This window comes from Mobula birostris, chromosome 5, assembly GCF_030028105.1.
Source record: "Mobula birostris isolate sMobBir1 chromosome 5, sMobBir1.hap1, whole genome shotgun sequence".
Classification (NCBI taxonomy): domain Eukaryota; kingdom Metazoa; phylum Chordata; class Chondrichthyes; order Myliobatiformes; family Myliobatidae; genus Mobula; species Mobula birostris.
In genome coordinates, this window is record NC_092374.1 from 29,164,540 (window position 1) to 29,308,718 (window position 144,179).

A 144,179-nucleotide genomic window follows, 5' to 3' on the forward strand; every position below is an offset into this window, starting at 1 on the left:
TTTGAAATAATAACTCCGAGGAATTTAATGTTGCTGACCCTCTCCGGCTCTGATCTCCCAATGAGAGCGTGGACCTCCAGTTTCCTCCTTCTGAAGTCAATAATCAGCCCTTTGATCTTGCTGACATTGAGCAAGCACCACTCAGACAGATTTTCAATCTCCCTCCTATCTGCTGATTCGTCACCACCTTTGATTCAGCCACAACAGTGCTGTCCTCAGCAAATATGTCATTGGAGATGTGCTTAGCCACACAGTCACAAGTGTAAAGCGAGTGGAGCAGAGGGATAAGCACAGAGCTTGTGGTGCACATGTGTTGATGGAGTTTGAATCCATTGCACTCTTTCTTGTGCTGCCCTGACCCTGGGGTGATTGGTACTTATCATTCCATGCTCGATTGGACATTATTCAAAAATGTCAAAATCTATTGCAATACTGTACAAAGCACAAGATTTCTTAAATCAGGAATCTTTGTGTACATTATACTGTTCACTTATACTCCCGTACATGACTTACTGTGTAGAGGTATGGGGAAATACATACAAAACAAATACAAACTCAATTTTTCTACTCCAAAAGAAAGTCATACGAAATGTAAATAAGACAAGTTATTATGAGCCAACCAATCCACTATTTATTCAATTAAACACTTTAAAATTCAGAGATTTTGTAGATTTTAAAATAATACAAATTATGTATAAAGTAAAAAATGGAAAGCTACCACAAAGTATCCAAAGGTTGTTTAAAATGAGAGAAAGACAGCATGATTTGAGAGGAACATGTATATTCCAAAAACAAAAGGATAAGAACAAATGTAAAAAAATCATTGTATTTCAGTCAGAGGGGTGAATCTATGGAACAGTTGTAGTAAGAATTTTAAAAAGCATGCACCGCACTTAACAAGTTTAAAAAATTATTTAAAAATAATTTAATGAACAAATATAAAATACATGATTTAAAATGAGTGGGAGTAATGTAAATAAATGATACTTGGAATTGGATTTTGTGTTAAAAGATCATGAAATTTTTTGTTTTGATGAGATGATTGACAGCAAATATGTTGTTGTATAAGTAAGAGGGGTAGGCATAATAAGCTGTAGCTTCAGCCTACACCCTTTCAGTCTGTTTTAAAGAATATCTATGATTTTTTTGTTGTAATTTTGTCCTATGAAATCATCATTGAAAATGATGCTTTTTGTTATTTATATTTGTACTGACCAAAATAAATTTCATTCATTCATTCATTTCAGTCATCTGGCTGTGTAGATTGGATCTAGGGTCTTTGACAGAAGAATATAAGGGCATAATAAGTAGAAGCGGAACTGAGCCTCCCAGCTCAACATACCTACATTGCCTTTACTAGGATCATAGCTGACCTCTCACCTCAGCACCACTTCCCTATATCCCTTACTATTCAAAGATGTGTGTTGGGTAGAGTCAACAATTGAGCATCTTAAAGATGATAGTTACATGAGGTTTTGAGTGAAGAAGTTCCACCCTATGTGAATTGAGGAATTGCTGTGTGGTTGTTCTTGCAAAATCGTGGCTCCAGACCATCCCATGCACCATCAATCTTCAGGTCATGCATGTGCTAATATTATTTTGTGACCCTCTGTTCTAGCACATGCTGTGTGTGGCTGTATGTACTGTGTTTTGCACCTTACCCTGGAGGAACAATGTTTCATTTAGCTGTATACATGCACACGGTTGATTGACAATTTATCTTCAACTTCAACTTGAAAATTTCCTCTCTGTCCTGAAAGGACAGCTCCTTATTTTGAAACTATGCCCCTTGGTTCCAGACTCCACAGTCAAAGTAGACTTTCTCTTATCAACCCTGTATCAAATACCATATAAAAAATTGTATGTTTCACGTGGATCTCTCTCGACTCTTATAAACTCAGGGTACAAGGTTTAAAGTGATTAATTTCTCCTTATTCAACTAACTCGATAACTAATTTTGTGAGCTTTTGATTGCAAGAATATCCTTCTTTAAGTAAAGAAATCTTATCAAAAGGCAATATTTCAGCTGTAACCTCACCAGGCTCCACTATAATGGCAGTTGTGATTTGTTATTCTTACTCTCAAATCCTCATGCAAAAAAAAGTGAACACACTGCTTGCCTTCACAACAGCTTCCCACCCCTTCACATTAACATTTAATGATTCACATACAAGGATATCCAGTCTCTCACTAAAGAAGTATCCTACGGGACTTTTTTTTACACACCAATGTAGATGATCTTACAACTTTCCTCATAATATTCCATCTTGCCCGTTCAATTCACCTGTCTACACTCAGTGGCTATTTTATTACGCACACCTCGACACCAGCTCGTTAATGCAAATATCTGATCAGCCAATCTTGTGGCAGCAACCCAATGCACAAAAGCATGTGGATATAGCCAAGAGATTCAGTTAACAACAGACCGAACATCAGAACGTGGAAGAAATATGATAGCAGTGATTTTGACCAGAATAATTTTTGGTGCCAAATGGGATGGTTTCAGAATCCCAGAAACTGCTGATCTCCTGAGATTTGCACACATGAGAGTCTCTCGAGCTTACAGAGAATGGTGCAAAAAACAAAAAAAAAAATCCAGTGAGCTGCAGCTCTGTGGGTGAAATTGCTTTATTAATGAGAAATATCAGGGGAGAATGGCCAGACTCATCCCAGCAACTCAAATAACCTTGCATTACAACAGTGGCATGCAGAACATCTCTGAACACACAGCAGGTTGAACCTTGAAGTGGATGGGCCACAGCAGCAGAAGACCACAAACTTACACTCACTGGCCACTTTATTGGGTGCGGGAGGTACCTAATAATTTTTTTATTATTAGGTACCTTCAGGTACTTGAGGTTTTTCCATATCATCGTCATAACTTATGTTAGGTACTTGAGGTTTTTCCATATCATCGTCATAACTTATGTTGTTATCCAGCCTTGTTTCCTCAGCAATCTCATATCTGTTACACAATCCCATCATCCAAATCACTGGGAAAGCTTGTGAAGACTCGACACCCATCCTACTGTAATCTTTCTTCATGGGCATCGTGTAGAGTGGACTCAGGATCATTGACTCAGAGCTGTCACTGTTGGGTTTGGGGCAGATCCCAAGATTATTGTTACTCAGCCTTTTGTGTTCGTCATGTCCCAACATTACTATCCTTTACATTACATCCTAACTCATTATTTATTCAGGAGGAAGACGCACAAGTTCTATAAATGTTTGTTTATTTTATATTGGAAGTATAGCAGATCTATCTTGCAAAAAAAAAATTAGGAACTATTTTATGCAACAATAACAATGACAGATCTTGACTCACATAACTACATAGTTTTATTATCTATCAGTTTAGATTTGGATTTATACCGGTCAATCTTTCTGTCCTCCATGTCACTACAGAAACTGAATTTCAAATAATCTTACTCTGCAAGTTTTGAAAATCCACTTGTTTGCTATGAAACACTTGAAACCAAGTTTTGACCTTGTTGACCTAAAACAGAATAATTCAATGGATTTGTGGTGTACAACAGATTGTTAAGTTCAATCCTTCAGAAGAAACAGAAGTAAAGTTTGTAAAGAATTTGTGATATTTGAGGTGATTTGATTGAAACTTATTAATTACCTGATCAGGTACCCGTACAAAATGGTGTCATTTCTAAAACAGCTATGAAGGAATTCAGGAGATTCCAAAGTGTGAGAAAAATCCAAGTTAATTATTTCTCTATATCATCTTTCACTCTCAAAAGCACTGTTATTCCTGGGTCAATTTCTCTCCTCACCACCATCCTCCAACCCATTGCAGTTCTGCCCAAAGCAAACTGATCAGAATTGAGTTAAGGTTATAATTTGAAAAACAGAGAAATTGCATATTGTCAAAAAGGAGTGAATTATTTATCATTTTAAGGTCTTGTTTTCTGCACAGTTCTTCTCTTTATTGAGGGTCTCTTCCAGAAACTTTTTGTAGTTGACTTTGCCTTCCATGTTTTCATCAAATTTTGTCATGATGTGATAGACTTCATCCTCATTCAGGAGCAGATCGCAGAGCTTGAGTACAGCACGAAACTCTGGCAAGGAGAGGTAACCACTGCTGGTACTATCTAACTTCTTAAAGGCTCTGCGTAAGGACTTCCATTCACCTTGAAGCTGCAGGGATAAAGGTAAAAAGGAAGACTGAAAACAAGGGTTAATTTTTTACTTGCATGCCATTGGACTACACTGATAGATCCTGCAAGACATGAAAACTGTCTTATAGAAGTAGCTGATTTGGTGCCAAGACCTCTTTGCTTCTGTATTTGATAACAGGATCTACAGACGTAGAATGATCCTTGTAAATCAATAAACTGTAAAACTCGAGGCCAGTGCCAACGATCCAAATTTTATAGATTTAACTATGTTTCAGCATTCTGCCTTTCCCCAGCATATCCAAAGTTCAAAGTAAATGTTATTATCAAAGTACATCTACATAGATTAGTACAGCACAGTACAGGCCCTTCGGCCCACAATGTTGTGCTGAAAATGTTACCATATACCATATACAACCCTAAGATTCATTTTCTTGTGGACATACTCAACCAATCAACAAAGAAAAAGAACTTAAACAGAATCAATGAAAGACTGTCCAACTAGGGCATTCAACCAGAGTGTTGAAGACAACAAGCTGTGCAAATTCAAAAAGAAGAAACAACAATATAAGTAGGTATCAAAAAAAAAGATGAAAAGTCCTTGAAAGTGAGTCCATTGGTTATGGGGCCACTTTCTTCTCAATGGCTGCACAATAATCTGTATTTTGAAATGATACCTCATTGGATGGATTCAAATTGCATGCTTTGAGAACCCAACTGTTGTTTTTGGAACTTTATAGGCCAGCACTTAGTTTCGTTAGTCATCTTTTAACACCTTTACATGAAGGTATCCCGGGAAAACACATGCAAGTATTAAATGGTCACATTGGATTGTTCACTATCATCCCGTATAATTTGCATTGTCCCATCACAGCTTTGATGGTAGAGCTGTAGATGATGATCCTGTACCATAACCACTTGCATCCTGACAACAGTTTATTGGCCCTATTCTCTGTCCGGTTCATAAACCTGTTTTTTTCTGTATCAAAGTATTTAGAGTCATAGAGTAATAGACCACCACACTACAGAAACAGGCCCTTCAGCCCATCTACTCTGTGTCAAACTCTTATTCTGCCTAGTCCTATCAACCCATGTTGGACTGTAGCCTTCCATATCCCTCCAATCCACGTACTTATACAAACCACTTAAATGTTGCATTCGAGCCCGCGTCTACCATTTCCACTGGCAGCTCATTCTACACTCTCACCGCCACCTGAGTGAAGCTCCCCCTCAGACTCCCCTTAAATGTTTTGCCTTGCACCCTTAACCCATGACCTCTAGTTCTAGTCTCACCCAACCTCAGTGGTCAAAACCTGCTTGCATTTACCCTATCCACATGGTCTTACATGTCATTATCAGCACTGATCTCTCACCACTTGTGGGCATTACCTTTTTCCGCAGCCTTGCTGTGATGGTGTTCAGCCCTGTGCCATGTTGATCTGTGAAATGACTGTTCGGATGCTGCAGTACAGCCAACATGTTACTCCCCTCTCGCCACTGCTGCCTGCGCATTGCAAAAGGTTTCAGGAAGTCTATGTAGGAAATCCTGGTGGGCAAAATCAGTAAAGCATCAATGGTCATTAAACATTTTGCAGATACATGAAAATTATTCTTCCTCATCTGAAAATCCAAATAATTTGACCCCTTTAAAAGTGTTTAATGTCACAGCTACTGGCATGATTTATAGAACCATTCATTCAGCACCATTCACTGCTACCTTCGACTCTATGATTCCTTACTAGTAGGGTGTTTGTTTTGAGCAGAGATTTAAAGATTCAATATTCAAGATTGTTTAATATCATTTCCTGTACACAAGATTAAGGAGAACAAACTAATTGTTACTCCAGAACTGACGCAGCACAAAAAAATCCACAAAAGATCAAGAACTCAATAGCGAGACCGTAGGACCATAAGATATAGGAGCAGAATTAGGCCATTTGGCCCATTGAGTCTGCTCCTCCATTTTGTCATGGCTGATCCAATTTTCTTCTCAGCCCCAATTTCCTGCCTTCTCCCCGTATGCCTTCCTGCCCTGACTAATCAAGAATCTGTCAACCTCTGCCTTAAATATACATAAAGACTTGGCCTCCACAGCTGCCTGTTGCAAAGAATTCCGCAGATTCATCACCCTCTGGCTAAGGAAATTCTAAAAGAACACCCTCTATTCTGTGGCTGTGTCATCTGGTCTTAGACTCTCCCACCACAGGAAACATCCTCTCCATATGCATTCTATCAAGGCCTTTCACCATTCAATAGGTTTCAATGTTATCCTTCATTCTTCAGAATTCTAGTGAATACAGGCCCAGAGACATCGAATGGTCTTCATATTCTGTTCAATTCTGGAATCATATTCGTGAAATTAATTTGAACCCTCTCCAGTTTCATCACATTCTTTCTAAGATAAGGGAACCAAAACTGCTCACGATACTCCAAGTAGGTCCCCGCCAGTGCCTTATAAAATTTCAACATTACATCCTTGCTTTTATATTCTAGTCCTCTTGAAATGAATGCTAACATCCCATTTGCCTTCCTCACCATAGACTCAACCTGCAAATTAACCTTCAGGGAATCCTGCACAAGGACTCCCAAGTCCCTTTGTACCTCAGGTTTTTGTATTTTCTCTCCATTTAAAAAAATAATCAACCCTTTCATTACGTGCATATAATGACAGCGTCTTGGACCGCCTGGTGGTCCACAGCAGGGGTGATTGATAAGTTTGTGGCCTAAAGTAGAAGGAGATGAGTTATACAGCTCTCATTACATGCACATGCAGGTCAACTCTTTGAGTGAAAATGCAGAAAGTTTGAAGTTAATAACTCACCTCCTTCTACCTTAGGCCACGAACTTATCAATCACCCCTGCAGTGGACTTCTACAAAGAAGGGATCTGTACTCTACACGACCGCTGGGCTAGGTGTGTAAAAGTAGGAAAAATAAACGTGCTAGGGTTTCTAAAATTGATTCATTCTATCTTAGGCCACAAAGCTATCAATCACCACTCATAAAGAACCCACAATAAATATAAACACATAAGATAGCTCATATACATAGATTGATTGTATGTACAGAAAGTGTTGCTCAGCTGCCCATAAGGTGACTGACAGGAAATAATATAGTGGTGGAGTTAGTAGATGGGGATGTTGATCAGCCTTACTGCTTGGGGAAAGTAACTGTTTTTGAGCCTGGTGGTCCTGCCATGGATGCTACATAACCTCTTCCCTGATGAGTGTGGAGCAGTCTATGAGGTAGGTGGGATCCTGCGAGATATTCCTGGACCTTTTCCAACACCTTTCTGTATATATTTTATGTCCTTCATGGCAGGTAGGCTAGTGCCAGAGATGCATTGGGAAGTTTTGACTACCCATAGAGTCTTCCTATCCACCACAGTGCTGTTTCCATATCAAGGAAAAATAGGGCTTGATAAGATGCTCTCTACTGTGTGTCTGTAGAATGACATGAGAATGGATGTCCAGCTCTGTTCAGCATCCTCAGAAAGTAGAGGCATTGGTGATATTTCTTGACTGGTAGGATGTGTTCTGTGACCATGAGGTGTTGTGTGAGATGTGCACTCCCAGGGGTTTGAAATTGCTTGCAGTTTCCACTGTTGTGCTGCTAATATAAATGGGGGGGGAGGGAGGGAGTGGGGTGTGAGTGGTGTGAGCTGTCCTGAAGTCGATAACCATCTCCTTTATCTTGCTGACACTGAGGAAGAGGTTATTTGCCTGGCACCAGACCCTGAGCTCTTCCTTCTCCTCTCTGAAGGCCATCTCATTGTTGGTGATGAGCCTACAACTGTAGAAGGAAAGGAAACGACTCGTCAAATTTCAAACAAAAGAAGATCTGCAGATGGTGGAAATCAGAGTAATACTGCTGGAGGAACTCAGCAGGCCAGGCAGCATCTATGGTAAAGAGTAAGCAGTTGACATTTTGGGATGAGGCCCTTCATCAGGACACTTCACAAATTGCTGTACCTTCACCTTTTTTTTTAAAGTGTCCAGGTGCTTTATAAAGTTTGGATAAGCTTATTTTGAAAAAGAAATAAGGCCACTATTTAAAATTATTTATTACAATTTAAATATGTTTTAAATGTCAAAGATATTTTTTTAAAAGCCAGTAACAGAGACAACACTCTTCCTCTGCACGCAGGGGGACTGGATCAGTGCAATCCAGCCCATTGGTATAGATGCCAGAAATCTAAAATGCAACAGAAAATGCTGGAAACATTCAATCCTTCTCAAGGCGGCTTTTCTAAATTCTTAAACCCACTATACTCGTGAGTACCGAGGTTAATTGCGCACGAACAATGTAAACTGAGAAGCTATCCAATGATTCCATCAATTTACTGTAGTCTCAACAATTTGTTACTAACAGATGACTCTCATTCCGACATCTTTCAAACACATTTGGTTCCAAAAATTTGATGCACCCGATGAATTTAATTACACTTAAATTTTACAAATTAGACTTTATAACCACGACCCTGCACGCTTAATGTGGTGTAACTTTATTAAAGAAAGTATTCAAGAGGTTAAGTTCTACTGCGTGGCATTCAGTACCCCTCTGATGAAATTAATTTAAGGACAGGTGCGGGAGGGAAAAGGGATTAGAAAGAGGTGTCGTTCTGGAGAGATGGATAGAATGGAAAGAAATTGGTGTTGAACACTATCATAGACAGATTTACTTGTCTGCGTGTTGTAAGTCCTATGTCGATCTATGAGTATTTTAATTTCCTCGCTCCAGTTTCTCAGTCTTGGAGACACACTGCACTTCCAGTAAGTTAGTCCCCTTCTAATGCACGCCTTGTCATTTCTTACAATGCAGTGTTTAATTTCCTGGGCAACTAAAACTCCACTCTTAAACCCTTGCATTTTTAATCCAAAATACGCCGGCGAAAATGTAATTGCCTTTGTCTGCGAGGTCTAACCCAGTGGCTCGGCGCGCGAACTCATTTGACCTTACCGGCCATCTCCATTGACTTCGAATTTCTTCGCCAGCATTTCACACTCGTATTCATTTAAATTTATACACAACTCGGTCAAGATATCCTTAAACTCCTCTTTGCTGATAAACCCGGTGCGGTAAGGGTCAAGCTCCTGAAATTCTTTCCTGAGATCGTCCCACAGGTAGTCAACCTGGAAGTTGTAATTAAATCAACAGTGTAAACTGAGTTTGACAAGGCTACATTTTATAAAACAAATTGTACCATAACCCCTTAGCAACTTAAGAGGGTTGGAGCGTTGATCTGGAAGCGCGACTTTTAACTCTCGCCCGGCGGCTGAGGGTTTGAAAAATACAAGTTTGTAAGGGAAGCCGATATCAGCATTGAGAACATGAAACTATGGGATGATGGTTTTAAAATTTAAAATAAAAATCATCAAGTTCACCACGGCTTACGAGGTTGGGAAATCGACGGTCAAGTTTGAACGTGGCTCCAATCTTCGTCAGTTCTCCCTTGGCCGACTCCACCAATCACCTCCCAGCCTCCGTTGCTATTTCATTCCCTCCCTCCTCCATCCGCCAGTCATTCCTCCTCACCTGAATCAACCTAGGGCTCGCCACCGCTTCCTCATTCCTTTCCCTTTTCTTTTTATACTGACTATCTCCCCTCTAATCTCCCAGTCTAGATGAAGGCTTTCGACCCAAAACTGTCTATTTCCCTCCAGACACGCTGTTTGGCCCGCGGAGTTCGTCCGGCAGTTTGTGACTCCAGACTCTCCAATCTAGTTGACCCCGATCTAGTTGGCTATCCAGTTGAGAAGTATTTAGAAATAGGCAATAAAACCGAGCACAGTCACCGACACACACGTTCTGTGAACACATTAAAAATAAACCAATAACTCAGTCATTAGATTGCGAGGCAAGAACCTCACTTTTGCGCGGACGTTGTCCACCAGGATGTCGGTGGCGCAGTTCAGGTTCTTCGAGCGCATTCTGAGGTCGCCATCTCCCTTCCTTGGGGGGCTGATTTTGGCGTTGGGGAAGCAGGCGGATTTAGGAGAGTGGCCGAAGTGTCTCACAAACTCCAAGAAATCCAGGGTTTTGTCTTGGTTCGTGATGAGAGTTTTCCAGAGCTGGCGAATCTCGCCCCGGGTTACTTCTGGCCAAATATCAAAGCTGGGAGGCAAACGGGGAGGGAAAGAATAAAAGCGGTCAGACAGAAACGACCGAAAATAAAGCCGGGGCATCACGTTAATCGGAGAAACAAAGGCCCGATGCAAGTGAATTACATTGACCGCTAAAATAATTCTCTTAATTGTTGTTCCGTCGTCACTGCGAGAATCATTTCTGCATCTCAGCAATTCTATTTCTTCTTCACGTACATATACGTAGATTTACCGTTTTAGAAGCCGGTACATGGTTTCGTGGTTGAGCCGCTTTGAATTAATTTCATCCAATTGTTCAAATTCTCTCTCAACTTCTTGATACTGTTTATACAACAGAGTTTTAATAACCTTGAAGAGCTGTGCCGGGAGGAAAGAGAAACAAATCAGAAACCTTCATTCGTAGATTAAACATCATTTCTTGTATTCGTCCGTGAGCCAGGACTCCAAATTTGGGCCACCAGTACCATCTGGGGGGAATAATTCTTACAGTGATTTTTGACAAGGTATACACCCCTAGTGCTAGAAAATATGTGATAGCATTGCAGCGGTGGTAGCTTTCTGTGAGGGGGACTGGGAGTTGCACCTCTATGCTCTAAGAACCATGATCCCATGGTGCTTTCCCTATGATAAGGTGAATTATGCCAGGTACCTGTCCCCTTACTTTGCTCAGATGATGAATCTCCCAGAGAAGAATCCTTCTGTGTATGAGGCCTTCAAGGCAGGCCAATTCTCAGTGCAGCTGTCAAGTAACAACCTCTTTGGGCAGATCCCTGTGGACCAGGCTATTGAAGCCACAGTGAACAAAGACACACAGACTCCTGGAGGCACACCACGGTTCAGCCTGAATGCTGGAACTATCAAGCGTTACTACATAACAGCAGAGCACCGCAGTGCATTCCTGGGATGGTTAAGGGAGATGGTGCAAGGCAACAAATCAGAGCTTTGTCATGCGGAGCTACAGCGGCCAAGAATCCAGAAAGATGAGGAAGCAGTTTCAGCAGTGGTTAGCCTCATACATGAAGGGGTCAACCCATTTGCAGAGAAGCAGGACCTCATTAGCATCTCTACGGCAAAGACAGCCCCCAAGGACATTGCCTCTGACCTGATGAAGGCATATGAGATTGGTGAGCAAAGCTATGCAACCTTCAAGGATGAGAGACTAGAGGAAGACCCACCAGCAAAGAAATTCCATGACCCAATGAAAACCAACAAGCTGGAAACATTCAGTGATATGTGTAAGAAGGGAGAAGTGAAATTAAATGGGAAGGCAATCACCTTGAAAGCAGACAGGTCTTTGTTTGGACGCATCATAGTGATGGCACAAGGGCGCAGTCTACGTATGGAAGATACCCTTTTTCACCCCCTTGGACCATTGCCCTGTCCACACCAGAAGGATTGCTGAGAAAGATTGTTTTGATTTGATACAACAATATGGAAAATATCATGACATTGAAAAAACTCCAGAAACCTTTCCAAATGAGGTTTTTTACCTGGGGGGGTGGGGTAACATTTTCTGCTGTACTGATGTTAATATGGAATATATACAAAAAGTGATTACTTATTTGAAGTAATAAAGCTACCACTGGTGCAATGCTATCACATATTTTCTAACTCTAGAGATGTGTACCTTGCCAAAAATCACTATGAGCATTATTCCCCTCAGATGGTACTGACCAACCCTACTGGCTCACGGACTATATATACAGTACACCCAGTGGATACTCTATTAGGTACACCTGTACTCTTGCTCCTTAATGCAAACATCTAATCAGCCAATCGTGTGGCAGCAACTCAAAGCATAAAAGCATGCAGACATGGTCAAGATGTTCAGTTGTTGCTCAGACCAAACATCATCAGAATGGGGAAGGAATGAGATCTAAGTGACTTTAATCATGAAATGATTGTTGCTGCCAGATGGGGTGGTTTGAGTATCTCAGAAAATACTGATCTCCTGAGATTTCCACGCATTACAGTCTCCAGAGTTTAGAGAGAATGGTGCAAAAAACAAGAATATGTCTAGTGAGCTGCAGTTCTGTGGGCAATAAGGCCTTGTGAATGGGAGAGGTCAGAGGAGAATGGTCAGGCTGGTTTAAGGTGACAGGAAGAAAACAGAGATGAGAAAATCTGCAGATGCTGGAAATCCAAGCAACACACACAAAATGCTGGAGGAACTCAGCGGGACAAGCAGCATCTATGGAAAAGGGGAAGCAGTCGACGTTTCGGGACAAGACCCTTCAACAGGAAGGAAACAGTAACTCAAAAAACCACACGTTACAACAGTGTTGGGCCAAAGAACATTTCTGAATGCACAACACATCAGACCTTGAAATGGATGGGCTACAGCAGCAGAAGACCATGAACATACACTCAGTGGCCACTTTATTAGGTACCTACTAAAGTGGCCACTGAGTGTACAGTATATCCAAACTACTCACTGGGGAATATTTCTGAATAATTGCAAGCACCGTGATATAACAGTAAAGGGATTATAGAGAGCTGATGATTGAATGTATTTTGTAATTGTCAGTCAACACCCAAGATCATGAGAATTGGCTGTGCGTTAAAAGTTAAACAGAATCACAATCAAGTTTGTTATCACTGAGATACGTAGTACAATTAGTTGTTTTATGATATTTATTATGAACCATGGATAACTCGGAAACCACTAAGTATCTTAAATAAACCATGATGTATAATTTAGTACTCAGTTACATTAATTGCTTCTGAAATCTAATGAGGTGAGATTGTGTTCTCAAACAGCACCTGCTCAGGAGTTCTACCGTATCTCTTGTCTTCATCCAGTTGACCTGAGCTCTGTTTCTCTTGTAGTCCCTTTTGTCCGGTTAAGATTACTGACTTCTCATCAAAAAGACTGGAAACTCCTTTCCTGTTGAAAATGAACAAACGAATGAGTATATTTCATCTGAAGGGGCTTCGCGTCCGAAGTAGAATGCTCCGCTGTTTCACGCAGGAACTCCCACATGAGGGAATTTCTGTGTCAAGGGAACTCAACTCCAACAGGGAGTCTATGACAAACCTCAGAGGTGGAGGATTAAAGGAGTTCTGTTGACAGGTCATTGACCAAATACTCTGTTTCTATCTCTACGGATGCTTCCTGACCTTTTGAGCACTTCCGTATTTTTTGTACATGATGATTTGAATCATGTTGATTGCAAATGTTGCTCCGCTATTTAAGAATGGTGGGAGGCAGCAGAAAGGAAACTATAGACCTGTTAGCCTGACATCAGTGGCTGGTAAATTGTTGGAATCGATTGTTAGGGATGAGATTACGGAGTACCTGGAGGCACATGACAAGATAGACCAAAGCAGGCATGGTTTCCTGAAAGGAAGATCCTGCCTGATGAACCTACCGCAATTCTTTGAGGAATTTACAAGCAGGGTAGACAAAGGAGATGCAGTAGATGTGGTGTACTTGGATATTCTGAAGGCCTTTGACAAGGTGCTGCACAGGAGGCTGCTTAGCAATATAAGAGCCCATGGAATTACAGGGAAGTTACTAGCGTGGGTGGAGCATTGGCTGGTCAGCAGAAAACAGAGAGTGGGAATAAAGGGATCCTATTCTAGTTGGCTACCAGTTACCAGTGGAGTTCCACAGGGGTCGGTGTTGAGACCGCTGCTTTTTACAATGTATGTTAATGATTTGAACTATGGTATTAATGGATTTGTGGCTAAATTTGCCAATGATACAAAGATAGGTGGAGGAGCGGGCAGTGTTGAGGAAACAGAGAGCCTGCAGAGAGATATAGATAGTTTAGGGGTATGGGCAAAGAAGTGGCAAATGAAATACAATGTTGGAATGTGTATGGTCATACACTTTGGTGGAAGAAATAAACAGGCAGACTATTACTCAGATGGGGAGAGAATTCAAAATGTGGAGATGCAAAGGGACTTGGGAGTCCTTGTGCAAGATACCCTAAAGGTTAACCTCCATGTTGAGTTGGTGGTGAAGAAGGTGAATGCAATGTTGTCATTCATTTCTAGAGGTATAGAATATAAGAGCAGGGATGTGATGTTGAGGCTCCATATGGCACACTTGGAGTATTGTGCGCAGTTTTGGGCTCATTATTTTAGAAAAAATATACTGACATTGGAGAGGGTTCAGAGAAGATTCATGAGAATGATTCCTGGAATGAAAGGGTTACTGTATGAGCAACGTTTGGCAGCTCTTGGGCTGTATCCCCTGGAGGTCAGGACAATGAGGGGGGATCTCATAGAAACATTCCAAATGTTAAAAGGCCTGAACGTATTAGATATGGCAAAGTTATTTCCCATGGTAGGGGAGTCTAGGACAAGAAGGCACGACTTCAGGATTGAAGGACATCCATTTAGAACAGAGATGTGGAGAAATTACTTTAGTCAGAAGGTGGCCAAGTCATTAGCTGTATTTAAGGCAGAGATAGATAGGTTCTTGATTAGCCAGGGCATCAGTGGGTATGGGGTGAAGGCAGGGGAGTGGGGATGACTGGAAAAATTGGATCAGCCCATGATTGAATGGCAGAGCAGACTTGATGGGCCGAATGGCCTACTTCTGCTCCTTTATCTTATGGTAAGTGGTTGGAGTGCTCGACCAGGAGGGTGCTGGAAGCATATATAATATAAACATTTTTAGAGGTATTTAGACAGACTCATGAAATAGAGGGATTCAGACCATGTGCATGAAGATAGAATTAGTTTAAATCTGCATCATGGTGGCACAGGTCTGTTCCTGTATTATACTGTTCTTTGTGCTCTAAGTTTAATTCTGAGATAGGTAGACTATTATTTGCTGGAGGTATTAAGCAATGTGGGACAAAGCAGGATGCTTATAGAGGCATGTTGCAAATCAGCCATAATTTCATCGACTTGCAGAACAAGTTCAAGAACTATAACGGTATCCTGCTCTTTCTGTGTTGTGGGATTCATAGACTTTCCAAGAATTGAAAACCTCAAATAAGTAAGGCAAAACTATGCAATTTAGAGGTTCCTGGATGAAAATGTCAACAATGAGGCACAGAAAAGATGTTTCATATGACAGAATGTCTGAAAGAATATAGAAGGTGTAGGGATGAAGTTAAATGATAAATTAAAAAAAACAAAAGGACAGCATGAAAAAATACTGGGAAGAAAATCCAGAGGTATTTTAAACTTACTTAAAGAACACAACCAGGCTATATGTAGAGGATCTGGGTGGAGTTAAATTAAATGCAGCTGTCTTTACAAGGAAAGAGATGGGGCTGATGTTTAGTTAAGGAGGAACTACATGAAATATTGTATGGAATAAGTTTTGTAAAAGAGGAAATATTAAGGATTTAGCACCCCTGAGACCCCTGACTGCAGCACTAATGACAGAGGAAGGTAGTGGGTAGTGGACTGTTAATATTGTACAATTGTTTAAAAATGACAAGTTGGTTTAATTTCATTGGTGGCCAAATTATTGGAATTTATTTTCAGAGAATATAGCATCGATTTGGGAAGACACAGATTATCAGAATTAGAACTAATCTATTAAAGGAACATTATGTCTGATTAACTTAATTTAACTGAAGAGGAAACAAGGAGGGCTGATGACAGTAAAGTCCAAAGTTCAAAGTAAATTTATTATCAACGTACATATAGGTCACCCTGAGATTCATTTTCTTGCAGGCATTCACAGTAGAACAAAGAAATACAATAGAATCAATGAAAAGCTACAAAGACTGACAAACAAACAATGTGCATTTGAAGACGTCTTCATATATTCCAGCAAGTCTTTTAGCAAGGTCTAACATCGCAGGTTTGTCGAAAAAAGAAGTAAAGGTGCATAGGATCCAAGGGTGGTGACCTTGTGGACAAACCAGATCCAAAAATGATTCAGTGGAAGGAAATCTTTGTGACTGGAAGGTTGTTGCTCATGCGGTTCTGCATGGTCTGTACATGCTTCCTCGTTTGTGTAAAACATATCAATAGTTTAGACCTAAAAATAGGGGCACGATGAGGAAGTTTGGAGTTAATATGACCGTTAGTTCTGTGAGTAGTGGGGAGGAGGAACGCAGAGAAGATTTATACAGACATTTCCATTGCACTGCATTACTGGTGTTTCATGCACCCATGTGGAACCCGTCAATTTTATCAAGTTTGCCTCCAACTTCCACTCTACCCTGAACTTTACTTGGTCCATCTCTGATACTTCTCTCCCTTTTCTCGATCTCTCAGCCTCCATCTGGACTATACCTCTTCCCACCCTGTCACTTAGAAATATGCCTTTTCCTTCTCTCGGTCCCTCCGCTTCCGCCACCTCTGTTCTTTCCATTCTAGAACATCTGAGATGTTCTCTTTTTTCAAAAAAATGGAGTTTCCCTCCAGCGTCATCAGTGCTGTAATCTGCATCTGCTCCATTTTCCACACATCTGCCCTCACTCCATCCTGCTGCCATCGTAATAGGGAGAGGGTTCCCTTTGTTCTCCTACCACCCCACGATCCTCTGTATCCAGCACATTATTCTCTGTAATCTCTACCATCTCCAATGGGATCTTATCACTAAGAAAATCTTCCCTCCAACCCCCCACCATGTTTTCCATAATCATCACTCTCTATGTAACTCCCTTGTCCTTTCATTCTTCCCCAATGAAATCCCTCCTTGTACTTATCCCTATGAGCATTACAAATGCTACACCTGCCCCTACACCTTGTCCCTCACCATCATTCAGGGCCCCCAAACAATCCTATCAGGTGAGGTGACATTTCACCTATTTGGACCCCTGTTGAACTCATCTATTGTATCTGGTGCTCCCAGTGCAACCTCCTCTCATCGGTGCAGATTGTGGAACAGCTTCGTAGGACACCTTTACTCTGTCTGCTATAAAAGGCAAGGTCTACAGGTGGCTACCCATTTCAATTCAACTTCCCATTCCCATTCTGACATGTCTGTCCATAGCTTCCTCTACTGCTATGATGAGGTCAAACTCAGGTTAGAGGACCAACACATCATATTTTTTATGGGTAGCCACCAACTGATGGCATGAACAATGATTTCTCCAACTTCCAGCAATTTCTTCCTTTCCCTCCTTTCTTTTTTCCATTATTCATTCTGGTTAGCCCTTTTCTTCTCACCTGCCCATCACCTCCCTTTGGTTACCCCCCTCCATCCCTTTCATCTATGGTCCACTGTAATCTCCTATTAGATACCTTCTTCTTAGCCTTTTACCTTTTCTACCTATCACCTCACAGGTTCTTACTTAATCCCAGCCACTTTCTCCCTCACTTGGTCTCACCTATCACCTGCTAGCTTGTACTCCTCCATCTTCTCATTCTGGCTTCTGCCCCCTTCCTTTCCAGTCTTGATGAGGAGCCTGGGCTCAAATCTTTGACTATATATTCCCCTCCACAGACACTGCCTGGCTTGCTGGGCTCCTCCAGTAATATCTGTACATTGCTCAAGATTTTCAACATTTGCGGAATCTTTTGTGTTGAGGATAGTTCCACGACTGTGAAAGGTTAGCCCTGGCTGGGTATACCAGGGTGTTTTTTTTCAGGAAGAGGAGAGACTCAGCAGAGACTCAACTGAGAAGTATACAACAATGAAGAACTGAGATAGAGCGAGTAAAAAGAACCACTTTCCCTTAGCAGAGGAGTTAGAAAGTGAAAGGTAGGGCACAGATTTATTGTAAGTGCTAAACGAGTTAGAAGGGAGATGAAAAAAATCTTTTTCACCAAAGGAGAGGGCCTCTGGAACTCACTTTTTAATGTGGTAGTAGAGGCAAAAATAGCCATCACATTTAAAAAGTGCCAGAAGAGTTGTGACCAGCAGGACCATGGAATAGAGCTGGAAAGAGAGATTAGGTTACATAGATTCTTTTTTGATTGGCATTGACAGGTTGAGATAAATGGTCTCCCATCTTTTGAATTATTATAATCCAACCCAAAAGAGAGAGAGGAGGTGGGAAGAAGGGAGAAAGTGAGTAAAATGAGGGAAGATATGAACAATGCCAGAGATCAATATTAAATAAAACATATTTTAGGCTCTAAATTTAATTTCATTGTCCATTTTTACAAATTGGGAAGTAAACACCTGTAGGAATAATTTGTGGTTGAAGTTGAGGATTAACTAAAAGGTGCTACTAAGTTAAATTTTATTAGCAAAGTATCAGCAAAAGAAATTCATTGAAAGAAGTTTGGAAGTAAACTTGTTGAGTTGGAAGTGCCTTCATGAACATCAAAAAATGGATGAAGAGCTCAAAACCAATGATTTTCTGTGCATAAATGTCATGTATCGAGAAGCACTAACTGAGACTAAATTGTACATTCAAGCTTTCTGATGTTCTTGTTGAATGGAAGACACCACCAATATTGCATTTTCTGAATATGCCTAACTGCCAAAAGAATAATCTGTGGTGGGGCCTAATCTTGGATCACTCTTGTTGTTGATCCCCTGTTGACAATGACAGATCTTGACCTGAGAATGAAAATGAAAGTATATTTTATATGTATATATGCATAGGGTGCCGAAGTTTCCTTGACAATTCTTTGCTACAAAAAATTAAGCTCATCCAAAGCTCTTCACCTTCAGTTATCAGTCTTGCGTTTGCCATGTTAATAACTTTTAAAATGAAGTTCAATCTTAAAATGAATTTCCCAGTTCTCGAGTTATTCAAAACCTGAACAGGGCATTCACATTTTCAATATGCAAGTTCATATCAAAAAGAAATCTAAGTATGACCTTGACTCAGGAATAGTTTCTTTCCTACTGCCATCAGACTTTCTGCACCACAAACATGAGAGAATCTGTAGATGCTGGAAATCCAAAGCAACACACACAAAATGCTGGAGGAACTCAGCATCTATGGAAAGGAATAAAGAGTCAACATTTTCAGCTGAGACCCTCCATTAAGATGCTGCCTGACCTGCTGAATTTCCCCAGCATTTTGTGTGTGTTACTCTGGATTTCCTGCATCTGCAGAACCTCTTGGTTGAAGATTAAAACATGCAATATCACATGACAGGATCACAATAGTAGTAGCACATCGATGTCATTAATAACTGTATTTCCCTTCCTGCAACTGGCATCAACAATCAATTTAACTATTCATCTTCATGTTCAGATCCAATGACCAGTATCATTATGGTTATGTTAGCATGTAACCTACGGGGCATTTAGTGTAATGTCACAACATTTGCACTCTAGGATAAATTAAGCACCTTGGCATAGAGGTTAGCACAACACTTTACTACAGTACTGGCTTTACAGTTCAACGCTGTCTGTAAGGAGTCTGTACTTTCTCCCCGTGGCCACATGGGTTTCCTCTGGGTGCTCTGGTTTCCTCCCACGGTCCAGAGCCCTACTGGTTGGTAGGTTAATTGATCATTGTAAATTGATCCATGATTAGGTTAGGGTTAAATTGGGGGTTGCTGGATAGCACAGCTCGAAGGGCCGAAGGGAACCTGAGCTGTATCTCAATAAATAAAATATAAAAAACGTTAATAAAAGGCAAGACAACATTGCAGAAAGCAAGCTGATTTATATACAGTATAATTCATAACCAAGGCTCCCACCCTGAATCAAACTTTTGACTATCCTTTATTTTTTTTGAATTGCACAATTGTTTAAAAGATAATTTATGTTAATGACCATTAGATTCAGTCAACTTCTCGGAAGCCTTCCTCAGCAGCACCGCACTGTCGTTGTCCGCTGCTGAGGCAATGGCAGCAATGCCATCATTCCCGGTCCATTTACCTCACAGGTTCAATTAATGGCAGTGCTGATGCGATGAGTGAAATGACCTCAGTAGCCATGTGTAGTCTGGCCGACAGTAACAAAGGAATTTACTCACTAACACGGCGTGGAAAAGACTGCACATAAAGGTTATCAGGGAGGCGGCCGATTGCTGATAGAGTCGCCATATTATCATGCGTGAGAAGAGCGGCAGTCAAACACACCCAACACCTGACAAACTTGACACCAGTCAGCCCTACAAGCTCACATGAATGGCAAAAACAAAAGGCACCACTAAATGAGTTTTTCTTGCGCTTGGGTGAACGGTGTGTCTGCTTTTGGGAGTTTATTAGCGGCAAACGTGGAGGCTTTTGTCCACGAGTAATGATAGACACTTCCCATCTATTTGAACAGGCCGGCCACTTGGAGTCTCCACGAGAGACACGGTTACGGAAGGCGACCCGGGGTCAGACAGAATTAGCCAAGCGAAAACAATACAGAAATTAGCCTGACACTTAGCAAGGTACTGAAGGACTTTAGTGGAATAATTACCAGTGGTAAAAACTGCTTCAAGACACCAACACCACAAATGCAAGGGCACACGGGCGGCTAGGATTTAAATGATTTGCTCTTTGTTAATTTATTAATATATGTATCTACTTGGTGCACCTCGGTCTCTGTACAAAGGCGATGCAAAGATGCAGGTGTCGAGGCTGTCGGAATAAAAGCGCGCATTTTCGGTGAATGAAGCAGGAATTTTAGTCCATTTGCTCCATCTCGCGAATAGGCGATCAAACGCGGACCTGGTTCACGCAAAGCCTGCGTTATACGACAAACCATGGTTGGACCTAGGCAAGGTTGGGCCTGGCTTAGCATTAAGCGAGGAAGTTGAAGAGAGCCGTTTGTTACGTGACAAGAGAAAGCTAATAGTAATCCGTGATTAGGTGAAGTAGAGGTAAAACCCTAGGCAAAGGCCACGAAGAGCAAACTTTTCTTTTAATTGCGAGACCGCATTTTCATTTGCTCTCCCCTTTTTGTGATAATTACCCTCGCAACGTGGACAATTTGTTTCCGATGATTTCTTGTTTAGGCGGCTTCTGGTTACGCGACGCAATATTTTTTAAAGTAGTATTCTAAGTTAACATTGCTGGAGATCCTCTTTTATCATTGCTCTGAAAGCAGATGCACCTTCGGTGAAGAAGGGTCCTTCAAGAGCAGAGTGCAGAGAATGCAGGGACGTGTGGGAAGGCAGCGGTAGACAACCGCAATGTGGAGTTTGTGACATTGTAGTGAAGAAATAATAAGGGGTGGAAAATCTCAGCCCGTGTCTCTGTTTGAAGGACTGCTGACCCAAAGCCGCAGCCGCAGTGGGGACTCCGTGTCAAACACGACCTCAGGAGAGAAACTAGGAATAGAACAGCTCAGCGTGATTCAGGGAGGCGAGTTGAAAATCTCAATGTCACACGCAAGCACATGCACACACCAAAGATAGAAGGGATGTAATAGATATGTAGATATATATTTATAGAGGGAAAGGGCGTGAGGGGTGGTGGTAGAAGGGTCTTTGGACAGAGACACGCCGACCACCACCCGAGTAGCGATGGGGATGTTGAAGAAGGGTTGAATGGGAAACGTTGGCAGGGATCGGGGTTTGTGGATGAATGTGGAAGTGTAGAATGGTTGTTTCTTTTTTCTTCTGTTTGAGTTGATTGTTGTTTCTGTCTGTATTTTTTTTCTCTCTTGAATCGATTTAGGGGGACAGGGAAGTCAGTGTGGGCGGCTCTGAAGAAGCCCCTCTCTACAGCTGCGGCTCAGGGGATTAAGCAGCTTCATCCACAAGGCAACATTACACAAGTAGCCTTTGAACAAAAGTCATGGATACTATTAATGATATGGTAATCCTTAATCGAGCTACCTCCCAGTAGTGGTTATACTGACATGGGAAGAATATCTAAGTCCTGGAAGCAGCCCGCTACAACACTGTGCTATTGTTTACCCCAAGCTCGACCACGACTAACTTTTTTTTCCAGCATTTCTAAGTCACTTTTCCCCCTTTTTAATAAAAAAAAATGGAAAACCAGTGCACTGCATCTAAATCGGTTTGGATTTTCTTCCGGTAGTTCCCACACACGTTTAGTATCTTCTTAGTGTTCACTGCACCAGCTGTTTATGGATGTTTTTACATATTAAAAATAAGACCACACAAAGGCAAAGACTAAGACCTCTGGGAAGATACATTAATGGTGGAAGAAGACTTTAAACATTTATGTATTTCCCATCTTTCACAACAGTCAAATTGAAATCAATTTAATTCTGAATAATCAGAATAATTCTTAAGAGATATGGCCTGCTAATATTCTTAATCAGGAATATTGTTCGCAAAAGACTCCATACGTTTAATAAAGAGCTATCAAAAGTAAGTTCAATGTAGTTTACTTACAGGGAAATATACACTAAAATGTCAAAAGTCAATGTCAAAATGGGTTACTTCCTTGCTACAATATGAAGTAATATTTTAATAAGCTGTCCTAATTCATTCAGAACAATGGTTACTTTACTGACTTGCTGATACTTCTGTGATATGCTAATAATTACTGAGAAATAATTGGATGTGCAATAACGGCATAAGGGTGACTGTAACAGTTTTGCACAGTTTAATTCATCTGTCATATAAAATAATTAGACAAAGGACTATGATATAAGCATTGTTTCAAATATATTAGAATTAGCTTTTGCATTAAAATAAAAATTATCATTTCAACTGCTTTTAAATTTATGTCATAATGTAGAAAAATAGATTTATGTAATGTATTCAAACAATCACAAGAGATGTTTACTGTTTCCTTGAGTAAACAGACTATAGGTACATAAAGCTGTCAAAAATAGTGTGTATATTTGCAGGATGCCTGTTAGATTTAAATATGGTTTCCATGATAGTCCAATAAAGATCCAAAAATTAAGCCATACCTAGAGTCAAACATGGCCATGAATTGCGGGTAGCGGACATTTCCGTCTTCATCAAGGGGAATTCTGTCAATGAGCAGCTCAAACTCTTCATCAGTAATCTCCACACCAAACCTGCAAAAAAAAAAGAGAAGAAACCAGCAGTCAAAGAGCAAGTTCACTTTCAGGTCAGCACAACCCACAAAACACTCGGCATATGGCAGCCGTTAACTTTTTGTTACAGAATCTGTCTTCAAGATCAAGAGCACCACATGAATATCAGAGGTTAATCAGGGTTTTGATGGCTCCAGATCTCAAAAAGAAAGAAATTCTACTAGGCAATCCATCCGTAAGTTTAGCACATCTGATGGATAGAGATCCATACTACGCAGCCAAACAAATCAGATGGGTTTGTAGCTTATGAAGTTATTCATTGCAGTTAACCACTCATACTAACTTAAACAAGTGAACTCTGAAAAGGCTTCCAAAAGGGTTTTAAGCATGTAACAAAAAGTAAGAAAGTCGCCAGGGCTTTTTGAAGACCTATCTAAGCCATTTACACCATTTACATCTGGGGATAACTTTGCAAACATTTTATCATAAATAAACTATTTCTACTTTAGTAGAATATCCAAAGAAAATGTAAAGCTCTGTTACTCAATAATTATTATACAAGATCAATACATCATAACAGGGAATACCTTGTAGGAAAAAAATAACAATGTTAAAACTATACTGTCAGACCTGACTATTTGATTGCTCCCTCCCTCTGGATCCCCAGGTATAAAATGTGTTTCAGCATACTGTATATATAATATATAGCTTATCGTAACCATTTAAAAACACCAAATACTTCATCATGAATCAATCTAACCTAAATTATGAATAACTCACTCAGTGAAGGAACAGTTACAATGCAGTTCACATGATTCTCAAATGGTTAAAGGTGCAGTTTAATAAAAGATCCAAGTTTCCTTGGAATTTTATTTCAAAAAGCACTGTAACTATTTGAGTTGATAATTTCCCATTACACAGAAGCGTTAAGTGAAACATGACCTGCTGTACCTAAATGTAACTGTATTTTCAATTTCTCTAGCAAATATAGATGTTCCAGAGACCCCATAATTTTTTCAATTTCTTGCTTCACTTTCAGAGAACTGAATGCTCCACCTGCACTATAGCAGAACTGGTGAGATAATGAGATTTGCCTGAAATTATGTTTTGGTTTAAAATGTATTCAACTTCTCCTCTAAAATGTCACCAATATTTAAACCATTATGAAGTGGCACTTCCCAAACAAATCTTAAAGGGAACTGACAAAAAAAAAGAACAAGACTAACAACATTTCAATCACAGGAAGGTAAGGTTGTCCAACCTGCTTCTGGTACTATTAGTACTACATTAGACCCATCTACCTCTGTCACATTTGCCTTTTGAGTACTTTTCTTTTAAATGTATGTTACTTGTATTCTGAGTTGTGTTTTCTTCTCAGACCTCCATGAGCCTTTCATCATTAATCCTACATTTTTAACTTGCTTCTACTTGACCAGTGGAAATTGTTTGTTTTTAATTATTTACTCTCTCAAAATCTTCATGACTAGAAATAGTCTATTAGGTCTATACCTAATTTACACTGTTCCCATGAATATAGATATGATAGAATGGGAAATTTAATTTCTGATCATAACTCCTAGTCTAGATGTTTTCTTAGTGATTTTGTATTTATCTTCCCCATGACTTGGGATATCGCTAGTGTGGACAGGCAAAAGTGTGCACAGTTCTCCAACTACAGCCAATTAAATATCAGCTATTCATCATTATTTAATTCAATGAGACATAAAGCCCAATTTTCACAGCCTTCTTTTTTGGCTTGTCTCAGTGAGATGCTGCTTGAAGGTCAGTGCATCTGCAGTCCCTTATTCTCTGTTGTGTTCTGGGCAGATCTGATCATGGCTAAAACCAAGGGAGTGCAATGGGAGGCATTCAAATCAGCCCAGGGGATGCACAATCACTTTATATTCCCAAGGGTCAAGATGCTAAAAGATGCTTCATATAATGTAAGGAGTAACATAAAACACAAAGGAAAGCTTACAGAAACACAGGACCAAAGCTGGATCTGGGTAAATGAGAGAAATTCAAAGAAGGGCAAAAAGTCACTAACAAGATTTATAAAGGTTGGGGATGGGAATAAGGACATTACAGATTCTATGAAGAATTTCCCAATGGTTTTTGATTTGGGAGGCAGGTCTTCAGATTGAAAAGTTTCCCTGCTTTTCTGCTATTTAAGAGATGTCTCAGGAAATTGAAGGAATTATATACCAATTATCCTGATACAAAACTTCTGAAAAAGTAAATAGAAGAGATTCTATAGCATTTTGTGTGTGTGTTATTCTGAAAGAGTAGTTGATTGATTTCATGACGATAGCTATACAGGCAAACCTTTTGATCTAAAATCTCAAGAGTTGAAGTTATGCTTGAGCTACACCAACCTCTGTTTAATCTATGCTGTGCACATGTCTGGACATCGGATTTTAGAAGGACACATGGTATGTTGCATGCATTTAGTGGAATAGTCCCTGATTTACAGGACAAATTACAAGAGGCTGAAACTATAGAGATTAAGCGATGCTTTACTTTTACGCTGATAGTCTAGACAGAGAAAGTTATTACTGTGACTGGGCAGGCTAGGACTTAACCAAAGGGAAGGGAAAACTAGGATATATAGTTTTGGAACACAGGACAATCATAATTTAACTGGATGGAAGCTTAGTTCAACCAATCGCAGAAATACTTCCACTATGAGAGCAGTTTACAGGTTGTTGGCTTTGCAAAAATTGCACTTGATCTTCAGCCTGAAACATTGACTCTGCTTCTCTTTCCACGGATGCTACCTAACTTGTTGAGTTTTTCTAGCATTTTCTGTGTTTATTTCAGATTCGCAGTGTCTACAGTCTTCTTGCTTTCATTCCTCATAAGTTATCTTAGCATTTCAATTCCTAATAATTTCTTCTCTTCTCTCTGTTCCCAATGGGAAGAAGATACAGAAATTTTAGATCCCACACTACCAGGTTCAGGAACAGTTATTACCCTTCAACCATTAGGCTCCTGAACCAACGTGGATAACTTCACTCATCTCAACAGCAAACTGATCACTGAACACAATCCATGGACTCACTTTCAAGGTCTCTATAATCCATGTTCCCAGTATTTTTTATGTATGCATTGATTCTTTGCTCTTTGTGCTTACACAGTTTGTCCTCTTTTGCACATTGATTGCTTGTCAGTCCTTGCTTGTGTGGAGTTCTTTTTAATTGATTCTATTATAATTCTTTGTTCAATTGTAAATGCTTGAAAGAAAATGAATCTCAAGGTAGTATATGGGAACAGACATGTACTTTGATAATAAATTTACTTTTAACTCTGAACTTTGAGTTATCCCAGCCGTCACAACAAAGAAAACTATTACAAGTGAGGAATTTTATTCCTTTAGATATGAACTGTTGGAATTTTTTAAATTAGCCAAGGTCAAAGTCCAAAGCTCAGTGAGTCTGAAGGTAGAAAGCCCAAAAGGCTGAAGACCGAAGTGGCTGAGTCTGGAGGCAGAGGCCAAAAGATCGACTCTGCAAGTCCGGGACAGGGTCTGGAAATTGGAGACCAAATGTCTGTGAATCTGAGAGTCTGGAGGCAGCCTGTCCTGGAACTGGAGGCTTGTCTGTGTGTATGACAAGGTTAGGGTTCCCTTGAATGGAAAATCCTACAAAAAGTAGTGGATAAAGCCCAATCCAACCCTCCCCACCATTGATCACATCTACACGGTGCGTTATCGCAGGAAAGCAGCTCCCATCATCAGGAACTCCCACCACCCAGGTAATCCTTTCCTCTCGCTGCTCCCATCAGGAAGAAGGTACAGAAGCCCCAGGACTCACACCACCAGCTTCAGGAACGGTTATTACCCCTCAACCATCTGGCTCCTGAACCAGAGGGAATAACTTCACTCAACTTCACTTGGCCCATCACTGAAATGTTCCCACAACGTGTGCACTCATTTTCAAGGACTGTTCATCTAACATTCTCGATATTTGTTGCTTGATTGCTTGTTTGTTTATTTATTTATCTATCTATCTACCAATCTATCATTATTTCTTTCTTTTTGTATTTGTACAATTTGTTGTCCTTTGCACATTGGGTGTTCATCCTGTTGGTGCAGTCTTTCATTGATTCTATTTTGGTTAATGGATTTATAGTATATGTCTGCAAGGAAATAAAACTCGGGGTTACAATGCCTATAAAAAGTATTCACCCCCCCCCCCCAAAGTTTTCATGTTTTATCAAAAACACAAAATACTCTGCAGATGCTGGGGTCAAAGCAATGCTCACAACACGCTGGAGGAACTCAGCAGGTCGGGCAGCGTCCGTGGAAACGATGAGTCAATGTTTCCATGGATGCTGCCCAACCTGCTGAGTTCCTCCAGCATGTTGTGAGTGTTTCATGTTTTATTGTTTGACAACATTGAATCACAGTGAATTTAATCTGGTTTTTTTGACACTGATCAACAGAAAAAGACTCTTCCATGTCAAATTGAAAACAGATCTAAAATTAATCTAAGTGATCTAAAATTAATCACAAATTTAAAACATAAAATAAGTGATTGCATAAGTATTCACCCCCTTCAAGTCAGTATTTAGTAGATACAGCTTTGGCAGCAATTACAGGCCTGAGTCTGTGGATAGATCTCTCTATCAGCTTTGCACATCTGGACACTGCAATTTTTCTCCATTCTTCTTTACAAAACTGCTCAAGCTCAGTCAGGTTACATGGGGACTGTGAGTGAACAACCCTTTTCAAGTCCAGCCACAAATTGTCGATTGGATTGAGGTCTGGACTCTGACTTGGCCACTCAGGACATTAACTTTGTTGTTTTTAAGCCATCCCTGTGTAGCTTAGGCTTTATGCTTGGGATCTTTGTCTTGCTGGAAAACAAATCTCCAAAATCACAGTTCTTTTGCAGACTGCATCAGGTTTTCCTCCAGGATTTCCTTGTATTTTGCTGCATTCATTTTACCCTCTACCTTCACAAGCCTTCCAGGGCCTGCTGCAGTGAAGCATCCCCCAGCATGATGCAGTCACCACCATGCTTCATGATAGGGATGGTGTTTCTGATGATGTGCAGTGTTTAGCTTACGCCAAACATAACATTTAGTCTGATGGCCAAAAAGTTCAATTTTGGTTTCATCAGACCATAGAACCATCTTCCAGCTGACTTCAGAGCTTTTTCAGACTCCACATGCCTTCTGAGCTTTTTCAACAGTGGCTTTCTCTTTGCCACTCTCCCATTAAGCTGCGGCCGGTGAAGCACCCGGGTAACAGTTGTTGTATGTGCAGTCTCTCCCATCTCAGCCACTGAAGCTTGTAACTCCTCCAGAGTTGTCATAGATCTCCTGGTGGCCTCCCTCTCTGGTCTCTTTCTTACACGGTCACTCAGTTTTTGAGGATGGCCTGCCTTAGGCAAATTTACAGGTATGCCATATTCTTTCCATTTTTTGATGATTGACTTAACTGTACTTCAAGTGATATTCAGTGACTTGGAAATTTTCTTGTAGTCATCTCCTGACTTGTGCTTTTCAATAACCTTTTCACGAAGTTGCTTGGAGTGTTCTTTTGTTTTCATGGTGTCGTTTTTGCCAGTCCTGCCGAAGGGTTTCGGTCCAAAATGTCGACTGTACTCTTTTCCTAGATGCCACCGGGCCTGCTGAGTTCCTCCAGCATTTTGCGTGTTTTGCATGATACTGACTCACCAGCAGTTGGACCTTCCAGATACAGATGTATTTTTACTACAATCAATTGAAACACCTTGACTACACATGGTGATCTCCATTTAACTAATTACATGACTTCTAAAATCAATTGGCTGCACCATTGATGACTTAGTGTGTCATATTAAAGGGGGTGAATACTTATGCAATCAATTATTTTATGTTTTATATTTGCAATTAACTTAGTAGAGATCTGTTTTCACTTTGAAATGAAAGTCTCTTGTTCTGTTGATCAGTGTCCAAAAAAAAGCCAAATTAAATCCACTGTGATTCAATACTGTAAAACAATAAAACATGAAAACCTCCGGGGGGGTGAATACTTTTTTGTAGGCACTGTATATTTGGTGACTATATGTACTTTGACAATAAGTTTACTTTGAACTTTGACCTTCCTTTGGAATAGCCACAAGCTCTGGAAGAGAAACACAAGAAAATAGAGGCAAGTGTATGCCACCTTGCCACCTGGTTCCTCAAGTCTGTCCCACCATTCAGGCCTTGATTCCTCTTTTGTGCAGGTAGCCCATAGCACTGAACTCCTGATCTTTCATACTTATGTAACTTCCTCCCCCCTCCGCAGTCCAATGATCTGGCTTCCATAACCGTCTGGGGTTGGGAATTCCAGAGATGCATCACCTAAACAGATGTCCTAGCATTGCATAATAAGTGCACTGAAATTAATTAACTTCTTCCATCATTACATATGAATGGCATAGATTTTAACAAAAGACCCAAGCCATTGGTTTGTGGCAACGAAATGAGGTACATTTCCCAACATCCACAATGAATTCTTGCTGAGCCTGATTCCACAAATGGACTGTAGAATGCTGGAATCCTGCACTCACTCCTCTTGTTGTCTTCCCTTCGTTCCCTGTTCACTATTAACCATTGGATGATGGATATCTCCCTACCTCCTAACCTCATCCCCCGAGACCCCAACCCCAGTCAGAGGGGTCACAGAGCTAAACAGCATGGAAGCAGGCCTTTCACACCTACCTGCCTCTGCCTAACAATTTTCTTAAGTGACCTCGTTCCATTTTTCTACTTTTGACCTTCCTGTTTTCCTATTATTGCTCGCTCTCACGTCACAGACATTTGTGTGATACCACTAAACCTTTCCTCTCCACATAGCTACACAAGTGCCATTCAAATCCTGCATCCCACCTCTTGTCACTTTCTCTGACAACCCATTCCACAGGGGCAAAGACATTCACTGTGACAGCTGGAACCAGGCATCTCTCTCCTTGCATTTGGTGCTTCAGTGGCAACAAGAGAAGAGCAGCATCAAGTTTCATCCTCCTTCTAGCTAGAATTATTGAACAACCTAAAGCATCGTCAATGGAGATGCGAATGGAAAGAAATTATGGGTCCTCCCCATGTAGGAAGACTTGACTTATAGTCAGCCTGTAAATATGAACAAGCATCTAGGAGATCCATAACATGGATGGGATGAATTTGGTGGTTTCTGTGTTGCTGGAGGCATCGTCTGCCATGTGGGAAAGGGGCATTTCCATGTGCCATCTCCCCCCAAGCACACAACCCCTTCCTTCCCACCGAGCAGCCACAATTGGCACAGCAGACGCTTACTCACTGAGTCATGTGAACATAAGAACATAAGAAATAGGAGCAGGAGTTGGCCATCTGGCCCATCGAGCCTGCTCCACCATTCTATAAGATCATGGCTGATCTGGCCATGGACTCATCTCCACCTACCCACCTTTTCCCCATAACCCTTAATTCCCCTACTATGCAAAAATCTATCCAACGTTGTCTGAAATATATTTACTAAGGCCAGCTGGCAGCTACTCTTCCCATGTTTGCTCGCTCTGCTGTTATGGCTGTTACTGTGACTCTCTACTTTCCTTCCGTTCTTCATTTTTACCTCTGATGTGCCTGTCAAGACTTTGTGCCTTCCTCTAAGAAGACAGATATAAGGTTAATTTCTGACTTATAAACAGTTCTGCTTCGGGCAACTATCCACACATTACAAAATAAATAAAGCCAATCATTAAATCTCCCTTTTTTAAAGTCTATCAATCAAGAGATTAAGGTGAAACTTTACAATATGCGTCCCTTTAAAGAAGTAGTAACGTGTGTCCTTTATTTATTGTGTTCTTGACCTCTATATAGCAAAACGAGTCTTCCACTGATAGGCTGAGCAGCCCTAAGCAAACACACACTTCAGGACAAAGGAAGGCGCTCATCTGATGGGAGCCATTGGTGTCTCCAGCTGCTTTAGATCTCTGCAAGAAATTTCACTGGTTCTCAGAACCACTGCCTTCTTTATTTCCCGTTGTCGCTGCAAAAGTGCTATACTGCCACCTCGTGGGAAGCTTAATTATTACTTAGACACAAGAAATAACCTGCGGATGCTGGAAATCTTGAGCAACGCACTTAAAATGCTGGTGGAATTCAGCAGGGTGGGCAGCATCTATGGATGGGAATAAACAGCCAACATTTTGGGCTGAGACATTTCATCTGGACTGGGAAGTAAAGGGCCGAAGCCAAAATAAGGGGGTTGTGGCGGGTGAGGGAGTAGACAGAGAAGGAATGAAAGCTGGCCTAGATTATTATTTTGGTTTATCAGATATAAAAGCATAACCACACCATGTATGCCGAATTTCTGATGGCTGCAGGAATAGGTAATGAAAACTGATTCCCAAATAATATGAATATATTTGGCACTTTTAACATTGACACTTCGCAAAAGGGTACTTAAAGAAAACAGATGCTGAATTAAACACAGGAGAGTACCCTAAAGTATGATGAATTAGGTGGACTTTAAAGAGGATCATAAAAGAGGAGATTGAGTTACAGAGACAATAAGATTTATGTAGATATTTCAAAATGGTTTTCCTAAGAATTGAAGAGAAACTTGAAGAGGAATTTTGCTCTGATGTTGCCTTGGTCGTGACATTTCTGATATAAGGAGAGACTGGATAGGCTAGATTTGTTTCCCCTGTAGCAGAAGGTTGCTGAGGGGGTGACCTGACAGAAGTATATGAAATTCTGAGTGGGTTAGATGGGGTAGATGGTAGGAATAACATCCACTTGGTGGCAGTGTATACGACAAGAAGGCTTTATTTGGAAGGGATTGGAAGGGGATTTTATTTTGAAACACAGATGGTGGTTGGAGCCTGTAATGTGTTATGTGGGAAGACAGGTATTCTCACAAGATTTAAGGCTGTTGAAATGCCAAGGCATAGAAGGCTATGGATGTAATGTGGTTAAATGGTATATATAGAGAGGTGACAATGGTCAACGTGGACATGGTGCACCTAACGGTTTGCTTCTGTGCTGTATGACTCTATTGCTGTTGCTGATAGAGGTGTGGTAACCATGGTGACAAACTGGTGGGGAAGAGGGCTTGAATGCAGGTTAGACATTGTAAATTTTCTCTGTGATTTGCAAGATATTGCTGAACTTGAGGGCCTGAGTTATAGGGGAAGGTTGAATAGGTTAGGACTTTATTCACTAGAATGTAGAAGATTGAGAGGAGCTTTGATAGAGGTATATAAAATTATGAGGGATACAGATAGGGTGAAAACTAGAGGTTATAGTGTAAGGGTGAAAGGTGAAATATTTAAGAGGAACCTAAGGGGGAACTTTTTCACTCAGAGATTGGTGTGAGTGTGGAACGAGTTACCAGAGGAGATGTCGATGAAGATTCGACAGCAACATTTAAGAGAGGTTTCAATAAGTACATGGGTGGGAGGGGTGTGGTCCAGGTGTAGGTCAATGAAACAAGGCAGATTACCAGTTCAGCATGGACCAGATGGGATGAAGGGCTTGTTTCTCTGTACCTGGGCATCGTGCCACATTCTGGTGCGGCTGGATGGTTTAACTATAGGAAAACTATCAAACTCCAGCATTAGAGAAACTCTCTGAAATAAATCCGCCACTCTAGAAATAATTCACCCAGTGGCCTGAATTGAAAATAAAGGTTGACACCCATCCTGTGACAGTTCTGCGTCATAGGTGCATGTTTCAGATGAAGCATTACCCGAGGCTACAGCAACCCTTTGGAAAACATCTGTCCGTCAGCAAAACAGATAATCTGGTCATTAGCCCTCCTGTTTGTTGGATCTTATTCTCCACAAAATGCATTCCACATTTAAATAGTAATTCAGTTCCAAAAGTTCTTACGGTAAATGGGTGTGAGTCACATTGGAATATTCTGGGAAGGAGAATAACAAGCAAGACCTTCATTGTCCATTCACCCATCTGTATAACCTACCCCTCTCTGCTCCGCACCACCACCAATACTCACTACCACCATCAGGCAGGAGAAAAGAACCAGTGGGAGATTATGGATGAACACGAAGGTTAACTTTCCCGGTTCACCTTCACCTCTTTAACAATAATTATTGCCAGGTAGTAAAGGTAATTTTTAAAGTTGCTCACCTTGTTGCTTATGTTGTTCTGCTAAGTATTGTGGGCATGATATGTTGGTGCCAGAATCTGCAGCAAACCCGGAGGGTGGACCCCAGAACATTCTCGGGTGTAGAAACACAGAAACCCTACAGCACAATACAGGCCCTTCCGTCCACAAAGCTGTGCCGAACATGTCCTTACCTTACAACTACCCAGGTTTACCCACAGCCCTCTATTTTTCTAAGCTCCATGTACCCATTCAAAAGTCTCTTAAAAGACCCTATCGTATCCGCCTCCACCACCATCTATCAGGTCACCTCCCTTCCCCCATCACTCCAAGGAGAAAAGGCCGAGTTCTCTCAACCTATTCTCAAAAGGCATGCTCCCCAATCCAGGCAACATCCTTGTAAATATCCTCTCCGCCCTTTCTATAGTTTCTGTGCCCTTCCTGTAGTGAGGCGACCAGAAATGAGCACAGTATTCCAAGTGGGGTCTGACCAGGGTCCTATATAGCTGCAACATTACCTGTCAGCTCTTAAACTCAATCCCACAATTGATGAAGGCCAGTACACCGTATGCCTTCTTCACCACAGAGTCAACTTGCGTAGCAGTTTTGGACTCAACCCCAAGATCCCTCTGATCCTCCACACTGCCAAGAGTCTTACCATTAATGCTATATTCAGTCATCATACTTGACCTACCAAAATGAACCACCTCACACTTATCTGGGTTGAACTCCATCTGCCACTTTGTGTTGTTTGTTAACACAAATGATGCATTTCACTGTATGTTCTGATGTACATAAGAATATTAATCATCTTAGGTGAGTGAATTGACAGAGTGTACCTGCTCTCTATGGCAGCTCGGAACTCCTGTTGGCTGACAACATTCATTTCCAGTTTGTCGATTTTACTGCAATTTGGAAAGAACAAACCCAGTGAGAACAAAATATATCTTTTGTTGAGTATTTCTCTTTCAAAGCCAGTATCCCACAAGTTCTGGTTACTTTAAAAAGCTGAGGCTTAATATTTCTACCTTGAATTAATTTGCTCTGTGCAATTCACCAAAAATAGGATGGAGCAATTTAAAAGAATTTAGAATTCTATGTGCAATTCCAGATGAACTTGTGATAACTAAATTAAATGAATCTGAATCTGGCATTGAGGGCATAAATTGTGATACCAAGTTTTTTTTAATGTTAAGACCTGACCCTGCTTACAAACAAGGCTCTGCTCTCATCTCCCCAATCAAATGGATGATTGTGCAAAATTTGCATCAGCCTGCTGCTACTCAGATTCTTTAAATTTAAGGGATAAATTTAACCAGTCTGGGCCCAATACACAAATTTGCACCAATCCATTGCTCTTCAATCGGACTCTTTAAATTTAAAGGATGAATTTTACTATTCTGGGCCCATTAACCTCCTCATGCTGGTTCTTAGCACATCCAGTGCAGAAGGCTTGACCTTGCTGGCCCAAAGTATACTGGACTTCAGACGTTTGCCATGAGTGGTGTCAGGCCTTCAAACATGCCTGAGAAAGACCTACTCCCTAAAACATTGCTGAAAACTTTGACAGACAGCGAAGCCCCACATCCAGTTCCAATGGTTACACAGGCTACAAGGATCAATTAAAGTAACATACACAAAATGCTGGAGGAGCTCAGCAGGCCGGGAAACATCGATGGAAAAGAGTAGACAGTTGATGCTTCTGGCCCAATCTTGATGGAGGGTCTCGGCGTGAAATGTTGACTGTACTCTTCTTCATAGATGCCGCCTGGCCTGCTGAGTTCCTCCAGCATTTTGTGCGCGTTGCTTGGATTTCAAGCGTCTGCAGATTTTCTCTTGTTAAGGATCAATTAAAAGTTATGAAATGAATGTCAGAGGCATTTTTTTCTCTGTTCTATTTTCTCAGGTGGAGCTTTATTGTCATTGCTGAGGACAAAGAGATTGCAGTGCTGCTCCATTCAGTTCAAAACATCATGCTGGCAACTCAATTACTAATTTAAAACTATCACATTGAAATAAGTAATATTAAAAAGTAAAATATTTTAACATTCAAAAAAAACTAGAAGATTAGTTAAACACTGCCAAAAGCAGTTAAATAACTAAAATAATGACACAAGCTGGAATAGATGTCTGGAAGTCCGCCCACATCCCCTTTTGCTTTATATGCCAAGCTGTACAATTCCCATCGAAATCACTGAGACAATGCCAAAGACACACTTTCCAGTTCTGATGAAGGATTTTCGGCCTGAAACTTCAACTCTGTTTCTCTCCTCACAGATGCTGTCTGACCTGTAGAGTAGTTACAGTATTTTCTGATTTTTTTTCCAGCACCTGCTTTTTTTTAATGATTTTCACTTACCTGCAGAGAGGAATCTATGGCATATACTGTACTTCCCATTTTAATGACTATACTGCGGCCAAATGTCCAAGATAATGAAGAATGAGGGGTGACCTCATTGAAACCTATTGAATGTTGAAAGGCCTCGATAGGGTGGATGTGGAGAGGATGGTTCCTATGGTGGTGGGGGGGGGGGGGGGGAGTGTCTTAAGACCAGAGGATTTAGCCTCAGAATAGACGGGCATCCTTTTAGAAAGGAGATGAGGAGGAATTTCTTCAGCTAGAAAGTGGTGAATGTGTGGAATTCGTTGCCACGGGCAGCTGTAGGTGACAAGTCGCTGGGTACATTTAAGGCAGAGTTGATAGATTCTTGCTTGGTCAGGGCATGAAGGTTAAAGGCAGAAGGCAGGAGATTGGGGCTGAGAGGAAAACGGATCAGTCACAATGAAATGACGGAGCAGACTCGATGGGCCAAATGGCCTAATTCTGCTCCTATATCTTATGGTCTTATAAACAGGTTAGGAGTAACTTCTATAGTTTTACTCATCATCATGGCTAACGATAACCATAAAAGTACTTAAAATTAAAAGTGTAAATGATGTGAAAGCCGTTCACTTCCAATTACATGATCACTTAGCTGCCACTCAAGGAAAATAGAAAATGGAAGCTAACGTTCTACAAATAAAACCCTGGTATAGAAATTAGAACTTATTGTGTTTTATTCCGGGAGAAAGCTGATAATTAAAACTACAGTTCTCTAAGAACATGGCACAAGCTCCACTGTGTTCATGTGTTCTACCTACAGCTCACAGACGTGATGTGACTGCATTGGACCTCCTGTGTGAACCAATACAAACCTTGAGAATGCTCACATGCTACAAACACTTTGCAAGACTGACAAGTCAAATTTGCCAGGCGCAAAACTTATACTCCAAATGTTGAAGTGAAATCTATAGGTGTGAAGTAGTTTATCAGCTGCATGTTGTGGCACATAAAAGATTGTGGAGTTAATAAAAACAACTGTCCAGCAATCATAAAAATTATATTAACATACATAAAGTGATTGTGGTAAACCATATATATGTTGTAACTGGGTTAACTGTCTGGACACGCCCCTCTGCTGACTGCCCCTGTGGCTCCTCCCACAGGTACCTGTATAAAGGTGATTTCGCCTTGTCCCTCCCCCTCAGTCCAGGGGCACTCAGCATGGAGGTCATATTGTACAGCGAATAAAAGCTTTTCAGTATTTTACCCAACTTCAGTCTTTTGGAGTTATTGAAGGTGCTTCAGTGATGGAGGAACTCAGCAAGTCAGGCAGCATCTGTGAAGGCCTATGATATAAACAGTCTATGTTTTGGACTGAGACCATTCCTCAGTACCGGAAAGGAAGGGGGCAGCGTGGTGGGAGGAAGGGAAGGCATACAAACTGGCAGGTAATAGATGAAACTAGATGAAGATGAGGGTGGCTGGGGAAGGGATGAAGTAAGAAGCTGGGAGCTGATAGGTGGAAGAGGTAAAGGGCTGAAGAAGAAGGAATCTAATAGGAGATAATGGACCATGGAATAAAGGAACAGAGGAGAGGAATGAGAGGGAGAAGAAAAGGGATTACCAGAGTGAGGAATGGAAAAGAGATGGGGGAGGGGGGAGAGGGGAAAATTACTGTAAAATTAGAGAAATCAACGTTCAATGAGGCTATCCAGACAGAATATAAGCTATTGCTCCTCCAACCTGTGTTTGGCCTCATCTCGGCAGTAGCAGAAACTATGGAGATACATGTCAGAAGGGGAATGGGAAATTCAGTTGAAATGGACGGCCACCGGGAGACAGACAGAGCGAAGATGCTCAACAAAGTGGATCCCAATCTTCATTGTGCCTCACCAATGCTAAGGAGGTCACACTGAGAGCACCAGGTACAGTAGACAGCCCTGAGTTACTCCCAGGTTAAGTGTCACCTCACCAGGAAGGAGTGTTTGGGGCCTTGAATGGTGGTGAGGGAGGGGTTGTAGGGGCAGGTGTACAACTTGTCCCACTTGTGGAGATAATTCTCACTTTATAAAACATCAGAAGAATTGGTTTATTCTGTTGTGATATTGGTTGGCAGCCACTACAAAGCATCCAGGTACCAAGTCTTTCACCCTCAGCACTTAATGCTTTTATGCCTGTGCTACATAGAAGAAAATATGATCAGATGGAAAATGTAGTGGAGAAAAGGGTTAAATTACTTTTCAAAGGAATGTACAGGAATTAATTACTTACTGAAAGGTGGCTAAAAGTGCAAGGAAGTCTGACTGGAATAATCTTGTCAGTTTTGCTTCAATCGCAGTCATTGTGGAGCACAGACTGACACTTCCCTCATTGTTAAATCTAGAAACAAAACAATGTTAAAAATGAAGTAATTTCCTTAATAAACTTATAAAAAGATATAGTCATCACCATAATTAAAATGTTGATGTATTTGTGGTGGGATGCCCTGAAGTATCTGTCATAGCCCAGTTGTTAACGGAGTGTGTTCTGTCCGTCCAGAGTCACAATGAATACAATCTTCACCACACTGGGGGAAATTCAACAAGCAGCACTTTTCAGACCTCGCTAAATACTCTGGCCCCATTAATGAGGAATCCATTCATCAAAGGTGCCTACATCAGATATACAAGACCATAAGACATAGGAGCAGAATTAGGTCATCTGGCCTATTGAGTCTGCTCCGCTATTCAATCATGGCTGATCCTTTTTTTCTCTCCTCCTCAACCCCAGTTCCCGGCCTTCTCCCTGTAACCTTTGATGCCATGTCCAATCAAGAACCTATCAATCTCTGCCTAAATACATCCAATAACCTGGCCTCCACAGCTGCATGTAGTAACAAATTTCACAAATTCATCACCCTTTGGCTAAAGAAATTTCTCCGCCTCTCTGTTTTGAAAGGGCACCCCTCTATCCTGAGGCTGTGCCCTCTTGTCCTAGACTCTCCCATCATGGGAAACATCCTTCCCACATCTACTCTGTCTAGGCCTTTCAACATTCGAAAGGTTTTAATGAGATCCCCTCCTCATCCTTCTGAATTCCAGCGAGTACAGACCCAGAGCCATCAAACATTCCTCATATGATAACCCTTTCATTCTCAGAATCCTCCTTGTGAACCTCCTCTGGACCCTCTCCAATGTCAGCACATCTGTTCTAAGATGAGGGGCCCAAAACTGTTTACAATACTCAAGGTGACGCCTCACCAGTGCCTTATAAAACCTCAGCATCATATCCTTGCTCTTGTATTCTAGACCTCTTGAAATGAATGCTAACATGGAATTTGCCTTCCTCACCACCAACTCAACCTGCAAGTTAACCTTCAGGGTGTTCTGCACAAGGACTCTAAATTCCTTCTGCATCTCAGATTCCTGGATATTCTCCCTGTTTAGAAAATATTCCGCACTATATGGAACTGAACACTGTGATCTTAACCAACAATTCACAAGAGACCCGAAGTAATATCAAAGATGGTACATCAGCAACTATACTTCATTAGGAGTTTGAGGAGATTTGGTATGTTACTAAAGACGCTAGCAAATTTCTACTGATGTACTGTGCAGAGCATTCTTACTGGTTGCATCACTGTCTGGTATGGAAGGGCAACTGTACAGGATCAGAAAAAGCTGCGGACGGATGTAAACTCAGCCAGCTCCATCATGGGCAATACCCTCCCCAGCATCAAGGACATCTTCAAAAGCTGATGCCTCAAAAAGGTGGCGTCCATCATGAAGAATCCCCATCACCCAGGACGTGCTCTCTTCTTATTACTACCATCAGAATGGAGGTACAGGAGCCTAAAGAAAAGTCATATACTGTACTCAATGTTTTAGGAATAGCTTCTTCCCCTCCACCATCAGATTTCTGAATGGACAATAAACCAACCCGTGAACCCCATGTCACTATTTTTACTTTCTTTTTACACTATTTATTTAATTTATCTATATTTAAGCCTGGTAGAGCTGCTTCTACTGACAGAAGGGGCAAAGGCAGGTTACTGGCCTTGTGGCTATGCCCACGCATGGGGAAGGCTTCGGGAGTAAACCCCGAGGGAAAAATCCGGAGCTGGAGTCCCTAAGGCAGTCTCGCGTTGAGCTCAATGGTGACTGGCAACTCCTGCGACACTGCTGGTACCAAACTGTATTGGTCTCTGCTGTTCCTCTGGGATCATCAGATACGTGGAGAGGGGAAGCATCCTCTATGGGCAACAGCTTGCTCTCCATATCGTACTGCCCAGACTTGCGTATCCAGAGAGCTAGGACGCATTATCCACGGTCAACCGTGACGGACAAAGGCCTCATCATCATATATTATTGTAATATGTAAATTTTTATGTATTGCATTGTACTGCTGCCTCAAAATAACAAATTTCATGACATATGTCACTGATATGAAAACTGATTCTGATTTTGATTCTGATAAACCTCAGTACAAACTGTTGTCAAGCAAGGTATGTCATTATCCAAAGACTTCACTCATATTATCTAGCTCTAATACCTCACTTCACCTCCAAGGTATTTTCTGCTGGAGTGCAGCTAATTCGTAGCACTAATGGGAATCTGTTCAACCAGGGTCTTGGCCCAAAATGGCGATTGTTTATTCGCCCCGCCCCCATTGATGATTTGCTGCTGGATCCATGTCACTTCCCCTCCAGTGCCAAGGACACTCCATCCTCAGTCATCGAGTTGGCAGCACACAGTTGTTCATTGCATATTTTCACGTATGGAGGTTAAGTTGCTGCACTCATTCACTGAAGACTAAGTGAGAATGGGCCTTACGCTTAATACTTGCAAATGGAGGATGCACTACCAACCTACCTCCACGGTACATCACTGTCCTCTGACAACAAAATACTCCACAGAGTTCCTTGAAAATTTAGACCAATTTCCATAACTCAGGAGTGACCCTTTAGCAAAGCTAAGTTATGAAATCCACTACTGCCTCCAAGATGCTGCCCCAGCCTTTGGATGCCTGAGGACAAGAATACTTGAAGGTCATGACCTCAATCACAGCATGGAGTTCATGGTCAACAATGAAGAAGGGATCCCTAACTTCACGAGCCTGAGCTTACAAGCACTTTCTAGATTTCATAGGATGCAAATTTGGAATTTTTAGGCATACGTAAAAAATAATTTGCCATTCAGACAGTTTTTCAAAATCTTTAGTTTTATAGTGTAAATAATGGGATGTTGTAATCCTATTTAGAAGCCAAAAGAATAAAACCTACTTTGCACCCAATTTTGGCAAATTTCAAGCCAGTCAGACCCTCAATAGTTGTTGAGTGTTATCTTGGTCATTGTTCACAAAATCGGAGAGAGCCTGACATTATTTGTTATAGGAGTCAGTATAGAATTAAAACTGAACTTGTGGGCCGGCTGGTGGCCTAACAACGTCGGCGCCAGACCCAGGAGCGGAGGTTCCCTGGTTCGAAACCAGTCGGGTCCGCTCCCGAGTATGCTTTCCATCCGTGCCGGGTTGAGTGTCGAGATCGCAACTCGACCTCGTAAAAAATGAAGGGAAAATACTGTGAAAATGTCTGTGTGAGGAGTGGCGTGCCACACAGTCTCTCTCTCGCTCTGCGCATTGTAAAAGCCATGAAAAAGACATCATCACGGACGCACGCACGGACACGCAGGCGCACACGCACAGACTCGCATGCACGCACACCCCAAAAAAAAAACCTGAACTTGTAGGTAAACCACTCCAGGGCTTCACAAAGTACTTCACAATCAATGATGCACATTTTGAAAGGTAACCACTCTCCTAAATGCAAAAAACAAAATGAGGATAGCAAACACCCAACTCCAACTCCACCGTCCCGTAAAAATGATTACCTGCTAATTCATTTTCAGTCTGTACAACCTTGAAAAGTAACAACAATAATTCAGAAGGAAACATTTGTGTGCAAAACAATCCAGGAAATCCTTATGGCCAGAATAAATCTCTACATCAATGTAAACGTAAACTGATGGAGGCAAGCTAGCCTTCAGCAATATGGAGACCTGATCAGCATGCCAACTTTCACTGAAAAAATCTAAAACAAACTGAATTCACCTCCCTGATTTTTGTCTACATACCAAGTAACTACATTTAAGCACACGTTCCCTGCTCTCCATCTCTGAAACAAGCAGAACAACATTTTGTACAGCCTCAGCTGAAACTTTCAAATTGTATAACAGCATGATGCTACACATCAGGACTATTTTGAGATGTCAGACTTCTGGGAGATAAATCACCTTCCTTTGGGTTACTTTTCTAAGTTGACATTAGCAGCGATGGTATCAAGATGTGATACAGAAAGTTTTGCCTCCCGTGGCAGAAATGACAATCTACTAACTTGTGTTTTGGGTTGCTGAGAATTTTATGTGGCATCCCCTTCTCACTTCGGTCTTGGAAATTTCTGAGAAAGTCAATGTACTTTATCCCAGCTTTGCTGTTTTCAAGATTACACCGTGCCAGGAAAAGGCTTAAATGTTCAATTTTCAAATGCAGTCCAAAGGTTCCCAGGACAGACAGGAAGTCTCTGTGTAGTACCTGCCAATTTATATATCAAAGAAAAAGACATTGTGAATTTATAGTAGTCATTCCTGAAAGAAACAGTAAATCAAGTTGCTAATACTGTAAAATACCGAATACAAGGTAAATGGTACGAAGTGATAGTGATGCACATGGTTCCACACGGCATAATGCCTCTGCAGGTTTGAAATGGTAACCACTTTTAGAGTAATGTTACCCTAGCCTTAAATGAGTGCATGCTGCCTGGATGAACTAGAAATCCTATAATCCCACAACCTAGAAGAAACTCCGTACAAGCATTTTGTTGTGAAAGTTCTCCTACAAGTCATCACTTTAATTTTCCTATAGAGCAGAAGACTTGAGCTGTATAGTGGCTGGTCATAAATGTTATTTACTTGTCACAGTAAAGAGAGAGGACGTTTGGTCCACCAGGTTCATTCTGGCTCCCAGCAGACCATTCCTGTCTCCCATTTCCTCTTTCTGATTTCCCAATTGCCCTGCAACTTTTTGTCTCTCTTATATGGCCATAAGATATATGAGCAGAGTTAGGCCATTTGGCCCACCTAGTCTGATTTGCCATTTCACCATGGCTGATCCATTTCCCTCTCAGCCCAGTCTCCTGCCTTCCCCCCGTATCCCTTCATGCCCTGACCAATCAAGAATCTATCAACCTTTACCTTAAATATACATAAAGACTTGGCCTCCACAGCTGCCTGTGGCAACAAATTCCACAGATTTACCACTCTCTAAAGAAATTCCTCCTCATCTTATATCTGTTAATACCCCTTTGTTAGGAGATTCAAAAGGGAATTTTTTATTGATCTGAAATGTTTATATTGCGTATCTCTCCACAGGTGATGCTTAACTCACTGAGTGTTTCCACCTTTTCTGTTTTTATATTAGATAAGGGAATTTTCATGGCATAACTGACACAACCCAATATCAAACTCATTCTGAATCAAGGACCTAAATTTTACTGTTGTGTAAGAAGGCCAAAAAACAAAAGCAGAATTAGGCCAGACAACATCATGAGCATGTTCCGTCATTGACTAAGTTTTTGGAACTTCTGTCATATACCGTGTTAAACTGCACTTCATTTAAATATGTTCATGAAAATGTTCTGTGAAGGATAGAGAAAAGTGAATTTCAGTGTAGTCACTTCACCTCTTTGTAGAATTATCACCAGGCAATGAGGGAAAGGCAGTCAATACAATTCTGTCACCCTTGTTAATGTATGAAGACAAATTAAAAAATACTTCAGCACAAATTGTTTCCCTCTATTTTGTGACCATAAACTAAGTATATATAGCACAGCTTGACGTGAATGTGGAGGATTACTTCACCATTAACAATACTTTTGATCGCCTACAATTTGATTAAAATATTACAATATTACATTAGTCACAGGAAAGAAAAAGTACTCTTAAATATTTCCTACCTTGCCTGTCCTTTCAGTGTCATACTTTTCAAACTCTTCTTTCATAAGGTTATAACCTTCTCTGAATTTGTCCTTCAGCCATTTTTCAATATCAAGAGATGCTTTTCTCTCCTGCTCTGCTTTGCTCAGTGTCCTCGTTGGTCCTGCGGAGAATACTAAAGAACGCATGAGAACCAGTAAATGCCATTCTCATATGCACCTGCATTCCAGAGAATCACAAATTATTTGTTTCCTTTTAGGGAATGCAACAAAAGTCAAAGGGCCATTTCCACCCTGTGTTTCTACAACTACGTCAAAGCTGTGAGCTTCCTGATTCAACTGGGGAGTAGTTGAGTATTGTGGTTAATTGATCAGACTTGTATTCAGGTGCCTGATAAATTAGTAAATTGATTTATTGCACGCAGATTCTTGGATCATCAAAATCTCTTCTGGGTAGAGGCAACCCGTAAAAGAGTGATGAGTTGCAGTTTAACTGCAGGGGGACTACCATCCCAATGGGAAATCTGCTTTTGGCTCCAGGGAAGGTTTAAATTAGATTGGCAGGCGGCTGGACTCAAGGGAGCAAGGCCAATGAGAAGACAGGAGTATGTGTAGCAACCAAAGAGCCTAATCCTAGCAATCAGGATAGTTAGTCATGTTTACAGTAAAAGGGCAGATAAAAGCACTAGTTGAAATTACATCTATTTCAATGCACGTAGGTAAGACGGACGTGTCTTCTAGGGACAGGAATATTTTGGCCGTAGCAAAACATAGCTGAGGGAAAGCCTGGCGACTCAGTGTTCTGGGATACTGATGTCAGAAGAATGAGTAAGTTTGGAGGTATGTTGCCTTTTTAATAAAGGAGGACATAATAGCAGTGCTTAAGAGAGAATATTCCTGAGGGATCATCTAATGAGGCTATTCAGCTAGAACTTAGAAATAAGAAAGGGTTTGTCACCTTGGGTCTGTTATAGACCCCAATACTCAGTAGAAATTTGAGGAGCAGATGTGTCGAGAAGATGCACCTGGTTGAGAAAGTAGCAGGGTACTACTGATGGGAGATTTCAATTTTCCTGGTATCATCTGGGCCCTCCAGAATGCAAAGAGCCTGCCTGGATGAGCGGAATTTATACGGTGCATCCAAGACAGTTTCCTCATGCAATACAATATACTGAGAAACTGTACACTGTATTGCATGAGGAAAGGGAGGGAGCAATACTGCACCTCTCCTTAGGGAACAAGGCAGGCCAAGTAACTAAAGTGGCAGCTCCAGTGACCACAACTCTACTTGTTTTAAAATAATTATGGGTAAATGGGTTAAAGTCCTGACCAGGAGCAGTGTCACTTTGAGGGCATTAGGCAGGATCTAGATGTATTGACTGTGGGTTGATAATGAAGCAGATTACATGAATTGCAAAGAGATTCTTGCCACTGTCTGTAAGATGTTTGTGTGCCCTGGTTCATATTTTTACTGTCATGCTGTATGAATTTCATTTAGCAGTTCTGTAAGAGCAGTCTGTTCTGCTGGCAGTCTGTTTGGGTTATTGTTGAAGATAAGGAATGTGTGCCATCCAATTCGGATGGTAGAATTAGGGGGAGGTTTTCTTGGTGAGGTTGGTCTTGGAGATCTTTTTTGGGTCAGCAGGCGATGAAGAGAGAAGACGCCGGGGAGAACCGGTGATAGGATACGACCAGGTGGGAGACCCGTTTGTTCCAGATGGAGTGCGAGCGACGTTCAGAAGGTGGTGTATGCTTTCACGCTGACCGAGGGCCCAGCGCGCGAGTGACAGAGAAGTTCAAGGTGAGCTCCAGCTTGTGCACGTTTCATTGTTTAATTAAAATGGGCCCCTTTCTTTTTGTTTTTCTTTACTAATCCTTTAGTTAAGATTCATAAATATAATTCCTTTAATCGTATGCAGTGTACTGTCTGTTATTTCACGGCACCAATTTGTATTGGGTAGCAAATTGCTCAGCATACACACAAACCAGGGGTTGCAGAGGGAGAGCCATCTCAGTCTCATGAGTTTAGTGGGACTGGAGAATGTTTTCCCTAGACTTACGTAGCCAAGGAAACCGGGAGTTTCACACGTTCTACCTGTGACAGTGTGGGTTTCCTCTCCGTCCTCCAGTTTCCTCCCACAGTCCAAAAATGTACTGGTTGGTAGGTTAACTGGGTATTGTAAATTGTCCTGTGATTAGGCTAGGGTTAAATCGGAGGTTGCTGGGCAGTGTGGCTTGAAAGGCTGTAAGGGCCTATTCCATTCTGTATCTGAATGAATAAATAAATAAACAAAGTGCAGAAGAGATTGACCAAAATAATTCCAGAGATCAAGGACTTTGGTTGTGTGGATAACCTGGAGAAACTGGAGTTACGCTTGAAACCAAGGGAGTTGTTTGGGCTCGCACAAAAACCGAGAAGACTGGAAACACTAAACTGATAAAAGTAGTTTTATCTCTTTTTTCCCAGTTCTGATAATGGGTCTGCAACCTGAAATGTTGGGAGATGGGATTAATATGGAAGGTCATGGACAAGTTGGTCCAATGGCTTGTTTCCATGTTGTACTACTCTATGATTCTCTTTGGGGTCATGTTGGACCCCCTATATCCTTCAATCTTCTCCCACATCCAAATTCATACAAGCTGGAAAGTTAATTGGTCACTTAAAATTGCCCCAAATACAAATTTTGGATAGTGTGGGGGTGTGGATAAGAGTTGATGGAGATGAGGCACGCGCCCTTCCTGTTTCTGTGCATTATCTATATATTTATACTTAGGGGATTATCTATATATTTATACTTAGGGGATTAACCGAACACTTACCTTTTGTGTCTTCAAAACTCATTTGATCATATGACTTTCGAGCAGAGCCTTCATTATTGTGCATCATCCCATTCCTGTAGTCATTTCCAAGTTTCCTCATTAGAACATCTCCTTTAATGACACCAAGACCATCAATGTCATATCTGTTAGAAAAGACAGATTACGGAGATGAGAGAGCCATCTTTACTCATATTATTAATCTGGCATGGTTTCATGAGTCAGATGAGCAATTATAGGAATTGCTGTGTATTCACAGAGAGAATACTTCTAAAAATTATAATATGAACTGTCACAGAGTCTATAGGAAATGTTGACTTTGGTGCTAAAATAGTGAAATGAGACTACAAGTGACCCTGTAGTCCAATTTATTAAAGTTACACTGGGCCATCTCTTCTCTATAAAAGCAAAGATGTAATGCTGATACTTTATAAGGCATTGGTCAGACCACATTTGGAACATTGTGAGCAGTTTTGGGCCCTTTTTCTAAGAAAGGATGTGCGAACATTGGAAAGGGTCCAGAGGAGGTTTAAGAGAATGATCCCTGAAACGAAAGGGTTAACATATGAGGAACATTTGCTTGCACTCGCTGGAGTTTAGAAAAATGGGGAAATGGGGGGGAGGGACCTTATTGAAATCTACCAAACATTGAGAGGCCTGAATAGAGTGGATGTGCAGAGGATGGACAGTCTAGAACCAGAGGGTAGAGCCTTAAAATAGACGGGTGTCCCTTTAGAATAGAGATGAGGAGGCATTTCTTCAGCTAGAGGACTTCTCAGAAGGCCATTATTCAATGCTGTATCTGTGTGCTAATCACTTGCTGTACCTGAGTGCTGTTTGAAATTCTTAGCTGAGAATAATTAATTCCCTTTGTAAGGCAACATTAACAGCCTCACAACAGCACAGATGAAATGGATTAAATGGTCTGTTTTCTGTGCTGTTTTTCTGTTCCTTAAGCAAAATAGACAAAACCATTATTTCTATGTTCTTATTCCAGGAAAATTTCTTCACCCATTGGGTGGTAAAGCTTTGGAATTCTTTAATCAAAAGGCTGTGAATGTTTAGTCACTGAGAATACTCAATAATCAAGGAATCTGGGATCAGCACTAAAAAACATGCTGATGAAAAGGATCTGTTGTAATCTTACTCAATAATGCAACATGTATGAGAGGCTGAATGTGCATGGGTGGGAGGGAGGAAAAGTGTTTGCTTCATTGCTGTTGTTTCATGGCGTGTTGCGTTCTGTGTTGTTCTGCCAAACATTGAGAGCACCAATCTATGTTGGCGCTGAAGTATGTGCTGCCGCTTGCGGGCTGCCGGCAGCACACCCTCAAGTGTGTTGGTTGTTAATGGAAACAACACACTTCCTGAGTGTTTCGAGGTCCATGTGACAATGTACATTTAAGTTGACCTTTAAAGCTGATCTAACTTTGCTAGCTGAAGTAAGGTAAAGAGTTGAAAACTGTTACTTGTGAGCATCAGCCAACATAAAGACTTTGTTGGACAGAATCTTTGTCATACAGTCTGATGTCAAATTGTCAACTCCTTTTTTTAAAATCAGTTTTATGATGTTTTATATCTTTCATCACAGGTTTCTTGGGGGTCAGTGGTGATATTTACCAATATAATACACCAGGGGGCAACCCACACTTGGGATAACAGATCTAATGCTTTACAAATTGCTATTAAAGACAGTTTTATTCACTAGTGTTGTGCTGTGAGGGAAGGGTTTGGAATTGCAGTGGAGACACAAGAGACTGGAGATGCTGGGTTCTGGCATTGCGTTGTTTTTGGGATACACTGTCGAGGACAGATCCTCCACCTAAAATTGCATGAGACTTTTCTGTGCAGGCTATCTCCAGCATATCTTTGGTTGGGTGTGTTGGCTGTTCATGCAAATGATATATTTCACAGTATGTTTCAACGTAGCTGCCTTAAAAAATCTGAATCCGAATCTGATAATAGAAAACAAGGCTTAGATTGAAAGGGAAGTCTCTCTAGGGTGAAGGAGGGCCCCTGCATTTTATCAAGCTTCATGTTCCCTTGAACTCTTATAGGGTCAATGACAGATAGCTAATCTCTGCATGCAAGCCAGGATGCAGTTCCCTTTATGCATCTTAGCAACATGTTCATGTGATGGGAGTCCTTGCTGAGGATGGTTTGGACCCAAATGCTGTAGTATCCGAAGCAAGGATTGAGACACAGCATCAAACTGGATCAAGAACGGAGCACAAAACAAATGCTGGATGATATCACTAGTAGGGCTTACAATTGAGCACTTTGAAAATTCAAATCTCGGCACGCAAAACATGCTTGCCAATTAGCAGGACGGTCCTGAATCTTTAAAGGGGACGCACCAGCTGTCCGTATTCTGGAGCATTACAGCGTCTAAATCCCAGAAGCTGATGCAGTTGAGTGTATGTTGGAATAGGACCACCTCCCATATGGCCGACCCCTGATGGCCCAGGCTTCTCAGAGAGATGATAGTTGTAGTCATGATGAAAGCGGGATCCAAGATGTCCCTTTCAGGAACCCAGCACTGTTCCTCAGGTCCAAATCCTACCCAGTCCATGAAGAACTGCCGAATACCCCAAACAGTGTGTGAATCCAAAATTCTTCTCACGGTGAAGACCTGTTCCCTATCGACAAACCTGTGTGGTGATGGGACTGATGGTGGCGGGGCTAAAGGGCTGGTGTTCACAGGTTTTAATTTGGAAATGTGGAACGTGGTATTGATCTTGAGGGTCTTGGGGAGCTGCAAGGTGTAAGCCACCGGGTTTACTCTCCTGAGAATTTTGAAGGGTCCAATGAACTTTGGCACCAATTTCCTGGACTCCACTCAGAAAGGCAAATCCTGAGTTAACAGCCAGACCTGTTTCCCAGACTGCAAAGTTGGTCCCCATCTTCTCTTGCAGTTAGCCTTTATTTCAGCCTTCCGGGTAGAAGCTAACAAAATCTCCCTTGCCCTAGTCCATATCTCCTCGCAGCATCGGACTAGATCTTCAGCCACAGGAACCCCAACTTCGGCCTCCTGCTCAGAGAAGAGTGGGAGAGGATACCCATATTGGCATTCGAAAGAGGACGAACCATGCGTCAATTGCCAGAAGGTGTTGTGGGTGACCTCTGCCCACGTCAAAAGTCACATGACTCATCCGGTCTTTCAGGGGCCAGGCACCTTAGGGTTCGTTCCAAATCTTAGTTGACCCGCTCCGTCTGGCCATTGGACTGCAGTGAAAACCGGAGGAAAGACTTGCTCTTGCTCCAATCAGCTTACAGAATGTCCTCCAAAAACTTAATGAAAATTGCGGACCTTGATCCAACACAATGTCTACTGGAAAACTGTGGATCCTGAAGACCTTGTGCAGGACAATTTTGGCTAACCAAGGCAATGAATTTTCAGGCCTTTGAAAAATGATCCACAATTACTTTGGTAACTGTCTTCCCCTTTGAAGGAGTATGACTCGTGACAAAGTCCATGGAGACGCCCACGGTCTGTCCGGAACAAGCAGAGGGTGAAAGAGTTCTTGAAGTTGGGTTTGGGACTCCTTGTTCGAGGCATACAGCCCGCATGCCTGCACATATAGACGGACCTCCCTCGTCATTCCAGGCCACCAATGTCTTCTCTAATGAACTCAAGGGTCCTGGCAATCCCTGGTCAAGTGGTCATTCTCGATGCCTCTACTGAAGAACCTGAGACTGGATGGAACTAGGAATGAACGAATTTGGAGGGCAGTTCTGAGGAATCTTCCCTTGCGCCTGCGCCTTGCGAACAAGTGTGTCGATATCCCCAACAAATCGGCACTATCACCTTGGCTTAGGGCAAAATGGTGGTAGGCTGCTCCTCCCATTCGGGTTTGATGAACTGACAGGATGAGGCATCTGGCTTCTGGTTCTTTGACCTCAGAATAAAATTCAAATGGTTAGAGAACAGAGACCACCTGGTCTGCCTGGAATTCAGTCTTGTGGCTTTCTGAATATAAGCCAGCTTCTTGTGGTCTGTCCATATGATGAAAGGGTTCTTGGCCCCCACAAGCCAATGACACCATTCCTCCAGAACCAACTTGACCACGAGCAGCTCGCTATTCCCAATGTCGTAGTTCACCTCTGCCAGGGATAGCTGCCTGGAAAAGAATGCACACGGGTGCAGTTTATTGTCCAAAGGCGTCCGTTGAGACAACACTGCACCCACTCCAACGTCCAAGGCGCCCACCTCTATAATGAAGGGAAGGTCCAGGTTAGGTGTAACCAAAATGGGAGCTGTCATGAGCCACTGGTTGAGCTCTGCAAAAACAGCCTCCACTTCAGTATCCCAGACAAAAGGGCCCATGGATCTCTTGGACGGTACTGTCAGCAGAGTTGTCACAGAGCTGAAGTTTCTGATGACCTTTTGGCAAATCCCAGGAATCGTTGGACTTGTTTCACAGTGGAGGGTTGTGGCTAATCTCTGACTGCCTGTGGCTTACTAAGATCCATCTTGACACTGTCAACAGAGATGATGAAACCCAAAAAATGAAATCGTTATTACGTTAAATTCATACTTCTACAGTTTGACGTAAGGTCCATGATCAGGACACCTCTTTAGGATATCTCTGACGATGAAAGTGTACTCATGGAGAGCATCTCAGAGCATGCCGTTTATAAAGGCCTGGAAAACTGCTAGCACATTCACAAGACCGAAGGGCATGACCAAGTACTCATTGTGCCCTGTTGGTATGTTGAATGCCGTTTTCCACTCGTCACCCTCTTTCACGTGAATGAGGTTGTCCACACTCCGCAAGTCCAGCTCTTGCCTCTTGGAGAATCTCGAAGGCTGTGTTCATGAGTGTAAGAGGTTAACGATTCTTTACACTTTATATACTTTATACTTTATACTTTATTGTCGCCAGACAATTGGTACTAGAATGTACAATCATCACAGTGATATTTGATTCTGCGCTTTACACTCCCTGGATTACAAATATTAAATATTTAAAATATTAAAAAGTTAAAATTAGTAAATATTAAAAATTTAAATTATGTCATAAATAGAAAATAGAAAAATGGGAAGTAAGGTAGTGCAAAAAAAAACCGAGAGGCAGGTCTGGATATTTGGAAGGTACGGCCCAGATCCGGGTCAGGATCCGTTCAGCAGTCTTATCACAATTGGAAAGAAGCTGTTCCCAAATCTGGTCATACGAGTCTTCAAGCTCCTGAACCTTCTCCCGGAGGGAAGAGGGACGAAAAGTATGTTGGCTGGGTGGGTCGTGTCCTTGATTATCCTGGCAGCACTGCTCCGACAGCGTGCGGTGTAAAGTGAGTCCACGGACGGAAGATTGGTTTGTGTGATGTGCTGCGCTGTGTTCATGATCTTCTGCAGCTTCTTTTGGTCTTGGACAGGACAACTTCTATACAAGGTTGTGATGCACCCTAGAAGAATGCTTTCTTGACAAGCTCCTGCAGCCCGGACCTGGAACACCTCTCGGTGAAGTGTCGTCCCTACTATCTGCCACGGGAATTCACCTCAGTCATACTGACAGCAGTCTACATTCCCCCCCAGGCGGACGTGGAGTGTGCTCTGAACATACTGTATGCCAACATCAGTGAAATTGAGACCAGGTATCCGGAGGCTTTGCTCATTACAGCCGGGGACTTTAACCAAGCCAACCTCAGAAAGGCGCTGCCAAAGTTATACCAACATGTCTCCTGCCCCACTAGAGGCCTGGATGCCTACTGTTCCGTCCCATGACCTCACTTCGGAAAATCGGACCATCGGGCCGTACTCCTCCTCCCGGCTTATAAACAGAAATTGAAGTGGGAGGTCATGGTGTCAAAAGTAGTGTCGCGTTGGACGGAGGAAACAGATGAGGTCCTCCATGACCGCTTTGACTTCAATGCTTCTTGATTGTTATACGATTCAGCCCTCTATAATCAACGCATGGCTGCAGGCTCCCATTCATTTTCTGTACGAAGAGGAAGCCAGCACTGTCTGGAGAAGTGGAGGGATGATTGAATCCCAGGGCAAGAGGCTCCTTTATATACTCCTCCATAGTACTTCTCTCCAAGCCTGAGAATGCATATAGTCAACCCTGTGGAGGACAAGTATCAGGCAGTACATCTACAGCACAGTTGTAGGGTTGGTGCAGTGGAAGAGTCAAGACCTCTTCCAAATCCTTGTAGATGGAAGGAATTTCTACCAGATTGGGTGCTGCAATTAGCCCTGAACCTTCCTCCGAGATTACTCCTGAAGCTCCTTAAGGGTGATTCAGCAGACCCCAGGGTCTCCTCCATAGGTTCATATGGGTCTTTAGTGAAAACAGAGGCCAAATCACAGTTCAAATCTTCCTCTGTATCCTCGAGCATCAGCAACCAGGTGCAGCAAATTGTCCTCGTGCTCCCAGGACGAGGCTCTAAAGGTCTCCATTTTGGAGCCTTCCCCTTAGACAAGACCTGGCAACTGGAGCCCTTTAGCCTAACTGCTAGAGTTCCAGGGTGCTCGGACTCCTCCTTGGTTTGCTACTGAACTGGACATCTAGTTCTAGCACACCTCTGACTGGACAGGGTTGGGACTCACATGGACTTGTTGGCTGGAGCTGGCTTGTCTGCCCTTGAAGGCAGGACTGTGTTTCTTTAAGGCTTCAGGTTACCCGAACAGAAGTCTGCCCCCTCGTCGGCCGCTGGTCTTGAGAGAGTCTGGAAGTCGAAACACCAAGCCGAAAACATACCTTCTTGCAGCATCTGGACCACAAAAGGATCCTCCCTTCCATTTCATGGAAGGTTTATTCTGGGATAGCCAAGAGTGCCAGAGGATCAGGGGTTTGTGAGGAGACACAATTATATAGAAACTAATGTTGCTCCTAATGCACGGTGGCCCAGGCTAGGGCTCTTCCATTTAGAAGAGAGATAATGAAGGACACTTTTCCACGCTCCGAAAGGAACCAGGACAGCTGGAGTTCGAACAGTAATGAGCATTGAATGGGGAAGCCATAGCAAGAACTCGGGTCACCGTTGAATCCCTCCAGGGTTGGAATATGTACTGGCTCCACTGGGTGACCAGCTGGCTTTACCAAGCGACTCTGGCTGCCTCCTCATGGAAGCTGACAAACAGCGACCTGGAGTTGGTTATCTCCAGGCTCTGTCCAGAAATCTTCTCGCTGTGGCTGGCCACAGCAGGCAAAAGTCTCTGATACCCCACTGGGTCCATACTGGCTCAATCATACTGTGACAAGAGTCCTTGGCAAGGATGGTTTGCACCCGAGTGCTGGAGTATTCAAAGCAAGGATCGAGACACAGCATCAAACTGGATTGAGAACTGAGCACAAAATAAACGCTGGGCAATAGCACGAGAGGGCTTAGGACTGAGCACTGATGCTCTGCTTGTGTACTCTTTAAGTATTCAATTCTTGGCGCCCAAAGCATGTTTGCCAATTAACAGGGCAGTCCTGAATCTTCAAGGGGGCCGCATCAGCTATCCATATTCTGGAGGGGATCTAAACTGAAACTGAAACTGGCGCGGTTAGATGCATGTTGTAAGAATGCATTGACCCGGGTACCCATTGTTCAAATGGATCCTGTACTGATCCTCACTGGGAATGAAAGTTAGGAATATTAGTGTTGGCTCTTTGTGATTTTTTTTTCATACAATTTATGGAAAGTGGAGGTCCTGAGAAAATCTTCCAATCTGGGAGTATAAAATTAGCCAAGTAACTCCTCTGATTCTCCCCAGTAGACACAAAAAATCAGAGATACAGTAGAATTGAATGAAAAACAGAATGCTTCTTTGAGTCTCGATTATTATAGGCATTCTTGTTGGCAAATATATGTCTTCAGAGCAATGATCTAAGGGTCTTGCATTTAGCTAAATCCCCAATAATTAGTGCACTGCTACTGGATTACTCACAATGCAATTTGAAACCTGATTCTGTCTTTTAATTAAGTTAAACTATTTGACTGCAGTAGTAAAGGAAAGCTGAATAATAGAATTAAGCACTTATTTGCTAATTTCCACAATGGTAATACGTATTCTAAACTTCAAAGGGACGGGGTGAACCATATGATTTTGCCATTCCTACCTCCTCCACAACTTTTCAAATTCTTCATCTTCCATGTGAAATCCTAGCTGCTTCAACATGTTCCAGAACTCGTGAACAATGATCCTAATAGGTCCTTCGGTGTTCTTCTGAGGCAGAATTTCAGTCAGATCCAAAATCCTAATAGACAGGGGATTACAAACAGAAACGCTCAGAACCAACAGAAATTATACGACACCACATCCCCATCAATACCAACCAGAGAGCACAGAAACATGCCCTTAGGCCCATCTAGTTTGTGCTTCCCTGATCCTCTGCCTAGTTCCATATACCTGCACCTGGACCATATCCTCTATCCCTCTGTCACCCATGCACCTATCCAAACATTTCTTAAATGTATCTACTAATTCCACTGGGACCTCATTGCACACATGCACAGCCCTCTGAGTGAAGAAGCTCACGCTCAGATTCCCCTTCAATATTTCACCTTTCACCCTAAACCTACAGTATGACCTCTAGTCCTAGTCTCACCCAAGCTGAGGGGAAAAAGATTGCTTACATTCACTCTATCAATACCCCTCATAATTGTGTATGCCTCTATGAGATCTCCCATCATTCTCCACTCACACGGTGTTGGTAGGGGGCAGGGTGTGAGCAATAGACAATATTCATTGCTTGTCACTGTGGTCTTAAATAAGCAGCAAGACCTAATTACATGAAACTGTTGCAAAGCACAAATCAGCTCCAACTAGCACAAAGGGGTTCCATACAGGGAAGCTGTATCAAGTAAGAAATGTACTCAGCACAGACTATCTTCACCCAGAAAACCATCAGTCAGCCTGGGCAGTCTGGGGACTCGAGCTTTTACTCAGTGAATTCACAGATGGGGATTGTTTCAACTGGAAAAATTCAATTGGCTAAATTTGCGTGTTGAAATAGCAAGAGGTGTACTTGTGAGTTGACTGCTGATTGATGACGTGTTGTAATCATTTATTGAAACATCAAAAGATACAGTGCACTGAGTATTTTTAATGCATCTGATACAGGCCCCCAGGGTAAGGGGAAGGTTATCTATTTTTGACCAGCATACGTCTCTCCTCATCTCTGTCATCCACTTTTAGCCTGAATTCTCCGAACCAGTCATGTGTGGACTTTGGCTTTGAACCACTTCAGAACATCTTAAGGTCATAAAAATCACTACATAAATGCATCCTTTTGTTAATGTAATGAAAGTAAAATCACAGATGAAGTATTTTTTAAGTTCCTCTGAGCAGATGAATGACCTGTCACGAGGCCTACCTCTGTCTTACTTTCTCCTTCAGCTGAGAGTGCACCTGTGATGCAGTCACCAGAACCTTATCGCTAGGTCGACTTATTGGATCGAGCCATGAGGTGGCTCCTGTGGGGATTGGGTCCTTGGCAGCTGCATAAAATTCATCACATTTAATAATCACCTTTTCATTCAGTTTGAACCTGGATACAACAAAAGTTAGAAGGAAAAATGAACTGCTGTGTTGTTTCCCGTCTCTGTCTCAAGAAAACAGCTTCATTTCATCTTTATGGTCTATTGTAAATGCATCTTTCACATTTAGAGTCAGAGGGTCATTGAGCGCTACAGCACAGAAACAGGCCCTTCAGCCCATCTAGTCAGTGCCTAGTCCCACTGACTTGCACCCAGACCATTGCCCTGCATACCCCTCCCATCCATGCACCTATCCAAATTTTTCTTAAATATTTTAATCGAATTTGCACCCACCATTTCTGCCGGCAGCTCGTTCCACAATCTCACCATCCTCTGAGTGAAGATGTTCCCCTTAAATAATTCACCATTCATCCTTAACCCATGACCTCTAGTGCTAGTGCTAGTCTCACCCAACCTCAGTGGAAAAAGCCTGCTTGCATTTACCCTGTCGCTGCCCCTCATAATTGTGTATACCTCCATCAAATCTCCCCTCACTCTTCTACGCTCCAGGGAATAAAGTCCTAGCCTGTTAAACGTTTCCCTGTAACTCAGGCCTTTAAGTCCTGGCAACATCTTTGTAAATTTTCTAAACACTCTTTCAATCTTATTGATATCTTTTCTGTAAGGCTTATTGTTCAAAAGTTCAAAGAAAATTTATCACCATATACAACACTGAGATTCATTTTCTTGCAGGCATACTCAATAAATCTATAGAATAATAAAGATTACAGAATCAATGAAAGACTGTACCAACTTGAGTTACACCAGATCTTTCAAATCCATGTTTTTTCCGACTGACCTACTTCATTTTCCCAGTCTTACTCTTTGCTTATTTCTCTCCCCTTTGTTAAGGCAGTGACTCTCTTCTGTTTCACAAACAGGAGGAAATCTGCAGATGCTGGAAATCCAAGCAACACACATAAAATGCTGGAGGAACTCAGCAGGACAGGAGGCATCTATGGAAAACAGTACAGTCAACGTTTTGGGCTGAGACCCTTCATCAGGACTGAAGAAAAAAAGATGAGGACTCAGAGTGAGAAAGTGGGGGAGGGAAGGGAGAAACACAAGGTGATAGGTGAAACTGAGGGGGGAGCGGTAAAGTAACGAGCTGCGAAGTTGATTGGTGAAAGAGATACAGGGCTGGAGAAGGGGGAATCTAATAGGAGAGGACAGAAGGCCATGGAAGAAAGACAAGGGGGCAGGAGCACCAGAGGGAGGCAATGGGCAGGCAAGGAGATAAGTTGAGAGAAGGAAAAGGGGATGGGGAATGGTGAAGGGGGGGGCATTACTGAAAGCTCAAGAAATCGATGTTCATACCATCAGGTTGGAGGTTACCCAGACAGAACTTAGGTGTTCCTCCAACCTGAGTGTGGCCTCACTACGCTTGATATGTTTTCACAGACATTGGCATCCTTCCAGCAAGTTTACAAGGACTAATTCCTCATGTGCCCTATCTCTATAAGCTGTCTGAAGGTGCATTTCTCCACTAACCCTTCCACTGCCCCTATACGTCCTTAACCGGGGATTTGACTGCAGAAGTTGAATTGTTTCTACTCAGAGATGAAATGGTAATGTATGGTAATGGACGACAATTTCTGATCAACATTCAGAGGGGAGATTTCTGTTTTTATGTAACTTCTCGTTATCAAAAAATTCTGCGAGAAAAGATAATGGGAGTAATTCTCAAAAAAGAATTAGAAAGATGCTGTACTTGAATAGAAACTCTGGTGAGGCTGTGGGGAAAGTGAGATTAAAAGATTAGCTTTACTTGTCACATGTATATCAAAAGATACAGTGAAATGCGTCTTTTGTATCAACAACCAACGCATTCCAAGGATGTGCTGGGGAACAGCCCAAAAGTGTTGCTGTACTTCTGGTACCAGCATAGCATACTCACAACTTACTAACCCTAACAAGTACATCATTGAAACGTGGGAGGAAACCGGAGCATCTGGAGAGGACTCCAATGCAGTCACGGGGAAAACATACAAACTCCTTATAGATAGAGGCAGGAACTGAACCCTGATCTTCCAGTCACTGCGCTGTAAAGGTCATTGTTGAAAGGTCAGCCCGTTGAAGAGCATGTGGAAATGGCATAGCAGGCATGGAATAGACCTGGCATGAATGGCCGGATAGGCTTGAGGGGTCAGGTAGTTGTTCCTTCCTTTTTATTCTTTTATGCTCTTCAAGGGAAGAGAGCGCGATGCTGGAAAGTTTAAGGCTCAAACAGAAAGGAGAAAGGGTGTGTGCGAACAAAAAGCAATGAGAATTTCTTAGAAAAGTGAAGGTAAACAAGGTGAGGTTATAAGTAAAATGGCCCTCAAGTCTGCTTATAAATCATAATTTTTATTATGGCAATAATACTGAACAAATACATATCAATATTTTGTAAAAAATATGTATTTTTTCTTATTGACATGCATAACCAGCACTGTTCACCTGAATATATTATCCATTCTGTACCATTATGTAAATTCTTTACTCTATCTGTGCTTCACTAGACATATGATAAACAAACTGGTGTCCAAATTGCACTCTGTACTGGATTGACACTTGCGCTTTACTGATTGCCATGTGCTTAAATTGAAATGACTTGGTGATATATAGTATCTATACTGGACCTCTCAGAATGCTGAGGCTTTATAAAGCATTGGTCAGACAGCATGGAGTATTATAAGCAGTTTTGGGCCCCTTATCTAAGAAAGGATGAACTAGCATTGGAGTGGGTCCAGGGGAAGTCAGAGTCATAGAAAAGTACAGCACAGAAACAGGCCCTTCGGCTCATCTAGTTTATGCTGAAACATTTATACTGTCTACTGTCATTGACCTGCATTGGACCATAGCCCTCCATACCCCTACCACCCATGTACCAATCCAACTTTCTCTTAAATGTTGAAGTTGAGCTTGCATGCACCACTTGTGTTGCCAGTTCGTTCCATACTCTCATGACCCTCTGAGTGAAGAAGTTTCCCCTCATGTTCCTCTTAAACTTTTCACCCTTAACCCATGACCACTGGTTGTAGTCCCACCCAACCTCAGTGGAAAAAGTCTGCTTGCTATAACCTATCTATACCCCTCATATTTTTGTATACCTCTATCAAATCTTCTCTCATTTGTCTACACTCCAAGGAATAGAGCCCTGACTTATTCAATCTTCCCTTATAACTCAGGTCCTCCAGACCCGGCAACATCCTTGTAAATTTTCTCTGTAACACTTTCAGTACGCTGGATGAACTCAGCAGGTCGGGCAGCATCAGTTAGAAATGATGAGTCGACGTTTCGGGCCGCAACCTTTCGTCAGGACTGAAGAATGAAAGATGGGGAAGGATTTGAAGAATGCTTGTAGCTTCAGTTGAAAGACCAGTAATTTGAAAGACAAAGGAGTGGGGGAGGGGAAGCATTGACGCCATAGCCCTTGAAAACAATGGGTGGTAGAAGAAGGAGGCGGAACCATGAGGGAGCTGTGGGAGGGGGTAGAGTGAAATAGGGATAGAGGAAGGGAGGGGGAGGGAATTACCGGAAGTTGGAGAATTCTATCTTCATACCAAGGGGGTGGAGACTACCTAGACAGTATATGAGGTGTTGCTCCTCCAACCTGAGTTTAGCCTCATCATGGCAGTAGAGGAGGCCATGTATGGACATATTTGAATGGGAATGGGAAGCAGAGTTGAAGTGGGTGGCTACCAGGAGATCCTGTCTGTTGTGGCGGACGGAGTGGAGGTGCTCGACGACGCGGTCCCCCAATCTGCGTTGGGTTTCACCGATGTAGAGGAGGCCGCACTGGGAGCACCGGATGCAATAAGTGACCCCAACAGACTCACAATTGAAGTGTTGTCTCACCTGGAAGGACTGTTTGGGGCCCTGAATGGTGGCAAGAGAGGAGGTGTAGGGACAGGTGTAGCACTTACGCTTACAGGGATAAGTGCCTGGTGGGAGATCAGTGGGGATGGACGTGCGGATAAGGGAATTTTCTCTGTACTCTTTCAACTTTATTACATCATTCCTGTAGACAGGTGATCAAAAATGCACACAATACTCCAAATTAAGCCTCACCAATATCTTATACAACTTCAACATAACACCCCGTCTCCAGTACTTAATACTTTGATTTATGAAAGCCAATGTGCCAAAAGCTTTCTTTATGACCCTATCGACTGTGAAACCACTTTCAACGAATTATGGACCTGTATTCCCAGATCCCTTTTTTCTACCACACTCTTCAGTGCCCTAGTATACACTGTGTAAGGCTTACCCTGCTTGGTCCTACCAAAGTGCAACACCTCACACTCCCTTGCAATCCTTTTGCTCTTAACATATCTGTAGAATCCAATAGGATTCTCCTTCACCTTGTCTGTGAGAGCAACTTCATGCTTTCTTTCAGCCTTCCTGATTTCTTTCTTAAGTGTTCTCTTACAATTCTTATGCTCTTTAAGTACCTCATTTTTTCTTATCTGCCATACGTATTATGCACCTCCCTTTTTTTCTTAACCAGTGTCTCAATATCTCTTGAAAACCAAGGTTCCTACACCTGTTATCTTTACCTTAAGCACATACAGGCTTCGTACTCTCAAAATTTCACTGTCGAAGGCCTCCCATTTATCAAGTACACTTTTGTCAGAAAACAGCCTGTCCCAATCTACACTTGCCAGATCCTTTCTAATACCATCAAAATTGTCCTTTCTCCAATTTAGAATCTCAACCCACATACCAGACCTATCTTTTTGCATATTTACTTTGAAATTAACAGTATTATGATGACTAGGTGCAAAGTGCTCACCTACCCATACTTTGGTGTTCTGCTCTGTCTCATTCCCCAGATGGAGATCAAGTATTGCACACTCTGTCACTGGGACTTCTACATACTGATAAGGAAACTTTGCTGAACACATTTGATAAACTCTATCCCATCTAGTCCTTTTACAGCCCCAGTCAATACGTGGAAAGTTAAAAGCACCTACTATAACAACCTGCAACAGTCTCCAACCTCTCTGAAAATTTGTTCCTTTAAATCCCTTGGACTGTTAGCCGGTCTGTAATATAACTCCGTTAACATGGTCATACTTTTCTTCTTTTTCAGATCCACCCATAACATTTCCCTAGACAAGATCTCCAGTCTGTCCTAACTGAGCAACACCATGACATTTTCCTTGACTAGTAATACCACCCTTCCTCCTTTAATCCCTCCCGCTCTGTAACGTCTAAAACAAAAGAACCCCAGAATACTGAGCTGCCAGTCCTGCCCCTCCTGCAACCAAGTCTCACGAATGGCTACAATGTCATAATTCCGGGTGTTGATCCATGTCCTGAGCTCATCTTCCTTTCCTATGATACTTCTTGCATTTAATATAGCAGCTCAGGACACTGGTCACACTATGCTCAACCCTTTGGTTCCTGACTTTGTCTAAGGTCTTAACAACATCTGTCTCCACAACCTCTCTACTAATTTTTCTGGCACTCTGGTTCCCATCCCCCTACAACTCTAGTTTAAACCCCACCATGCAGCATTAACAAATCTTCCCACTAGGCTACTAGTCCCCTTCCAGTTCAGGTGCAAACTGTCTCTTCCGTACAGGTCCCACCTTCCCTGGAAGAGAACCCATCTAAAAATCTTACACCCTTCCTCCTACATCATCTCCATAGCCATATGTTAAACTGTATAATCTTCCTATTTCTGGCCTCACTAGCATGTAGCACAGGTAGCAATCTTGAGATCACAACACTGGAGTCCCTGCCCTTTAACTCAGCACCTAACTCCCTGATCTCACTTTGCAGAACCTCAGCACACTTCCTACCTATGTCATTCGTACCTACATGGACCACAAACTTTAGCTGTTCACCCTCCCATTTAAAAATGCTGAGGACTCAATCCGAGATGTCCTGGACCCTAGCACCCGGGAGGCAACATACCATCTGGGAATCTTGTTCTCATCCACAGAACTTCCTTTCTGTTCCCCGAACTATTGAAGACCCTATCACCACACTCGCCTCTTCTTCCCCCCACTTCCCTCCTGAGTCGCAGAGTCAGACTCAGTGCCAGAGTGACTGACTCAAACCACTGTGACTTTCCTCTGCTAGGCCCACCCCCACACAATAGTATCCAAAGTTTTATTGAGAGGGATGGCCACAGGGGCACGTTGCACTGATTGTTTGACCCCTTTCATCCTCCTGACTGTCACCCAGTCTCCTGTGTCCTCCACCTTAGGTGTGACTACTTCCCTATATGTCCTATCTATCATCCCCTCAGCCTCCTGAACGATCCAGAGTTCAGCCACTTCCAGCTCCATCTCCTTGATGTTAGAAGCTGCAGCTGGGTACACTTCTCGTGGTTGTAGCTGTTAGGGATACTGGAGGTCTCCCCGCCTTCCCACATCCCGCAAGAGCAGCATTCCACCATCCTGTCTGAGATCTCTACTGTTCCTAACTCAGCAAATATAAAGAAGGATAAACTATAAACTGTGAGGGAGAAAAAAATGCTACCTACAGCTTTTTTTTGCCTTCTACTCACAGAAGCCTCAAAGAGGTAAAGCTCAAAATCCCCACTCTAACTCTGTCCACTCCAACGATGGCCGCTCTGCTTGTCCCACCTTACTTTAATTTGTTCTTTCCAAATCAATCATGAATGCTAATTGGCTGCTGCTCAAAGTTCCAAACGGCCGCAAGTTGCTGCCTTTTCTACTCAATCAGTGAACCTGAGTGAACTACGTCTTCTCAGGCATTCGATCTCTCCGACTGGCCGCTGCTCAAAGGCTCACGAAAGTGATACTGGGAATGAAAGGGTTAATCAGTGATGATAGAATAGCATAGCAGACTCAATGGGCCAAATAGCCTAATTTCCCCTATGTCTTATACTCCTTCAAGTTGTGTATTTTATTTTAAATTAACTTTCCACATCCATATCCTATTAACACTACTCAATTCTTTGTTTCTGATGTTTGGATTTGCCTTGCTGTTAAGCAGGAATGCTATTCTAAACTTAACTGCAATCCTTACCAGGCCTTTTATCTCCACAGTACAGAACAATAAGCAAAGGGTACATTTCAAAGAGGGGTTGCTAAAGCACAGCAGGTCATGAGTTTTTCTGAGTTTCTCCCACAGGGTCATTTTTCTACGATTTTTGCCGTTCTTTTTTTAAAAATTTGTTGGCTAACCCCTACGACCCCTTTAGAAATTCTCACTGGATTCCTCTCTCCATCTGTAACAGTAACAGTGGACTGAGAACCAATGGACAAGCCCACTCAAGAAATTAACCCTTTCTTTCTCAATGCACTTTTGCATTTGAAAACCACCACTCAGGCCGACACTACTACAGGTAAAAGTAATTCAAATAAAAACTCACCAGCACTCTAGTTTTGTTGAAAACGTAAAACAGAGGCTTTCAATCAAGAGAAATCACTTTTCATATTACTCACCGCAAAAGAAGTTGGTGGAACTGCCTTGGAGAGATAAATCGTCCCAGAAATTTTGACAGTACCATAAGTAGAACTTCCCTTGGAAAATGAATGAGATATATTAAATAATGCAATTATATCTTGTTAGCACTGTCTCCTCAAATGATGATCAATAATATGTTTACCTGTTAAGCTGCTCTCTTCCCTCAGGATCATTACATTTGAAAAGCTGTTTGACAGCAAAGTAGCCACTAGATATTATTTTTTCACGCAACTGATCCTCCAGCTGAAAAAAGAGGGCAATGTCTGAGAAAAGCCCCGTGTACAGGCTCTGCAGTGTAGGATTAAACTGCATTATATTTCAGCTACATAAGGGCCAGCAAGAGATGGGGAGCTGAGGTACATGGATGTACTGTGCACCTACGACCTAATTGAAAGGTGGTGAATGTTCAAAGGCTGAATGGTCTAATTTTTCCCTTATATTCCAATGTTCATAATGTGTAGGTCACATAAACAACTTTCAATTTCCCTCGGGGTTTCTATTTCCTCCATATTCTTTTGGTTACATGTTTGCTGACCTTAATAGTCTCTGCACAACTCAGAAACAGAATTCTTTTAAAGCAAATTTGGCTGATGGTATACGTCTCACAACCACATTGAAAGTGCACAGGCCTGCCCTTTCTGAGCCAGTTATTGTGATTCGGGAATTGTATGTTTGTGAAGGAGGTTACAACTGCCATAAAACCTCTATAATGTCCCAGCCTACATATAACCCGGGTGTTGCTATAGTAACTCTTTCAGATTTTATTAGACTCCAACACAACATAACCATTTGTAGTTTAAACTAAGTAAAGTAAAGTGCAGATTTACAATTATTTAGTTTTAACGGTGACGGGAACTTTAGTGCAAGTTTTGTTCTTTTGTTTAGACCAGGAGAATAAGCCACTGAAGAAACAAATGGGACAAAGAACCATCAAGTCTCCATGTCTCTACATTCCTGAAGAATTGTACTCTTCATGTATTTTTAGGATTGTATTCTCGCAGCTGTTGATGATCTCCACACCTCAGGTACTGCTCCAAAGAACGTGACATATGTTGCTGGAAAACAGACACTGCATTAACTTTACTCACAAATAGGAGCAAGCTATAAAATGATGCTAACTGGCTTTCCTGACTTCACACTCAAATTCAAACTCAAAATTGCTTTGAGTGCACCGTTAAGACCCTAAACTGCTGACGAAAAACTGGCACCTGAACAAATGGACATTTTGCCCTATCATCTTAAGATCTTATTCAAATAGGCAGAGGTTGCTACACAAGTGCAGTTAGGCAGTAAGTGACCCAATCCCATTTACAAAACCACAAAATTAACTTCCGTATGCCCTCCCATATCGCTAATTCATTAAATTTGACATAAAAATTGATCCCCTTCTTTGATATCTTGAATATTCTGATTGTGATCAATCTAATATTTGGTATAAATTTATCACTATTGCATTTGGTAAGGGCAAGGTGGGAAATGTTATTCAATCCAAAGATAGTGTGAGGTAATATACTTAAGAAGAAGTGATCGGTTATGCTGAATTTGCTTTCTTTAGAGCAGAGACAACTTGAGAGAGTCACAGAAGTGAGAGGTGCTGAGACAGAATACACAGAAGGGGAGATGTCCATAAAAATCTGGAAGAGACTTAAGATCATAGATGGAAAAGGTAGAGGGGAAGAGATAAATTTTGGTTTTCATTTAAAGAGTGGTGGAGATCTGGAAATCACTGCATGAAAGCACTTTGAAAACAGAAACACACATCACATCTAAAAATTACCTGGACAAACCATAGTCTATAGATCTACGTATCAAATTGCAAAGTGGCATATCTTTGTACCACTGATAACTGTGAACACAGAAACTTCTTGTCTGGGAGGCTTCACCCAATCAGACATACTTCTAATTCAGGAAACCTGAGAATGGGCAGAGTCTATGTTTTTAATACTGTCCGTGAATGTTAGCAGGCATTGTCGAGGTGAGAGCATCCAAGAGCTGGCCAAATTTCCTTCTTACCATTGCACTTTAGTCATATCCACAACAGGAATATATTGGAAATATTCCAGTAATTCAGTTTCCAAAATTTAAGAATTATGACCAATGCCTCCAAGTATTGGGGTAAGATTGGATTTGATTTTGAATATCTATACAACTATTGACGTGAAGATTCTGGCAAATCTTCATATCATTAAAATGACACTTTGGGTGTTAGTGTGGACAGAGTAATTTCAAAGAACTTAAAATTAAGGTATTATCAGACTAATACAGTCCAAATATATGACTGCGATGTTGGAAAAGTTAGCTACGTACCTCATCAATCTCAATCCTGAGCTGTGTCCCAGGGCGGGATGAATTACTAATCCTGCTACACTTGCTCATTCTGCTCTCGGCACGGCTTTCAAGGTCTGTACGTTGACCTGTCACAATAAGTTATAGATTAATGTGTGTGTTCATTTATATGAATTACCATAATAATACAACAATATGTTTCCAGATAGGAATCAAATTCTATAGAGCTTAGGGTTTCTTGGTGCATTCATTATTATTTACCTACCCGACACAAACCTCATTGTATTGATATTAATGGTGTGAAAGGGGTCCTCCATATCTGACACTTTGCTCTGGATACAGAACAATGCTAAAACTAACAGTGTTGGTCGTAGGCTGCACCAAATGTGGTGACAAATCAGCACATAGAATGGAGATTGAAAATCTGGCCTAGTGGTGCCATAAGAACAATCTCTCACTCAATGACAGCATAACCAAGGAGGAAATCAGAGGTGCATGAGCCAGTTCTCATCAGGGGATCAGAGGTGGAGAGGGTTAGTAACTTTAAATTCCTCAATATTATTATTTCAGAGGACTTGTCTTTGGCACAGCATGTAAGACAAAAGCACAACATTAGCTCAACTTCCTTGGGAGTATGTAAGGATTCAGCATGACATCCAAAACTTCGACAAGCTTCTATAGATGTAGGTGGAAGGTATATTGACTGGCTGCATCAGAGCCTGGTATGAAAACACCAATACTCTTGAATGGAAAATCCTACAAAAGGTAGTGGATACGGCCCAGTCCATCACAGGTAAAGCCCTCCCCACCACTCAGTACACCTACACGGAAAGCAGCATCCATCATCAGGGACCCAATCACCGAGGACATGTTCTCTTCTCACTGCTGCCATCAATAAGAAGGTACAGGAACCTCAGGACTCACACCACCAGGTTCAGGAGCAGTTGTTACCCCTCAACCATCAGGCTCTTGAACCAAAGGGGTCATCACTGAAATGTTCCCACAAGCTACGGACTCACTTTCGAGGACTCTTCATCTCATGTTCTCAATATTTATTGCTTATTTATTTATTATTATTATTTCTTCCCTTTTGTGTTTTCTGTTTGTTGTCTTTTGAACACTGGTTCTATGCCCATTTGATGTGGTTTTTCATTGATTCTGTTACAGTTATTGGATTAATTGAGTGTACCTGCAAGAAAATGAATCGCAGGGTTGTATATGGTGACATACATGTAGTTTGATAATAAAGTTACTTTGAACTGCTGTCCGAAAATGACAAGAACATTTCAATCCTATGGGTTCCCAAACAAGCAAGCGAGTGAATTGAGCAGGGCAACGACATTTCTTTAAGAATCTGTAGTTTTACTGTTCCTTTGTCCCTTAGGGGTTTCCAACCTGGGCTCCATGGACCCTTCGGTTAATGCCAGGGGTCCATGGCATAAAAAAGGTTGGATTCCCTCCTATACACCATTTAATATCTTCCTATTTATTGCATATTCTTTGCTGTAGACCCCCAAACTTAATACATTACACATATGCCCAGCTGGTCAGCCTGTCCACATCTTCCTGCACTCAAAAGCCCTACTTTCAATTTTTGTTTAAGGATTGAAAAATTATCAATGCAAGAAAGTATAAGATAGATGAGTAAGTTGAATATGGAGCTTGAACTGGGAATGTGTACAGGGCAGCAAGTGGAGAGATTTGAAGTAAGTTGGTCTGGTTGGGAGTTAAGACCCCAGCAGCTACGTTTGCTCGGCTTTACAGTGGGTAAAATAAGGGAGGATACCGGCTCTATATGTACAGTCAAGTGGGGTGAGTGCAACTGTCCTGGTGCAGGGTTTCAATGGGAAATATCAGAATTCCTTTCCTCCCACAGATACTACTCAACCCGCTGACTTCCTCTAGCAGATTGTTTGCCACAGGGAGAATGCAGTTTTATCCCAGAGGTGGGAAATCAAGAACTAGAGGGCGTAGGTTTAATATGAGAGGGGAGGTATTTAATAGGAACCCCAGGCAGGCATCTTTTTCACCCAGACCGTGGCCCGTACATGGAATGAGCAGCCAGTGGAAATGCTGGAGGAAGGTCAATTAAGAGGCGGTTGAATGGTTGCATGAGTAGGACAGTTTTAGAGGGAAGTGGGCCGAAGATAGGTAAAAGGGGCTAACTGAGAATCTTGGATGGTATGGGCCAGATGGGTTGAGGGGCCCATTTCCAAGTTGTATAACTCTATGGCTCTGGGTCTAGGGAAAATAATGACATAGACAAGAGTTTCAGCAGTTCATCAGCTGAGGACGAGGTGGAATTGGGCAAAGTAATGAAAGTGGAAAAGGTGATCATGTGCAGGGTCTAACAGAAAGTGGTCAGATTGACAATTCACTGTTACTTCCTCAGAACAGCATTTGCTTTATAATTCTCATCATCCCAAATCTCCCTACACCTCTGTCTCAGTAACCTCCTTTAGTGATACAACAATACATCTCTGTTATCATCCAAATTTGTCCTTTTACACTGATTTTAATCATTTCGCCATTGGGATTGTCAGGGTCTTGAGTCTGCTTTGACATTCTTATCTTAAACTCTGCTAACTCAATCTATCTCTCCTCTGGTCAAATGCTTCATAAAACATACCTCTCTGGCAAGCTATATCTCATATCTGGGGCTCAGTTTTACTTTTTTCTTTAGTGGTAATGATCCTGTGAAGTGTAATGGGTCTTTTTTTTGTCTAATAAATAAAAGCCACTGAAATGATGCCAGAGATCTGATAGAATTCCCCCAGCTGAGTAGTTCCAGCACAGAACATTATGTGACTAGTAACTGATACTAAACAGCAAGTTCGGTAACCATGAAAGAATCACTGAACCACATTTAGGGATCTTTTGTTTAATTAAGCAGACTGGTTAGGTTTTATGTTTGTAGAGACAGCACAACAACATAAGTCAATTTTACAATGTGGAAATGCACCAGGAGGTGAATGCAAATAAAGATATTTTTATTCCATTGTTTTATTTTCTTCTGAATAACCTGTTGGATTAAGGCAGAATTTGAAAAAGAATAAGTGACAACACCAGTTATAATAGATTTGGGATTCACCGCCTGCCATTTCCCACTGCCCTTCTCCCCGCGCCCCCAGCCCCAGTTTAAAAATAGCCATATTTAGCCACAGGTTTGATTTTTCGTTCGAGTTTTTTGGTTTGTAATGATCCAAGGTTCCCCATTTAATTAACCCTGTTGACCCTCGGAGTGTAATCAGTCACGAAGATCATGCTCTATCCAGTCACTAATGTAAGTCTCCCACAAAGACATCCTCCATCCTATGAGGCAAGCAGTTAACTATCACCTGTTTACGCACCTTCCTCTGTGTCAGTACACCTCACCTCTCAATGTCAGTTTTGAACCCTCTAAGAGTCAGTATAGCTTCTCTCTGTATGACTGTATATGACTTCTGTTGGTGTATCTCCCTTGGTATATCGCCACTGTGTCAGGGTACCATGTATCCACTACCCTCGTCTCCTACTCTTTCCTTCCCCTCGTGCCGCCGAGTCCTCCTCACGCCGGTATGATCAGGAGCTAAGCCAGTATATCGTTGAGTCACTGTATCTTCATCGTGCCAGAGTACCATCCCTTGTCTCTCTCCACATCAGTAAACATCTCCCCAGGTTTTATTAAAGTAATAAAGATGTCAACGTCTTTCCCCGTCGATCAGTCTATTCCCCCGCTTCTGTATATCTAGCCACGCACACAAAACGCGGGAAGCGCTCGACAGATGGGGCCGCATCGATGGAGGTTAGTGAACAGTCGAGGTTTCCGTCCCCTGGATGCTGTCTGACCTGCTGAGTTCTCCAGATTTCTTGTATTCTCAGTCCTGTGCCCATGCCTCCCCTCGCGAACTGGTGTATTCCCCGGTGTCTCCCTGTGTGCAAATGTCTCGCCTTCTCTCAATCTGTCCGCTGGACAAGAATTTCGCCAGGATTCAGCAGCCCTCATCGTATCGGATTTTTCTCCCTCCTCCGCACCACGTCCTCCCCTGCCCCCTCCCCCAATCCCGCCACCCAGCCTCTCCCAGTATGACGACCTCTCCTAGTTTCACAGCTTCTCCCCACATGTCCCGCTCCGGTTACGCCGTGGGACCGACTTACCGAAGATGGGCAGCCGCGGTCTGTCAGGGTCCGTGCCGAACGACACCTCCACCCCCTCGGGGATGTGTTGCAGAGTTGCCGGCCCGCGGCAAGCTTGCCTCGCCTCGGTCTCCCTCTCCCTCAGCTCCCTGCCGCAGCTCCGTGCGCTGGCCGCCGGCCGCTCCCACCTGAGAGGCAGCTCGCCCGGTGGCCTGTCGCCGGCCCGCGAGAAGCCCCGCACGGTGATCGTGTCCGGATCCCCGAGGCGGGACAGCGGGTGCGGGATGTGCTGCAGCCGGAGTGAAGTGTGGCTGGGAGGTCGGGACAATCCTCCCATTATTGACATACCCAATACGAACAAAAAAAAGGCAATTAAGGACCAAAAATATTAAAGCTAAAGCATAGAGAAGTTCAACAAGACAGCATCAACTTTCCATAGCGTCGGCAACTCGAGAGCTGTGGATCCGGACTAACAAGAAACGGTTGCCACAAGCAACCCAGTAAGCCCAAATCCTTTTCACTAAATTGGATGTGCTTTCAGAAAGCAGCAGGGAGCGCAACCCAGGCGGTGCCGCGCACAGAGAAACGGCAATAACGAACTACAGTATCAACAAAGTAAGAGATAACATTGCAGCACGACACGCAACCTCTGTTTGCGCGCCTTATTTTGGCTTGTAATGCCAACCAAACATGATCGGGGTTCTCGAATACATAAAACTATCTGTAACTTGACAAGCAGGTGAAGCAAATACTAACCTGGATGGGACAAGCATGTTAACAATGTTGGAAAACAGACAGACAATAATCGGGAAGGAGCCTCAAGTCCCACACCACCAGGTTTAGGAACAGAACCCCTCAATCATCACGCCCTTGAACCAGAAGGGATAACTACACTCACCCCAACACTGAACTGATTTTTCAACCTATAGACTCGTTTTAAGGACTCTGCAACGTACGTTCTTGATATTGATTTCTTATTTATTTAGTATTATTATTTTTTCTTATGTCTTAATATTTCCACAGTTTGTTGTCTTTTGAACTTACTGTAGTTGTTGCAACATATTTGTTGTGTGCATTTTCATTGTTTCTATATTGTTTCTTTTGTATTTATTGTAAATGTCCTCCAGAAAATGAATCTCAGGGTAGTATATGGTGACATATATGCACTTCGACAATAAATTTACTTTGAATTTTGATAAAGTGGACATTTCAGGGCTGAAACTGAAATGGGGAGTGGTGTGTAGTTACGCAATTCAGGCACCAAGTACACCTGCTGGAAAGAAACAAGGTTAATAACCAGGAGCAGTAGTTGTAAAGGTCCAAGAAGAGAATAGGTTACTACAACAGTTAAGGCACAAAGAAAGGAAATATCATCAACAGGTTCAAACATGAAGAGGCCAGGGCCCAGATAGATTACACTCAGCTGTTTATAGGAGCTAGAAATGAAAGTGGATTCACACAATTGTTTGTGACACACAAGGGGGCCCTCTGACCCATTAAAATGATGTTGTCTACTCTTAGAGTAGTCCTATCAGCCTTATTCCTTCTTTTCTTTAGCATTGGCCTTTTGGGTCTCAAGTGCAATTTCCTAGAACCAATATATGACAATTCAATAGAATTAATGCTGGAAAACTTCCAAACAGTAATGCAATTATAATATTCAAAGAGAAAGATAGATGGTCAAAGGTATTGAGCATTCGGGCAATGTTTTGGTTAAAAATAGATGTAGTGATGTCATACAGATAACTTGGACTTCCAAAATGGTAACGTATGGTGCATATGGATATTGTGATAGTTGTGATGTATAGTGACTACTAGAATATTTGCAATTATGTATCACATAAGAGACTCATATCAAAAGTCAAAATGTTCAAACAGAAATCATGTAGCAGAATGGTTTAAAAGGTAGAAGCAAAACAAACAGGTGTTGCACAATGGTGGAGTTCACAGACTTCCTGCCTCACAGTGACAGAAACACGAGGAACTCTGCAGATGCAGATGTGTGTGTCACGGTGACAGAGGTCTGTTTCAGTTAGTAGCTATCTGGGTGGAGTCTGCATGTTCTCTCTGTGACTACATGAGAGTCCTCTTGGTGAACCTGTACCTCTCACGCCCCAAAGACATGCAAGTGGGTGGTTAATTGGCTGCTGTAAATTGTCCCTGTCTATGATTGTCGAGCCTGAGGAGAGTTGGTGAGGCTGTGGGGAGAACAAGAATGGGATTAATGTAGGATTTGTGTTAATGGATGATTGACACTAGGCATTGAATATGTGAACTGAGCAATTTGTTTCTGTGCTATATCCCTCTATGGCTGTATGAAAAAGCTGAAACTGAAGGTTGAGGGAGTTTTCATGGAAAGGCACAAAATGTCACACAGGGTCTACTCTTTGTCACATATATCAACAATGTGTACTAATGAATTATTGTGTTAACTTGAGTAACTGATATTAATTAGAGGAATATCCATTAGCACAAGAAACACAAAAATACTTAAACCAGCTTGCAGTCTGGATGGTTAAATAATGAATCAAATCCAATATGGAGATAGGTCCGTTCTGGAAGGAAGAATAACACTGATACTTATTGCTCGGACGCAGAGAAAGGACATATATAGCAGGAGCAAGGAGATGTAAGACTGATCTACAAATTTCTAGAGGTATTAATATGGAGATAAAAGATTTTGGGGTTCAATTTCAAGATGTCATGAGCCCTGCAGGCCTGTGCAGCAAGCCATAGAACATTGGGCTCCGAGGTTTCTAGAGAACCTGTATTTGTTAATTGTTTTCTTAACTAAAGTCATTAAGCCCTTGTGCTTTCAGTTTTATCTTGTCAAGTTTACTTTGACTGGCACAGGTTTTCCACATACTGCAATTATTTAAAGCGGACTTCTGGTTGGCACTTATCACGGGGTCTTTGTTCTGAGAATGATTTGTCTGACTGTGTTGCTCGGTTGAACCACTGATGTTATGTGTGTATGAGCTTTTATTTCTGTCTCTACATTGGAGTCTGTCATTCCTCTGCACCTAGGTTCAGTCGTTGTCAGCACTCACCAGGACACAAGAAGAATATAATATACATTGGGAGTGCTGTTAAATGAAGTCTTTATCCTTGTACACTCAGTGGCCACTTTATTAGGTGTCTCCTGAACCTAATAAAGATGCCAGTGATTGCATGTTTGTGGTCTTCTTCTGCTGCAGCTCATCCACTTCAGTGTTTGACATGTTGCGCATTCACGACTGCTCTTCAGCACACCACTGTTGTAATGTGTGTTTTTCTGAGTTGCTGTTTCCTTCCTGATGAAGGGTCTCATCCCAAAACATCGACTGTTTACTCTTTTCCATAAATGCTGCCCAGCCTGCTCAATTCCGCCAGCATTTTATGTGTGTTATTTAAGTTTCTGTCGCCTTCCTGTCGGCTTGAACTAGGCTGGCCACTCTTGTCTGACCTTTCATTAACAAGGCACCTTGCCCATAGAACCGCCACTCGCTGGATGGCTTTTGTTTTTCCAGGAATTCAGCAGTTTCAGAGATACATCAACCATCCCATCTGGCACTAACAATCAAGTTTGACATCCTGTATTAAAAGGAGGAGATGTCAGTCCATTCAAAGGATTGTGAATTTATATAGTTCTGTAGCAAAGCAGGCTGTGAAGGCTCAGTCACAGAGTATGTGAAAAACAGAGATTGATAAATATTTGGGTACCAAGGAAAGTCAAAATTTGTGTCAGGATTATATGGGAAAATAACGTTAATGTAGGATTCAGCCTCAAATTTAATATAGAATGGTACAGAACTGCATAGGTCTTTCAGGTCATGATTGATTAACCTACTTCAAAATCAATTTATCCCTTCCCTCCCAGATAGCCCTCCAATTTTTCTTCATCTATGAGTCTCTCAGATGTTCCAAATATATCTGCCTCTGTCCCATCTCTTGGCAATTCGATCCCTGCACCCATCACAAAAAAACTACTTCTGACATCCCGTCTATACTTTCCTCCAATCACCTTAAAGTTATGGCCCCTTGTATTATACAATTCTATTGAATAGTTTGGCAGATTGTTGAACAGAATAATTTAATCTTCTTCCCATTTCTGATGGTCATGTGATGCTCATCGTGCATCTTTTTTAGAGTGATGCAGAAATCAATGCCCAAAGACCAGGAGCCAAGGAGTGACATACAGAGGTTCTCCTAAGAATGTAACGTGTTTTAATTAAAATTATTTGAAGTGGATCCATCTGACAAGAGATACTTATGAAAATTAGCTAGTCCACAAAGAGCAGATAAAAAACACAGGTTATGCCAACATACATTGCAAAAACCAGAGGTCTTCAGGTAAATTGTCACAGTCACCTCTGCACTGTAACAAATATTTTGGAAGTTCAGTTTTATGAAAACACAATATCTATAGTTGTGTTTGTTGTTTGGCGGTTGGTTCCATGACTCCAGATCTACCTTGAATTCAGCAGTAAACACTCCTGATGCCTGGCCATTAATTGCACATAATCATTGTGTCACTTTACACCAGTGCATTATAATGCGTTGTATTCAACAGCAGGGCTTGCAGTGACCTGCTCAATATGATTACGAGTTAAAACTCCGAACAAAGACAGTTAGCAAACTGAAATGGGAACTACCATCATCCATTTGCTCTAAAGCCCATTTTTTCCCTGTATTTTCCTTTCACTTCTAGTAAACTGTGCACATAGAATTATGAACTGAGCAAGGCCAAGGATAGAAACCATGAATCTTCATTGACCATAAGACATAGGAGCAGAATTCGGCCATTCAACCCAAGGAGTCTGCTCCTCCATTTCATCATGGCTAATCCCAGATTCCTTTCCAGCCCAGTGGATGGACCTAAGGAGCTCATGGCATCTAACGGCAACTTTGTTTGCATCTTCGGAAACAGCTCTATTTCTATCTTTAATAACCATATTTTTCCCTTTCAAGGTTCTTTTGAAGATCCTGACCTGGAGTTTCATGCTGACTTTGGTTCTTTGTGGGAATGGAACCCGCTCTTGGGGTCTCACGAGTGGCCATTATTCGAGATACCAAGGACACAGCCCAGAAGATTAGCTCGCCTTTGGCGTTCCGGGATTTCATGGCTCTGGAGGTGGGCGGACTCGTAGTTAGTGCCTCTGCAGGGAATCGGAGTGTCGTGGGAGACGGAAGATCGAAAGCGCAAGCTAATTGCTGACTGGGTGTCCAGAGACCCATGTTCTTTGGGCACATAGCTCAGAAAAAGCGACACAATGGACTTTTAATATCGTAAATCAGCGAGTTGTTTGTTATGTCTCCCCTCTCGCTGTGAAATGGAGACACCCCTTTTTCCCTTATTAGGAAGAGAGAGAGCCTGTGATATGTCAAATTACTGGGTGAACGAATAGTCTTTGGGGTACTGCAAGTCTGTGTCTTTATTGATGCTTTGCTGTACGATTGAGTGCTTGGTGGGGGGAGGGTGCCAAGACTTTTTTTGCTGGTTGGGGGGGGGGGGGATGGTTGCTTGCTGCTGCTTATGCGTGGGAGGGAGGGGAGCTGGGGGGGTGCTTTAGGGTTCTAACATCTAACTGTCATTCATTCTTTGGGGCACTCCTCTGTTTTCGTGGATGGTTGTGAGGTAAAAGCATTTCAGGATGTATATTGTATACATTTATCTGACATTAAATGTACCTTTGAAACCTTTGAAACCATTCAACCCTGTATACCTGCACTCTCACCATATCCCTTGATGCCCCGACTAATCAGGAAACTATCACCTTCTGCTTTAAATTTACCCATGTAGTTGGCCTCCGCCATAGTCTGTGGCAGAGCATTCCACAGATTCGCCACTCTCTAGCTAAAAAAAATTCCTCCTTCCTTCTGCTCTAAAAGGTCACCCCTCAGTTTTGAGGCTGTGCCCTGTAATTCTGGATACCCCCACTGGAGAAAACATCCTCTCCACATCCACCTTGTAACATTTGGTAGGTTTCAATGAGATCCCCCTGCATTTATCTAAATTCAAGTAAGTACAGGCCCAAAGTTACCAGACGTGCTCCATATGTTAACCCCTTCATTCCCAAAATCATCCTTGTGAACCTCCTCTTGACTCTCTCCAATGACAATACATCATTTCTGAGTTAAGGTGGCCAAAACTGTTGACAATACTCCAAGTGTGGCCTGACTAGTATCCTATAAAGCTTCAGGATTATCTCCTTGCATTTATATTCTATTCCCCTTGAAATACTTTATACTTTATTTTATACTTTATTGTCACCAAACAATTGATACTGGAGTATACAATCATCACAGCGATATTTGATTCTGCTCTTCGTGCTCCCTGGAATACAAATCGATAGTAAATATTAAAAATGTAAATTATAAATCATAAATAGAAAATAGAAAAGGGAAAGTAAGGTAGTGCAAAAAAACCGAGAGGCAGGTCTGGATATTTGGAGGTTACGGCCCTGATCTGGGTGAGGATCCATTCAGCAGTCTTATCACAGTTGGAAAGAAGCTGTTCCCAAATCTGGCCGTAAGAGTCTTCAAGCTCCTGAGCCTTCTCCTGGAGGGAAGAGGGATGGAAAGTGTGTTGGCTGGGTGGGTCGTGTCCTTGATTACCCTGGCAGCACTGCTCCAACAGCGTGCAGTGTAAGGTGAGTCCAAGGATGGAAGATTGGTTTGTGTGATGTGCTGGGCTGTATTCACGATCTTCTGCAGCTTCTTCCGGTCTTGGACAGGACAACTTCCATACCAGGTTGTGATGCACCCCAGAAGAACGCTTTCTACAGTGCATCTATAAAAATTAGTGAGGGTTTTAGGGGACAGGCCAAATTTCCTTAGCTTGCTCAGGAAGTAAAGGCGCCGGTGGGCCTTCTTGGCAGTGGACTCTGCTCGGTTGGACCAAGTCAGGTCATTTGTGATATTGACCCCGAGGAACTTAAAGCCTCGGATAAATGCCAACATTGCATTTGCCTGCTTTACTACAGACTCAACCTGTGAATTAACCTTCAGGGAGTCTTGCACAAAGACTCCTAAGTCCCTCTGCACCACTGATGTTTGAATTTTCTCCCTATTTAGATAATAGTCCTCATTATTGTTCCTTTTACTAAAATGCATTATCATACATTTTTCAACACTGTATTTCATCTGCCACTTTTTTGCTCATTCTTCCAATTTGTCTAAGTCCTGCTGCAATCGCATTGCTTCCTCAGCATTACCCACCCCTCTGCCTAACTTTGTATCTCCCCCAAACTTTGCCACAAAATCATCAATTCCACTATCTAAATCATTGACAAACAATGTGAAAAGTAGTGGTCCCAATACTGACCCCTGAGGAATACCACTAGTCACTGGCAGCAAACCAGAAAAGGCCCCTTTTATTCCCATTTGCTGTCTCCTGCCTGTCAGCCATTCCTCTATCCATGCCAGTATCTTTCCTGTAACAACATAGGACTTTATCTTGATAAGCAGCCTCATGTGTGGCACATTATCAAATGCCTTCTGAAAATCCAAGTAAATGACATCCACTGCCTCTCCTTTATCCACCTGTTTGTTACTTCCTGGAAGAATTCTAACAGATTTGTCAGGCCTTGTTGTATATTTAGTTATATGAGCATACAAAGAAATATTGATACAGAATGTGACATAATGCCAACAACTCTCTGTCTTGCCTCATTATTCTTCCTAATTTCTCTCCTTCACATGATTTGCTAATTGCTTTCAATAAACTCAAGAGATTCTGCCGATGCTAGAAATCCAAAGCAACACAAACAAAATGCTGGAGGAACTCTGCAGATCAGGCAGCATCTATGGAGAGGAATAAACAGTTGATATTTTGGGTTGAGACCCTTCATCTGGACTTCATGTATTTATTCTTCTCCATAGATGCTGCCTGACCAGCTGAGTTCCTCCAGAATTTTGTCTGTAACTACTGTAAATGCTTTTGTTTCTCTGTTTCTTTCTGTTCTAATTTACATTTCCTCCTTTCTATTGCCTCTGTTAAAACAGTTTATAGATGATTCTCACTTAATATTGAGTCTGATGTTAATATGATTGCTCACATCTCACAACATCATTTCAACCCAGCAGTGATCAATAAGCTTTGTTTTAAAATGTACTATAAGTAAAGTTCAGTTCCAAGTAAGTTTATTATTGAAGTATGTATGTTACCATATCCTAAAGGAAAGGTATGTCGCATCCGGAGTTTCTCTGGTTAGCGGACGATTTTCCTCCATGCCTCTCTGATGTAGTGGGGAACCACGTAAGAGGCAAGTTACAGCAGTTGCCATATACTAACTTAAAACTCATTTTCTTCCAAGACTTTACAGGAAAAAAGAAATACCATACAATTTTATAAAACAATACCATACATAAACAGTCAAAAACTGATGGAAAACTGCGAAAGGAAGGCAAACTAGGATAATAAAATTAATACTGAGAACATGAGTTGTAAAGAGTCCTTGAAATTGAACCTGTAGGTCATAGGATCAGTTTAGAGTAGTGGTTATTGATGATATTCACGATGGTTCAGGAGACTGATGGCTGTCGGATAATAACTGTTCCTGAACCTGGAGATGTAGGGCCTAAGGCTTCTGTACCTCCTACCTAATAGTAGGAGCAAGAATAGCCTGGGTCTTTGACAATTGATGCTGCTTTCTAGTGGCAGCACTCAAAGTAAGTGTATTCAGTGGTGGGGAAGGCTTGGTCTATGATGGACAGGGCTGTATCCACCACTCTCTGTAGCCTCTTCTGGCTCTAGGCATCTGTGTTTCCACACCAGGCTGTGATGCAACCAGTTAGGATCCTCTCTGCTATTCATCTATAGAAGTTTGCCAAAGTACTTGATACCATGCTGACCCTTGCAAACTTCTAAGAAAGTAAGGGTGCTGTTGTGCCTTCCTCGTAATAGCATGGTGAACTTTTCAAATAAAAAAATATTTAACCTAAAAATACACAGCCTATATAAAGTAGAAATAACGTATGTATAGTGTAGTATCACTTACGGGAATCAGGAAGACATCGAGCACATTGATGATGGTGTGTTAGGCTGAGTCATCAGAGGTTGGGGTGGTGCAGTGGTCCCCCACCCTCCAGGCTGCTGACCGATACCGATTCGCGGAAAATGCAGCGGTAGCCGGGACACACCCAGAACATCTTTAAGAAAAAAAGCCGAAATAAACAAGCTAATTAATTAGGTGCCGCCCGACATGTAAATGTCGGCCCAGATCAGAGGCAACGCAATCGGCAATCGCCTCCGACCTGGGCCGATAATTACATGCCGGGCAGCACCTAATTAATTAGCTTGTTTATTTCGGCTTTTTTTCTTAAAAAAAAAAGGTGCATCCTGGCTACCGCTGCATTCTCCACGAATCGGTATCTGTCCGCAGCCCGGAGGTTGGGGTGGTGGGACACTGGGGTGTCATCTCATCGTCGATCAGGGCAAGCAGGTCATCTTCTTCTATGTCTGCCTGCCTCGATGTCGAAGGTCGAGGTTCTTCATCTGCTGAAGGCTTGCTTGACTGCTAGCCTCGCGCATTTTTCTATCATACATTTCTTTGTAAGCACTCAAACCATCCTGCAAATATGCCCTAAACCGACGCATCCTTTCAAAATTAAAGTCATACTTTATCATTGCAGCAAAAATCTCACGCAGTTGCGTCACGTTCAGTTCCTGGACGACTTCACTTTCGGTCCATTCGCTACTGCATTCGGTTTCGATTGTTATCCTTTCCTCTTCCAATTGCATCAGCTCTTCATCTATCAGTTCTTGGTCATGGGATGCCAAACCTCTTCAACATCATCTTCGTCAGGTTCCACAAGCAAACTCACTTTGTCCTTACTTCATTCAGCACGATTGAAACGCTTAATTATGTCTAATTTTACGCTAAGTGTAACACCCTTATGAGCTCTTTCAGGCTTTTCCAATACCTTAGAACTCATCTTGCAAACGGCTGCTCACAGACAATGCAGGCTAGAATGCCATTCCGAATCTAGGGGAGAGCGGCTGTTCGGGGCGCGCACTGCCTTTTATCGCGTGCTGCTTTTCTTCGCGCGCTGCTTTTTTCACGCGCTGCCTTTTTTCGTAACAGGGAAAACACCTTCTGTTAGCGAAAACAGGGAACTAATGTATGTTTTTCGTAACAGTGAGGTTTTGTAAAGCGAACGTTTGAGAAGTGGGGGACACCTGTAACATATAGTTACAACAGTGCAAAGCAATACCGTAAGTTGATAAGAACAGATCATGGGCACAGTAAAAGTCTCAAAGTCTCTCGAAAGTCCCATCATCTCACGCAGACGGTAAACCTCCAGCGCCGCAGACTTGTCGATGCAGCATCCTGGAAGCATCCGACCACAGTCTGACTCCGAGTCCGTCCGAAAACTCCGAGCCTCTGACCAGCTCTCCGAAACCGAGCACTGAGCACCATCTCTGCTGAGCGCTTCGACCCCGGCCCCAGCAACAGGCAGTAGGCAAAGTCGAGGATTTGGGGCCTTCCCCTCGGAGATTCTCGATTGCACAGTAGCAGCGACAGCAAAGCGGGCATTTCAGAAGTTTCTCCAGGTGTTCCTCCGTGCTTCTCACGGCTGTCTCCATCAAATCCGGATTGTGCACGGCCCCTACTTAACACATATCGATATCATTCGGAACAGCCGCACGCGCTGCGTCACGCTGCCATCTGCTCCTTCCTCCTGTCATGGGAAAGGAGTTTTATTCCAGCTGTACAAAGCTCTATTATACCATAATTGGAGTATTATACAGAGTTCTCTGCACTATACCTGAGAAAGGATTTAGTGGCTATGAAGAGATTATGGTGCATATTTATCAGAATGTTTACAGGATTACATTATAACAAAATACTTATGTGGAACAATATATCTTTTGCTGGAATTTCTCAGACTTGGAGAATTCTTAGAAAAAGATTGTCGTTAAAGTTCAAAGTACATTTGTTATCAAACTGTATATACATTATACAACCTTGAGGTTCGTCTCTATACAGGTAGGTACCAAACAAAGAAACTCAAATAGGCCCATATAAAAGACAGTCAAACACCCAATGTGCAGAAAGAGAGAAACAAATCGTTCAAATGATACAAGTAAGCAAATAGCATCCAGAACAAAATTGAGTCCATAGACACAAAGCCCAAAGAGCCAAAGCAGGACATAGCCTCTGCCTCAGTTCAGTGCAGAGCTGAGTACGTGCTGTAGAGCAGTAAGCAGAATCAGCCCAACCCTTGCCTCTGTCCCAATAGCCTGCCTTTCCAGTCTATTTGGCCTGGCGTTTAAATCATTCAAACATTGGGTTGCTCCTCACACTAGGACCCGGGCGCTGTCACATCGATACGCTCTGGGTTTGAACCCACCACCACATTTCAGCCTGTACCCAAGTCAGCCTGGTGCTTATATCAATCAAATCTCACTATTTGTTTAGGTGGATAGATCTCGAATCTGCCTGTCCTCCGTTCTGCTCGCCCCGACTTTGCCTCAAATATGCCTTGAACTCGCCCTGACTTTGCCTCGAACAAGCCTCGACCTCACCTCAAATTTGCCTTGCACTCGCACACTTTGACCTTCCACTCAGCCTCGTCTCCACTCGCCCCTCCATTGCTTGCAGTGATCTTGGAGCAAGATCATCGTTCTCAGCCAATGGAACACAAGAACAGTCATTACTGGCATTGAAGTGCCATCTAATTTTCCAGAAAAGCAAGTATTGTCTCTTCTAAATCCATAATGTCCATCTATTTGTTATTTTCAAGGTTTAAAAAGCAAAAAAATAGCAGCAGACCAGATCTTTCATTTTCATTTATCCATTACAGATTTATATAGAAACAGTGATTCAGTTTTAAGGCTTCTGAGTCTCTGGCTATTTTTTTCAATATTGATTAACTGAGTTTTTCCTAACCTTTAGTACAAAGTGCTCCTGCAGTAGCTAATTTGCACATAGTATTGTCTTATTTTGATAACCACAGTGGGAAGGTTGTAAACTTGGGTTTACAGCACCATAAACAGCTTTTTAACTTGTAATTCTGCTCACAATGCAAACACATAATTTTGATTAGTCTCTGCAAGCGTATATAACTCTTTGACTCAAAAAAGACTTGAACAGGTTCATTTGGTAAATTTTTATGCTTAACATGGACAATTGGAATGTGCAGCATTATAGTAAATGTAAAACAGGAAGAATGGAGATTTATTTAATAAGATGCATTTCAGAAACATTCTGCATTTTCCTAAATATCCTTCTGATCTCCTTGGTTTGATGTGTGAACTTCAAATTGAAATAAGATTCAAATTGTGAATGGCAAATCAAACCTAGTGTACTATGTAACACATGTCAGCAAGACCAAGGAGCTGATTATTGACTTCAGGAGGAGGGAAGCAGGTGTCCATAAGCCAGTCTTCAGAAGTGGAGAGGGTCAGCAACTTTAAATTCCTCTGTGCTATCATTTCAGAGGACCTGCCTTGAGCCCAGCACATAAGTGACACGGCAACGCCTCTACTTCCATTGAAGTTTGCAAAGTTTTGGCAGGACATCTAAAGCTTTGGCAAACCTCTATAGATGTGTGGTGGAGAGTATATTGACTGGTTGCATCATGGTCTGGTACGGAAATACCAATGCTCTTGAATGGAAAAACCTACGAAAAGTAGTGGACACAGCCCAGTCCATTATGAGTAAAGCCCTCCTCAGCACTGAGCACATATACATGGAGCACTGTTGCAGGAAAGCAGCATCCATCATCAGGGACCCCCACCTTCCGGGCCATGTTCTCCTCTTGCTGCTGTGATCTGGAAGAGGGTACAGGGGCCTCAGGAATGTTTATTACCCCTCAACCATCAGGCCCTTGAACCAGTGGGAATAACTTCATTCAACTTTACTTGCTCCATCATTGAACTGTTTCCATAACCTATGGACTCACTTTCAAGGACTCTTCATCTCATGTTCTTGATATTTATTGTTTATCTATTTATGTATCTACATATTTACTTAACTATATTTATAACATATTTATTATTGGTAGTTTTATTTTCTCTTTAGTATTTGCATTGTTGTCTTTTGCACATTGGTTGTTTGTCTGTCCTTGTTGGGTGTGGTGTTTCATTGATTCTGTTATGGTTCTTGGATGCACTGAGTGCTCCCGCAAGAAAATGAATCTCAGGGTTGTATATGGTGACCTATGATAATACAAATTTTAAAAGAAACCCATAATTGAGCTTTGTTGTATAATAGTGTTATGGTTTCCAAAAATGATGTCATAAGGGGGCATTGGGAGCGGACCCAAATGCAAGACACAGACACTGAAGCGCTAGGAACAGGACAAGGTTTATCAAGAAAGCAAGGGGACTCAGGAAGAAACGATGCTGGACATGGACACAGGCCCTGGAATAGACAAGGACACCGAGCCTGGGCTAGGACTAAGACTAGGAAAGTGTGACCAGGACAAGGAACTTGGAACTAGGAGCCTGGGCTAGGACTCCGAACCAGAGACTGGACAGGGACCCGGAAGTTGGGTCTTGACTTGGGCTCGGACCCCGGATCTAGGCAAGAACAAGGGACTAGGATCTTGGCAAGGACAGGACATGGCTACAGGACAGGACGAGGTACTCCAGCACAGGACGAGGTACCCCAGCACAGGACGAGGAATTTACAGCACTGGGCTGGGCGAGGCACCAGAACTAGATGAGGACACGAAGCTCAGATTTGGACAGGGCTGCAACACGGCGCCTAGACTTGGTCTTGGAACACAGGAACACAGAACACAGAGCTGGGACCCCTCCTTGGGAACAGGACCTAGGGCTGGGACTCTTCTTAGACACAGACACTATACACGGGGACACAAAGAGATAGTTCCAAAGTCAACGATAGATAGTTCCTTATCTTGGCGTGGCAAGGCTCTGGTCTCACACGGCAGTTGAACTTGATGGGGATGCAGGCAAGGCTTCAGAAGGAAGGGGAAGGGAACAGTCCAGCTGGGAATCCTTGGATTGAGAGGTATTTATGTGCCAGCCCAAAGGAGAATCAGGTGCCTCAATTAAGGCACCCAATGGAACAAGGGAAAACAGGAAAACGCGGAATAAGGAGTCGACAGACCAGACCGTGAACCGGAATGCAGATTTGGGTTATTGTGCTTTCAATAAGCTTACTTTGCAATCCCTTTGCAGATACTGATAATTCTTAGACATGTTTCATATGAGTTTCAACTGGAGCAATTCTAATTTTGTTATTCTCATCTGAGAAATAAATATTGAATCTGATGAGCACAATTGCTTACAGTCCTTTAATTGAAAAGTACCTATTTAGTCTGCAGTTGATTTCAAGAATTGGTGTATGGAAGACAATGTCACTATCAAATATACAGCCCATTTCTTTCCTCCGGGCTTTCCAACTCCTGGCCCTACTCCTTGTGGTGTCTATTTCTCAACCACCTTCAATATTTGGCTAATTACTCAGAATGTTTTACCTAGATGCTTTAATAGGCATATAAAATTTTATTAGTAAGTACTGCATGACCATTCACTTGTCATGACATTATTTGCTTTGATCCGGTTCTGATCCTGTGTACAGATCCCAAAAGTTATCCCTATTCAACTTGGTGCATTCTTGAAACACCAACAAACACATCATGCCTGTAAGTACTACGTCTTTACAAATTCTGATATACTACATTAAAAGACTACGATAGTCCTTCTGTGCAAGTAACGATCTAACACGTAAGTGGCGAACTTCTAACAGGAGCTACAGACCCTGAACTGACACATTACCTGTTTATAGACCCCCTCTCATGTGCCTATGTTTGGTTCCATTCATTTCCATCTATTCTCTGAACCTTGGCAAATTCTGTCAACACATTAAACGTCTCCTGATTCACCCCTAAAGTTCTTAGCCTTTTCTTCTGCGTCCGCCCCTACATTTGTTTTGAATTGTAACTGTTCAAATCTTACCCATTAGCCATGTTACTGTATGTGTCAAAAGCTGTACAGTACCTCAACACATTTAACGACATGTTCCCTCCTGAGAACATCCCTGGATATTTGTAAGTAATGTAGAAAAGATAAGCAGAGAGCGAAGGATGTGAAAAGGATTCCGGCCATATCTCCATCTTTGTTGCCATTGTGCAATATTGTGCATCGCTACCCTGTCAAGAAGAAAGCTGGCCACCCGGACTTGTATGCGCACTGTTTCATCGATCGGAGAAGATAAATACCTCAGATTTTAACACCGCAGCAGACCTTTGTCATAGTAGAACTGAGATATTATCTTTAAATCCCCCGGATAATTAGGGCTAATGCAAAGGCACTGTCATTTAAGACATTTTTTGGGGACTATCACGTGATTTGTTTAACTAATCGCAAGGAAAAGCTTTTCACTCTATAATGCAATGCCGTTTGAGTACATATGCAACACCAGCCCAATATCGCCAAAGAAAGCCTTTCTTCAGACCGCATTATCCTGAAACATACAAACTCTGATGCTGAGAGACGCTGAACGCCCGTGTTTTATTCACATGCCAATGTATTTATCGCAGAACAGGTTGTCTGCCCTTAAATAAGCTCATTAATTTCAAATGATGATATTCTATGTTAACTTCAGCCTAGTTTCGCCTGCAAAATCCGTTACCAAATTCCAATGAAAATCCATATTCCACCTGCAGTGTGATTACCTCTCCTCTCTGCTGGTATCGCAGACCCATTTATAGGACAGATACCTCGGAGTTGCGAGACCAATCTAAACACCAAATACGGGCTGACCCTTCTCCAAATGCTGCTCAGTGTTCGCAGAATGTAATGTTAAATGCGAGAATCAAAAACGGCAACGAAACGAACTTCCAAACTATAGAAACAAAGAAACATAGAAAACCCCCAGCGCAATACAGGCCCTTCGGCCCACAATGCTTGCCGAACATGTACTTACTTAGAAATAACCTAAGGTTACCCATATTGCGCAGTTAATTCGAATTCGTACATAAATGTTTCTAATGTGGTGGTGATTGGTGAGCTGAGAATATCTTACAAAGTTATTTTTTGAAGTTCCAAAATGCTTATCGGATAAAACAGGTGGCGGCGAATGAAGGCTTGCTATCATAGCTCCATGTATCGCATGTGGAATGGCAATAAGTTTACACTGTGTATAACTCCTAGGCAAGAAAGTGAATAAAACAGCAACACTCCTGGTTTGACCACTGGATGAGAACGAACCCCGATTAGGGTCACTCTCTTCCTAATCTCAGCGATCCGAAAGTCCTGTATATTACTTTATCACAAGCAGAAAAACTTAAACATGGTACGCCAACTACTGCATCAAAGTAGACCCCTCGTCCATTCACTTGTTATCTGTGCATTTTAGGTATTTTACTAATTGTTTAAGTCCAAAGCAGTAATTCTAAAATATTATTGGTCGTGAAATAGCCAGTTAAATTCAATCTAGACCCTGCAACAAGTTAAGTTTGAAGTACAGGGTCACGACTTTGCAATGATCAGGCGTGATCTTTTTCCAAACGTGTCCTTTAAATGTCCCCAATGTACTCTGATGTCTTCTTTAGACAACCATGGCCTCTTTTCTGAACTGTGACCCAGGAAATTTATTGAGTAGCACCAATGCGCGCTCTTGCCGCCCCCCACGCAGTTGTTCTTTCGCCTGTTTCCCTCTCGCGATATATGAAGGCCCTTAAATTAGGTGTGAAAGAGTCGACGCGTCCATTTGGTCCGCCGCTAATATCCTGGGAGGCTGGTGATATCAGTCCCCTTGTGTTTCTCTGCCAGATAGGTCTTCGCCGCACGTAAAGATGAGTGACTACGCGATCAGCTTCATCAAGGACTTTCTGGCCGGCGGGGTTGCCGCTGCCATTTCCAAGACTGCAGTGGCGCCCATCGAACGGGTGAAGTTACTGTTACAGGTAAGTGACGAGTAGGGACGGGGTCGAGTCTAAACAACGGAGCTGCCACGTCGAGGCTTATTCAAAGCCGGTTGAAATGAGTTGCCCTGCGACATAGGGCACTGCCGTGGAACAAGGATAATTGAAACTCAAAGGAGCTTGCAAAAGTACCGGCTAGCGCAAGTAAAGAACCCTCACAGGCTAAGTGCGCTATAAAAAGAAACCAGTGTGTGTCTCATTGACACACTGCATGACCTTCCAGTATCTCGTTATAGAATCAAGCGCTCGCAGGAGCCCAGTTCGGTTATTGAAAACAACTTTTAGAGTAGCTATGCGTTGAAGACAATTAATTGTAGAACTTATGGGCAGTAGTTAAACTTGTTGGATTCTGCTTGGAGCTTTCACCAGTTTGACAATAATTATTCGATTGGTCACAAATAATATTGTCACCGGAGATTCTCCAGGATTCAATTAAATTCGGAGAGCAAATCTCACCTAGATACTGTTTTAAAAGTATACAGCGCATTGAAAAGTTCCGCGCTATTATAAAGTCACCCTATTTGCATTGGATCGCAACTAAACACATTTGCTTTAATATTGTTTAAATCCGGGTGAGTAAACGGGGAATGAGAAATGGTACAACATTTGATCATTTCATGGGAACAAAAAAAATCACATCCTCGGCTACACTGCAGGTGGAGCAAAACCATGAATGATTGGTCGCTCAAACCCATGAATGATTGGTCGCTCAAACCCGCCCCCCACTCAGATTCCTGCGAATGCCGTCACCTCAATGAACGTCAAAAGTTGTGAACAGAACTCAGTTCATCATGAAGGCAGCCACCCTCAATCAAAGACTCCCTCCCACTCCGGACATTTTCTCTTCTCCAGCACGCACCTGGAGAAGATACAAAAGCCCGAAAAGACGTACATGTAACCATAATAAACAACTTACCTAAAGCAACATTAGTGATCATAAAGATATCGCAACTCCTGATATTTCGTCGATAAAGTCCTGCTTGTTGATGAGTGTGGAATCTGAGGTACACCAAAGACAGCGGAAACCCCACCGCTTCGGTCAGATTTGGCCTCTGTTTTCGAAGACCGTATCTCCGTTTTAGTGTATGGTTTTAATTGATACCCCGCAAAAGGACTGGGATTGAATTAAAGGATGTTGCTTCCTGAATTGATTTAACCGTTATAATTTGTAAATTAGTTTTGCACGAACCAACATTTCAGTTCCTTCGTTGCATTTTATGAAAGGCGGTCCAGAGCAAGCATCGTTGGCCGATTTAGACTGTATCAAAGTTGGCTTTTATATAATAAATCTAGGAAAACATCTCAACGCAATTCAAATAGACGATTGGCAAACGAAGTTTGATAGCGAGCTTGAACGAAATACTATTGCATCCATTTTTCGCGTACTTTGCATCAATTGTATCTGGAATCGATCTCCAGTCCTCCCTTCGTCTTGATCAACCTCCTCCTGAGTCTAGACCCATCCCAGTTGAAGGGACCCCTACTGTCCCTTCGTCTCAGCTCCCAAATATCAGCTTACGTTGCCCGGACTGAGCATTTCTTAAGACACTTGAGCTCACTGATTCTGAAGCAGCGCTGCACTGTTAGAGAAACTGAGCGTTTCTAAGACGCCATCCGGAATTGGGGGAAGTGTTCCCCGGGTTTCGGTGACTTTTTGTAAAAACCATACCTGTCCATTATAACATTACTATGTGCTGTGGGTAAACTGACCATTGCATTTCGTATATTACACCTTAACCCATCGCTTGGAGCCAGTGATCCCTCACCCAATAGTCTCTCAGTTATTCGGAATCAACTATCCGTAATTATCCCTTTAGAAATAATACAGGCAGTGCAGACTTCTCTCGCGTGTTTCATATCCAAGCAGACAGACTGGAAAACTCTTCCAGTCGACACCTGGGTGCCGTTTTCTTTGTATTAGCATGCGAGGGAACTTGCTGAAAAGACTCTACGTTCCAAGTGGAGTTTGGCAGCATGGCTGTACACCGTCATTGCAGTTTATCGGTATTGTGGACATAAACATTTAATGGGAAAAGTTACTCAATCCATGAGACAATCCCTGATGTCAACCTCGTTTCCTGAATCGCACAGACTAGATCTGGACTGCTCGGTAGCAGAAAACGAGGTTGTATGAATACCCGTCTTGCAAAGCAATGACATCTTTAAGTGGCGATTAGCTTCTGTTTGACCTCAGGGTCGATATTTAATTAGTGGAGGTTATCGATTGAAAGGAAGATGTTGCGAGGATGATTTTCCTACCAAACAGCTGAAGTGAGTCGGCGGAGAATCGTGCGCAAATTGCAGGCCCGATATCGGTCGATATTGTGGGGAAAGGCTAAATCTGCCCTTTAAGAAAGTTTTCTTTTTAATTCCATGCAATGAGTGTAATTTAGATTACTTAAGAATTGTTTCATCCCACTTTAAGCAGTTTCACTGAAATACTGGAATTTAAAGGAGGTATGATTTGTTTTGGATAGATTGTCAAAGGCTCCTGGCGGATATAGGTCAGATTGGAAATTGGGTGGAGTGTTAGTAGATGAAATCCAATGTCGTCAAGTGCAAATTGATACATTTTGGGGAGTCAAATAGAGATATGATATCTGTAATATATGATGTAATATACACTGTGCTGAACAGATCTGTGAGCAGTCGGTACTGCAAGTAGCTACACAGTAGGCGAGAGAACTCGCTAAAAAGGCCTATGCTATGCAAGCCTCAGGGGCCCGGGCATAGAATATACGAGTTGGGATGTTATGTTGCAACTCTACGTAACACCGTTTACGTCACATTTGGACTATTGTGTGCAGTTATAGAGTTATTAAGTCATAGAAGGCTACAGCACAGAAACAGACTTCGGCCCGTTTCCTCCGCGCCAAACAATTATTCTGGGGAGTCCCATCGACCCTACACCTGTACCGTAGCCCTCTATGCCCAATCCAATTCATGAATTTCTGGGGTGGTTTGACAGAAGTATAAACGATTATGAAAACCGTGAATATAAAAGTTACCCCTCCCCCCCCCATGGTAGAGGTATCAAAAGCAAGAAGTGTAGAGTTATTAGAGAAGGGAAGGGCGGGGGGGGGTAGAGAGGTTTAAGGTACTGGTGCAATCAGATACAATTACGACCTTTAAGAGATATTTTGATAGACGTGCGAAAAGGTTGGCGCCCACTGTGAGCCGAAGGGATTATTACCGTGCTGTGTCGTTCTCTGTCACCATTACCACTGCTTACGGTAGCTTGGAATGCCAAACCTGATTGCGCTTTCCCCACATTTGATTGCACTTGAGAATGATTTCATTGGGTATAAAGTGCGCGATAAGACTCCCAGTGGGTGAATACAGAGATTCCTTCTTTCCGTACTCCCGGAATCCATTCTGGCCGATCTAGCGTCATATTTTGACGTGGATTCCTCGTTCCTAGAATTATTTTCCATTATAAATTAATGTGCGGCTGAATTTGTAATTATATTTAACATATTAAAAACATCACAGGCAGCAAATTTCAATTGCGAGTTATAATTTACTGTTCTTTTTAAACACTTCCAGGTCCAACATGCCAGTAAGCAGATCACATCAGAAACACAATACAAGGGGATTATAGACTGCGTTGTGCGCATTCCCAAAGAGCAGGGATTTTTATCTTTCTGGCGTGGAAACCTGGCCAATGTGATCAGGTATTTCCCAACTCAGGCCCTCAACTTCGCCTTCAAGGACAAGTACAAGCAAATCTTCCTTGGGGGCGTCGATAAGAATACGCAGTTCTGGCGTTACTTCGCCGGGAATTTGGCATCGGGCGGAGCGGCTGGAGCAACCTCCCTGTGCTTCGTGTACCCGCTGGACTTCGCCCGAACGCGGCTGGCAGCTGACGTGGGCAAAGCCCTGAACGAGAGGGAGTTCACCGGCCTGGCCAGCTGCATCACGAAAATCTTTAAATCAGACGGCATCAGAGGCCTGTACCAGGGATTTAACGTCTCTGTCCAAGGCATCATCATATACCGAGCTGCCTACTTTGGAGTCTATGATACCGCAAAAGGTAAGATAGCGCTTGGGATTGGAGTGAATGAGTCGGAAGATAGTCAAATGCACTCTGTTAATGCCAACTGATTCTTGTTTACAATATGTATCTGATAAATTACCGTTACTAAAGCCGGATAAAATCCTTCAAAACTACGCCAAATTAAGTTGCGTAACTTTTAGATAGCTTTTAGTTTTCAAGGGGTTATACGTTATAAAAATCATAAGACATAGGAGCATAATTAGGCCATTTGGCCCATCGACTCTGCTCCTCCATTCCATCATGGCTAATCGATTATCACTCTCAACCCCATTCGTCTGCCTTCTCGCCGTAAACTTTGACGCTCTTACTAATCAAGAACCTATTAACCTCCGCTTAAATATACCCGATTACTTTGCCCCCACAGCCGTTCGTTGCAAGTGAATTCCAGAGCTTTACCGCCCTCTAACTAAAGAAACTCCTCCTTACCCCTGTTCTAAAGGAACGCCCTTGTATTTTACCCTCTGGTTCACTATAGGAAACATCTTTAATGTCAAAATGACTCAGACAGACATAAATCTTCTTATTAATAAAATCTTTTCAGGTTTCACCAGAGTTTTTATCTCCAGAAATAATATACAACATTTACTAATGATTAAATGTACGGAAGGATGACATACACCCACGTCAAAAGAGGGAATTTCTGGAGCATTCACTTGAAACTAAATTTGTTGGGGGTTGTCGAGGAAGATGTTTGTCTTACGTGTGGACTAATAGATTCCTGGAAGATGATCCATGCCTTTTTTAAAATGTGTAAAACTGATTCATTGCTGTCCGCTTTCCATGACCAGGAGGGTTAACTGCAAAGAACTTTTTTTTTAAAGCGTATTGTAACCTATTCGTGTATTTAATTCTATTGTCGTGAAGCGTGCATTTTCAGAGCTTTAAAATGGAGAGTAAGAGGTCACGGGTTAGATTGCACTTTGGATGAAAAATAAATGATCAGATCTGGAGGAATTAAATGCTTAAACAAAATGGAATCTTGCCAACTAAGGAGCAGCGACCAGCTGCGCTCATGGTGTCAGTTTCCCGGAGGTTACCATCATTGTACAACTGAATAGCAACTTCGTGCTGGAGGGGAGAGCAATAAAGAAGCTAAAGCTTTGCCCTTCTTCCCGCCATTTGTCTGTGCCCGTCAAGCACGATTTCCCCCCCTCCCCCAGCACGGTAACAGCTGAAAGACCTGTGTATAAACGTGTGTAGTAGGCAGTCTATGAACCTTAAATAATCTGGCGAATTAACAATGATACATTTGTTTGTAATCATCAGGTATGTTGCCAGATCCCAAGAACGTGCATATTCTGATTAGCTGGATGATTGCACAAACTGTCACAGCAGCGGCGGGACTGGTGTCCTATCCATTTGACACGGTCCGTCGGCGGATGATGATGCAGTCAGGTCGGAAAGGAGGTACGTGTGAATCAGAATTACCGCAATAATAATCCTTCGAAAAACAGTTACTGTAAATTAAGCTAAGCATCTTTCTTACACCAAAAACGGTTGTATGTCTCTGATGTGGCAGCGGTTACAACGGATAGAAATACTGCTGCTCTGGCAGGTCCAACTTTTATTTTGAGATCAGGAAGAGAATTCATCTCCAAAGAAGCCGGTGCTAAAGGGCTTTCTCTTCCATGTCCTGGTTACAGCAGAAACTTCAGCAACACACAAAATGCTGAAGAACTCAGCAGGTCAGGTAGCTTCTATAGAGCAAAATGAACAGTCCATGTTTCAAGCCAAGACCCTTCATCAAAGTTCAAAGTAAATTTATTATCGAAGTGGTTATAGTCACCATATACTGTACTGCCCTGAGATTCATTTTATTAAGGGAATTCACACTAAATACAAAGAAACACAACAGAATCAATGAAAAACTGCACACAAAAATGGACAACCAATGTGCAAAAGACAACAAATTGTGCAAATGCAAAAAAGAAAACAAAATAATAATAATAAGTAAATAATGTTGAGAATATGAGTTGTAGAGTCCACAGTGGAATCAGTTCATTGTTGGGAGAAGTTATCCTCTGGTTTAGGAGCCTGATGGTTGAGGGATAATAACTGTTCCATTTCTCCCCAGAAGCTTCAGTCATGAATAGACCCTAGCACAGTTTTTATATTTACCATCATATTCTAGAAACAACCTTTGATGCAAATGTACAGTACCAGGTCTATTTTCAATTGTTGCATTGTTTTAAAATGTACTTGACTCTTCAGTCCTTTCTCTCGCCCTTATCAAGCAAGTCCTTTTATATTTGACTGCAGTCTTATGTTTACTCTCATGGTCAAGAGTAGAGCTACCACTTAAAATATGGTTGCAAGCATCTAATCAAGTCACAAGAAATAAAAATTAAAGGTGGTTTTTCTTTCTCATGGACAATACTTATTCTTCAGTTACCCTGACTAAGAATCTTGGTTACCATCATTCTGCTGTCTCAAATTGGTTATTGCTGTTACTACTCTCCACTTAGAGCAACTTCACTTCAAAGTACTTTATTGGTGATGGGAACACATTCTGAAAGATGATTAACTACAGTTCTAAAGACTTTCTTGATATACCTGATCCCAACACAGCAAGAACAAGTGCAGACTAAATGATTTTTCTTTATTCTTTTACCTCTAAAGTTTTGTGGTTTTTCTCAGCAAAATTGCTGCTCTTAACTGAAGACCTAAAACCTCAAGAGTTAAGTCTCATTTAGCATATCTTTCAAACAATACAAAAAGCATATTGCTTTTTAAAAAGTATTGCTTCACTTTGAACTGAATTTGAAGCATTCCTGAGGTAAAAATCTACTAACTTCAATCTTAAATTCCTGTACTTTAACATAATTAAGTGAGTTTACACCAAACACTATTTTCTTCTCACATGCAATATAACTGTGTATATTTACAATCACACAACAAAATAATGAAAGATTTAGCAAAGGGTGCAAGTCACATTTGATAGATTTATTAAATAAGTTAAGACATTCTGACTAGTGGAATCATAACATCTCAATAGATAAACAAACACCATATACAACTAGATTATTTCTTGAAAAATGACCATTAGATTTGGCCTTCATCTTGCACTTAAGGTGTATTGGACAGCTAAATATGAAGGGAATGGAGGGATATGGATGATAAACAAGAGGAGGATAATTTGGCTTCAGTATCAAAACAAATTACAAAATCTCGAGTCCAAGTGTTAATTGTAAGCATTCCAATTACATAATTATTACATTTTACAATTAGTTATAAATCATTCAAAATATTCTTCCACTTGGCTCTTTAATTAAGTTAAAAGTTTATACTTATTCTCTCATTCATTATTGTGAATTCTTATGAAGTATTATAAAAAGTGGCCAGTGAGTGAGTGGGCCAGTGAAGGAGTGGAGCTTTGAGGCTTTGACTCGAGAGATTCTGGCAGTTTTGGCAGTTGGTCCGTGCAATCAAGTCAATCAAGATTTGAATAGATCAGCAGAAAGCCGTTGATTAGACATTGAATAGCTCAGACTCAACAGAAAGCAGCTGATTGGGCAGTCGAGGTCAGGTGACCAAGCATTTTGAGAAGCTCAAACAGATAAATAGAGGGATAGCTCAAGCAAAGCAGCCAGTGAGTGAGTGGGCCAGTGAAGGAGTGGAGCTTTGAGGCTTTGACTCGAGAGGCTTCAACGAGAAGAGGCGGAGGACAAGCTTGCTCGCAGTTAGTCTTTACAATGCCTCCTGAGACGGTGATGTGCCTCTCATGTGAGATGTGGCAGTCTTGGGGGAACGCCCCTCTCCCGCAGAGTCACATCTGCCAGAAGTGCATATGGCTGGGCGATCTGGAAGACCATGTAAGGAATCTGGAGCAGCAGCTGGATGACCTTCGACTCATAAGGGAGAATGAGGCAGTCATAGATGAGAGCTACAGGGAGGCAATCACACCCAGGCTGTCGGAAGCAGGTCATTGGGTAACAGTCAGAGGGGGGAAAGCGAAGGTGAGCAGACAGGTAGTGCAGAGCACCCCTGTAGCCATTCCCCTGAATAATAAGTTTACCGTCCTGGATACTGTTGGTAGGGACGACCGACCAGGTGTGAGCCACGGTGGCAGGGCCTCCGGCACTGAGTCTGACCCGGTGGTGCAGAAGGGTGGGTTGGAGGAGTGCTGTCATTATTGGAGACTCTGTAGTCAGGGAGCAGACAGAAGATTTTGTGGACGTGAGAAGGACACCTGCATGGGTGCCAGGGTCCGGGATGTCTCTGACCGGGTGCACGACATCCTGGTATGAGAGGGAAAGCAACGAGAAGTCGTGATACATGTTGGGACCAACGACATAGGCAGGAAGAGGGATGAGGTCCTGAAGTGTGAGTTTCGGGAACTAGGCAGAAGGCTGAAGAACAGGACCTCAAGGGTGACGTCCTCAGGATTGCTGCTAGTGCTACGTGACAGTGATGGTAAGAATTGGAGGAGATGGCAGTTGAATGCGTGGCTGAGGAGTTGGCGCAGGGAGCAGGGTTTTAGATTTTTGGATCATTGGGATCTCTTCTGGGGAAGGTGGGACCTGTACAGATTGGATGGGTTGCACCTGAACTCGAGGGGGAGCAATATCCTTGCAGGTAGGTTTGTTAGCATGGTTCGGGAGGGTTTAAACTAATTTGCAAGGGGGATGGGACCCAGAGCGATAGAGCAGTGAAAGAAGTGCATAGAGTAAAGACAGATCTAACATATAGAGAGGCTTTGAGGAAAGAGAAGCAGAATAAACGGTGTAAAGACAGTAAGGTAGAAGGGCTGAAATGTGTGTACCTCAATGCAAGAAGCATAAGGAACAAAGGTGATGAACTGAGAGCTTGGATACATACATGGAATTATGATGTAGTGGCCATTACAGAGACTTGGCTGGCACCAGGGCAGGAATGGATTCTCAATATTCCTGGATTTCAGTGCTTTAAAAGGGATAGAGAAGGCGGAAAAGGGGAGGAGGGGTGGCATTACTGGTCAGGGATACTATTACAGCTACAGAAAGGGTGGGTAATGTAGCAGGATCTTCTTTTGAGTCCGTATGGGTGGAAGTCAGAAACAGGAAGGGAGCAGTTACTCTATTGGGGGTGTTCTATAGGCCCCCTGGTAGCAGCAGAGATACAGAGGAGCAGATTGGGAGGCAGATTTTGGAAAGGTGCAAAAATAACAGGGTTGTTATCATGGGTGATTTAACTTCCCTAATATTGATTGGCACCTGATTAGTTCCAAGGATTTAGATGGGGCAGAGTTTGTTAAGTGTGTCCAGGATGGATTCCTGTCACAGTATGTGGACAGGCCGACTAGGGGGAATGCCATACTAGATCTAGTACTAGGTATTGAACCGGGTCAGGTCACAGATCTCTCAGTGGGTGAGCATCTGGGGGACAGTGACCACCGCTCCCTGGCCTTTAGCATTATCATGGAAAAGGATAGAATCAGAGAGGACAGGAAAATTTTTAATTGGGGAAGGGCAATTTATGAGGCTATAAGGCTAGAACTTGCGGGTGTGAATTGGGATGATGTTTTTGCAGGGAAATGTACTATGGACATGTGGTCGATGTTTAGAGATCCCTTGCAGGATGTTAGGGATAAATTTGTCCCAGTGAGGAAGATAAAGAATGGTAGGATGAAGGAACCATGGGTGACAGGTGAGGTGGAAAATCTAGTCAGGAGGAAGAAGGCAGCATACATGAGGTTTAGGAAGCAAGGATCAGATGGGTCTATTGAGGAATATAGGGAAGCAAGAAAGGAGCTTAAGAAGGGGCTGAGAAGAGCAAGAAGGGGGCATGAGAAGGCCTTGGCGAGTAGGGTAAAGGAAAACCCCAAGGCATTCTTCAATTATGTGAAGAAAAAAAGGATGACAGGAGTGAAGGTAGGACCGATTAGAGATAAAGGTGGGAAGATGTGCCTGGAGGCTGTGGAAGTGAGCGAGGTCCTCAATGAATACTTCTCTTCGGTATTCACCAATGAGAGGGAACTTGATGATGGTGAGGACAATATGAGTGAGGTAGATGTTTTGGAGCATGTTGATATTAAGGGAGAGGAGGTGTTGGAGTTGTTAAAATACATTAGGATGGATAAGTCCCCGGGGCCTGATGGAATAATCCCCAGGCTGCTCCACGAAGTGAGGGAAGAGATTGCTGAGCCTCTGGCTAGGATCTTTATGTCCTCGTTGTCCACGGGAATGGTACCGGAGGATTCGAGGGAGGCGAATGTTGTCCCCTTGTTCAAAAAAGGTAGTAGGGATAGTCCGGATAATTATAGACCAGTGAGCCTAATGTCTGTGGTGGGAAAGCTATTGGAAAAGATTCTTATATATAGGATCTATGGGCATTTAGAGAATCATGGTCTGATCAGGGACAGTCAGCATAGCTTTGTGGAGGGCAGATGGTGTTGAACAAGCCTGACAGGGTTCTTTGAGGAGGTGACCAGGTATATAGATGTGGGTAGTGCAGTGGATGTGATCTATATGGATTTTAGCAAGGCATTTGACAAGGTTCCACACGGTAAGCTTATTCAGAAAGTCAGAAGGCATGGGATCCAGGGAAGTTTGGCCAGGTGGATTCAGAATTGGCTTGCCTGCAGAAGGCAGAGGGTGGTGGTGGAGGGAGTACATTCAGATTGGTGGATTGTGACTAGTGGTGTCCCACAAGGATCTGTTTTGGGACCTCTACTTTTCATGATTTTTATTAACGACCTGGATGTTGGGGTAGAAGGGTGGGTTGGCAAGTTTGCAGATGACACAAATGTTGCTGGTGTTGTAGATAGTGCAGAGGATTGTCAAAGATTGCAGAGAGACATTGATGGGATGCAGAAGTGGGCTGAGAAGTGGCAGATGGAGTTCAACCTGGAGAAGTGTGAGGTGGTACACTTTAGAAGGACAAACTCCAAGGCAGAGTACAAAGTAAATGGCAGGATACTTGGTAGTGTGGAGGAGCAGAGGGATCTCGGGGTACATGTCCACAGATCCCTGAAAGTTGCCTCTCAGGTAGATAGGGTAGTTAAGAAAGCTTATGGGGTGTTAGCTTTCATAAATCGAGGGATAGAGTTTAAGAGTCGCGATGTAGTGATGCAGCTCTGTAAAACTCTGGTTAGGCCACAATTGGAGTACTGTGTCCAGTTCTGGTCGCCTCACTATAGGAAGGTTGTGGAAGCATTAGAAAGGGTACAGGGATTTACCAGGTTGCTGCCTGGTTGAGAGTGTGTAGATTATGATCAGAGATTAAGGGAGCTAGGGCTTCACTCTTTGGAGAGAAGGAGGATGAGAGGAAACATGATAGAGGTGTACAAGATAATAAGAGGAACAGCTAGAATGGACAGCTAGTGCCTCTTCCCCAGGGCACCACTGCTAAATACAAGAGGACATGGCTTTAAGGTAAGGGGTGGGAAGTTCAAGGGGGATATTAGAGGAAGGTTTTTTTACTCAGAGAGGTTGGTGCGTGGAATGCACTGCCTGAGTCAGTGGTGGAGGCAGATTCAGGTATATGTATATGAATTTAAGGTGGGGGCTTATATGGGAGGCAGGGTTTGAGGGTCAGCACAACATTGTGGGCCGAAGGGCCTGTACTGTGCTGTACTATTCTATGTTCTATCATGACCATATAGGTATAAATTTTACTTGGGTATCATCGATAAAGCTCTGTATGCACTCAGTTTAGCAGATTGATTTCTTCAGAGAGAAAACAAATTGTATATTATGTATAATACATATTCTAACATTGCTATTGTGATGTCTTAACAGCTGACATTATGTATGCGGGCACAATCGATTGCTGGAGAAAGATTACAAAAGATGAAGGACCGAGAGCTTTCTTCAAAGGTGCTTGGTCAAATGTATTGAGAGGAATGGGTGGTGCATTTGTTCTGGTACTGTATGATGAAATCAAAAAATTTGTCTAAGATCCAGTGGCTTCTACCAACCCATTTCTTTATCATTTTAAATTATTTAAAATGAAACAAAAACTGTACTATATTGTAGTAAGATAATGGTTTAACAATGATGAGTGTACCATTAAGAAATCAGATGTCAGAATAAAAAGTTGCAGGTTGGGGACTCAATGAATGTGAAAGGGCTTAAAACATTATTAAAATTTATAGTCACCCTTTGGGTTTGTCATCTATGTATTAAATTCCATAGCCTAATCCCCATGCCAACTCTGTTTTATTTAGGAGTTTACCATTTATTTTTCCCTGGCTGGTGACTTATTTCTGTATTTAGTACTTGTAGTATAGGGATAGTTATATTCTAATTGCAATTGTTATGCACATTGTTTAGCATTGATCCTAACTGAAACAAATGTTATTTATGGTCCTAATTAAATCAAAAGTATTTATTAAGATTGCCTCATGTATACAATTTTCAATAAAACTTTTGGTCTTGAATTGAGCTAATGCTTATATTAACTTCTTGATCATGCACTGCAGCAGAGACAAAGCAACTTGAAACGAAATTCAAGCTGTAGCGCTAGAGTCTCTGTGGACCACAGCATAATTGTTAATGAGGACATTACATTTTCATGTCAGCAATTTGCTTTTTTTTACACTTAAGTCAAACATTTACATTCCATTTTTAACAATAGCTAGGAATTAACATGAAGAGTTTATGCTTAGAACAGGAACAAGAATGCAAGAAGACTTTTATCACAAATACATTAGAAATCAAGTTAGGAAGCATTACCTTATTTTACTGAGCCTTAATTAGAACCTTAGTTAGACTATATATGGTATATGGTGTTCAACGGAAGTAAGCCTCGTTATAAAGTTTTAGGCAGTACAGAGTTATCAAATTGATAACTAGACCTAAAAGTAGATAGAAATTGATGCATTTTTTAAGTAGGAATGAGAGGTACCATTCATTCCAGACCTCCATCACACCATGGCTTCAGTCTGTATCATCTGCACGTGCACTGTAATTAATCATCTAGGCTACTCCAACAGGATTTCTGAAGCTTATGTCAAGGTCACAGGGCCAGTGAGAAACACGAAGTTACAAACCATTGACTCAGAAACATATAACTGCTCCTTCATTGACACTGGGTGTAAACCCTGAAACTCCATACCCAAGACCATTGTGGGAGTAGTTTTATCACAAAGATGACAGAATTTCAAGATGGCTCAACACTGTCTCAAGTACAATTCGTGATGAGTCATAATTGCTCAGGCTTTTACAATCTGAAACAAAATTAAGTAGATCTAATTTAGGGAGTTTTGTATTTTAAATAAATTATGCCTTCCATTGGGAAGGGGTGAATCCAGAACAGGGCATATCTCAGGTTTGAGACTTGCAAGCTAGCAGTGACAACAGGAAGGCATTTTTAAATGTGGAACATGTTCTCTTACAGGCTGTGCACGCTGTACAAAATTAAAGCTTCAAGACAAAGTCAAGTTTTGTGTATATTGAGGGAAGGTTATGGAACAAAAAAGCCTAGTGCTGAGCAGAATAGGGAGTTAAATTACATACTCCTATGCAATGAAGTCAAGAGGAAATCCTCTTACAAAATGAGCTAGGTAGACCATGACTACAGTGACTAGCTCATTTTTATCTAAAGGATCAAAATATGACCTTACAAATGTCCACTTCTACATAGCAAAGAAAATGGCTTTGAATCACAAATACCAATGTGTACAAATTGACTAAATGTTTTTGCCCTGAAACAAATTCTGACACTGAAATTCTTGGATATGCTACAGGTAAATTTAAAATCATATTAATAACTTCATAAGAGTGGGCAGAAAGATTAAATTTCAATGAAATATTTGCTTTTGTCCCAACAACTAAAAGGTAATGAGGGAGAATAGATCATATTACTGATGATTAATAAACACAAACTCACTCAGCTTCACAAAGGAGAGCTAGATAAAATGTGATGGCTGAGAAAAAAGATCAGAACACTTGTTCAGGTTCACTTTCCGGGGAATATTTGTTTATTTTGAATTTTCTCTCAACTAAAAATTGGAAGGAAATGTTAAAATACCAGGAAAAATCTCCTGTTTTGTGAAACCTGATAAATTACCGCATTTTGCAAATGCTTTTTTGTTTAACTTCTTTTTAATAATACCTACATATTTTATTTTTTGCATTCTGCCTTTACTGAACCAGAATCACATTTATTATTATGGACTTATTTGACGTGTGATTATATATTTAATGGCACATACGAGTGAAAATTATACACTAGTTTAAAAAAACCCTTTAACAATATAGCCCCTCCTCCCTCGATACATTCATGCTTTGAGAGTAGCAAACATAAGCCAAAGTCTTATAAGCTCCTGCTATCTATTCACATCTTCCAAAACTGTAGTAATGTAATCACTTGTGTCAAGTATGATGTTGTCTATTGGTGAATCTTCAGATGGCTGGAGAGGCTGATCCAGGATCCACAAATCCTGGAGCCAAGTGGGCAAGAGTAAATGGTAGATCTTCCAATATATCTTAGTATGGAAGCATAGCAAAGTTTGTTGCTCGATAGGAATTTCCACTTTCGTCTCTAGCTTAAATTTCTGTCTCTTCAATGGTCTTGCTCTATCAGTATGCTAAAGGTTAAAGCTATATACAATTAATTGTGTGGCACCAACAAACAGCTGCTTTGACAGAGATGCCAACATTTTTATGGTTAAGGCATCTGCAGGCTTAAAACAGATGACATGGCAGGACACAGCTAACTTAAAATTCTCCTTTGTGGATGCTGAGGGAAGACTGTGGAGATTTGTCACCCTTATAACACTTTCTTGGCATGCTTCCAATAGCTTACAAATTGCTAACTTAACTAATGTAAGCATAATCTTATCAAGTGGATTTGGATAGAAGTATTTGCATAATTTAACTGGAAGGAATTACTGATGAATCATATTGCCTTAAAAAGAGCATTATTTTGATAAACTTTCAACATCTTTATCTTAGATGCAGCTTTATTTTTATTGTATGAGTTCCCTGGAATGCAGCAGAAATGTTTTGTACTTAATATGATTGCTTATTGAAACCTTTTCCTAAATGTATTGTGCATTTATTAACACTCAATAATAGAATGCGATCAAATACACTGAAAAGTAGTGCTAATGTTTTATAAATTACCCAGTGCAATCTAACAATTAACACATTACTGTTGCCATACACACTCAATTTTTTTGCTAATTTCATCCACATTTCAATACAGGTTGAGTATCCCTTATCTGAAATGCTGGGGGTCAAAAGTACTAGATTTTTAAAAAAAATACTTGTATCTATATAATGAGATAGATTGGGGATGGGACCCAAGTCTAAACACGAAGTCCAACTACATTACACATACTGCTTATGTACAGCTGGTGAGAAGTTCTAAGAGTGAAGAGTCCACATTCAGAGCCCAGTCTGATGTAATAGTGTTTGATCCACCACAGATCGTCAGTTAAATGACTGCCCTGACAGCGTCAGACATCAGGTTCCAGGGCTGCAATTGGCTTCATATCTGCCATCGATTTCAAGTAGCCACAACAACTACAATGTGAGGGGAGGTACTTGTATATATTTTTTAATAATTTTGTGCATGAAACAATAACCTTCAATTTTCAGTTCATTGTGATAGATCTTTGCTTGCTTCATGATCAGCCTACCTATAAGCAGCATAATTCACTCCGGCACTGATGAATCCACTTAACACACGATTAAGATCTTAATTTTTCACTTTATGCAGTGCTTTCCTATTTTTCATTAACAACTGTTCATTACATACAGTATGCGTTCACTTTTCAGAATTGTCTGTGATGCAAATTTACCATGTCAGCATTCAAAAACAAAAATGGATTTTGAATGTTTTTAGATTTTGGAATTTCGGTAAGGGTACTCAATCTTTATTGCTAAACAGTAACTATGTATGGAACACTTCGGAATGTCATATGCCCATGTTAGAACTTTACAAATAAATCAAAAATTATTTTGCCTGTTAAAACAAAGCATGATGTTATCAACACCAGAGCTATACATTTTTAAATTTACAATTGCTACATGTTACTTTATTAAACAGAGATAATTAATGCCTCTCTGAACTGAGATATGGCACCCTCAAACATTTAGTATTGGATCTGCAGCTGTAGTTGAATTTGTTATTGGTATAGTTGCCCATGGAATGGTTTGCTTATTACTGGTTTCTCCAGCATTTTGTACACTGTTTATTTAGAGGACTGAGTGTTCTCATAATCTAATCTAATCTAAATTTAGTTACTGATTGATTGACGTACATCATGGAGTAGGCCCTTCTGGCCCTTCATGCTGTGCTAGCCAGCAATCTCCCAATTTACTCATAGCCTAATGACAGGACAATTTATAATGACCAATTAACCTACCAACTTGTACATCTTTGGAAGTAAGGAGGAAATCCACGCGGTTATAAAATTAGGATCTCTGTTGGACAGAAACAACTTCTCCAGTGCAAACATTTAAGATATTGGCAGTTTTATCCACATCTTAGGGGAAAAAATTGAAACTTTATTTTACTTCAACTGCATATTTACCTCATGAACTGCACTTCCATTCTATACACTGATGTTAATCTCATTGCTGGCATTAGAATGCAGTACACGAGTTTGTCAAAGGTATATTCTTTAAGGCCAAAATGTTCCAACTAGAGAAGTACAATTTAAAACAGGTTCTCCATGAGATTTATAGAATAGGTATACTTGCTCAAGCCAAAATAAATAATGCAACTATACTTAATTGCATTTTTAGTCTAGTCACAATATCAGTTAAATAAATTTCAAGAACAGTGCTTTACAACAGAAAAATACAAATTTCACACTTTATTAGAAAAAGATGTAATGCTCAATTAGAAAAAGTTTAAGATCACTGTACAAAATGTATTAGCAGATATATAACAATACCATTTCCAATACAATCAATTCAACAGAAACAATGAGTCTAGGATTTTGTTTAAAAATACAATTTATGAATGGTCTCAAACATACAGTGGCCACTTCAATAGAAACAACAAGCTCAGTGTTTCTCCATGCCGATCAAAACAGATGAGTAGCTTAACCGAATCTCAGTAACTTCAATTAGTGAATGTCTTGTGGACTGATGATCTTGAACTGAGTCCTAAAAGATGAGGAAAGATGTGAAGATAATTTAAAATTATTACTAAAATATAATGCAAATTGTATTACTTTCTAGTCATTAGAAAATAGGGTGCTCAAGCACAAGGTTTTCTCAAAACATTGATGACATTATAATTAATATAATGGATGTGTGTATTTGTATACATATGGAATGGTGTAAATATACTAACTTGAGATGCTCCCTCTTGTTGATGGCCTGCTTTGTTGAGAACAGGACTCCATGAATGACATCTGCCGCTGGTAGTCATACAGCTGAGTAGAGCGTTTTAGTCCAACAGTTGGTTTCACTGCCTCCAGTCTCTTCAGAAAGGCCTGAAACATTCGGAAAGGAAACTAACATTAATTAAAATATTTTCAATTCACAGACCAGGGAACAGTTGCAATAACTAATAAGGCACAAAAGTATAGAAAAATATTCATAACAAAGGTCAAGTTTTTACACTTCACTTGTGTTAGATTAGGGGTCTCCAACCTTTTTTGCACCGCGGACCGGTTTAATATTGACAATATTCTTGCCGACTGGGGGGGCGGGGGGGGGGGGGGGTGTTAATCACGCCCGGAATATAGGTGCTGAGTCAACTATAAGTCACTTACCAGTGGCTAATACACTCAATTTTGTTTCTAAATGGGTTAATCTAACGAATTTAATATTAAACACGCAGCCCATATTTTCCTCACATGAATATAGTGATAAATCAATTATACACGCAGCCCATATTTTCCTCACATGAATATAGTGATAAATCAATTATAAGTGATAAGGGGTTCCTTATGTCCAGTCTATTCCGCAATTTAGTTTTTGTTACATTCATTACAGAAAACTCCGCTTCTCAGAGATATGACATTGGAAATGGAAGCAAAGTTTTCAGTGCTTTCGTGGCTATCTCAGGATATTCAGCCCTGACTTTGATCTAGAATGCGGTCAAACATACTTTTCAGCCTACCGTCATTTGCAAGTTCGAGGAGTTGATCTTCCCGCATTGACATGCATGATTCATCGGGGACATTCACAAATGGGTCACGGACCCGTTCCTTTGCACGTCTTGGGTCATTCGCAGTTGGGAAGTAACGCTCGAATTCTGTCGATGGCGAAGTTAGGTGATCGCGCACCAGCTGTGAGAAGGTCGGTGCAGCCTCAGTTGCTCCCAAATTCCCAGCTAATGTTGGGAACATGTCAAATGTGCCCCTGTCCACTCGCCGTCCCCACAGTTCCAGCTTGGCTGTGAAAGCAGACATTTATCTGCCAACTTGAAGACAGTTGTCATTCTCCCCCGAAGTGACAAATTAAGTTCATTGAGCAGGTAGATGTCACACAGATAAGCAAGTTTTGCTATCCACTCCTCGTCACTGAAGTGTGCTGCCAATGAAAGAAATCTCTGTAGCTGCTCTCTTAACTCAAAAACCCTAGCCAGGGCTCTCCCCCTTGATAGCCACCTGACTTCAGTGTGTAAGAGAAGGCTTTTGTGCTCTGCATCCATTTCCTCACAAAGCTGCTCAAACAGACGTGAGTTCAGGGCTTTTGCTTTGATGTGATTGATAACTTCAACAACATCACTCAATACGCTGTTAAGATCAGGTGACATTTTTCAGCTAGCCAGCATTTCCCTGTGGTGACACAGTGTGTAGACTGGCATTCAGGAGCAACCTCTTTGACTCAGGTAGTGAAACCAGACTCGTTAAGCCGTTCCAAAAGCTGTGCTTCGATGTCCTCCGCTATGTCATCGATTCTCCTTGAAACTGTGGTAGTTGAAAGAGAAACCTGTGCCATCTTGTTAGCTGTAGCTTCTCTCAACAGTTCACGGCACATGTTCTTGGCAGGAGGCAGAATCAATTCTTCACCGACAGTGAAAGGCTTCTTAGCCTTAGTAATACGGCTAGCCACTAAGTACAACGCTCTCAGAGCAGCAGCATTTGTGGAGGTGGCGGCTCTCAGCACTTGCTTCTGTCCCGCTTGCTCACCTTTTTTTCCGCGCAAAGAACTCAACGAGTTTGTCTTTAAGTGCAGGGTGCTTGGACTCAGGGTTCCAAAGCAGTTTTGAGGGCTTCATTGCCTCATTAGACAGCTTGTCTCCACATATCACATACAGAGGGCTTGGAGCGTGCGAGTCACCAGTTGCAATAAAGCCATATTTTATGTACGACTCGTATTTTCTGTTGAAGGAAGCTTTCTTTTTTTTTGCAGTCTCGGCCTCAGCTGTCTCTGCGTTATCATCATCGTTAGGCCTTTTATGTCCCCTACCATCTCTTCCAAAGAAACTCTGAAGCAACGTTTGTTTTTCACTCATCAAGTAGTTGTAGGTTAATGACCGACTGATGTCCTCGGGTGGGTAATGACCTCGTGTGTGTTTAAGTTCAACAGTGGGCGTGACAGGGAGTGAGGAAAGGTGCAGTTGACTCATATCGCTTCCTCACGGCCCGGTAGCACATGCTTTGCGGCCTAGTACCGGTTCGCGGCCCAGTGGTTAGGGACCACTGGGTTAGATCACACCAGGAAATGGAAAGTAACTTTTTTGCTAGAAATGGCATTCCTATACCTTAATTGTAATGATGACAAGGATGCCCAAAAGTTGAAATAAAGAAAGAAGAACTTGCAAGCAGTATTGTGTTCTTTACAACCAATTATGATTGAGCATAAAGTAAACAAATGAGCCCATTCTGGAAATACTCAGTCAGCTTGGTAGCATCTATGCAGGCAGAAACAAAGTCGATGAAAGGTCACTGTCCTGAAACAGCTGCTCTTCTTGGCCTGATCTGTTAAGTATTTACAGCATTTTCTGCTTTTCTTTCAAAAAAGATTTATACGGATGTTGCCAGGACTTGATGGACTGAGTTACAGTGACAGGTTGAACAGGATGGGACTCTTTTCCGTGGAGTGTAGTAGAGTGGCAGGTGCCCTTACAGAAATGTTCTCCTGTCATCTTAATCATGAGGGGCATACTGTAGATAGTGTGAACATCAGTCTTTTTTCCGGAGCTGGAGAATTAAGAACTAGGGGGCATAGGTTTAAGATGGCAGGAGAACATTTAGTTGGAACCTGAGGGACAACTTCTTTCTAAAACAGTGTGATATGTTATGTAGCAGAAGTTGTCAGAGGAAGTAGTTGAGCCATGCACAATTACAACTTTTACCTTTTTAAACTTCTGGGAAGGCACACGGATAGGACAGGTTTTGATGGTTATGGGCCAAATGCTGGTGAATGGGACTAGCTTGGATGGGCATCATGGTTGGCATGGACTCGCTGGGCCAAGGGACCTATTTCCATGCTCTATGACTCTTTTCACATTTCAGCACCGGCAATATTTCCCTGTAAGGCCATAGGCCCAATATTATTCATAGACTATTAATTACCAAGGGCATGAGTTTCAAACTGGGGCACAACCATACAAAAAAGATATGGGAATTGGAGGAGGCAGCTTGCAGAAGTAATCGTAACAGTATGTATTATAGCATGAGTGGAGCTCCAAAACAACAAATCTTTGCAAAAAGGGGATTAGAAAAAAAGAAATTTAGGAACAACTGATTTGGAAAAGCAGTGAAGTAAGCAGTAAGTATGAAAGACTTTAAATCATATTGATGTGGTAGGCATTGCTCTACACAAAACCAAACATCCTTTAGAAAAAATAGGATCAGAGTAATAGAACACAGAGAAAGGCTCTTTGGTCAAACTCATCCAGGCTGACCAAGATGGCTATCTAAGCTAGCCCCATCTGCCTGCATTTGAGCCATATCTCTCTAAACCTTTCCTATCTACGTAACCATCTAGAACAACAAGCACAAAATGCTGGAGGAACTCAGCAAGTCAGGCAGCATCTATCGAACTAAATAACATTAATATGTAACCATAAAGTGTCCTTTAAATGTTTCTATTACACCCACCTTAATAACTTCCTTTGGCAGCTTGTTCCATATATCACCATCCTTATATGAAGAAGTTGCCTCTCAGGGCTTTTTTATATTTTCCTCTCTCACTATAAACCTATCTCCTCTTGCTTTTAATGACCTTTCCTTTGTGAAAGACGGTATACATTCACCCTATCTATGCCCGTCAATGATTTTATACACCTCTACAGTCATCCTATGGTCTCCTATGCTTCAATACATGAAGTCCTTATAACTGAGCACATGGGTCCTGGCAGCAACCTTGTAAATATTCTTTGCACTCTTTCCAACAATACTATTACCTTTCCTCTAGCAGGATAACCAAAACTGTACACAATACTCCAAATGTTGCAAGTTGTCTGACCTGCTGGGCACTTCCAGCATTTACTTTTCATTCATTGATTAGAGCAGCCTTTCTCAACCTTTTCCTGGAGGAACCCTTGAAATAATTTTCAGGTCTCAAGGAACCCCTGCGAAAACATAATGATATCTACAGCTCACAGTACGTTAATGTGATCAGTAGGTAGTAGCTACAATAATCTAAAAATAATTGTCAATGCTCCTTTGAGTAGATAACTAATTAATTTTTAACTTTTCTTAGGGAAAAAAAAACAGGTAGTTAAGCTTAGCATACCCTTTTTGAAATTAATTTCCTTTTTTCCCTTTCATACATTTTAAAAACTCATAAGGAAAACATAAATTTCTGTTAAATAACTGGTTTAAGCCAAAGTGGGACTTTATTTAAGCCTACCTTTAGAAAAATAAAGGTTGTAAGTTGATTTTAATTATAAGCTTTACTGTTCCTTTTGAAATTCCAATAGCTGTTTAAAATAATCAGCACTTTTACATGTCATATGGTCGTGTTTTGTTGTTAAGTGTCTTCAGTTTTGCTGCAGTCATTGCTGCATTTGTAAGTTGTTTTGTCACAAACTAAGCACAATGGAATAGGGTTAATAAAATATAAAAAAGAACGGCATAATAAATAACTAAACAAGAAAACACACAAAAAAATGAGAACTTCACATACAATTCACTTCTAACCTACACAATCCACCTTTGGCAATGTTTGCAACATCAGCAAAGCAGCAAGCCAGCAGCTGAGTCGTAGTGCATAAAAATTCCTCCTTTGGAATGAAAATTTCCCCCCAATTTTCTACTGCATCAGTAGAATTTGTTTGCTCCCATAAGTCAGTCGGTGGCGTGTTGGGGGAGGTAATTCGGAAGGGAGAAGCTGACAGTTCGGTGAGTGTGTTCAATGCTCCGAAAACACACTTCATGCTCCTCACCAGACTACCATCCTCACCTCCATGCAATACAGCACTCATCAATTATCAACGGCCTCCCCCATCTTGAGTTGAAAACTGAGAATAAACACTGTCCTGCTGTGCACTGCCTTACTAGGCTGAGAGACCTCTAATGAGATGGTGAATGGGGCTGCTCAGTCACTGTCCACCACATGAACGCTAACATTACGCTTTGCACAAAATTCAAAGAACAGTATTTTTAAAAAAATCATCATCTCTCACAGAACGCCAGTTGGGAAACCATGCATTACAGTATCCAGCTACAGACAATCTCACTAATGCGTCTAGCATCACTTAAGTACATTATGTAGGGCAATAATCTTCTTGACCAAGAATGGATTAGCCATGACCTAATTGAAAGGTAAAGTAAGCCTGAGTGGTCAGTTGGCTTACTCATACCTATTTCCTTAACTTTTTACAGGCCAGACCATTTACTTTCACCCCCGAATAGTTGAACCAGCTGGTTTTTAATGATGATGTTACACACATTTTGAATTCCCAAGCTCCGAGTCTAGCGCTGAAATGGAAACTTGTGTCTCCATTTCAGCGCTAGACTCCTGACACGGTGTCAATAACTTAACTGCTATGCTACAACATCTGCCAATGTTGAATAAGGAACTTGATAAAACGGAGACACTGGAGTCGAAAGATAATATTCAGGTACAGCTGCATGATGCCACAAATGTAAAAACCTACACTCTTCTTTAATGTTTGGCCTGTTCACCTCAGTCTCCAAAGACAGTAGCATTGGAGAGGTGACCCCATTGCAGATAATTCTATCTTTATAGCTAAGTGTATAAGAAATAAGCCTAGCAAAATGTATTATTAGCTTTGAAAACAATTCTACATGGTGTCTGTAATGAAACCTGGAAACCAAAAATAACACATTTTGTAAGTGTCCTGCAAATTTGAACTGCAATAACCTTTTAAGCAGGGTTTCCTTCCTCAACAATTTATGCGATTTACTAGAATTCTTTTGTTCAGAAACTTGCATCACAAGTCCAAAACTTATGACTGCAGGAGTGGATGTCATTGAGAGTCCAGATCACAGCCGCAGACCATTCACAGCATACAGGTCAATATTTACATTGTGGTTTGCTGGGCCTGGAGTAAAAGAGACTCCAGGCCCAAATGTAGTGCTTTAATGCACTTTATTATAATATTTAAATAAACAATCTACCATGTGTGAGAACATTGCTGCACATCCTTTAACTGATTCCCACAACACCACCTCTTTAGTTGAGAAAACACAGCAGTATCTTCATTTCCTGAAGAGACTGAGGTAAGCAAAGCTCCCCTCCTCTCCCCCCGCCCCTGCAATTCCAGGGCAATTTTTACAGAAGCACCATTGCGAGCTGCATTCCCTGTATCTAGTATGAGAATTGGTAAGGGACTATCTGGTATGCTATGAGACCACAAAACCCTACAAAGGATTGCAAGGAATGCTGAAAGAATCTCTTCTATCCATTCATCTAAGGTATTTAATAATTATAAATCAGGTTTAATATCACTTGCACGTCATGATATTTATTGTTCTGCAGCAGTAGTATATAGCATTACATGGTAACATCTGTAATTTACAGTACAAAATATATAGCAAAATAATTAAGTAGTGCAATAAGAAAGCAAAACAAAAGGTAGTGTACCAGTGTACAGCGGTTCATTATCCATTAAGAAATCTGTGGCAGAGAGGAAGAAGTTGTTCCTAAAACACTGAGTGTGGGTTCTCAGATCCCTGTACCACCTACTTGATGGTAGCATTTAGAAGAGTGCATGCCCTGGGTGATGGAGTCCTTAATGTTGAATGCCACCTTTTTGAGGAATCACCTTTCGAAGATTTTCTTTATCCTGGGGAGGCTAGTTCCATGATGGAGGTGACTGAGTTTTTTCCGACGGTAATGCAACCAGTTGGAATGCTCTCCACAGTACATCTGTAGAATTTTTGAAATCTTTGGTGACTTACCAAGTCTCCTTAAACTCCTAACGAAATATAGTTGCTGTCATGCTTTCTTTGACGGACCCAGGATAGATCTTTGAGATGTTGACACCCGGGAACTTGAAACTCTCACCCTTTCTGCTGCTGATCCCTCGATGAGGGCTGAAGATGTGCTCCCTCAACTTCCAATTCCTGGTCCACAATCAATTATTTGGTCTTACTGACATTGAGTGCAATGTTGTTTTTGCGACACTACTCAACCAACTGATCTATTTCACTCCTGTATGTCTCCTTGTCACCAACTGAAATTGTGCCAACAATAATTGTGTCATCTGCTACTTTACAGATGGTGCTTGAGCCATGCTCAGCCACACAGACATGAATGTAGAGAAGCGGGCTAAGCACGCATCCTTGAGGTGCGCCAGTGTAGTCAGTGAGGAGGAGATGTTATTTCCGATCCGCACTGACTACTATGGTTGTCCGATGAGGGCCTATAGCATTGTTAATGATCCTTCCCATCCATCCAAGAACCTCCTTAACACCCTTCCATCAGCCAGGAGGTACCGTTGCTTTAGGACAAGGACCAGCTTTTTTGCCAGGCAATGAGATTACTGAACTCTCTGGGTGGGTGGGTGTGTGTGTATATATACACACATAAATACATATATGTATACATACATATTTATAAACGCATATATATATTTATAAATACATATATTCAGCTCAAATCAACACAAGCAACTGCTACTGCATGATTAGCCCACATGTAGTAAATCACACAACACTATTAAACGTCCCTAGTGCAAGCCATGACCCAGGGGCAAGGAGGCAGCAGTACAGCTTTAATAGTTTTTGAGAGTGGCTGATTAAACTATATTTAAATTACAGATTATCATTTAGATGTCTGTTTTTCTGTTCTTGAGTTAGTTTGATTAAAACTTTTACTACTCCGTCCATTAAAAAAAATTGTATTGCTAAAATTGTTTATGAATCACTCGTTAATTATATTAATATTTCTCATAAAAGAATTTCCTAACATTAATTTTAAATTGGCTACATTAAGTATGATTGTTACCACCTGAAAATAAACCCTATGTACTGCACGACGTTTTGACACGATCAATCAATAGAATACAGTCAATAAATATACAAAGGCATGTTACTTCCCAAATAGATCACTGGAAGTGCAATGAAGTTGATTTTTATTTTAAAAACAAAATATCAGTCATCCCACAGCAATGTTTATGTAGAAACTATTTTGTAACTGAGTTCAGTTACAAGCCCAAGTCCAGGCCAAGAGAACTACTTTTGTTTAAAAGTTGGTTTGGAATATAACTTGGTTCAGAGTTGGCAGTAACAAATGCTCACAACCTCATAAATGGAGCCTTACATTTATCTGCATATTGTTTCTGGTTGGAATGTAGATAGCTCTCACAAATACTTAAAATTAACACCTCGGTCATAATAGCTCATGGTCATACAATTTTGATGTATTTGTCTTTACTCAGTGAACCATATCATTATAAAAATAAACCATAAACACTGTTTCCACAAGAACTGCATGTGTTTCATCCGGCTTCCAATAACAATTCGTTGACACTGAGTGGCCACTTTATGAGGTGCCTCCTGTACCTAATAAAGTGGCCACTGCATTTATGTTAGTGACCTTCTGTTGTTGTAGTCTATCCACCTCAAAGTTTGATATGTTGTGTGTTTAGAGATGCTCTTCTGAATATTACTGCTGTAACGTTTGGTTATTTGAGTTACCGTCACCTTCTTGTCAGTTTGAACCAATCCGGCCATTCTCTTTTTACCTCTCTCATTACAAAGCACTTTTGCCCTCAGAATAGCCACTCACTGGATGTTTAGCTTTCTCTCTGCACCATTCTCTATAAACTCTAGAGACTGTTGTGTGTGAAAATCCAAAGAGATCAGCAGTTTGTGAGATACTCATACCATCCTTCTGGCACCGACAATCATTCCACGGTCAATGGTCAATGTCACCTAGATCACAATTTTCCCCATTCTGATATTTGTTCTGAACAATAACTGAACCCCTTGACTATGCCTGCATGTTTTTATGCATTGAGGGGCTGTCACATGATTGGTTGGTTAGATATTTGCATTAAGGAGCAGGTGAGCAGGAGTAATCAATAAAACACATGTTAAATATACATGTAGGAGCCATGCACCCATTTTCTGTCTGCATTGTACTTTTTTTATATGGTAACCTGTCACATGGGTTGGGACTTGGTATAAGCAAATGAATATAGCTACGTATTCACACTTTAGGTTAGTTAGTTATTAGCCAAAGGAAGTGAGTCACAGGGAATGATATTTTTTGGTGACTGCTTAAATACGCTAATTTTGCTAACTGGAACATTAATTTAGTCAACACACATCAAATTTGCTGGTGAACGCAGCAGGCCAGGCAGCATCTGTAGGAAGAGGTACAGTCGACGTTTCAGGCTGAGACCCTTCGTCAGGACTAACTGAAGGAAGAGTGAGTAAGGGATTTGAAAGTTGGAGGGGGAGGGGGAGATCCAAAATGATAGGAGAAGACAGGAGGGGGAGGGATAGAGCCAAGAGCTGGACAGGTGATAGGCAAAAGGGGATACGAGAGGATCATGGGACAGGAGGTCTGGGAAGAAAGACAGGGGGGGGTGGACCCAGAGGATGGGCAAGAGGTATATTCAGAGGGACAGAGGGAGAAAAAGGAGAGTGAGAGAAAGAATGTGTGCATAAAAATAAGTAACAGATGGGGTACGAGGGGGAGGTGAGGCCTTAGCAGAAGTTAGAGAAGTCGATGTTCATGCCATCAAGTTGGAGGCTACCCAGACGGAATATAAGGTGTTGTTCCTCCAACCTGAGTGTGGCTTCATCTTTACAGTAGAGAAGGCCGTGGATAGACATGTCAGAATGGGAATGGGATGTGGAATTAAAATGTGTGGCCACTGGGAGATCCTGCTTTCTCTGGCGGACAGAGCGTAGATGTTCAGCAAAGCGGTCTCCCAGTCTGCGTTGGGTCTCGCCAATATATAAAAGGCCACATCGGGAGCACCAGACGCAGTATATCACCGCAGTATATAATGTTGTTTACATTAATTTAGTTTTGTTTTTTGTAATAATAGAAATAAGAAAATCGAACGTACCTTTATCAATTTGGAAATTTGTTATTCGGGAGTGCATCATACAGTGTCAAGTGCCCTGGCTTCGTGAGCCAGACTTGTCAGTGGTTTTGGTTTGTTTTCAAGTAACTACTACAATATATTAACATGATTACATACTTGCAGCAGTTTTCCGATTTGCATGTAGATGCAACTTAGACACAAACTGCATCTGCAATATTTGTTTAAAGTAACATTATGGATCATGTTTCCATCCAATTATACATTATAGAACATAGTTGCTTATTATCTTTCTTTGCATTTAAATATTCATGCGGTACTGTATTTAATATAGTTGAAAAAGGGCTTATTAACAAAAATATTGCACTGGTGGCCAATCTGATATAAAAGTTCGCTAAACTAAATTATTAATTTTACTTGGGTGTACCATTGTTCTTAGTCCAAAAATTATTTAATCTGAAGGCTGATCTGCTCACAATATTGTCCACATCTTTCCAAAAGAGATGTCTTTTTAGATTTAGGCACATTTTATTCAATTCAACATAAAAATTACAGAAATTATTTTGGCATGTAGTGACATCTTTCTAAAATTGTTCAATTATATGCAGCAGGATGATCAATTTCATTTGCATTGTGTTGATGAGCACAATTTCTATGTCTTTATATTCTCAAATCTTTTTTATCTATAATTTAAAACAATGAACATGCAAGAAATGAGTTCTAAAGCAACAAATTGTATGATGTATTTTTAATTCTAAAGTACATATGTTAAAAATCACAGGACCTGAAAGGTATTTCTCAAAAGCATTCATGCCTGCTGCCAGATTTTTTGGCGTCATATGGAAATAACTAGCTAAGCACAGGCAAAAGGAAGAGCGGCTGCCCAAAATAGCTTCTGCAGGGAGCTATTACATTCCAGAATATGAAACCCTAGGACACTAAAAGTGTGGCTTGCACTTCCCTAGCAAACTTCAAAGACAATTCCATAGAACATAACATTAATTAACTTTGAATGAATGACAAACTGAGTGATTGTAGTATGGTGAACATTGCTACTAGTCAGAAATACTTCATGATTGAAAACTTGAGATTTTACTTGCACAGAAGATTTGCAGCACAATCTGTAAATCATTCCTAATTGACAAGAGAGTATTTTAAATATGCCCCCTAAGCTCAACATCTGTTGTCAATAAGCTACTGAAGGACAGAATGAACCAGCCACAGAAAAGTGGAATAAAATAAACATCATTTTACCAAACCACTGTTACAATAGACAAAGTGAATATACTCCTAATAAATAACTAAACAGGGATTGTAGTAAAGCAACTGATGCAGTGGCACTCAGGAAATCATTTGGTAGACTGGAAATCACAAATCAGTTATCAAGGTGGATCAGAAGCAACATGAACTACTGGAGAAAATAAGCAGTTCATGATTTAAGATTGTTTAATGTCATATCCAGTACACAAGTGGACAGGAGAAGGAAATAACTGTTATTCAGGATCAGATGCAGCACAGAAAAAAAACACAATAAGATAAAGAACATAATAATAAAAACACAATAAATATAAATGCATAAGACAGCTTATGTACACAAGTTGATTGTATGCCCATCGGCAGAGGAGTGCCTGCACATAAAATGACTCTGATAGGAAATGATGCAATATTAGTGGTTGGGGCTGTGGGGGAGTGGATTAGTGGGTGCTCATGTCAATCAGTCTTACTGCTTAGAGAAAGTAACTGTTTTTAAGCCTAAGGGTCCAGGTGTGGATGCTACATATCCTCCTCCCTCATAGGAGTGGGGCAAACAGTCCATGAGCAGGGTGGGTGGGATTCTCTACGATGTTACTGGCACTTTTCCGGCACATGTCCTTGATGGTAGGTAGGCTGGTGCTGGTGACGCATTGGGCAGTTTCAACTACCCGTTGTAGCCTTCCTATCCACCTCAGTATAGTCGTGCATTAGGTTAAGAATAGGTAACCAGCAGGGGCTTGCCTCATGTTGATGCTGCCATTATTTACAATATGGTAAAATCTTTTGCAGGTTAGTTTGATACCTAAAGAAAAGTTAGTCTGAAAGGAGAGGAAAAGGAACCCGTTTCAAACAGAATCAACAGATAATATAAAGCAGCATTGGAAATGAGATTGTGCATGGTAAGCAATGCTTAATGTGAACATAAACAGGTTAAGCAATGGAAATAAGATGTCAGTAATACGCAATATATAACACAATCCTTGAAACCAGTAAGAAAGCAGTATACCCCCAGAAAATTAGACTATATGCTTTCTAAAACAAATGTAAAAACAACTAAATTATTATGGAAACTTACCTTAAACCTCTTGAGACTAGCAAACAGAAGCGCTTACAAGAGATGCGGGTTAATTGTTGGCCAGTTGTAACAATCTGTCCATGGATTCCCAACTTGAAAACTCATCCCTGCTACTTCTAATGCTCTCGTGGTAAACCACCTTCAGTTAATCTAAAATTCTGTTGCTTCCACTCTGCTTAATTCCTATCCTCTGATAAGTGCTACTTATTCATCCTGCTTTGCATACTTCCCCTCTACTTCTTTAGCAGGGAATGTCTTTCAGTTGTCTTCCAGTGGTGGAAAAAATAAACATTCCCAATTTGAGTGGAAACTAATGCCTCCATTCCCATCAGATGTTCTCTGATTGAACATCATATTCAGTTTATTTTAAGCAACAGCCTGGATTACATTATCATGACATTATCCATTTCACGTGGTTCGGCAAGGAATGGCCAACTTGTATTCTGTTTCACTAATCTTAGAACAGTGTCATAAGCAGCAACACTATGAAAACTTCTGTGCACTTAAGAGTGGATGAAAATGATGAAAGTTCAAATGAAAACATGATTATGAATTGTATACAAACTTTCTGCAGTGTTGCTAACCTAAGGTCTTTTCTATCTTTGGTTCACTGCATTCTCGAAATTATACTGTCAACAAGTCCAGATTTTAATTATTTTTCTACGCTATTATTTTTCTACATAATACATAACCTCACTGCTACAATCATAGGTGGAATCATCACCTGATAAGAAAACTCATGCTTCAGTTTTTAAACCTGACTCTGAAAACCGCCTTTTACTTCAGAAATTCCAGTTGCAGAACCAAGTAAACTCATATTTCAGATAAATGGAAAGAAGCATGGCTTAGGTAGGTATCTGAAATACAACATGCATGCAGGTTATATAAAATCATCTTTAGAAAAGATGCAAAGAAAAATCAAGGATCCAAAATTCTACAGAATTTTAAGCTTTCTATATAAAAAATTGTCTTCAATGACCTTTCATGTTAAATTACTCACGATTCAGTATTTTAATTTAGAAACCATAGAAAAACTACAGCACAGAAACAGGCCTTTTGGCCCTTCTTGGCTGTGCCAAACCATTTTCTGCCTAGTCCCACTGACCTGCACACGGACCATATCCTTCCATACACCTCCCATCCATGTATCTGTCCAATTTATTCTTAAATGTTAAAAAAGAACCCGCATTTACCACCTCGTCTGGCAGCTCATTCCATACTCCCACCACTCTCTTGTGTGAAGAAGCCCCCCCTAATGTTCCCTTTAAACTTTTCCCCCCTCACCCTTAACCCAAGTCCTCTGTTTTTTTTCTCCCCTTGCCTCAGTGGAAAAAGCCTGCTTGCATTCACTCTATCTATACCCATCATAATTTTATATACCTCTATCAAATCTCCCCTCATTCTTCTACGCTCCGGGGAATAAAGTCCTAACCTATTCAACCTTTCTCTGTAACTGAGTTTCTCAAGTCCCGGCAACATCCTTGTAAACCTTCCCTGCACTCTTTCAACCTTATTTATATCCTTCCTGTAATTTGGTGACCAAAACTAAACACAATACTCCAGATTCGCCCTCACCAATGCCTTATACAACCTCATCATAACATTCCAGCTCTTATACTCAATACTTTGATTAATAAAGGCCAATGTACCAAAAGCTCTCTTTACCATCTACCTGTGATGCCATCTACCTGTGATGCCACTTTTAGGGAATTTTGTATCTGTATTCCCAGATCCCTCTGTTCTACTGCACTCCTCAGTGCCTTACCATTAACCCTGTATTTACATTGTCGCAGCCAGGAAACTTTTAGTTTTTAATGTTTATGTGTCAGTCTGAATACCTTAACTATGATACCACATTTTAAAATTTATAAAACATAATTCATAAAAAAGTGTAATACCCACTTCAAACCTCCACATTTCTCAAGCTATGTCCACACTAGACCGGATAAAGGCTGATTTATACTTCTGCGTCAACTCGATGTCATAAGTACGGCGTCGCCGCGAACCCTACACAGAGCCTAGGCAGATCCCTACGCTATAGCCTGATTCGCACCTCTCCCAAAATGTAGCTACGCGTCGCGGCAACGCAGACCGAACAACTGTGATTGGCCCGCTTGGTAGCATCGCATTTCCTCCTATGCTGCAATAGTTTCCCACCGGCTGACTGAAGGGAAAGGAAGGAACTCTGGCTGCAATGCTTTACATAAAGCTTTACAGACCTCCGAAATTATGGAGCACACATTTCACTTTTACCAAAAAGACGCTTGTTTACCCCGTGAAAAACTACAATGACCATGATGCCCTGCGTGGGCAGGTATGTGCACATGCACGATGTGCCCAAATTGCAGAGCGACGCAGACACACCAACGCACTAGTATAAATGCTCACAACACGCGTAGGCCACTTGCGTAGGTTACGGCATCTATTTGACGCACAAGTATAAATCAGCCTTAAATCCGTAACCTAAGCTTCTTCTCTTCGTTTTGACCCTCTGTCCACACTGAAACAGCGTTTTCCTCCCCAAAAAATGGAGCTTTTCTAAAACACTCTCTAGAGTGTTTAAATCTGAAAACGCTGGTTGGGCATTGTAGTGTGTACGGGGTAAATGGTTATTTTTAAAAGCGCTGTCATTACATGCCAGAACAGATGGTGGCGGCAGAGTGGCATTTCATTGCTTTCTTGAACGCAACCTCCAAGAAGTTTGGCCTGTTTTCTTTGTATCCCTCACAGACATTGTTTAAAACTTTCTTTCGCTGTTGTTGTAGATACTCTAGTTTTTGACCAACCGAAATAGCACAAGGCCGCAGTGGAAACGGAAATAGAATACCGCCTCCTCTTCGGTTGTTTTCTCTAGATGTGTCCTGCGCATGCCCAGTAGGAGGAGATACGCCCAAATACTCGTTTTATGTGGATGGAGGTATTTTCAAAAATCCCTGGTGTGGACGCCTATCATTTTTACGTGAAACTGGTGTTTTCAAAATTATCCAGTCTAGTGTGGACGTAGCCTTATTCACACATTTAACATTCTTTCGTAATCAACATGGCAATGTAACAGTGGTGGAAAAGCTCCAAAAATCCACTTCCATTATTTGATCGCAAATCCAATGGTTTGTATCTGGTTCACAACATACCAGAGCCCACTCTCCTATTAAACACAATGGGAGCTTATTTCTGTGCTTCTTTTACTTAAATCACAGCTCTCCTTTTAAACTCACATGGTCCAATGGAAAATTTATTATACTACTGTGCAACATCTAAATAAAACTGAATTAAAAGTGTGTTGGAGTAACATTCATAGAATTTGCTAGTTCAACAACAAGCTGTTTCACAAACATGAGAAAATCTGCAGATGCTGGAAATCCAAGGCAAAATACAAAATACTGGAGGAACTCAGCAGGTCAGGCAGCATCTAAAGGAAATGAATGAACAGTTTATATTTTGGGCCGAAACCCTTCATCAATACTGGAAAAAAAAAGATGAAGAGTCAGAGCAAGGTGGTGGGGGAGGGGGAGGGGAGGAAGAAGCACAAGGTGGCGGGTGATAGATGAACCAGGAGAGAGGGAGGGGTTAAAGTAAAGAGCTGGGAAATTGATCGGTGAAAGAGATAAAGGGCTGGAAGAGGGGAAATCTGACAGCTGTTTATCAGTTTTACTTTACATTACAAATTTACTTTACCTTCTCTGACAGTTTTATACTGTTCCGTACTTGTATTTGCCAGGAATAACAAAATAGGTGAATGGTGGTTGTGGGCAATTTAGGAAGAGGCACCTACAGCAAGAGGAGGTTCCTGTAGATTATTACATGAACACAGAATTATCAAATTGCGCGCCTCTGCATTGATAATTCTTTGTAATTCCATGATTGTTGGAAGATGAGAAGACACACTGAGACTGAAAAATTAATAAAATTGAATAAGAAAATGGCAAAAATATTATTTTGTACGCCTTTAGAGAATACCATAAATACCATGAAATAAAAGGCCAAAAGACAGTGAATAACTTAAAATAATATTGCTAGAGAAAAGAATAAGGCAAACAGACTGGTTAAGGGATGACAAGTTCCCTGCCATGATGACCAACATTCTAGGATTCCTGAAGTGGATATAAAAATACTGGCTGGATTGACTGTCAACGTTTCGGGCCTCTAATGTCACGATGAGGCCACACTCAGGTTGAAGCAGTGACACCTTATATTCCTCCTGGTTAGCCTACAACCTGATGGCATGAACACTGATTTCTTGAACTTCCACTAATGCCCCCCCCCACACTTTATCATTCCCCGTTTCCATTTCCTCCCTCCCCTCATCTCCTTACCTGCCATCACTTCCCCCAGTACTCCTCCCCCTTTCCTTTCTTCCATGGCCTTCTGTCCTCTCCTGTCAGATTCCCCCTTCTCCAGCCCTTCACCTCTTTCACCAATCAACTCCCCAGCTCTTTATTTCACCCCTCTCCCTGTCCTGGTTTAATCTATCACCTACCATCTTGTACTTCTTCCTCCCCTCTCCCTACCTTCTTACTCTGACTTCTCATCTCTTTTTTCCAGTCCTGATGAAGGGTCTCAGCCCAAAACATTGACTGTTTATTCCTTTCCATATATGCTGCCTCGCCTGTTGAGTTCCTCCAGCATTTTGTGCATGTTGCTTGGATTTCCAGCATCTTCAAATGATCTTGTTTGTGGCTGCATTGATTATTTTCCCAAAATTGCTACATTCTGTAAACATTCCAGTAAATTTACAAATAACATGTAACATTGCAATTCAAGAAACAGAAGAAAGAGTAACAGAAAATTTGGAACTATAGGCTGGTTAGCCTGTAGTTGATTTTGAAGGATGCAAATGGTAGTGAAGTTATCCAATTGTCAAATTACTGGCATACTGCTAAGTGCAAGATCCCTCTAGGTAATGGATCTAGGTAATTCTACCTGATATGGAGGCTGCAAAGTACAGGATTGAAATAAGCTGCAAAGGGCACTAGCCTACCCACCATCAAGGACATCTTGAAAAGGTGGTGCTCCAAAAAGGCGGCATCCATCTTTGTAGATCACCTTCATCCAGGACATGCCCTTTTCTCATTATTGCCATCAAAGAGGAAGTACAGGGGTGTGAAGATGCACACTCAATATTTTAGGAACAGCTTCATCCCCTCTGGCATCAGATTTCTGAATGAACCATGCCCATGAACATGATCTCACTAGTGTGTGTGTGTGTGTGTGTGTGTGTGTGTGTGTGTGTGTGTGTGTGTGTATGTCTATATATATATATTTAAGCTATATCACTGAAGATTTAATTCTGAACTCAGTTCCAGGCATAATATCTATCTCATTTAGCTTTGTTAGAAGAAACAGATTTCAGAATTTATTGCAGTATTTGTTGTGATAAATTTCTCATATTTTGTGTTTAGTTGTTCCTGTACCATTGCACTATAATGATCTCAGAGACATTTATCAAGAAGAAGCTGAAATACAGCTCATACAACACACACCAAATGCTGGAGGAAGTCAGTAGGCCAGGCACCACCTATGGAAATGAACAGAAACTCGTTTCGGGCTGAGATCCTTCTTCAAGATTGAGAAGGAAGGGGGATGATGCCAGAATAAAGTGGGGGAGTGGAAAGAGACTAGCTGGCAAGTGATAGGTGAAGTTAGGTGGATGGGAAAGATCAAGGGCTGGAGAAGAAGGAATCTGATAGGAGAGGAGAGTGGACCATAGGAGAAAGGGAAGGGGGTGCCCAGGGGAAATAATAGGCAGGTGAAAAGGTGGTCAGATTTGTGGGGGGGGGGGGGGGGAGACATAAATTAGCTTACTGGAAGGAGAAATCAATATTCATGCCATCAGGTTGGAGGCTACCCAGAAGGCATACAAGGTGTTGCTCCTGCACCCTGACATTAGCCTCATCTTGGCACAAGAGGAAGCCGTGGGAATGAGAATTGGAATTAAAACGTTTAGGCCACTGGGAAGTTGTGCTTGTGGCAGATGGTACAGAGGTGCTTGATGATGCAGCCCCCCCCAATTTACAACAGGTCTCACCAATGTAGAGGAGGCTGCATTGGGACGACCAGACACAATAGACAATTCCAGCAGATTCACAAGTGAAGTTTTACCTCACCTTGAAAGACTGTTTGAGGCCCTGAATGTAGGTGAGGGAGGTGGTGTATGGGCAGGGTTAGCACTTAGGTCATTTGGAGGGATAAGGGCCAGAAGGGAGATTGGTGGGGAGGGACGAATACACAAGGGAGTCACAGCGGGGACAATTCCTGCAGTAGATGGGGGGGGGGGTAATGGTAAAGACATACGTTTTGTGATGGGATCCCTTTGGAGATGGCAGAAGTTGCAGAGGATAACATGTTGGATGTGGAGGCTGATGGGATGGTAGGTAAGGACAAAAGGAACTTTAAGGCAGGAGAAAGATGGGGTGGATGCAGATGTACAGGAAATGAAGGAGATGCAGGCGAGTGCGGCGTCAATAGTGGAGGGAGGGAAACCTTGTTCTTTAAAGGAGGAGGGCATCTCTGATGTCCTGGCATGGAAAATCATGTCCTGGGCACAGACACGGCGGAGGTGGAAATAAACTGAGAAAAGGGAATGGCATTTTTACAGGAGATAGGGTGGGAAGAGGTATAGTCGAGATAACCGTGGGTACATCTCATACGGATGCTTCTGCATTAGTTAAAAAAAAATGTAGTGTCACATTAAGCACTGAGCAGGCATACTCCTGTTTCTTATGTTCTGAACAGCAGATCACCAGACCAATGAAAAGGATTTACAAGTATGCCTGGAATAAAAAAATCATATGATCCTGTCGTCAGTCATACCTATAAAAGGTCTGGCATCACGTGGTCCAATCAAATTAACTCTCACTGTACAACCAATCTGACCAAGGTCATATCAACCTTCAGGTTAACAGTTGTCAATCCTGTACTGTCCTCCAAAATACAACACAAGTTTTTCAGAAAATACCTAACAATGTTGGTAAGTATCACTGAGTTTTAAATATATTGGGTTTAAGATCTCTGTTAAGTTCTCACATTAGTATGCAATGGTAATATTTATTCAAAGTTGAATATTGTTCATGAATACAGGTTTCCCCTGCCATCTGAAGGTAGGGCGTTCCTATGAAATGGTTCGTAAGCCAAAATGTTGTAAAGCGAAGAAGCAATTACCTTTTATTTATATGAGAAGATTTTGTGAGCCTTCACAGACCCAAAAATAACCTACCAAATCATGTCAAATAACACATAAAACCTAAAATAACAGTAACATATAGTAAAAGCAGGAATGATATGATAAATACACAGCCTATATAAAGTAGAAATACTTTTCCACAATAATTGCCTGCACAGATCTCCATAGTGAAAATCTCACGCAAGCGCTCTCGGCAGAAAATCTCACGCAAGCGCTGTTGGCATAAACGTGCTCTCCAGTAACCTTTAAACTATGAAGCTGCCAAATCTACCAAATAACACGTAAAAATACACAGCCTATATAAAGTAGAAATACTTCTCTACAACGATTGCCTGCACAGATCTCCGTAGCAAAAATCTCATGCAAGCGCTCTCGGCAGAAAATCTCACGCAAGCACTTTTGGCATAAACGTGCTCTCCAGTAACCTTTAAACTATGAAGCTGCCAAATCTACCAAACAACACATAAAAATACATAGCCTATATAAAGTAGAAATAATGTATGTACAGTGTAGTATCACTTACTGGAATTGGGAAAACAGCGCCGAGCACACTGATGATGGTGTGTTAGACTGACTCGTCGCAGACTGGGTGGTGCAGTGGCCCCCACCCTCCAGGCCGCCGACTTGATACATTGCCGCGAAGAACGCAGCGGTAGCCGGGAGGCACACTGCACATGGTTAAGAAAAAAGTCGAAATAAACATGCTAATTAATTAGGTTTTGCCCGGCACGTAAATGTCGGCGCAGATCAGAGGCAATTGCCGTTTGCATTGCCTCTAATCTGGGCCGACAATTACGTGCTAGGCGGCACCTAATTAATTAGCATGTTTATTTCGGCTTTTTTCTTTAAGATGTGCTGTGTGCCTCCCGGCTACCGCTGCATTTTCGCGAATCGGTACAGTATCTGTCCGGGGCCCAGGTGTTGGGGTGGTGGGACATGGGAGTGTCATCTCATCGTCGATCAGGGCAGGCAGCTCATTTTCTCCTATGACTGCCTGCCCCGATGTCGAAGGTCGAGGTTCGTCGTCTGCTGTGGCTGATGTGGAAGGCTTGCTTGACTGCTGAGCCTCGCACATTTTTCTATCATACAGTTGTTTGTAAGCACTCAAACCATCCTGCAAATATGCCCTAAACCTACGTACCCTTTCAAAATTAAAGTCCTACTTTATCATTGCAGCAAAAATCTCACGCAGGTGCTTCACTTTCTGCATTCAATTTCATAAGATCATAAGATACAGAAGCAGAATTAGGCCATTTGGCCCATCGAGTCTGCTCTGCCATTTCATCATGACTGATCCATTTCCCTCTCAGCCCCAAACTCTTGCCTTCTCCCCATATCCCTTCATGCCCTGACCAATCAAGAATCTATCAACCTCTGTCTTAAATACCCCCAAGCACTTGACCTCCACAGCTGCCTGTGGCAACGAATTCCACAGACTCACCACTCTCTAAAGAAATTCCTCCTCATCTCCATTCTATTCTGAGGCTAAGTCCTCTGGTCTTAGACTCCCCCACTACAGGAAACATCCTCTCTACATCTACTCTATTGAAACCGTTCAACGTTCGACTGACTTCTCCTTGTGGCCACCTGGGTTGTTTCCAAGTGCTTACGCTCTTCCCACATCTTTATCCTTTACTCTCCCAATTGCATCAGCTCTTTGTCTATCAGTTCTTGGTCATGGGATGCCAAAACCACTCCAACATCATCTTCATCAACTTCCACAAGCCAAACTCACTTTGTCCTTGCTTCTTTCACCACGATCGAAACACTTAATTATGTCTATTTTTACGCTAAGTGTAACACCCTTACTCTTTCAGGCTCTTCTGACACCTTAGAACTCATCTTGCTAACGGCTGCTCAATGCAACGTGTTTAAGCAATGCCATTCCGAATCCGGGGCAGAGCGGCTGCTCGGGGCGCGCGCTGCCTTTCTTCATAACAGTGAAAACACCTTCTGAAAGCGAAAACAGGGTACTAATGTAGGTCTTTTGTAACAGTGAGGTTTCGTAAAGTGAATGTTCAAAAAGCGGGGGACACCTGTACCTTAAATTATACTACCATGTTTTTAGAAGCAAATCTTCATCTCCAGAGCCATTTCTGTACTTGGTAAGCAAGTGCAAATAATTTAAAATTAATGCAGCACAATTGTTAAGTTGTTTGATAACCTCCTACTATTCAGCAAACCCACTTCAACACAGATCAATTGCCATGTTTTAGACCCATCAGTTCCTTGTAGCTGGATAAGAAAATATCTGGATATGGTTGCATAAAAGAGACTTGCTTCAAAGATTCTTCAGTAAAGAGGACCAAATCATAAACAAGATATTTGAGCATTATTCTGTAAGCACCAAACAGCACTTGGTTTGCATGCCTGAGTCACAGGCACAAAACTTTAGTGTTAATGGATATGGCAATTAACTGCAATAATTTCAAATCTAAACAGCAGCATAAAACCTATAAAAATTTCAGCACAAGCAACCATTGATCAAGTTCTGGAAAGTGAAATTAAATTTAATAGGTCTTTTTAACCAGCATGGCCCACATGGCCTATATTAGAGAAGAATATTTTTAGTAGGTTTTATAAACACGTCCCCTTTCTACCATCTAACAATAAATAAGTTAGTTGATGGGATTATTTTCAAAATTCATATCTGCTCCAAGTTCTTCTCTAGCTGCACCAGTCTCTAAACATCACAAAGCAATCCATGTCAGTATTCTTTGCTAGCAGTTCGTTCATGTCCACAATCAAAATGTCACCCTTCCTTTCTGCCAACTCTATACATACATGCCCCCCCACCCCCATTGAGAGCAACATCATTTCCTGCATTATTAGCTGAACTAACTTTTACCTAACTGGACCATGAGCTGGTAAATTAGGGTTGATTAGTGACATTAGTGTCAATAGCTATTTGATGTTTGGCATTGAGGTGGTAGGCTCAAGAACCCAATTCTATGCACGTTGGCTCTACGACTTAACCTGTACATCTGGGAATGTGGCAGGAAACTGGAGCAAAACACAGAAAGTGACTAACATAGTCATGAAGAAAATATACGGACTTCACTTATCCAGACTACTGGATGTCAGGACTGAACTCAGATTGATGCAACTATGAGGCAGCAAGTAATAATTCTGCCACTGTACCATCTATACACTGCAATGAAGGAAAACAGTTATGGTTTATGGTGGTCAGACATCCAAATCCAAACATCCTCAGCTATTTCATCAAGGACCTCTGTTTCTAATTAACATGGAGATATCCACTAATGATTACACCCATCATCAAATGGAACATTTCAAACCTGCATGCAATAAGAACTGGGCAACATGCACTCATAGGCTGATGTGACAAATACAGTAGTATGCATGCAATAAGCAGCGCTAGATAATGAATATCTCTAATAATCTACCCTTAGCATTCAACTACATTATATTGCCTAGGTTGCCATCATCATGGGGTCATCAGTGATGAGAAACTCACAAGATCATCCAGATAAACAATGTGCCCACAAGCACAGGTCAGAAATTGGGCATACTATTTCAAAGGTCAAGTTTAATGTCAGAGAAATGTATGCAATATACATCCTGAAATGCTTTTTCATTGCAAAACATCCACGGGAAACAGAAGTGCCCCAAAGAATGAACGACAGTTAAACATGAGAACCCTAAAGTTCGCCCCCAGCTCCCCGCTCCCATGTGTAAGCGGCAGCAAACAATGATCCCCCACCCCCCCACCAGCAAAAGTAAACGCGCATCGATACTATCACCGAGCCCAAGCATGTGCTAAGCATTAGCAAAGCACAGACCAAAGTTACCCCAAAGGCTTCGCATTTCATCTGAAATTCGACAACCCACAGGTTCACTCTCTCCCTGGCAAGGGAGAGGAAGGTGTTCCCCATTTTCACAGCGAGCAGGAGACATAACAACAACTCGCTGGTTTACGATCTTAAAAGTCCGTTTCGTCGCTATTTATGAGCTGTGGAAACTAACTCAGCCTGAGACCCCAAAGTCTTTTCACCATCTATAAAACCTGTTTGATAGGCAATCTATTTATCATGTTAAGCATTCACTTTCTCACATAGCTGCGACTTGTGCCAATTATAAAATGTCGTAATTAAGGTGACCATGACAGCACCTCCCAACTTACGACATGTACCATCAAGAAGGTCAAGTGGTTAAGGCACAGGTCCCCTTCCAAGTCACATGCCATCCTGCTTTTCTGATCTTTCATAATTAGCAAGCCTAAATCCTCAAGCATAGCACTTTGGGGATACTTTCAGCAGAGACTACAGTGCTTCAAGGCAGCTTCACCACCACTTTCTCGGCCAAAAAAAGATGAGGCTATAAAAACTGGACTGCAGGTGACATTCAGATTAAAAAAAATAGGTTAAAAAACTCAAAATCTGAGACAATTCAATAAAAGGGGAAATAAATACATCCAGCAGTAATAGTAGTGTACAATCAGTCTTAGGTTTCATCTACAAGGTGGTTCCTGAGTAAACAGGATGCAGCCACACATGCAAGACTGTCACTAGGTGTGATGTGACCAGTTCAACCAAGAACTAAAGCAATAACTCACAAAACATTAGCAGCCCCTGCCAATATGCAATACCATCTGCTACAATACCTCACTTATGCTACCCTTGTCTTCATGATGTTCTTAGGTACACAGTTCTCTGTACTTTAAAAAAAAACACATCAGCTGAGAAACCCAGTGCTAACACTGCTAATGACAGGAATCACTGTGCAGGAAACCTACTGTGAATCACTGCCCTCTGCTGGTGTTCCCTCAGGAATGAATCACCCCACAGTATGGGGAGGTTGCCTGCTATTCGGCTCATCAAGTCTGCTCCGCCATTCGAACACGGCTGATTATTTTCCTTCTCAACCCTATTCATAGAAACATAGAAAATAGGTGCAGGAGTAGGCCATTCAGCCCTTCGAGCCTGCACCGCCATTCAGTATGTATATGGCTGATCATCCAACTCAGAACCCTGTACCTGCCTTCTCTCCATACCCCCTGATCCCTTTAGCCACAAGGGCCATATCTAACTCCCTCTTAAATGAACTGGCCTCAACTGTTTCCTGTGGCAGAGAATTCCACAGATTCACCACTATCTGTGTGAAGAAGTTTTTCCTAATCTCGGTCCTAAAAGGCTTCCCCTTTATCCTCAAACTGTGACCCCTCGTTCTGGACTTCCCCAACATCGGGAACAATCTTCCTGCATCTAGCCTGTCCAATCCTTTTAGGATTTTATATGTTTCAGTAAGATCCCCCCCTAGTCTTCTAAATTCCAACGACTATAAGCCTAGTCGATCCAGTCTTTCATCATATGAAAGTCCTGCCATCCCAGGAATCAATCTGGTGAACCTTCTTTGTACTCCCTCTATGGCAAGAATGTCTTTCCTCAGATGAGGGGACCAAAACTGCACACAATACTCCTCCTTTCTCCCTGTAACCTTTGATGCCCTTACTATTCAACGTTTGCTTTAAATACACCCCATGACTTCATCTCAACAGCCATCTTTGGCAGTGAATTTCACAGATTCACCATCATCTAGCTAAAGAAATTCCTTCTCATCTCTGTTCTAAAGGGACATTCAGAGGATTTGCCCTTTGGTCCTGAACTCTCCCACTATTGAAAACATTGTCTTCACGTTTAGTCTATACAGACCTTTCAATATTCAATAGGTTTCAATGAAATCCTCCTCCCCCCCCCTCCCCCCGTGAGTGTAGGTACAGAACTCCTCATATGTTAGCCACTTCAATCCTGGGATCATTGTCATATATCTCCTCTGGACCTTTCCGAATGCTAGTACATTCCTTCCTTACATATAGAAACATAGAAAATAGGTGCAGGAGTAGGCCATTCGGCCCTTCGAGCCTGCACCGCCATTTATTATGATCATGGCTGATCATCCAACTCAGAACCCTGCCCCAGCCTTCCCTCCATACCCCCTGATCCCCGTAGCCACAAGGGCCATATCTAACTCCCTCTTAAATATAGCCAATGAACTGGCCTCAACTGTTTCCTGTGGCAGAGAATTCCACAGATTCACCACTCTCTGTGTGAAGAAGTTTTTCCTAATCTCGGTCCTAAAAGGCTTCCCCTTTATCCTCAAACTGTGACCCCTCGTTCTGGACTTCCCCAACATCAGGAACAATCTTCCTGCATCTAGCCTGTCCAATCCCTTTAGGATTTTATACGTTTCAATCAGATCCCCCCTCAATCTTCTGAATTCCAACGAGTACAAGCCCAGTTCATCCAGTCTTTCTTCATATGAAAGTCCTGCCATCCCAGGAATCAATCTGGTGAACCTTCTTTGTACTCCCTCTATGGCAAGGATGTCTTTCCTCAGATTAGGGGACCAAAACTGCACACAATACTCCAGGTGTGATCTCACCAAGGCCTTGTACAACTGCAGTAGTACCTCCCTGCTCCTGTACTCGAATCCTCTTGCTATAAATGCCAGCATACAATTCGCCTTTTTCACCGCCTGCTGTACCTGCATGCCCACTTTCAATGACTGGTGTATAATGACACCCAGGTCTCATTGCACCTCCTCTTTTCCTAATCGGTTACCATTCAGATAATAATCTGTTTTCCTATTTTTGCCACCAAAGTGGGTAACTTCACACTTATCCACATTAAATTGCATCTGCCATAAATTTGCCCACTCACCCAACCTATCCAAGTCACTCTGCATCCTCTTAGCATCCTCCTCACAGCTAACACTGCCACCCAGCTTCGTGTCATCCGCAAACTTGGGGATGCTGCATTTAATTCCCTCATCCAAGTCATTAATATATATTGTAAACAACTGGGGTCCCAGCACTGAGCCTTTCGGTACCCCACTAGTCACCGCCTGCCATTCTGAAAAGGTCCCGTTTATTCCCACTATTTGCTTCCTGTCTGCTAACCAATTCTCTATCTACATCAATACCTTACCCCCAATACCGTGTGCTTTAAGTTTGCACACTAATCTCCTGTGTGGGACCTTGTCAAAAGCCTTCTGAAAATCCAAATATACCACATCCACTGGTTCTCCCCTATCCACTCTACTAATTACATCCTCAAAAAATTCTATGAGATTCGTCAGACATGATTTTCCTTTCACAAATCCATGCTGACTTTGTCCGATGATTTCACCGCTTTCCAAATGTGCTGTTATCACATCTTTGATAACTGACTCCAGCAGTTTCCCCACCACCGACGTTAGGCTAACCGGTCTATAATTCCCCGGTTTCTCTCTCCTTCCTTTTTTAAAAAGTGGGGTTACATTAGCCACCCTCCAATCCTCAGGAACTAATCCAGAATCTAACGAGTTTTGAAAAATTATCACTAATGCATCCACTATTTCTTGGGCTACTTCCTTAAGCACTCTGGGATGCAGACTATCTGGCCCTGGGGATTTATCTGCCTTCAATCCCTTCAATTTACCCAACACCACTTCCCTACTAACATGTATTTCGCTCAGTTCCTCCATCTCACTGGACCCCCTGTCCCCTACTATTTCTGGAAGATTATTTATGTCCTCCTTAGTGAAGACAGAACCAAAGTAATTATTCAATTGGTCTGCCATGTCCTTGCTCCCCATAATCAAATCACCTGTTTCTGTCTGTAGGGGACCTACATTTGTCTTTACCAGTCTTTTCCTTTTTACATATCGATAAAAGCTTTTACAGTCAGTTTTTATGTTCCCTGCCAGTTTTCTCTCATAATCTTTTTTCCCCTTCCTAAGTAAGCCCTTTGTCCTCCTCTGCTGAACTCTGAATTTCTCCCAGTCCTCAGGTGAGCCACTTTTTCTGGCTAATTTGTATGCTTCTTCTTTGGAATTGATACTATCCCTAATTTCTCTTGTCAGCCACAGGTGCACTACCTTCCTTGATTTATTCTTTTGCCAAACTGGGATGAACAATTGTTGTAGTTCATCCATGCAACCTTTAAATGCTTGCCATTGCATATCCACCGTCAATCCTTTAAGTGTCATTTGCCAGTCTATCTTAGCTAATTCATGTCTCATACCTTCAAAGTTACCCCTCTTTAAGTTCAGAACCTTTGTTTCTGAATTAACTATGTCACTCTCCATCTTAATGAAGAATTCCACCATATTATGGTCACTCTTACCCAAGGGGCCTCTCACGACAAGATTGCTAATTAACCCTTCCTCATTGCTCAAAACCCAGTCCAGAATAGCCTGCTCTCTAGTTGGTTCCTCAACATGTTGGTTCAAAAAACCATCCCGCATACATTCCAAGAAATCCTCTTCCTCAGCACCTTTACCAATTTGGTTCACCCAATCTACATGTAGATTGAAGTCACCCATTATAACTGCTGTTCCTTTACTGCACACATTTCTAATTTCCTGTTTAATACCATCTCCGACCTCACTACTACTGTTAGGTGGCCTGTACACAACTCCCACCAGTGTTTTCTGCCCCTTAGTGTTACGCAGCTCTACCCATATCGATTCCACATCTTCCCGGCTTATGTTCTTCCTTTCTATTGCGTTAATCTCCTCTTTAACCAGCAACGCCACCCCACCTCCTTTTCTTTCATGTCTATCCCTCCTGAATATTGAATATCCCTGAACGTTGAGCTCCCAACCTTGGTCACCCTGGAGCCATGTCTCTGTGATCCCAACTATATCATAATCATTAATAACAATCTGCACTTTCAATTCATCCACCTTATTACGAATGCTCCTTGCATTGACACACAAAGCCTTCAGGCGCTCTTTTACAACTCTCTTAGCCCTTATACAATTATGTTGAAAAGTGGCCCTTTTTAATGCTTGCAACAGGAATTCTGCAGATGCTGGAAATTCAAGCAACAGACATCAAAGTTGCTGGTGAACGCAGCAGGCCAAGCAGCATCTGTAGGAAGAGGTGCAGTCAACGTTTCAGGCCGAGACCCTTCGTCAGGACTAACTGAAGGACTTCCTTCAGTTAGTCCTGATGAAGGGTCTCGGCCTGAAACGTCAACTGCACCTCTTCCTACAGATGCTGCTTGGCCTGCTGCTTTCACCAGCAACTTTGATGTGTGTTGCTTTTTAATGCTTGCCCTGGATTTGTCGGCCTGTCACTTTTACTTTTCTCCTTAGTACTTTTTGCTTCTACCCTCACTTTACACCCCTCTGTCTCTCTGCACTCGTTCCCATCCCCCTGTTGTGAACTAACCTCCTCTCGCCTAGCCTCTTTAATTTGATTCCCACCCCCCGACCATTCTAGTTTAAAGTCACCTCAGTAGCCCTCGCTAATCTCCCTGCCAGGATATTGGTCCCCCTAGGATTCAAGTGTAACCCGTCCTTTTTGTACAGGTCACACCTGCGCCAAAAGAGGTCCCAATGATCCAAAAACTTGAATCCCTGCGCCCTGCTCCAATCCCTCAGCCACGCATTTATCCTCCACCTCATTGCATTCCTACTCTCACTGTCGCGTGGCACAGGCAGTAATCCCGAGATTACTACCTTTGCGGTCCTTTCTCTCAACTCCCTTCCTAGCTCCCTATATTCTCCTTTCAGGACCTCATCCCTTTTCCTACCTATGTCATTGGTACCTATATGTACCACGACCTCTGGCTCCTCACCCTCCCACTTCAGGATATCTTGAACACGATCAGAAATATCCCGGACCCTGGCACCAGGGAGGCAGACTACCATTCGGGTCTCTGGACTGCGTCCACAGAATCGCCTATCTGACCCCCTTATTATCGAGTCCCCTATCACAACTGCCCTCCTCTTCCTTGCCCTACCCTTCTGAGCTACAGGGCCAGACTCTGTGCCGGAGGCACAGCCACTGTCGCTTCCCCCGGGTAAGCTGTCCCCCCCAACAGTACTCAAACAGGAGTACCTATTGTTAAGGGGCACTGCCACCGGGGTATAGATGGCCCAAACCTGTACAGAAAACACCAAATGTAGTCTGACCAATACCTTATAAAGTCTCCTTATAAATACCTTATAAAGAGGGCAAGTTTTCATATACTTGCCCTCTTGGAATCTATGCTAACATTGCATTTGCTTTCCTTACTACCAACTCAACCTGCCAAGTTAACTTTTAGGGAACCCTGTACTAGGGCTCAAGTCCCTTTGCACCTCCAAATTTTAAATTCACTTCCCATTTAGAAAACAATCTACACCTTTATTCCTCTATCAAACGCACAGATAGATAGATAGATATACTTTACTGATCCCGAAGGAAATTGGGTTTCGTTACAGCCGCACCAACCAAGAATAGAGCATAAATATAGCAATACAAAAACCACAATCAAACAACAAAATGCAAACTATGCCAGAAGGAAAATAAGTCCAGGACCAGTCTATTGGCTCAGGGTGTCTGACCCTCCACGGGAGGAGCTGCACGTTCGATGGCCACAGGCAGGAATGGTTTAATTTTTTTTTTTATTTGTTAACAGTTAGTATATATCTATAGTTGCTTTGAAGAAAGTCTGTTCCACATTTTATGGATGTCCGCACAGGACCTGGTTGATCTGGGTTTGAGATAATATATATATTTTTTTTATGATTTGTAAGTTTTTTAAAAATTTCAGTTGTAATATATTATTTGCTTGGATTTATCCTTTTCAGAATTCATGATTAATATACTTCAGATGATTTTAAGATGGCCATTACCAACTACGTTTTAACTACTGTTAGACATAACATTACAATATTTGAAATTTGTTCATCTCTTTTATTATATCTACAATAGGTGGTGTAAACATATAACTTTGTTAATATAGCTGCAAAATGGAGATTGGGGTTTGGGTGATAGGTTAGCATGCTATCCTTCTATTGGATGGCTTTTCGGGCTTTGGGGGAGAGGGGTGGGGCTATTAGAATAGTTTTTTTTCTCGACTGGGCAGTTCTTAAGAGGTTATATCTTGTATCAATCATGTCGTCACTTCTGGTCAAGTCGGTGCTTTTTTTTCTTTTGGATCTAGTTTGCGCTTGCGCAATAGCTTTCTTTATAAAACTTTTAACATAAAATTAAAATTTTAATATAAAATTTTATATTATAAAATTTTTCTGCTTTTGACCTTCCCCATTGAGCAGCAACTTTTTAAATCCAAAAGTCAATTTTATATTCATGGTGGTAAATCAGGTAAATTGCTGGCTGGTCAGTTGAAGGCAAATATGGTCAGAAGACAGATTTTGAAACTACGTAGACCAGATAGAACTGAAACACTAGATCCTCATGAAATTAACAAAATATTTATGGATTTCTATTCTAATCTTTATAAATCTGAATTTTCTGATAATACTAACTTTATGATTTTTGCAAAAATTAAATATACCTAAAATTTCTACTCAAGATATTAATACATTAGATGCACCTATTAAACAAGAACAAATAGCTAGGGCTATATCCTCTATGCAACTAGGGAAAGCTCTGGGACCAGATGGATATACAGTGGAATTTTATAAGACTTTTACTGAAATGCTTTTATCACATCTATGTCAAACTTTCACTGATTCTACATCCTCTGGGATCTCCCGAAAACTTTTTATGAGGCATCAATCTCATTTGATTCCTAAAAATGGAAAAGACCTATCTGAATGTGCCTCCTATAGACCAATTTCCTTATTGAATGTGGACTTTAAAATTCTTTCTAAGATTCTGGCTAATAGGCTTGAGAATATTTTGTCTACTGTTATTTCAAATGATCAAACTAGATTTATAAAATAGGTATTCACATTTTAATATTTGAAGATTGTTAAATACTATTTATTCTCCCTCAGTTAAAGAATCTGAATGTATTGTCTCTCTTGATGCAGAGAAAGCCTTTGATAGGGTGGAATGGCCTTATTTATTTCAGGTTTAGGAGAGATTTAATTTTGGTCCGGGATTTATTTCCTGGATCAAACTGATCTGTCAAGCCCCAATGACTGCGGTTATAACTAACAATCAAAACTCTCCTTATTTTAGACTATATAGAGGAACCCATCAGGGTTGTCCTCTTAGTCCTTTATTATTTAATTTGGCTTTAGAACCACTTGCTATCGCTCTTAGGGATTCCAACTCTGTTCAGGGTATTAAGACAGGGGATAAAGTACACAAGGTTTCGTTGTACACAGATGTTTTATTAGTTTACATTTCAGACCCTAGGAAATCTATTCCTTCTATTTTATCCATATTTACTGAATTTAGTACTTTTTTTGGACACAAGTTAAATTTACATAAAAGTGAATTATTTCCTATTAATAATTATTCGGATCAATATGATCAAGTACCTTTTAATATCGCTAAAAATTATTTTACCTATCTTGGTCTTAAGATTGCTAAAAATTTAAAAAATTTATATAAATATAATTTTCTTCCTTTAATTGAATATACACAACAAACGCTTTCCAAATAATCGCCTGTGACAATGTCGTTAATTGGTTGAATAAATGCTATAAAAATGACAATTTTACTGAAATTTTTATACACGTTTCAAGCTGTTCTATCCTTTGTCCCGAAAACATTTTTTTGATAGAATAGATTCTATGATCTTGTCATACATCTGGAATAATAAATGCTCTAGAGTGAGTAAACCTTTATTGCAAAAATTAAAAAAAAGATGGTGGCTTGGCTTTGCTTTGCCAAACTTTAGATTCTATTACTGGGCAATTAATATTCGTTATATTACTTTTTGGATTCACTGGATATACAGGACTGTCCTTCATGGTTGGACATGAAGGAGAACTCGGTAAAGAGGTTCTCTTTGGCTTCTTTACTGGGAGCTCCTTTTCCCTTTTTGTTTTCTGAGATTGGTAGACAAGATCTTAGTCCCATTGTTAGACATACATTAAAAACTTGGCTTCAGTTTCATAGATCTTTTGACTTAAATAACTTTGTTCTTTCTGCTAATATCCATTTCAACTATTGTTTTAAACCATCAATTTTAGATAAGGCCTTTTTAACATGGAAAACTAAGGGAATAAAAACTTTTCTAGATTTGTTTTTAAGAGGATTGCTTAATGTCTTTTTCGCAGTTAGTGGACAAATACGATTTATCTAATGCACAATTTTTAAGATATTTACAAGTTAGGAATCTTTTTACACAATTTGTTACCGAGTTACCCATTTGCTCATTTACCAAATATGATAGATGTTATCTTTCAGCTTAAACCATCCCAAAAAGGATTGATATATAAACGGCTCATCATATAGGACATCATATATAAACGGCTATTGAATTTACAAATGATGTCTAATGATAAGGTTAAACGTGCTTGGGAATTGGAACTTCAGGAGTCACTTTCAGATAATCAATGGAATAAAATTTGTAATTTAGTTAATAATTCATCTATCTGTGCCCATCACTCCTTGATTCAGTTCAAGGTAGTGCACAAGGCGCACATGTCAAAAGATAAACTAGCGCATATTTTTTCTAATATAAATCCTACCTGTGATAGATGCAACACTGAGATGGCCCCACCTTAACTCATATGTTTTGGTCCTGCATAAAGTTAAATAACTTTTGCAGCGATGTTTTTAGAACGTTATCAAAAGTCATAGGTCTGGACCTACAACCTAATTCATTTACGGCAGTCTTTGGGATTATTCCAATGGCAGCAGGAAACGATCCTGCTTCCGCTCAATGCATGATAGCTTTCTCAACTTTATTAGCTAGGAGAGCTATTCTATTGTACTGGAAGGATCCCAATCCACCTACTGTTTTTTTTTGGCTCTCCTCCATTATGCCTTGTTTAAGTTTGGAGAAAATAAGGAGTTGGATGTTTGATACATCTTTTAAATTTGAGCAAACTTTGCGACCTTTTATTCAATATTTTCATATGATCTAATTCTTCTTACTTTTCCAGTTAATTTTTTTTTCTTCTGTGCGAAGTTTTAGATTTGACCAGAAGGATTTTTCCCTTTTTTTGAACTGTATCCTCAAAATGGACTGCCCAGTCCCCCCTTTTTTCTGTTTTCGGTTAGTTCAGTAGGGTTTTTTTTCCTCAAAAACAGAAATCTTGAGTCTTTTTTTTCTATGAATTGTTAAGAGCAGAAGTGGTTCTTTTCTTTCTTTATATTAGCTTAATACTATATAATACAGCACAGAGTCTTGTCATCTTCAGAAGTTTTCGGATGACTCTGCCATAGTTGGATGCACCAGCAAGGGAGATGAGGCTGAGTACGGGGCTACAGTAGGAAACTTTGTCACATGGTGTGAGCAGAATTATCTGCAGCTTAATGTGAAAAAGACTAAGGAGCTGGTGGTAGACCTGAGGAGGGCTAAGGTACCGGCGACCCCTGTTTCCATCCAGGGGGTCAGTGTGGACATGGTGGAGGATTACAAATACCTGCGGATACGTATTGACAATAAACTGGACTGGTCAAAGAACATTGAGGCTGTCTACAAGAAGGGTCAGAGCCGTCTCTATTTCCTGAGGAGATTGAGGTCCTTTAACATCTGCCGGACGATGCTGAGGATGTTCTACGAGTCTGTGGTGGCCAGTGCAATCATGTCTGCTGTTGTGTGCTGGGGCAGCAGGCTGAGGGTAGCAGACATCAACAGAATCAACAAACTCATTCGTAAGGCCAGTGATGTTGTGGGGATGGAACTGGACTCTCTGACGGTGGCGTCTGAAAAGAGGATGCTGTCCAAGTTGCATGCCATCTTGGACATTGTCTCCCATCCACTACATAATGCACTGGTTGGGCACAGGAGTACATTCAGCCAGAGACTCATTCCACCTAGATGCAACACTGAGCGTCATAGGAAGTCATTCCTGCCTGTGGCCATCAAACTTTACAACTCTTCCCTTGGAGGGTCAGACACCCTGAGCTAATAGGCTGGTCCTCGACTTATTTCCTGGCATAATTTACATATTACTATTTAATTATTTATGGTGCAACTGTAACGAAAACCAATTTCCCCCAGGATCAATAAAGTATGACTATGACTATATGATTTTGACAGTGTATATCCCTTTCTTTGTACTATTATTGTAATATGTATTTGAGATAACCTCTGCTCTGGTTTGTATTTATCCTTATTCTTTTAAATCAATAAAAAAAAAGATTGAAAGAGATGTGGATAGATAGAGGGTGGAACCAAATGGAAAGGGGATGATGGGCAGATGGAGCTTTTTTTTTAATACCAGGGAGCTTTGTGCACCAGCTGAAATTTTTCAGACATTCCAACTTCACCATCACTAAATTAAGCAGTAAACTCACCAAGTTCTCCCTTTCAATTCTCTCCTGCTCCCTCTGTCTGTTCAGAGTACTGTGGTAGACTCGGACTGTAGTAGCTGCTGTTTTCTTTGGTTTATTGACTGCTGGTCTTGTGGCTTTTCGAGTTAGTTCTTGTAGCAATCTCTGATTTTCGCGATCAATCCGCTTTGCTTCCTCATTACTGAAAGTGTAGTTTTTTCTTCGCCTTTGTTCTGGAAAATCAGAAACTATTTTTTGCAGTTCTTTCTTTTCTAAATGCATTATAGCTGAAAATATATCATGTTCTTAATTAGTTTAATTTTAATAATTAAAGCTTTAACGCAAGTCGTCTTGCATAAACATAAAACAATCAAATGCAAAATTGGATGTTAAAAGTGTATTTTAGGTAGAATTTTACTAAAATGTAATGGTGCAGATAAATACCTTTGTAGTTAGGGTGTTTTAAATACTGGCGGACTGAAGAAATTCCACATAACTAACCATAATAAAGACAATGGATTCTAACCCTAAAAATCTACAATGAGATTGGAAAAAATATTTTAACTAGGATAAATCCCAGGATTAACATATTTGAGTGGGTTCTATAATTCACATCAAGATCACAGTTTTTTCCTCTGTTTGGTCAACTTACATGGCTGGCCTCCATGTCCCCTAGTTTCTTAGTATCTACTAAGTCTCAATCTCAGTCAGGAATATACTCAATTTTTCAAGCAATCCAAAGATTCACAGCACTCTAAGAAAAATTCTCACATCAGTCTCAATCGTGTCTTAATCCTCAGACTACATCCTAGTTCTAGATTCTCCAGTTTAATAAAGCAGACTCTTAGCATTAATTATTTTAATTCCTCTCAGAACTTTGCATATTTCTATGTGATCACCTCTTTTTCTTGCAATTTTAGGATGTGCTGGATAATCTACTTATTTTCTTAAATAGGTTAACACATATTAGTTGAGTTGATAACAGTGAGAACAGAAGTTACATTATGAACCTCCCATGAAATAAGGCACATAAATGAAGTGACTTTTTTCCCTCTACTTTAAGGATACCGGTACTATTATACATTCAGTGATTGCACAAGTTATTTATCCTTGTGCGGCCTGTTGATTTGGTAATGCCCCCTTCTCATTGTTATTGTCAGGAAGTAGGTACAGAAGCCTGAAGAGACACACTCTCAGTGATTCAGGAACAGCTTCTTCCCCTCAGCTATCCACTTTCTAACTGGACAATGGACCCATGAACACTATCTCCCCATTTTTAAAATTTGTTTTTGCACTAGTTTTAACTTAACTCTTTAATGTACATATGTATAATTACTGTAATTCAGTTTTAATTTCTATAATTATGTATTGCACTGTACTGCTGCTGCAAAGTTAACAAATTTCACGACATATGCTGGTGATATTAAACCTGATTCTGATGGAAACTCAGTATAGGACAAATTTTATTGGGATTCAGCCTGGTCCTGAGTTATGAAGGCATAACTGTCTCACAAGTGAACAATGATGGATGCTTCCAGTAACACATACTGAATTTCTTTCAATGTTTTACTTTGCCTGAAGCTTATTTTCATTTATTTAGTGCCGAACCATTGCATAGCCCATGCAATCTAATTTCTAGGCTTATGTATCCAGCTATGCCTTAGACATAGGAGCAGAATTAGGCCATTCAGCCCATCGAGTCTGCTCCACCATTCCATCATGGTTGATCTTGGATCTCATTCAACCCCATACACCTGACTTCTCGCCATATTCTTTGATGCCCTGACCAATCATGAAACTATCAACTTCTGCTTTAAATATACCCACGGACGGCCTCCACTGCAATCTGTGACAGAGCATTCCACAGACTTACTACCCTTCAGCCAAAAAATTTTGTTACTTCTGATCTAAAAGGTTGCCCCTCAATTTTGATGCTATGCCCCCTAGTTCTGGATACTCCCACCAGAGGAAACAACCTCTCCACATCCATCTTATCTGGTCCATTCAATACTTGGCAGGCTTCAATGAGATTCCCCCGCATTTTTCTAAATTTCAGTGAGTACATGCCCAAGGCTGCCAAACGCTCTTTGTATGTTAACTCCTTCGTTCCCAGAATCATTCTTGTGAACCTCCTCTGGACTCTCTCCAATGACAACACAACCCTTCTGAGATGCAGGGCTCAAAACTGTTGACAATACTCCAAGTGCAGCCCAACTAGCATCTTATGATGCCTCAGCATTATCTCCTTGCTTTTATAATCTTCCATGTAATGGTTCTGCCATGTCTTTATGTAAAAACGGATCATTAGTATTTAGGCTCTTCAAATGAGGGAGATTGGGGACAAAGTACAGATCAACTTCAGCTAACTATTCGAAGTCAATGATATACTGAATCACTATCTTGCTTAACAGCCAAATTGACTATTATAATTATGTTCTTTTGCTTCACAGGCAGAGAGGAAGAGTTTGGTGCATAGACTAAGGTGCTTCAAAGATCAAGTATTTCTACTTCTACAGTAAAGCATTAGAATTTAGTCCAATTTAGGAAGCTGAGTATAGTTAGTTACAATATTTGACTTCTTTCCCTTTTCTCCATCTTCTTATTCTGGCTTCTTCCCCCTTCCTTTTGGTTTGAAATGTTGACTATTTATTACTCTCCATAGATGCTGCCTGAGCTGCTGAGTTCCTCCAGCATTTTGTGTGTGTTGCTGTAGATTTTAAACACCTGCAAAATCTCGTGTTTATGAGTTTTTTTCTGCAGTGTCTGTAGATCAGCAGAGATGTAACTGAGGAGTTAAAATATAAATGATGTCATTTAGTTCCAACAAATCTGTTGTTACTACAGGAGAAAAGTTTAAGTGCCATATATATGCACATTCTACATATCCTACTATCCACGCAAACAATTATTATTTCTGAAGCTGGAATGATCTAATAACTGCAACAGAACGACTGCAATTTGCACCTCACAAGATGGGGGATGGGGGATGGGGAAATCACCTTTCAACAAATGGTTCAAGTCAGTGGCATCATTTGGTACTTTTTGGCCACATCTTTGATTGGATTTCTTGGATTCCAGAGAGCTTGCCGTTGAGCTGGGTTTGCAAGGCTTGGCTTCCCTCGCGTTCTTTTGCCGCCGTGCATTTTGTATCCTTTCATCTTTTTCCTTATCAAAATTCAATGGGTCAAGACTGATGTAGATTGCCTGGCTGACGTTTTCTTGCTTTTTGTTGTGCTTTTTCCTGTTGGTCTTGTGCTTCGGTTCCACACGTTGGTCATTCGAGTGAATGGGGCTGCACCCTGGGCTGGAGAGCGGAGTCACGTCAGTCACAGTACCCTCTGTGTCTTCAGGCTGTTTCCTGGTCCAGTACAATTCCTGGCTGCGGCCTTTCCTTGTCTTCGTTGAATGCCTAGTTCTCCATTGAGAAGTGGGAAACGACGAAGGGCGCTTCTCAGACGAAGAGGGCGATGCGCGGCACGAAACGGAGATGCCGATGTCCGAATCGCAGTTGGAAGCCGGATCTGACAGAGCAGCCTCACTACCCCTATGCAGCCAGCGGCTGGCCGGCAGAGTCCTGGGGCTTGTGCTACGGCTACGGTCAGACCGATCCCCGTCATGACTGGAGCTGCTGCTGCTCCTCCTACTGTCACTGGGATAGTTGGGGCTCTTCGTGCGGAAGCGGGCGAACTCTCCGCGAGATGATGCTGACGACGACGAACGGGAGACCGGGGTGGCAGAGGACGAGGCGGAGGGAGATGCCGCACTCACCGAGGAATCCACGTTGAATGCCCTTATTACCATCCCCTCTCCCGCACCGCTCGGAGACCGCTGCCCCTGGTCGCCGACGCGGCTCTGCCGCCCACCCCGTTCCCCTACCCCCTCGTAGTCACTGTCGAAGAAGGAGTGATCAACCTCACCGTCCAAGGCCGCATCGCTATCCATCAGCGCCCGGTGCTGCTACCCCACAGTCCTCACAATCTGAGCCCGTCACCCGGTCTCTGGTCCCACCACGTCACGGGAACCCCGTCACCCACACAGGCACACCACTCCGTTATAGCCCCTCTGATCTTTGCTGCTTCCCCCTCGGTCACTCCCTGACCCTCTGATCCGCCCTTCACTTCAAACACCTTCTTCATCCGACCCTCACAGTCGTTCACCGCATTCCCACTGATCCTCTCCTCGTCCGGACCTCCATTAGTCACCCTTCCTTCCCAAGCTCAGCCCCACCCCAACCCCCTGATATTTACCCTCACCCACTCCTTTTCCCTCCCTCGACCCTGAGTATGAGGCCAAGCCCCCGCCCCCGTTATCTCCTATTTTCTATTTCTTTTCGCCGTTGTTTGCTTTTGCCTCGGTTTCTCAGGAGCGTTACTAACGATGTCACTTCCGTTTCCGCCGTGCTTCGCTGCTGTCGTCCCTCCAGCTCACACGCTCCGTCGCGAATGGTTCCATTCGTTTGATGCTGACCGAAGGAAAATGGAAGGCAGGAATTTTAAAGATTAACAACCGGACTGAGCTTTCAAGGCCACGTGGCCCCTCCAACCTATTTCCACGCTCAAATTCTCCTCGAAAATGTTTATAGCTCTCGGGAATGGGTTGTATGCCCACTCTGTTGGGAAAGTTTATCTTATATACACTGGAAACAGTTTGTAAATGTTGTTACGTTTACTCTGTATTGAAGGAGTGAAGAATTCATTGAAGGAAATTGTACGCCAAAGACTGAGCTGAGTGTATTACTCATTAAACTGAACCCTAAGGATGGCAGCGTTTATTCCGTTGTGTTGTTTCTCAGAAATTCATTATCTCTGAAGTCGACTTCAGAACCGAAGACAATTTCCTCCTCGTCATTTACGGCTTGCCTTGCTCATAGTTTACGCCTTCAAAGCAAGTAAGCACACCAGTCACTAGAAATACTCGGCAGGGCAGGCAGCATCTGTGATTCGAGAAAATAAATTAACACTTTAGATCAGAATTGGGAAGAAATTAACTCGTTTTAAGTGGCGGGGGAGGGATGGAAGAGTGTATCTGACAGGATAGAGAAGAGACCAAATGAAGCTGCACTCCGTTCTGGAAAGTCACGCCAATCTACATCTACAAGCCACTTCTTGGCTCGGCACAAGTCCCGTACAAGGAATGATGTTCCATCAAATGTTAACTGTTTCGTTTCCCATAGATGTGGCCTGACCTGCTTAGTGTTTCCAGCATTTTCTGTTTTTTTTAAATTGGAGACTAGGACAGTTAGAAGTGGCGATAATAGTTGATAGAAGGCAGTGCAGTTGTCTGAAGGACGTGAAAGATGAATTATAATTGAGAGGGAATAATCAGTGATAGAACTGTGATAAAGTCATTGCAGTTGCTGGAATCTGAAATTGAAATACTGAGCAGCATCTGCAGCAAAAAAAACTTGAAGTTAAAGATTGCATTAGAAGTAGGAATGGAAGGCCATTCAGTGCATTTGAGTTTTCTGTGTCACTGATATTCATAGTTGATTTTCTATTTCAGCAGCTTGATAACTGACCCTCCCTGGCTCATAGAAAATCCAAAAAGAATTACAGTACCAGTCTTTGAGTGAAGAAATATCTCCCCAATTTACTCCTAAATTGCCCAACCATCATTTTGATCCTGCGAACCCTAGTTCCACACTTTTTAGTCAGAGAAACATCCTCCTTTTCTTTATCCTTCACCTTGCTGTTGTCCACACACTCAGCTTATTTAGGTCCCCTCTTTGTGTCCTCCCCACTATTCTCCATCCAAATTAGTTTCAATCCATTAGCAAATTTAAAAATATTACATTTGATCACCTCAGCTAAATTGATG

The 144,179-nt window shown here is 41.6% G+C and overlaps 4 protein-coding genes across 6 annotated transcripts in view; 2 read left to right on the top strand and 2 right to left on the bottom strand.

Moving 5' to 3' along the window:
* Window positions 1–3,249: 3,249 nt before the first annotated feature.
* On the bottom strand, window positions 3,250–69,967 carry LOC140197206 (EF-hand calcium-binding domain-containing protein 6). Of its 3 annotated transcripts, none has more exons than XM_072257130.1 (18): window positions 69,482–69,967; window positions 65,366–65,472; window positions 63,201–63,301; window positions 63,037–63,114; window positions 55,465–55,638; window positions 54,208–54,345; window positions 46,163–46,305; window positions 43,364–43,506; window positions 41,747–41,943; window positions 37,648–37,755; window positions 33,893–33,958; window positions 22,886–22,996; window positions 12,994–13,117; window positions 10,463–10,587; window positions 9,997–10,240; window positions 9,086–9,258; window positions 5,517–5,673; window positions 3,250–4,149 (listed from the first exon to the last, which is right to left on the bottom strand). In XM_072257130.1, the coding sequence occupies exons 1-18, from the start codon at window positions 69,804–69,806 to the stop codon at window positions 3,901–3,903; spliced, it is 2,763 nt and encodes a 920-aa protein (XP_072113231.1). In that variant the 5' UTR covers window positions 69,807–69,967; the 3' UTR covers window positions 3,250–3,900. The 3 variants fall into 3 exon arrangements, with proteins under 3 accessions (XP_072113231.1, XP_072113230.1, XP_072113232.1); XM_072257129.1 differs by having other exon boundaries at window positions 43,364–43,518; XM_072257131.1 differs by lacking the exons at window positions 65,366–65,472; window positions 69,482–69,967 and having other exon boundaries at window positions 43,364–43,518; window positions 55,465–55,588; window positions 63,201–63,297.
* A 16,147-nt stretch (window positions 69,968–86,114) lies between these two features.
* slc25a4 (solute carrier family 25 member 4) lies at window positions 86,115–98,764 on the top strand. The gene is made up of 4 exons (XM_072257132.1): window positions 86,115–86,326; window positions 89,891–90,377; window positions 91,668–91,808; window positions 98,120–98,764. The coding sequence occupies exons 1-4, from the start codon at window positions 86,216–86,218 to the stop codon at window positions 98,275–98,277; spliced, it is 897 nt and encodes a 298-aa protein (XP_072113233.1). The 5' UTR covers window positions 86,115–86,215; the 3' UTR covers window positions 98,278–98,764.
* A 2,661-nt stretch (window positions 98,765–101,425) lies between these two features.
* On the bottom strand, window positions 101,426–142,591 carry cfap97 (cilia and flagella associated protein 97). Its single transcript, XM_072257749.1, has 4 exons — window positions 141,362–142,591; window positions 138,387–138,595; window positions 103,635–103,776; window positions 101,426–103,444 (listed from the first exon to the last, which is right to left on the bottom strand). The coding sequence occupies exons 1-4, from the start codon at window positions 142,302–142,304 to the stop codon at window positions 103,401–103,403; spliced, it is 1,338 nt and encodes a 445-aa protein (XP_072113850.1). The 5' UTR covers window positions 142,305–142,591; the 3' UTR covers window positions 101,426–103,400.
* A 102-nt stretch (window positions 142,592–142,693) lies between these two features.
* snx25 (sorting nexin 25) overlaps window positions 142,694–144,179 on the top strand; it is a 309,072-nt gene continuing 307,586 nt past the window's right edge. Inside the window, exon 1 of the mRNA XM_072257752.1 lies at window positions 142,694–143,250. The gene's annotated coding sequence lies outside the window, so the exon portion shown is untranslated. The remainder of the gene's footprint in view (window positions 143,251–144,179) is intronic.

Bases quoted from the DNA above. Each gene is read 5' to 3' on its own strand.
- LOC140197206 (XM_072257129.1), bottom strand. From the start codon at position 69,806: ATGTCAATAATGGGAGGATTGTCCCGACCTCCCAGCCACACTTCACTC. The intron at 65,473-69,481 runs GTAAGTCGGTCC...TTATTGTGACAG, and splicing joins ACCGCGGCTGCCCATCTTCG to GTCAACGTACAGACCTTGAA. The intron at 13,118-22,885 runs GTATGGCTTAAT...CATTTTCAACAG, and splicing joins ATGGCCATGTTTGACTCTAG to GAAAGGAGTTTCCAGTCTTT.
- cfap97 (XM_072257749.1), bottom strand. From the start codon at position 142,304: ATGGATAGCGATGCGGCCTTGGACGGTGAGGTTGATCACTCCTTCTTC. The intron at 103,777-138,386 runs GTGAGTTTACTG...CGAATGTTTCAG, and splicing joins GAATTGAAAGGGAGAACTTG to GCCTTTCTGAAGAGACTGGA. The intron at 103,445-103,634 runs GTTAGTATATTT...CTCATCTTTTAG, and splicing joins AACAAGAGGGAGCATCTCAA to GACTCAGTTCAAGATCATCA.
- slc25a4 (XM_072257132.1), top strand. From the start codon at position 86,216: ATGAGTGACTACGCGATCAGCTTCATCAAGGACTTTCTGGCCGGCGGG. The intron at 86,327-89,890 runs GTAAGTGACGAG...AAACACTTCCAG, and splicing joins GGGTGAAGTTACTGTTACAG to GTCCAACATGCCAGTAAGCA. The intron at 90,378-91,667 runs GTAAGATAGCGC...TGTAATCATCAG, and splicing joins AGTCTATGATACCGCAAAAG to GTATGTTGCCAGATCCCAAG.